The 144,179-nt window shown below is 40.9% G+C and overlaps 2 protein-coding genes across 5 annotated transcripts in view; both read right to left on the reverse strand.

The window, feature by feature from the left end:
- ush2a (Usher syndrome 2A (autosomal recessive, mild)) overlaps positions 1–21,874 on the reverse strand; it is a 169,802-nt gene extending 147,928 nt beyond the window's left edge. Inside the window, exons 1-5 of the mRNA XM_029498572.1 lie at positions 21,404–21,874; positions 20,638–20,852; positions 20,214–20,432; positions 16,710–16,878; positions 1,255–1,390 (exon numbers count right to left, since the gene is read on the reverse strand). Of these exons, the coding sequence (XP_029354432.1) occupies positions 1,255–1,390; positions 16,710–16,878; positions 20,214–20,432; positions 20,638–20,852; positions 21,404–21,874 (1,210 nt within the window). The remainder of the gene's footprint in view (positions 1–1,254; positions 1,391–16,709; positions 16,879–20,213; positions 20,433–20,637; positions 20,853–21,403) is intronic.
- A 17,195-nt stretch (positions 21,875–39,069) lies between these two features.
- Positions 39,070–92,827, reverse strand: esrrga (estrogen-related receptor gamma a). Of its 4 annotated transcripts, none has more exons than XM_029498017.1 (8): positions 92,757–92,827; positions 81,136–81,560; positions 75,149–75,265; positions 64,946–65,056; positions 62,145–62,306; positions 44,102–44,208; positions 43,849–44,011; positions 39,070–39,807 (listed from the first exon to the last, which is right to left on the reverse strand). In XM_029498017.1, exons 2-8 carry the CDS (start codon positions 81,545–81,547, stop codon positions 39,563–39,565), a joined length of 1,317 nt encoding a protein of 438 aa, XP_029353877.1. In that variant the 5' UTR covers positions 81,548–81,560; positions 92,757–92,827; the 3' UTR covers positions 39,070–39,562. The 4 variants fall into 4 exon arrangements, with proteins under 4 accessions (XP_029353877.1, XP_029353876.1, XP_029353879.1 ...); XM_029498016.1 differs by having other exon boundaries at positions 62,145–62,327; XM_029498019.1 differs by lacking the exon at positions 92,757–92,827 and adding an exon at positions 67,735–67,743 and having other exon boundaries at positions 81,136–81,553.
- Between the last annotated feature and the right edge of the window lie 51,352 nt (positions 92,828–144,179).

Here is a 144,179-nt window from a genome sequence, read left to right on the forward strand (position 1 = left end):
CTTCTCTCTGTAGGTCTCTGTCTTTTCTCTCTGTTTCACATTCTGTCATGTGTCTCTCTCAGTTTCACATCTTTGTTTTTAAACTGTTAGAACTGATCACAGTTAATGCAGGCAACACAGGGTTGTGTATGATTTCTGCCTCTGTCCTTCACTGGCTGCACAACTCTCAACATTGAATATCATTTTGGGTTTGTTTTTTTTGTTTTTTTTTAAGCACTCATTTGGCAGCTAGTGCTGTCAAAAATAGTAAATGGTAAAAATACTGCATTTATATAGCACTTTAACCAAAAATGCTTGACGGTGCAAAAACCCATATAAGAGCAACTGGTATATCCATTTAGTGTGTAACCAAATAAAATAAATTTCAATTCATCAGTAAGTCAGAATCTGGTATTTTTCCACCAATTCATAAACAACCCGTGATCTAATGTCACTTATCCATTAAGGTTTCATATACAGTTTTCAGTTAGCAGGATCCCCTCCAAAAACACACACAGATGTTAGTCAATACATCTGGTCAGCATTTGCATAATCATTCCACTGATCAGAATTCCAAACACAACCCCAGTTACAACAACTATGCACACAAATACATGCACAGGCGCACACACACACACTAACTCGTTCTCTCCCCCAAGCCAATCGCTTGTATTGATCATTCTCTCTGATGTGATCTTCAGCTGATCAGATGCTACCTGCAGTGAACTAGGGATCAATGCCTGATAAACGAGAAGAAAAACACTCGTTTATCACCCTGAAGATGAACGGATATCATTTTTCTCTCAATTTCTCTCCTATTGACTCAGAGACGGCTCCCAGGCACCACCAATCAATCACAGATGTGTAGTTGAAGGGGGATAAGGCTGAGGGGAAAATAAAGGTGGAGTAGTCATTGACACCATATTAAGATATACAGACATGATAAACTGTGAGGTAATTTTTCTCCACTTGGAGGGAATAAAATAGACAGTGGTCCCTGCTGAGGAGGATCAAGATGGAGCCCCCCCCTAAAAATTTGCTTTGCTTGTTGAGGTTTCTTTAATAGTTTGAAACATGGTCAAACACTGGTAACTGTTTATTGATGAGTCCTTGGCGGACATAATTGAATCCAACCTACATTTTAATTGAATGTCTAACTTAATACTTTTTATTGTTCAATAATTTTTAAACATCTTGGAAAAAAACCATTACTGCTAAAGAACAAAATCATCTGAGAAATCTTAGATTTTGCTGTAAAAAATATAAAATGTTCACCATTAGAGCTGAGTCCCACCCACATGGCACCATCCTCACTGATATCAAAGAGTCTTGCAGTCAGAGATTGTGTGTCAAATGGTGTCCCATCCTCCTCCAGCCCATCCAGGAACAGACTCGCACGTTTGTCATGGACCTGGAAAATGTGTGAGAAAAAAGGGTTTTTATTTCCTTTCATTTGTATTTTCTGTAATAGCAAACTAGAAATTATCATCGAATTATGACTGTTACACTTTATCAACAAATCACGGAAAACTACACCAAAACAATAAACCACTTTCTTTCTTGAGCAGTAAGAACATTTCAGGTGAGAAGGGGTTGAACCTGAATGGGTTTTCTCCTGAATTTTGGAGAAAAAAAAGAAAGGAAAAAAAAGTAAAAACATCCACATTTACATGAAGAGTCGCTAGATATCATTATCAGTCTAAGTGCCACAGTGAAACCTACCAACATATAATGGAGCAGCCTGAGGGCCAGATGCAGCAGTAAAGGCCTAGCGTCAGTTACTGCTGAAACGCATAACGGCTCAGAGAGTAGCAGCTGCTCAGTGTGTGAATATGTGCATCTGTTTTGCAAAACTATATGCACACACTATGCATGTGTGTGTGTGACCATGTGTGTGTGAATTATACATACAGCTAATCTTCCAGCTCATTTCCCCAGTAGCAGAAAGAGCCTCGGGCTAAACTGCCTCAGCTGCAAATTAGCTCTCTGTTTGACCAATATCTCCTCTCCACTCCGCTCCTCTCTCCTTTCCTGATCTGCTGCATGAATATTAAAAACTGCACGGCAGACAACACCGTCAAAGCAGGATCAGCTCGCTCTTACATCAAACCAAAAAACTTTAATGTGCCCTGTCCAACTCTCTCCCTTTACCCCATCTCCAAATCCTGTGTATGGGAAGCACACTGTGGGACTACTGATAAACCTCACTCTTGCTGTCTTTAACTAGAGTCCCACTCTCTTCATCGTCTCTCCTCTGCTCTGGTCCTCCTTGCTTTGTCCTTTCTCCTCTCCTATGAGGTCATTTGATTCTTTCACCTTTTTTACTTTTTTGAGTTTCTTTACCTCATATTCATTTGCTCCCTCTCTTTTTCTATTTTTCATAACCATCTTTACTTTCTCTTCCCTCTCAGATGACGACTTCCCCCTCTCATCTGCCTTCCTGTCTCTTTCCCTCATGTTTATCTTGCCCTGTCGCTCTCACTTGTTGTCAGCTCTTTAGGGAAGTTGAAAAGGTGTGAGGAGGGAAATAAGTCCAGTCAAAAAACGCCTTTAGGGGATGAAGGCAGGCCCAGACAAGTGTCTGCCTCTCAGAGGATAGTTAAGACGCCCAGACAGACACTTTCATGATGGCTGATTGAAGACTGGCAAGCGCATGAGAGCACGAGAGAGAGAGCGAGAGAGAATAAGTGTGAAAAAAGGCAAGAGGAAAAAAAGAGACGGGGGAGAAAAGAAAAGTCAGGGAGTGGGTGTAAGAGAGGGAGCTAGAAGAAGGGCCCTCTTTAGGAATCTCTAAGCCAGAGCAGTGTGGCTCTTGGGGAGATGTGAGGCAGTTGTCAGGCCTGATGTAAATGAATCCTGAAGCGCTTCATCCTCCTTAGCTGCCACATGCCCTTTTGAAACACAGCCAACTCCCCTTTGTTAGCTTTCACAAACACTTTCCCTCCATTTTCCCTTTTCCCTGTCGATCTATATTTTTACCTCCTTCTTTCCTCTACATCTCTTTGTCTCTTTTAGCCAGCGTGACTTCAGAGTTCTTGGAGAAGGCAGAAAAAAAAGAGAGGGAAGTACTCGGACAATTCTTTAGGGTCGATAACTGTTCTTATTTGGACTGTGTCCGTTAAGTCCAAAGGATAGGAAATGACCACCTCAACCTCTACCCATCCTCCTCCATTTATACAGCTAACCCTTTTCATTTAGTGAGACCATGCAAATGCACTTTAAGGTACCATCATTGCATTGATTTTAGGATGAACATTACCAGTATGATTCATTTCCAGCCATTATTTAAATTTAAGCAATTCTATGTCTTGCTTTTTCTGAAATGATGGAATAGAAAGAATAAACAACTGAAGACTATTAAAACATGAAACCTTCTGGATGAGCTAGATTTAATAAAAATTTTCTATAATGGAAAGCAATTTTTTTTTAAGCTTTTTCCAAATGGGGACATATTTGTGTCAAACTAAGTTTGCTTTCACCTTCTGTTCCAGTTCATCCAAATAAAGCTGCTGATGTTTAAATCTGGAGACTGCCATGCTCCTTTATTATATGAAGCCACCAAATGACTCCTCTCTAGTGCTTTGGCTCATTATTTTGCTGTAAAATGAACACCTGACCAGCCAGTCTGTCTTCCTTTGTTAATTATTTCTAATTATTCTCATAAAGACATACAGAACTGCTTTCTGCAGTAAGGCAAAACAAGTTTGTTTATATGTGAACATTCACACGCAAAGCAAAAGCAATTAGGCTTTTACAGGCATGGAAATATATTATGTACAAATTTAAGAACAATAAAAAAGACAAAAAATTAAAATAAGTGAATAATGTGCAAGATTGCTGCAGGGAAACTATGGATTTTATATGATTTTTCAGTTTCTGATGAACTTTCTTTTTTCTTGCTGAGTCTGCCATTCATTAAAATTGAACTCTCTCTTTCTCTCATTTTCTTCCGGTCATCCGTCAGGGTCACGGGGGGTGCTGGAGCCAATCCCAGCCAATGTTAAGGGCGAGGGCAGCATATACCTTGTACAGGTCGCCAGTACATCGCAGGGCCAACACATAGAGACAGACAGAGAAAACCACTTTCACTTATACCCACGAGCAATTTAGCGTCACCAGTCAACCTAGACGTGTGTCTTTGTGCTGTGGGGGGGGAACCCACGCAGGGGCAGGAGAACACAACTGTTAATAAGTGTGAATACATAATTTAAAACGTAACTCACTAATGATGCTAACTCAAGCTTCAGCTCAGCAACTTGGTACCTACCTACTTTGCTATGCATTTCTTTCTGGTAAACTCAAAACTTTTCTTCAAATTCATATTATAGCTGAAGCTGGAAATAGAGACGGCTCAGCAGGGTTCAATCTCGGGCCAGCCTGATCATTGAATCCTAACATCGTACTACCTATGGTCCTGCCATTATTCATTGCTCCCTTTATGTTTGGCCTGGATGCCGATTAGGTTTCTCCTGAAACATTCCTGCACAACCACAACTCAGGCTAAAAGAACATACACTCCCCGCAGTCATATTTTGGCTGGACAATAATTCAATATCAATATATGTTATGATTGATTTTGACTTCAATTATTTGAAAACGTCTGTCATTCTGTGACTGGTGAGTATATTAGAACCATGTGCTGTATAAGACTGACTGTTTCACAAATACATGAAATGGAGTCCCATTTATTTGCTTTTCTTTAACTCCTCTTAGAGGAAAACTTGTATTATTTTTTCTTCTTATCAACTTAATTTATAAAGGTTCCTGGGCTCTTAAGGAACAAACCCTTTCCCTGTGCTAAACCCACGCCACTGGCAATGTTGCCACCTAAGCTGCTCTAAAAGCCCAGGAAAACCCTGAGTGGAAAGCTTTTAGTGATCTGTAGTCTGGCATTTTGACTAAAGCGCTTCTCAATTTTCACTCTGCTGCCAAGCCATGGCTCAGTACACAGTGTGGACAGCAGTGTTCCTTCTAAGCTCACTTTGTACAAAAGAGAGTGTAAAAAAATCTATTTATATTTGAATATGTTTTTAACCATCTTGTGTCACATTAAAAAAAAAAAACTGCATGAATTTTAAACTTCAGGATTAAATTTAAGTAGTAAGAGAACCTGGTGTTAAAAACTGTGTTAGAGTGCTCGTATGTAATGTACAACTATGATGATCTTCTAGATATATTCATTCTTTCTTTTTTCAAAAGGAGAAATGTGGGCTTGTTTGTATACAATGGGGAGATATAGGTAACGAACAGCTAACCACAGTGATATGTGAGAAGGTTACTTAGTGACTTGGCTGCAGCAACACTTCCTGTTGACTGAGGTCATTCTCCAAGAACCCAATACGAATGCACACTGACCTACATTTTAGCACAGTGGTGATACAACAGATAATTTTACCTAAATTACCGTTATGTAGGTAGAAGTAAATTTAAGTGCCAATTCTAAGACCAATCCATCATTACATTCAGCACAAAACATATATCCTTGTCATTTTTATGTTGCACTCTCAGCAATATAAGCAAGTGTACAGCTTTAAACTACACATCTAAGTCATGTTAGGTTGTCAGATGATGCAAGGCATCATTTAAAAAAACTCAAATGGAAAGCGAATAATTCTCTATTGTCATGATCAAAATTTAGATGGACAGGATTGCTGTGGATTGTACGGTTTTCTAGGCTGACAGCTGCCATGCAGTGTCATATGGAAGCATTTCATTTTGGCTGAATAAATGAATAAATATTCTTATATTTTGAACAGCCAGACATTATCCAAACATCTGATGTAGTGCACAAGCTGAAAGGCTTATAAATAACATTTTATTTACAGGTAGAACGGGACTGCGGATTTGAGAACTTCAGAGGTGACAGCTTGAGGTCAAAATAAATTAAAAACTGAAAAGCACTCCTGGATAAATATTTCTCTGATTATTTTGTCAAAGCTAAAGACGTGGATATCTTTATGCAGGAGATTACTGTTGTCTGTGCGGCATTTTTTTTTTTCATTTTCCTAAATTAGACAATAATTGCATACACATTTAAGGAAAAAAAAAAAAAAAAAAAAAAAAAATCAATAGAAAGAAAAAAATTACACATCTTATGCCCAAATTTCCCATTACAATACCATCATGATGAGAATGTGATGCAGTGCCAGACAACACAATATCACGCTCAGTATAACTAGACAATACCATGCATGTTTTCACTCCTTGCCATTTTAGCACTGGAGGAACAGTTCAGATCGTCAGACTGCTCAAAAAGAGGGATCTTCAAAACTGCCCAAATTCTTGTGGAAACGCAACATTTCTTCAAGTTGTTTACATCCCAGTGAGACATCAGTTTTTACAGAAGATCCCATTTCACCTGTCCTCCACAATTTCCATAAGCACTCAGTCTGACCTCTTCATCCATCCCTTCATCTCTGTCCTGTGTCCCTCCTCATCACCATCTACTTTTTCTTTTCTGTAAATTAGCCAGTGTATCCTTATAGTTGGTTGTTTCCTTTAATCAATTCCTCTCATTCTTTTGTTATTCCCTTTACTGCTGGCGTTGAACGCAGAGAACTTGGTCCACGTCTATCCATCTTGCAAGTGGTATTCCCTCCTCTGTTGCTCGCCCAGCCTTTGTTTACTTTTCTGACACCCCCCTTGTTGTTGCTGTCATGCTTGTCTTCACCTATCTCCTTCTCTAATTCCTGACTCCCTGTCTCTGTCCGCACACATCCTTCCTCACCAAGTCTCTCAGCGTCAACAAGCCAAGCTAAGGTGAAACAGAGTTAGCTTTATAGCTAGCTATACTAGCATAAGCTGAGCTAGCTAAAGAGTGGAGCCGCAACTCTAACTCACTAATTGTCGCCTCCATTTTTGCCGTCATCCTGCATCCATGACAAGAAGTTTGATCATAAAAGTAGGCAGAGGAGGAACTGGACATGTAGCACACAGGACAGTCTATTCATCAAGTTAACACACAGCACAACCAGCAGAGACCGGACCTCCAGACCCCCTGGAGTTTGAAACTGTTTATTGTTTCCATAAAATATGTTTTGTACAGACTACAGACTAGAGATTAGACCAGAGGTCTCCAAATCCAGTCCTGGATGTTTCCCGATTCAAATGAGTGACTCCTGATCAAACTTCAGCAGAGTTTAATGACGAGGTGATCATTTGAATCAGGTGTGTTGGAGCAGGAAACATCTAAAACCTGCATGACAGTACCAGAGCTGGAGACCTCTGGACTGGACCGAACCCCTCCAGAGACCGGTTCTTGTAGGGCCTCTTTAACTGAAGGTATTTTTATTTTTTGTACTGTATAATGACAATAAAGCTACTTTCCTTTCCTGTATTTCCTGAGGTATTTTTTTTTATACTTGAAAGTAATTTTTTAGCAAATACTTTTGTACTTTTGACAAAGCTGCTTTTAATTGTATTAGATTAATATTTGACAAGGAGTATCTGTACTTCTACTCAAGTAGTGAGGTTGTGTACTCTGTCCACCTCTGCTCTGCAGTAAGTGAAGCCGTCAATTGGCAGATCCAGTGAGAAAGAAAGAAAGTGAGAAAGAGAGAGAGAGAGAAATTAAGAGAAGCATGATGGTTAGTGTAGCTTGGAGAAAAAGACACTGGTACTCAGAGTAAAACCAGGATAAATGGGAAAGACATATAAAGAGATATTTTGGCCTGTTAGAAGAAAATTGCTGACGGAGCAAGGTGGTTCTCTATGTCACTGAGAAAGCAGCATTCAATGATGTAAGAAAGGAGGGGCAATGGGAATGAACACAGTGACGATCTTAATGAAATTCAAAACAAGCATGTTCTCATGATGCAGTGGTTTGGATACACTCCTTAGAAGCACAACGTTTCCCTGTGTTCCTATTTAATTGATGGTAATCCACTTCCTGTGCTCACAGATTCCCCCTTCTCACCATAGCGGGCCCAACTGGGTCTCCTAAAAGTTGCAAGATATTGAAGATCCTGCAGAGTAACTAATTATCACCAGTTAATGTAAAAGTTATAACCTTGTCAAGATCACACACAACTTGCTCCAACAATAAATGGCTGTAGCATCTGAATCATAAACAGATGTTAAACATCTGCCAGTAAACAGCGTGTGTGTGCGTAAAGAATGGAGTTACCAGAGATGAGTAGTGTATCATCAAGGCTGAGTACCTGAACATTATATTTTTGGTAGCAGGGTAGTTTGAATCCAATTGTGGAGCTTTATATATCCATGTTGATAAATATGCATTTTAAATTAGCTGGTGGTTTTTAGTTTAGGTAGGCCAAAAATTTAAAAAATTAAAAAAAAACTTTGGCCTGCCAGCAGAGGCATTGGAATATATAAACATAATCAGTTAATATTAGCAATATTTAAATTGGACTACTACCACTTTGAGTTATGCTTCAAAAACGCAATTAGACAGTCAATTTCTGCAGCGGATGTTTCTGAAAGACAGAGTAGTTCCCATGTTCAAGTCTTACAAAGTGTTTCAGACAGACATTGAATAGGGTAGAGAACAGGAGAGAAAAATGGCCTTTTGGAAAATTGAAGCATGTAAATCCATTTTACCAGACACCAAGAATACAATGATGAACACCAAAAATGGCCATAATAAGTCCTCCTTAATGTAGCCCAAGTTTTCCACTTCTGCATCCCGCGGCTCACTGTCACCTTTTCTTTTCTCTTTCTCTCCCCCTCCTGTTATTACGCTGCCTCTCCTTATTATTCAACGTACAAGGCTCTCCAACCAACTTTAGGCCCCCCCCCCCTATATTTGCCCTTACCCACTATAAACTGTTAGCAGCTCTGATGTACAGCCAGTGTTCTTTCTATCATATTAGCCCGGCTGCAGTGGGTGCAGGAAGAGATAGGAAGAGGAAAAGAGGAGGAAGAGGAATATAAAGGGAGAGAGAGCGTGTGAGAGGATGGAGAGGAGACACATTTGTTCTACTCATCTCAGCGCTAAAAGATACAATTACCTCTCACAGCATATTATCCATGTTTTATACCAGCCCAGGGCCCCATGCCTTTGCCTTGCCGTGCTCACCCCGTGTAAGGCCCATATTTTAACACTAGCTATGACAGTTTATTTAAGAAAAGAAAATTGTCCCCGGGGAGATGGAGAGGGAGAGAGAGAGAGAGAGAGAGAGAGAGAGCGAGAGAGAGTGTGTGTAAGGAAAATGAGAGGGAAAGAGGGAAGGACAAAGAAGGTGGAAGGGGAGAGACAATGAAAGGAGAGAGAATGAGAGATAGATGGGGTAGAGAGGGAGAGAGAAGGAAAGAAAGAAAAAAATCATCTCCCGGAAAAAAAGCAAAGAGAAAAGATAAAGGGATGAAAAGAGAGAGGGGGGGTGGGGGGTGGGCATATATAAGGTGACACACCAACCTTTTAATAAAGACCATAAGTCTCTAAGACTTTTTCTTTCTGAGCAAAAAGTAAAGAGACACATTCATGAGAACGTATTAGGAAGGAGAGGCACTCGTTGCAAAGGAAGAGAGAAAGCATGGAGGGAGTAAACAATGGAAGGAAATTTCAATTTCTGGTTCAGGTTTTTGCTCTAAATTACTGACAGAGTAACAATCTGAGATGAGTGCTCATTAACTGCTGGTTTAAACACAACAGCTTATTAACGACATTCACAGAGGCTTTTTTTTTTTCTTTAATGTGGATAGGATGTAGTGTGGTTCGAAACCTTATTAAAAATGTCAGTGTACAATCCTGTATAAGTGGATCAGATCACAGCATCATTATCTCTGTTACAGTCCACTCCATGTGTACGCATGTTGAAAATAGATATTCAGAAAATGCCAAATGGGGAGACAGTAAAACGATGTAATGGGATCACTTCAAATGTCAGGATTATATCTTAAATCTATCTTAAATCTAAACCAGCTACGGTCAGGCAGATCTGGTCTTGAAGACACATTTAAGGATCTGGGTCTCGGTTAAACTTGATTACCAAACAGGATCATTTACATGTGTTCTTTTATATATGAACTCTTCCGTCCTTTATTATATACACTATTCTGGGTAGTATCTGTTGCTCTTAACCTGTGTCAAGGAACTTCTACTTCAGTACAGATATTTCTACAAAGGGCAGGTTAACATAACATATGCTCTTTGGTGGATCCTTTTATCCAAAGCACCTTGTAGCACCCTTGCTGCATACATTTTTTGCTCTCATATCTAAAACCTCTAGTGGGTTAGCCCTAACCCTTCCAGTGTTGGTGCCTTGCTCTCACTATTACGGTGGACCACACTGCACAGTGGCCTGAAAAGCGCATGCAAAATAAATACATAAATGAACCTAAAGGCAGGCAGTCTCAAACACCATCACACATACATACACCTTTCTTTCCCTCTCTCACTTTGTAATTGATGCCAGTCTTGTGCCCTTTTGCCTCCTGTGCCAGCAGGCAGAGGGCTACCATAGAGGTGTCCAGTTAACCCCTACATAACAACCTTGCCTCACCTTCACACACTTGCACAAAACCACACAATACAGAGACACACAAATATGCTGTACTTGCTGTACACATATGCAAACCAACAGCAAATACAAGCATGTACGCAGTGAATTCACACACATAAAGCACAAACACATGACTTAACACATTTTGCCATATAAATAACAATTTCTGTAGTGTGTGATCCAACGCTTATCATGCGTATTTTCATACAATCCAACCTTTCAAAGGCTTGCTCAAATGAGGCTGAGAAAAGGGCTGTTCTTTTCCTGGGCCACAAAGGCTCCTACAGATGGATCCTTCATTTCTTAAGATTTTCTGTAGTTAGTCCAAACCACCTTGCCACCGGGGGGGTCTCTCATCCAGTGGACACACTAAACTTCACTCTTAGACTAGGCATGTGACAGCAGCTCTTGTTCTGCTCAAATGGACCTACGCAAAATATGCCAATGCTACAAAATAAATTGAATACTGCTGCCATTAGCTACAGTCAGCAGGCTATTGACAGAAGGATGGTTAGCAACAAGTGAACTTTCAAAATGAAATATCAAAATCTTTATAGGCAAGTAGATTGAATACCAAAGCAAGATCATGCAGCCGTAGATTTAACGATAGGCAATTTAGTAAATGTATCTGATGCTCATGTTCTCTAGCAGTGCAAATCCTTGCAAAACTATGGTCAGCACCAAGGTACATGAAACCATTGTCCTCGCTGTCAGAGTGGGCTGATGAGGCATGTGTATCTACTGAAGAAAGAAAGCAAGAGACAGAAACAGTGACTGTGGTGGTGTCAGATCAGTTGGTGCAAAATAGCAGCCTTCTGCCAGGATCACACCAGTCCATATACACACATACACACAGCCAGTCCTCCAGTGTAATTGTGCGTGAAAACATTCATTAAGGTCATTATGGCATGCAGTCGAAGCTTTAGCAGTCAAACTGTATAAGAGCAGAGTAGTGAAGCAGATGAGCTGTCAGGGTCTAGAGAACAAATTGTAGATTAGATGGGAACAACTTGTTCACTCCCTGCAATAAATACATAGATAGATGTGTGTGCACGTCCTTGTAATCTTGACTTGACCTTATCTTACTGTTACTCTCAGACACTGACCCATTCATCCCATTTTCATCTTTTCTTAACAATTCGATTCACCTCACTGTGTCCCTGTCTTCGCCAACAGGTGTGAGCCCCCTTAAAGACCAGCTATGTGTGTGCGTGTGCTCTTTTGTGTACGTGGAGACAAGGCTTTCATCACTAATGTGTCTTTGTGCTTAAGGCATGGCCCAGTTTTTAATAGTTTTAAAACAAATAAGGATAAATTAAACCTCATCTTCTCTGAATGAGTTATAAAATAATATTATTTATTGCACTACGAAATATTATTGAGATTTATCTGCCAGAAAATTACACTTCCAACATGCGTTGTCTGTTCTTCAGTGAGAACTTAAGGAGAGATTTGAAATTTTTATTTATACTAGGCAATTTGTGAGCAGTCACATTAGCAGGTAAAATCAGTACCGACCAATGTTCAGGGCTGTATTTCAATCAAGATTAAACTGGACTGGTACTTGTGGAGTCTGAGTAAGGCGGTATCAGTAAGAGAAAGAGACTATGAGTATGTCTGTATGCACAATGTTAAACATTCATACTGCCAGACTAGGTCATGATGGGATCAGCATGACTGGTTGTCCCTGCCACTTTCACATCCGATAATGGTGATTTGGTAAGGCACTAACAGACGGACCCCTCTGGGGGTCCTCCAGGCACAAAGTCAATCACTGGTACTCCAAAAGATAATACGCCAAAGCTATTTAAATTTTGAACTCACTTACTTTCTCTTCTTTCCATCTTTTGGCCACCTCTCTTTATTGCTCAGTACTTCCAAGAAAGTTATTCTTCTTACTATTTATCTCACTTCTCTTCTTTTCCTGACAAATACTTCTACACTTCTCATTTCGCTCACAGTGCATCTTCAGTTTTTGTCTGCTTCACCTTCAAAAAAATGCAAAAACCATTACAAAGTACAAAACACAACACAATAACATAACTACGGGCAAGGTTTGAATTTGAAAAAGTTTCCTCAACAAAGTGCTTCTCATGAATAATGAGTAAAACATCCACAAACACGTCAAAGTCATACGTAAATCTAATTTAAAATCAAAAGACATACCAAATAAAAACATGTCTTAAAAAGTTAAATTAAATGAGGAAATTATTCTGCAAGTCTGACCTGTGGTTGTTGCAAAGTTTAGGGACCCTGATAACAAAAGTATTATATGGTTTTCATCCTTGCCCTTGCCATTGCAAACCTGGCTTTAAAGGTTTTAAATGATATTGAATTAAAATGAATTTTAAAAATCAATCCCCAAATACACAGGAAGCCAGTGTAGAGAATTAGAAAGAAGCCAAGCTGAAGTGTTCTCAACTAGTTATGGCTGGTGGATTTTTGTTTCAGATAGGTGTTCAGCGAGTCTCAATTGTCAAGATGGAAGGAAATAAAAGCATGTACAAGTTTCTCCAATTCTGAAGTTAAGATTAAAGCCTTTGTCATTCTTAAGTAGTCAAAACATGACTTTCCAAATTTCCAGCAGGGGTTCAGAACAAGCTTTGACGCGAGGGCAATACTTTTAACTCAGTGTTGAGTAGCTACAAGACAAAGAAAAATATCATGACACATTAGAGCTTATCTTAAAGCAGAGTTATTTGATGTGAACCCAATTACACAGGCACACCACACAGTGCTAGACTGCAGATTGTATGTTTGTGCTAGATCGAGCAAGGCCACCTTCACTTGTGCATAGCAGCATAGGAATATGGCAGTTCAACAGTAAAGACATGGCTGTTCAAAGGAAAGGTCCATGAAGACCAATATAAAAAGTTCAAAATAAATGTACAATTGAATTAATATTTGAAATTAAGTACCTCAAACATGTCTTAGCACATGGCCCTGCCCACAACTTAAGGGAATACACCGATTATGGATAATGCCTCACACAACCCCATCAAATTACCCAAATTATCACTTAAACGCATCATTATATCAGTTATATATGTTTATTTTGGTATGGTTTAATAGATTATATTAATATACAAAACATTCAAAGCCATAAAACATCACCAGGTAAAGTGTGCTCAGGTCTCTGGAGTTTCTAGTGCTGGTTAATAGCATTTCCCACCAGGATACTGCTTACATTTCCATGCAGTCCGTTTAATAATAATCTCCTGCTGCTTTCATGACAGGAATAAATTCACTATACCCAATAATGAACAACTTAAATGATTTGATTATGTTTTTATAGTGTATCCCAGTATTGCTGCAGTTAAACTGAAAAATGTATGTGTCTGGCGGCTGATCACAGTTTTGACCTGAAATTTTGCACTGATAGTCATGAAGTGCCTGATGACATCAACAGGTGCAGTTCGTTGTTGTTTTTTTGCCAGCACATACTACTGTAAACCAATAGGGAGCACAGTGTAAATGCCAGGCTCACCAGGTTCTGTTAATTCTACACAGATCAGCACATTTCTTTTACCACGTACAGCTTCAGATTAGTGTTAATTAGTAAACGTAAAGAAAGGTAAGTCCGATTTTAGCCTTAGACTTCGAAGCTATCACTCAACTTCACTGGGTCACATTCCTCACTTCCCCCATCTTCTCTTTCTCTGTCCCTCTCTCCCTCCCCCAGGCTACCTTTTCATCCACTATTCTCTACATCGTTACCATAATCAGATAAGACAACTACCTAGGGAGCACCAGCATCCCTACAGCACCTTGCTCTTGGCACTGTGTGCATTTGTGTGTATGTGTGAGTGTGTGTGAATTGCTCCTGGCACTTGGAGACCGGTATTCCTTTTGACCGTCTTTTTGGTGTTTTGATCTTTTCAAACCGACAGATGAGTGGTGTGTGTGTGTGTGTGTGTGTGTGTGCGCACGCTCTATATGTGTAGGAAAGATTTCTAAATTACCCAGCTCCTATAGGGGAATGGCTGTATTACAGCTGACAGGCTGCTACAAATTACCACTGAACTGTGTGTGTCTGTGTGTGTGTCTAAGAGAATGAGTAAATGAGTGTGTGTGCATGCATGAGAATAGGAGTGTGCGAATGGTTTGTGAGTGTCAAGGATGATTATGTTATTCTTCTGGATGGTCAAAGCAGATCACATCACCATACCATTAAACGAAAGACAATACACACCTCCAAGCAACACTAACGCAACACAATTTTAGCAAAGTGCCTACGGGTTTTTTTTTTTCATGCCTAGATTGACATATACAAGTCACATAAATATTGTACACAGATACACATTAAAACCTTACCCCTGCAGGGTATACGCACATGTTGTATACACACACGCGCGCTAACAGCTAAGCCACGAGAAACCCTACATTCAGCACCACGGTGGACTGCTCAAACACTATTTAACAATACCAATCAGCGAGTCTGTAATTTAAACTGTCAAGTCAGAGGAGCAATAATTTCCCTTTTTAGTCAATATGGGTGGGTGATCTGGCTAAAGGAATTCAAAACAATCTCTAAGTATGGGGTTGCAATCCTCAATCTGAATCGCACAAATCCCAACAGATTTACCTCAATTCATGTGATTGCATCATTATTCATGGACATGGTTACATGAACAAATTTTTTTCAATTCAGGTCAATATTGCACTATAGAAGTCGGCCATATGATAAAAAAGGTCCATGAAGCAATAGTTTCGGATCGCCCAGCCCTTCTGATCAACATGCATCACTTCCTCATTCCTGTCTTGCCCCTCTAGCTGTGAATCATACCTTCAATCAAATTGCAGTTGATAGATGTTACGTTTTATTCCCTGCATTTAAGTTTAAAAGTGAAATAGTGAATTTCCATACAATTCCAAATAAATTTATAAAATCTTAGAAAAGACTATTATAAGAACAGTCTTTCTAGAGTTTCATTTTATTTTAGATTTTTTCGTTTATTTTCTTTACATTAATTAACATTTAAAGAACATATTATGGTTTGGCACTTTGGGAAATTAGCTTACCTCTATATTGAATATACAAATATGAGAAAAGTGATTAGATTGAAAAAAATTGAAAGCAGGAGCAAACAGCTACCATGGCTGAAAAGTATGCCAACCCACTCTAACCCTAACCTAACACCTGTCTCATTTAATTCATCTAACTGCAAACAGAAATCCAAGAATGAGAAACTGTGTTTTGACAAAGTGTAGTGTACTGTATGGTACTTTCATTTAAGGGTTTTAGTGTGAAGAACCCATTAGCGTTTCAAGCAAAGGAGAGCTGATTCCGAATCATGTAGAATTGCATATTAGAACATGGAGCAGTTTTGTTTTTTGGCATTTACGTGAATCTTCTCCTATCACAAGAAATGCAGAAAAAAATGAGAGGGACGAAAAGAAAAGGTTAGACAGAATGCAATCAGGACTATTAAAATCCATGCCAGGCCTAATCACAGTTTGAGCTCAAAGATTACACAGGCAAAAAGTAACCAGGCAACTTAATTTACAAGCACTAGCAATAAAGCTTCACATGATGACGATGTCATGCCCCTTAGTAGCCCTGGTGCTATCCTGTGATGCTGAAAGAGAAAGACTGTCTAGTGAAGTAATCTGTAAAAATTATACCCTTCATACCATATACAGTATGCCTTAACACTAACGCTGCATGCACAGAGACACACACACAAACTGGAATTCAATGGATCATTAAGACTAATCCAACTGATATATATATATATATATATATTAATTATAGTAACCACTGACCATATCCTGACTTTCGAGGTAAAAGGTTCGAAACTATCCAACAATTTGAAAAGTAAGAGAAACATACATTTTTGTGCTTATGAAAAACAGACATCATATTAATGCAAGAAAATACCTAAAATTCACAATTTCAAGGGTTTTCAGCCTTGAATCACCATACCACATAACTGGTGAGTGAGTGTGTGTGTGTGTGTGTGTGTGTGTGTGGGCACCTCTGGCCCCAGCAGCTGTGCCCAGGCAGCTGTTTGCCAGCATAATTACCACTTTCTCATTGACAGAAAGGAAAAAAGGTAAACGTAGAATGAAGAAGCACCGACCACTATTACAACAGTCAAACCCAAATCTGATTGTCTGTAAGGCAGAATGACTGAATGGGTTTAAAAAAAAATAAAATAAAATAAAAAAACACCTTCAGATGCACATAAACATTTTCATCATGTGCCTCTTAATGACAAGGCTGTTGTCTTGCCACCATGAAGATCTACACTCAAGATTTCTTACCTGCAAAACAAGATGTGTCCACCTCTCAAGTGCAATCCGGCCTTCTGTTCTGAAGCTGACAGTCAGCGTAGCCTGACTTCTGGACTGAACATACCGAAGGTTGACTGCTTGCTCAGACACTGTCACAGCAAAAAGCAGCTGCTCACCTAAGCTCTTCTCTATCAGCATCCTGAGGGAAACAAAACACACATACACAAAATACTTGGCAATGAGAAAGAGTTATACTTGAGCTCAAAGTGGGAGGTAAAGTGGACTCCGCTACATGCAGTCTCTCATTCTGACATTTACACACAGAATATCAATATTTTACATGACTGCTAGGTTTTTGCTGCAACACTGGGTGCAGACAGACATGCACAGCTTGCATGTGTCATATTAACCAACATCACTAGCATTTTATGGGAAATCATGGCTTTTATGAACCCAGTACAGTACCCCCTATAAATCATAAAGAGATACATGCATGAGAAAGTACGTATGTCTACACATGCATGTGTGTTTGTGTGCCTGCTTGTTGGAAGAGGCAAAAAAGACGCTGAAATCTTTACTTTTGTATGACTAACAGCTAATCAGCAGTGAAAGCGGTGCATGCACAGTGCCCACACGCACGGCAGAGAGGAGAAAGAGTTTTGCCGAATGGAGAAGGTCCAGAGAGCAGATATATGTTTCCAAGATGGATGTATAAAGAGAAACGGATACAGTGTTGGAGGTGGGGCCCGTTCATTCCTATGGACGTTGCTCAGTGGCACATGATGCCAAAAAAGTTAGCTTTTTGGGTGTCATGGCGGGCATACAAATACCTGGCTCTTCCACATATTTTATATTGAAATTTTGGAAACCTGTAAACATATTTACTGTAGAAAACTTTAGGGTTTAGCAATTTATTTATTAAGTTTTCATTTAACTTTATAAGAATTTTGTTAGAATTCTAAAACACAGATGTCCATTGTCTAAGATAAAAAAAAAAAAAAAAAAAAACCTTTAACATGTTGCAGATCTGTTTAGCAAACATATGCTTAAAGGCATTGAAATGAAGTTAAGTGTTGGTGTTTTTTTATTTTGTATTGTATTTTGTATTATATATTGTATTATATGTAAAACTTTGACGGCAATATTTTCCCTTTTACTGCAAATTAATATCAGCTCCAAATATCGGTTATCGGCCTCCTTGACTACTAATAATCGGTATTGGCTTTCAGATAAACCATATCGGTCTATCTCTATTACATTCTCTATATAAACCATAAAAATGAGTAAGGCTTTTCATTATCTCTGACAACATGGAAAGTAACTTTTACTGCAACCTGTCCATTTAGGAATGTTCAATACATCGAAGCAACCTAAATTAAATCTAACCTATATTTAAAGCGGTAATGAAATGATGTAAAAGTATGATTTGTATGAACAGGTGGCTGGTTCTGTTCATTGTTCAGATGAGGGGAGTGTTGTGAAAACACAGTGAGAGGGACAGAAAGAGAGTGGTGAGCAGACACAGGTGAGGACAGAGACCTCCTTTCATCCTGATTCTTTGATGGTGGCCATGATTGTCTCTGCAACAAAAGAATGATAGCCAGTGACAGTACCAGAGAAAGAGAAAGGGAGAGATATTACTTCCATTCAGATGCATTCAGCCATACAGGTGTCATGTTCAGAAGACAAAGACAACAAGACATGTCTGTCATCTGAATCCCGAGACAGACAACTTGACAAACAAATCACAGCATGAAATACAAAGGAGAGACTTGATCTCTGCCTGGTTCCCATTCTTGGAGTTAAATTTTACTGACCGCAACATTTCAATTGAGCATCCAATGAATTATTGGAATACACGAGCAATCAATCTAACACTGCTCGGGGTCTTTCTTCACATCTGACTGCAAAGCTTTCAGTCACATTTATCTTTTCACTCCTACTGAATATTTACGTTTTGACATAATTCGCCTCTCCATAGCCTATAACAGCTAAATTAAAAATGTCTTTAATTAAAAAAAAAAAACATGAATCATTTTCACTTTTCTTGTTTGTCCTAATGGAACCAACCTTGATATTACAAGACAGTGTAATAAATTTAGACAAATAACTCAACATGTCTTGGTGGGTTTTGAACTCATTCGTCAAAAGGGTAGTTAGTTAGGCTCTTTGTTGTATGTCATCCGCTCTCTCCCTGAAAAATTTCATTGCACCTCTTTGGTATCTTAATAAAAGGCAAAAAAAAAAAACAGCTAAAGAACAACAACAAAAAAGTCTTAGGAGGGTGTGAAAGATGTTTTACAAAACCTTGTGTCTCTAAGAAATCTGAATAAAATTCTAAATTGTAAAAAAAAAAATACAAATAAAAGTTAGAACAGCCTACTCTGGTTAAGAATCAGTTTTGATTCTTTTTATTTTTAGACTTTCCATCATGAGTCCAGCAAAAATCACCCAAAGGTGAATCAGTGTGGTATACTTTTATTCAGCAAATTTCACAACGCTGGCAAATACAAACCGAGAGGTCAGAGTTATGTTTAGCCAGTTTTTAGCTTCAAAAGCGAGCGCGCTGCTCAAGCAAACTACTTTAAGTTACACAAAATGAGTTCCCTCATTTCGTGTGTGCATGTGCTTTGCGTGTGAGAGTGTTCATTTGTTTGTGATTGCAAACTGATCTGAGTCAGCGAAACACTGCACCATCTCCTGGAACATGCCAGCATGCTCTCATCCCTTTACAACACCACATACTCACACAACACGTCTAAGTAGGACATGAGAGCTACTTGTTGGCAAACATTTCCTGATGTGACACTGACCTGAAATGACCTGAACTGCTTCTCATGCTTCAATATCCCGTCAATGTTCAAAATACATATTAAATATCATGAATAATTTACCTAAATGTAAGTTACTGCAGGCAGCACTGGACAACGTTAAATTACTGTAGAATACTGCACACTAGTAACTGTGCCTAATACTTTTGAAACACAAGTATATAGCACAAAATTCAAAGAAACTATTCTTATTCCTGCATTACTGTTATTCTCCCTTACTCCACTCCAAATCTTTTCACATAAAGTAGACAAAAAGAACTAATTCTAGCTGCAATACCCATGTGTACTAAATAAAAGACACTCCTTTGTATAATACTTCATATAGGTAAGATTAGCTTTTATAGGCTATGGTTACCATCCTCTTTTTCCTCCTCTGCCTCCATTTCATGTCATAAATCGATGTGGTTTATTCTCCACGTCTTTCCATTCATGTCATTCCTTTCCATTACTACCTTTGACATACCTGTACATGTGACCTCAGGATTTTTCACTCAGCTTGATTGCCTTTTCCTTTTCCTGCCAACTGCAAAAAACCCTTTTCACGCCTTTAATATAAATTCAGTTGTTTTTTGTGTACCTGAGCTGTGATCCAGTATGAACTGTCAGTTTCTTCATAGCAAGATGTTACTCTACTGTCCAATACAGTCTTAAGAAAACTCGAAATGTTTTAACATGGTGCACTTGTTGGAAAAGTTAAACTTACATTTCTCCAGGAGAGTTTGGTTTTATCCACAGTGCCAAGGTGAGCGACCCCAACACTCCGAGTTTCTGTGACGGGGGCATGACCACACATCCCTCTGGGACGGGCTGAAACAGCAAACTGTGAGATCCAACAAAAGCTCCTTCTGAATGGATAGATGTTGTAGTCTTTGCCTGAGTCCCAGGACGAGTGCCATTACGGTCTTCAGTTACACAGGTACTCCTGGTGGAATCAAGTTTAAATATGTTCATATTTTGTTTCAGAAACATTGACTATGAATTTCCAAATTCCAAAATAACTTATAAGATTATTGTTATATTATTTATCATGCTGTTGTCAAACTTATTTTACTCATTCACTTTTTTTTTTTTTTTATTTATTTTTTTTTTAGTACCTAACAATATAACTCTGAGTTCGATCTACCTACCAGTGTGCATGCAATAGCAAAGGGGCATATGGGGGTGTGGAGGCTCTGTAGGGGCAGTCTTGGATGCAGAAGGCCTGGTAACATCTCTGTAGGTCAGTCTGGGCGGAGGGTGACTGACAGTAGCTGCTCCGCTCTGGAACCCCACAGGTGGACCGAGGTGGAGAGGTGGATATGGGTTTGAATGCAGAAATGTTTTCCATTGGTGGGAAATTACCCTAAAAGAGAGGAAGGTTGACGTGTGATCATTCTATTTGATACAAGCTTCTTGACATTTCTGCTTATTTGTTTTGGTGCCCTGCTAAACCATTCAGATTCAATAATGCCATTTTCACAATTTAGAGGCTCTAATAAAAGTGGGATAAGATGGGTGCTGTGATATGGCACAAACCTTTTAGTGGCTAAATCCCATACCATCACAGACACTGTAGATAAACATTACATTTTAAATGTAGTTATGAAAATCAATAACCATGCAAGAGGAAAAAAAGAGGCAGAGAAAATATCCACATGTACTTGTGCAACATTTCACTTACTTTAGAGAAGACATTTTGACACATGACAAAAGTGAAAGCACAGGTGTAAATAATGAAATGAATGGCTCACTGCTCACTTGACCAGAGCAGAGCTATCATTACACCCGTGCTTATTCTACTGTCTCAAGTTAAAACATCTTTTTAAGAGTTATAAAGAACACACTGCGTTGTCTTTTAGCAACCCATCACCTTTGGATCAGAAATGAGAAGTGACTCTTCAAAGACACCCTTACCTGTGATGAAGCAGGTTTTAGGCACAGGCTGAGGAAGAGGATCGACAGCCAGATGTGATGCTGCCTTGTTGCCTTGATGTTTTTCTCTTTCGCCATCTTCTCTTTAGTCATGTCTGTCAGGAGAACCAGCCACGGAAAGAAAGGACAGCTCTTTCTTTTTCTCATCCTTTTCTCCCCTTGCTTGAAACCGCCTTCTGTGTCTTCGGCTGACACAATCTCTGAGACATTTGTCTTCCCATTGCTGTGTCCTTTTCTCTTACTTTGTCCACATTTGTTTGAATCTTTCTGAATTGCTCTTTTCGCTAAGTTTTCTCTCCCTCCTCTTGTCATCCTCTGTCCCCCAACTCCTCTCTCCACTCTTTCCTCCGTTTTCTGGCCTTCCTTCTCTTTAGTCCAACTTTGGCCCTTGATCAAACATCCTGGTAACAGATTCTCCGAGGGGTCCAACGTGGTCCGAGGTTGTTGGACCATCTCGGACAGGGGTTCTGGAAAGTTCCAAGAGGCAGAGGGATGTCCAAGAACCTGGATTTCTTTCGGTAGCCTTCCAGCAGCACTTGAATAAGTAATGACTGTCATGGCTTCATGGTTACAGGGTTACAGGGGCATTTTTTTTTTTAGGGTAAGGCTACAAAGCTTAGCTCTCTGCCCCTCACACAGTCACACACACACACACACACACAAACCTCAACCAAAGCCTTCATATGATAGATAGGATTTCACAATCTGGAGATGGAAAAGAGAGAAGGAGAGAAGGAAAGAGCGACGTGGTCAGACCAAAATCCAACAGGAGACAAATCTGAGGGGAGTGAAATGCCATGCAGGCTATTCCCTAGCCAAAGCCCACACTATCATGTACAGCTTGATGGAGGCACAGCTCAACTGATACTGCTACATTGCTTTCCTCTTTTCTTCATTTTCTATTGAATTAAACATGCCCCTTTTCCTGTGGCATGTGGCCTCCGGGTTTATATCCAACTGAACAGGGTTTTCACATGAGTTTGTATGAAATTGAGGCTTAGGCCAAAGCTCTCTTCATTACAATACTTATCAGCATCAATTTCACATTTTGACACACAAAGGAGGCCAACAGAGTCGCTTGTGAAGCAGAAAAAGCTCACAGTGTATCTAATAATGGCTACAAATTTCTGTTGTGAGAAGCGGAGACATCAGATGGCTCCTCGGGGTTTACCTGTGGTTGTGGACTGCCACCACACAGCTCTCTGTCCCAGACGCGTCAACAAACAACTTGTTGCTCCGGCGTGAGTCGGACAAAACGCGCTACCTGTATTTTTCCACACACCTGTCCGTCTGTCGGCCATAACAGGCGGCGCGCCGGCAACGAAAATAATCCCTCACAAGCGTGACTTGAATTATTCCAGAAACACGATGGAAAGCTGACGGACAGAAACAAACTGCACTTCACAGGGCGCGCGCGCTCTCTCTCTCTCTCTCTCTCTCTCTCTCTCTTTCTCTTGTTTTGCCTCTCTCACTCACAACACTCGGCGCGCGCAGCTAAAGAGATTACAGCGAGCCGCCATCTGGCCAGCAGCGCTCGCGGCGGCCGGATATTGGACACAAAGTAACGGCGACGGAAACGTTACACAGTTTGGAGTAACGGAAACTTCACAGCACGGGGAGGAGGAGGAGGAGGAGGCAAACAGGTAACAACGACTGTCGGTGACAGCAAAGCATTAATACCCGATTTACCCCGTTGCCCTCAGTGGTAACGCCTCACCCACCCATCCTCCGTGGGATGAGTCTGAGTTTCAGACAAGTGGCTCTCAGAAAGGAGAAAAAAAAGATGGACGCTACAGCCGTCGCTAGGCAACCGTGATCTGTTGTGGCCATTGAGGGGATGGGATAGGAAATCATTTTAGGATGTATTATTATTATTGATCAGAGTCTGTTTATTTCCAAAATATAATACCTCCAGTTAAAATACCAATACATTATGGACTAATGAGGGGGAAAAAAGCAAAAAACAAAAAAAAAAAGGAACTGAAAAAAAAATATTTAGACTATTTAGCCCAATATTGACTCTAGAAATAATATATTGAGACTATCTTTAGTTTTGCTCTTAAGCAGTGACACTATCTATAGGTCTTATACAAACTATTTTTACAAGCACAGAGTGGACTACAATCAACCATACATGTAAGTAATTCAAAATACCAAATATGTCCCTTATCCATTCTTTGGGGATAGCAAAGGTACTGTAACACAATTGTATGTGTGAATGCAATTTGCAATTTAATGTACTAGCCACCAGGGACTCACTGCTTTTTGTGCTATTAATTGGGCAATGGTAACAACAAACAGTGAACCACTAAATGCAATATGTATATGTGATGAAGACCCAAATGTAAATGTAATTGCTTTACATACTGTAAGACACTAACTGAAAAGCTGATCTGAATGACTTATTTATATGCCGTAGATTCAAATCCTTTACATGCACAAAAAACTGACTGGCAACTGTAAACATTCAACATTAAATCCATGTTTGGCCTGCTCATTTTCTTTCTTTCTTTTTTTTTGCATTTTACCTGAAGCATGTAAAACAACCAATAAATGAAACTCCTGGTTTCATAAAGTGCAACATCCAATGTTATATATACAATACCCTTAGCATACACATGAATACACACACAACAGAGGATAAAGCTTTAGCTCAAGTATACAGTAGTTTAAACTTCCACTGTGTGCTCAAGCGCTCTGCATCTAAATTGTGTAAACATTTCTTCCCCAAAAAAAAGAGCCTCTCTTATATTTTTCCCCACCGACAAGTTTTTACGTTATCATACTAATCGCGTTTGAACAGCTGCAATGCTTAACAGCTTTGGTTGAACAAAGGCATTCTAACTAGGTTTTAATTAAGTGTTCCTAATGACCTTAAGGAGATTAGAGGTTCGCCTTCTAATCAATACCAGGCAGAGAGGAGCAAAGGGAGGGAAGGGAAAGAGAGGGGAGGTGGCTAGGGGCTAGGATAGAGGTAGGGAGCAAAGGCATACAGAAGGGAAAAATAAAAGGAGAACGTAAAAGAGGAAGAAGAAGCTGGTGGGAGGAACAGATGAACACTTCGAGAGGGGGAGTCCCCTATGAGTGACAGAACAATAAATCTGACCAGGAATACTTGCAAAAGGGCATTTGGTCTCTCAATAAAGGTAGCAACCACACATAGAGGTTCATTTGAAAAAATAAAACTTATGTTTTTTTGCAAGTCTTAATGGGGATTTCATGATATCAGTCACCAAAGTCTACTCTGTAGTAATTCATTCATTCATCTTCTCACACTCAGGCCTACAATTTACAGTCACCAATTAGCCCAAACATGAGGTCTTTGGACGGTGGGAGGAAACCCACACAGGCACAGGGAGAACATGCTAACTCCACACAGAACGGCCTCAGGCCCTGGAACTGAACCCACAACCTTCTTGTTAACCGGCAACCACTATGCCGCCATCCTGCCTGTAGTCAACCAAAGGATAGCATGTTTTTGTATTTATGACAGACAGGGGTAACTTGTGCATCTCTATACAATGCAGCATTCACATAATTGCCATCAGATGTCAGATAGGTTAAGATCATCAAGAGCTCTGTTGGCCAAGAGGAGTTTCTCTTATCCTCTTCTCATAATACATTTGCATAGATTTACAAAGAGTGTGTCCACATGACAAAGAATCTCGTCATACATTGATTGCAGTAATTTATTCAGCCAGGCACATTCAATTCCAGAGACTGAAGTGCTATCACACAAACGAGATTAAAACCACATGACGATCACACAATTAATATTGTCTCATTTCCTAAATTACTTATATATGACTTATATTTGGGTAAATTGTGTTTGCTGGTCTAATAACATTAAGGGTAATATGGTAAATGCACGCTGTAAATGTATTGTCTCTCTGAGTCTCCAAAGCAGCATGAATATGTATGAAGACATCCTTGGCCTTGCTGATGATTAGGCAAAGTAGAATAAATTGATGATTTGCCGTGTGTGTGTGTGTGTGTGTTTAACAAAATACAATATTCAGTTGTCCATATGGAAATGTGACAAACACAGAAACACGCACACATACGTGTGCACATTATTTTAGGGGCAGTGACTTCAAGTTTTTAACTCCTGAATAGTAGCATGCTCATGAATGGAAGCTCACAATTTCGGACTTTTTCAGTGTGCACATATACATAAAAATAACATCACAGCAGCATTTAGGCTAAAACTGTAATTTGGTGTTTTCACAGGATATCTTACATGTTGGCCCATGTTATCCTTCAGCAAGGGTTCATGAGATAAACAAACAGGATCCACCTTTCAAACTCATCATTCACCTTTAAACAATACTATCCTCCACCTTCAGTTTTTCGGAAAGATTTTGATGCAGACAAAATTCTTGACAAAATGAGGTATCCTTTTTAAAACACAGACGGGGATTTTTACAGTTAGTGGCCTCATTGAACACCCCTCTGGAAAAGTTAGAAAAGACTGATTAACACTGACAAAATAATGTATGACAAACTGTACTATGTGAAATTTTTTTGTCATCACTGCCCAGGCGGTAAAAGGTGACAAAGTCTAATCAAGTGACCACCACATTGACTGAAAGCTGAAGCTACTTGACAGGTGATAGAATAAAAATCATTTCCAGTTCAGGAGAACGCCAGTTTCTGCGGCACACTCTGCCAAGTTAAATCAGCCGAAGACACCACAAGACAACAGCGATGAGGAGAAGGGGACAGGCAGTTCTTGTTCTCACAGCAGTGTGAGCACGTATAAACATCAAATCTTACGAACACCACATGCATTGATGGTAAGTTTGAAGTGAAAATGTACGTTTCTCAGGTTTATCAAATTTATGTCTTTCATTTTTCAATGTCTTGCCGTCCATATTGTCTCTTTCACTCGCTTCTGTCCAGTGTTCATACACCTATCCCACACATGCTACTCATTTTTTCCTTAATTCACTCCGTTCCCATGTCCTCAATCCCTCTTACTGTCCTCCATCACCCTCTTCTCTAAATGTCCTCTTCTTTCTTGTCCTTGTTTTATGCAGTATTTTCTCTAAATAGATATAAATTTTAATCCATGTTCATCATTTATCCTCCCTGGCTCTAAATGAAATGCACCAGAAACTAGATATAAAAACAATTTGGCTTTTCTTAGGCTTTTCAGATTTTGTACCCTGAAGTCACAGTGTCCATATTGTATGTGTGTATGTGCGCATGTGAGAGGGTGTGTACGTTTTCTGCCCCCTATTGGGGTTGAGGCCAGTGACACCCTCAGGGCTGTGCTGTCCAATCCCCCCCATGCTGTGTTTCTATAGGATTGAATTAACCTCCTGCCTCTCTTGACAATGCACATACACATAATCATGCAGTCTCCCTTTCTCACACACGTTGTCTCACACACACTTTGTCTCTGCCAATCACTTTTCTGCTGTCAAAGAAGTGTTGTTAGTTTGGAGCCTTTCAGCAGCAATTGTCAGTTAGATTCACATACGGGAGTAAACCTACTAAATGCACATTTTACTTTTATGTTCTTTCTCTTCACAGAGAGTGATAGAATAAATTGTGCATCATCTGTTGGGACACAATTTAAAAATGGAGAAATAAAATTGGATATAAACAAACACCTAAACTGATTGTTTTACAGCGTACATTTTGCCTTCGGTTATGCTAGATTCACTAGCTCAATGAGGCAACAAAGTTGATCCAGGCAAACTCATTCAATGACAGGCCCCTCATTTACATAATACACATAATAATACATAATAATTATAAACCCTAACCTTAACCTTAACCCTAGTAATTAGCAGGATTAATTTTAGTAGCATATTAATTTAATTTTGATTTTGGCAATTTCTCCACATGGATCTATCAAATCCCTAAAATGAATATAATATAAATCACATCTGAATATTCAGAAGTCAAAATGAAGAAATATTTATAAAAATGCAAATATGACGAAAAAGTACATGTAAACAATTAAATACTGACATGTTATTAACATAGATATAAGTGCTAATTGGCTCTCCAAGGAAAAGTGGCCTCTGCATATCAAACCTTCGGGGAATCTATTGGTCACTAGTGGGGGATTTAAAGTGCCACTAATTCACTGGACAGTGACATGTCAGACTATTTATTAAAGTACACTAACTTAATGAATGGCCCATAGAATGGAGAGTTAAAACATTTACTGTCCTAGGAGAGAGATAGAGAGCAATGGACACAGAAAGAGGATGGAAAAGCCGGAGACAGAAAGGAAGGGGGAGGAGGGAGTGAGAATAAATTGCCCATCGTGTAGAGTTAAGACATTAAAAGTGCAAATAGACAGCTGACCCTCTTACAGCTTGCACATGCAGCTCAGATGCGTACAGTCACCGAAGCCACTTTACACCTTGTGAGATAGAGGAATAGTAGGCAGAGTGGGAAAAGAGAGGAGTGACGGAAAATAGACAGATGACACAAGCAGATACAACATTGGCAAAATGGAATGGGGCAAGAGAAAGAAATTGGACAAATGAATAAAGATGATCTGTAACTACAGTCGGTAAGATAAAATGTTGAACAATAAAAGAAGAAGGACAAGAAAAATGTGGATGTTTATAAAACCAAAGTGTGACACCGGAACTGTGATGGAGGCCTTGTCACTGATTATGAATGGCACATGCAAGAGGACACTCAGTGATATACGTTCCCAGCAAAAATGACAAATGACAGCATGTTTAATGGGTTCACAGGTTATATTACCCCATTTGGGAAAATCTGGCGAGGTTTCTGAGTTTGTTTATGAGTTGTAATTCTGTTTCTTCTAGGTTCCCAGGATCAATCTCAACATGCCCCCCACATGGAAGACTGCAGCTGTCTGGGCTGCTCTAGCAAACAGAGTAAGCTAATTCCTCTGACTTGAAACCAATAGAACCACATCAGGTGCACTACTGCCTGACATCCTATTATCCAGTCCATACTGCACTCTGAGGAATGGCACTGATAACCCCTTTATCAAATATGTCATGACTTAATAGCATGGCTGCTCTTCATAGTAGTGCTCCATTTCCTTCCAATTCCACTTTACTAAAAGCCAATACCAAAATATAGCACAAAAACAGAATTAAGATATTTGGAGACCTCTATGAAATCAACACTTGTGACCTTTACAGTTAGGTAGAGGCTTTGGCCTTTGAAATCGTCATTTTCCACGTTAGGCGCTTCATATGTACATGTCAGGGAGGAACCCCACTACAGTCCACACTTATTTATATCACTTAAATCAAAGCATTTTCTGTATTTTCCTCTCACATTGTTCTCTTATGTATATTTCTCCGTCTGTGCCCATTTTTGTGCACTGGCTGGTTTTTCATTGTGAGTTGTGTCCTACTCTTCTTATCTGTGCTGTGCTGAGCGTGTGTGTGTGTGTGTGTGTGTGTGTGTGTGTGTGTGTGTGTGTCAGGAGAGCTGGATGCTGTGAAAGGCCATTACCACCATGAGTCCATGTCACTAGGCCCCCAAAACCCGAGGGAATGCAACCACAGATACAAGAGGATATGAGGATAAGACAAACACACATGCATGCATGTGCTCACACACAGACAAAAGCAGATAGAAATTCTGAATTCTGACATATAAATCATATAAACAGTGCTTACATACATATATGACCACACGTCAGAAAAAAATTATACTTTATATATAAATATATATATATACACACACACAAATGGGTAGAAATCAGGCTTTTGCCAAAAGAAGTGCCATCAGTGTGAAGCTGCCACACATTAGCACTTTACAGGTCACAGCCCCTAGAAGAGATATGGTCACCCTTAGAGACTGACCCTGTTTGACAGCAGATTAGAAAGAGAGAAAATCACATCCACACTTGAATCACCCTAAAAAAGCCACATGAAATGAGATCAGACTGAATGAATAAAGAAATCAACCTAATTCATGGTGTTACCTCCTAAATTTGTGAGGGAATTCTACATATTTTATTGATATAATCCTTTAAAGACACCTTAGGGCACTTTGACATAAAATAAAATAAGATTGAAAAACGTCAGCAGCCTACAGAATACAGCATATATAAATATTATGATATATATATTTTTTTAAGGAGAAGAGATAAAGAGAAGGGTAGCCGCTATCAACAATTAGTAATATAGATACTATAAAAAAGAAAACAGAAAAAGTACACCCTGATGCCCACATACTTTGATGTAAAAAAGCTGAGAAACCTCAGAGGAATACGAACTCAAAGCAAACCCATATTTCTGCTGCACCTGTGTCTTGGAGACATTTGTGGGTTGATGCTGTTCACCATCTAACATGAGTTACAGTTACAGTTACTTGTTTTCATGCTAAGTCACAATAAGATGCAAGACATTTGGTACTGCTCACTCACTGCTCCCATCTCTTGTCCTGCTCCGGTTACCAGCATCACCCTGACCTGCAGGAACAATAACTGTGCTCTCCCTAACACCACCACTTAAATCCTACGTACTTTGCAAGCCACTGTATAACAGATAAATACTGTCATCATATGAATTTTCCATCTATCCATCTTCTACCGTTTTTCCGTTTCCAGATCGCGTGGGATCGCCAGTCCATCACACATAGACAAACAGACGAACAACCATTCACGCTCGCATTCAGACCTACAGACAATTTAGAGCCACCAGTTAACCTAGACATGCATGTCTTAGGACGGTGGGAGGAAACCGGAGTACCCAGAGGAAACCCATGCAGGCACAGGGAGAACATACAACCTCTGCACAGAAAGGACCCAGGCCGGGAACCAAACCCACAACCTTCTTATTGTGAGTCGACAGCGCTAACCGATTTTATAAAGCTTAAAAAAACAACAGTGTACTGATGCAGAAGTGACGACATGCAGAGGTTCGAGTCAACTACACTCCAAGACCCGTGACCCACTAGGGTATAGGGATGTACTGATCAAGTAGCTTTACATGAATGGAAATGACTGGAGAAATATAAATTTGTAAAAGGACAATTACATTAATATATTTGCAGTATCTAATTGGGAGACTGTGATATTGCTGAGGGGTAGGGCTTGCTCCCAGCTCCATGCGTGGCAGAGAGCTCTATATTTAACTGAGAGGGTACATCCAGGAGAAGGGCATGACAATAATCAAGATGGAATACAACAAAGACATGGATGAGAAGGGAGTAGTCTAAAAGTGTTCTTCAGACTGGTTTTCATTGTGTTAAAAAAAAAGACTTTCCCATCCTCTAAGCTAGAGAGGGTATGATGAACTCAGTGATGGCCAAAAGTTAGATGAGTGTGCCTGGAGGAACATCAGAGATGATTTCCGATTTATCTTGGTTAAATTTAAGGAAGCTCATTCAAGCATTTATATCATTAAAGCGGTCTGTCAAGTTGGATAACGAAAAAGTATCTGAGGGTTTGGGGTGGATGTAGGTTTGTGTGTCGTCAACATATCAGTAGAAGTTACGGCAGTGAAAGTGAGCTGGTGCTGCTGAGTATTTTGACAGGACTCTATGATAGAATGCATCAAAAGCAGCATTGAGATTGACAAAAGTTGCTTTTCTCCTTTCTGTTCAGAAGCTACTGTGTTTATTCAGAGTAGTATAGTAACCTGGGATGACTGCCAATTTTCATGGAAACCTCTGGAATTTTCATTGCTGCTTTTGCTGCTGAGGTATTTTCCTATATAAGCAAAATAACCATCACATTGTTTACCTTTCCTAAAGATTAATTTCCTTGTACCCCTTTGACAGTAATTTAATATGATGAGTTATTTAAATGGAGAGGGAGCTTATCCTTTGGATTTGGTTTCATTGAGTTGCTGAAATATCAGTAACATTCAACACTTCGTACCTGGAAGGCTGTTTCTATGACCGTCTGGACTAATGGTGTCATTAGGTGTTATGGGGAGCTGTAACTGTGTGTCTCTGGTATAACAGTGAAACTTTATGCATGTAAATTGAGAATGAAATGGGGCTGAAAATTTAACCCTGTGGGACCCCAAAAATAATGTCTGCAATTCTGCAATTGGTGACTTTAAATGCCTCCTAAGATGGCTGTGTTTTAAACCACCAGGGGAAAAAAACTCCCAGCTCATCACAGTTACCAGCAGTGACAGATCAGGGTTATATACTTTTTTCTGCTTAGGTTAAACAGTCACAAAAAGCTGTGTCAGTCATTAGTCTAATGCTGAGTAGAGTAGGATGAAGCTGCGTATTTCCTTTGATTGTACAGAAAAGAAATACCAGTTTTTTTCAGTACGGAACTGAGAGCTTGAAAAATTAGTAAAAAAGACAAATAATGTAGGGGACAAAGGAGGAGATCGAAGAGGAGTGGAATGGGGGGATGAAAGATATTCAGAGAGAGACAGAGAAGCAAGAGATGTAGATTAAGCCAGAAGGTGGAGGAGGAGAAGAGAGGAGTTAAGTTGGCCATTAGCGATGCGGCGTGTGGAGCCCACTCTTACATGCGTTCCACAAGGTTAACGATAAGAGCCCCTCAGCAGCTGCAATGCTCAAGTAGCTTTTATCGTATCATAATAATGAATCAAAGATAAAATAAAATAAATGAACTCCAAAAGGCAAGCAAGTAAAATAAAACGTATGTGCAAGGGGCTGGGTGACCAGGCAACAGACCAAATGGAAAAGAGAGACAGAGAGAAAGAGAGATCTTATAGAAAGAGAAAAGGAAACTGGAATAAAAATCTTGCTCTCTTTCCTCTAATATCTTCTTATGTCATCTGGTTGAAAAATATTTGCCCGCAGGTCAGGGCTCTCCCTGTTTGAGAAAGGCTTCTTAAAACGCTTCATAGCTCTCTGCTACATTAAATATCTGGCCTCTGCATCCCATTTACTGCTGCTGGCTATTAGGATAGGAGTGAGGGGAGGAAATGGGAGGAAAAGAAGGGGATGTGAAGGGCTGGCAGAAGTAACAGAAGAGAACAAATAAACTAAAAAATTACACATAAACAATAAAGAAAAAACTGCTAAGGGATGAATGATGGAGTAACAGGGTGTCTTTATTCTAATGTGTTTTGTGCTTTTGCAGGGTCTCCCCTTTTCAATGTTGTGTGTTGTACTGTGTTGTGTTGTCTAGCATCAGTGTGTTTGTGTGTGTGTGTGTGTGTGTGTGTGTGTGTTTGATGCCCTTGGCAAAAGCAGGAGATCTGGCCATTCAGTGGATAGTAGTTAGCCACCCACTGGACCAAGCTGTTACCACTTCTTCTTCCTTCCTCCCATCCTCCATCTCTCTTGTCCTTCCTCTTTCCATTCATTTTTTTTTCTTTTTTTGCTTAATTTTACACAATGCACAATGTTGATAGCAGAAACACAAACCTGAGAATGGGTGACAGAGCTCTGCGGTTCAGAAAAGCTGGGTTCTGCCCAATGGAAAGATGGATGGATTAGAATTTGGCAAATGAATGAACAATATCATTCGCCTTGTCAACCACCGCTGCATTACCCGAAAGAAAAACAATAAAAGTCATCCTAACAACAGCAACGTTATTATTACAAGTCTGAGATTCTAGAGCCGTTCTCTGTGGGGCTGCAATTTTAAACTGATGCTAACCGCACAAACTATTTCTCACTGTGCTTCTGATTCACAATGAATTTATGATTTTGTTAATTTAGCAGTTTTTCAACACTAAGCCTTAACAGATGGAGTAAACAAATACAACTGATTGCTAAACTTCTTAAAACAATTGGTTACTGGTGACCACTTATATTGGGCTGACTCACTTAACATCTTGTAACATGCCGAGATGTTTCGAAATTCACTCCATTATACAGATATTAAGAAAAAACAATATTATAATTCAATAATATTTATCCACATCATAAACTCACAAGACAGCGAAACTATCTGATCTTTGAAGCAATTGCGAAGTCTGGAACATGTCCTGATTATTAACGTGCCTTTAGTTCATCAGAGTCTGGCAGAAAATTATATTTCCTGCCATTGTACTCATCATATGTTCAGGTGTAATGTGCAATAAACCAATGAGAGTGCTATCTTCCATTTTCTTTATTTCTGTGGCAGATTTTCTAGATAATAAGAAAGAACTCTTCCCTGCAGAGGAAACATTTCTCTGCATTGGAGCAAAACGAAAGCACAAGCACAAACCACTGCAGGTCTTAGTAGGGCCCAGTCAACGGTTTTATCACTGACCAGTGTGATGCATGTAGGCTTACAGGGCTGAACGATGTGTAGCAGTGGGTCAGGCTGCTTCATGAAAGTAAAAACAGTGAATGGTCGCGTGGAACCAAACTGGTTTTGGCACAATCAGTTTTGGATGTACTCTAAAATATCAGTTGAAGATTTCAATTGCTTTGTGCTGCATCAAAAATAGCAGTGTGCCAAAATTATGCCTGACTGGACCTCATTTTATGATCAACACACCCACGGGTGCTCACGAGTGCAAGTAAATTTACTATTTACAAACGGTGGACACTGGACAGGAAAATTAAAACTGTCTTAGTTTGAATACTTTGACATAGCAACATCTGAAACATGAAAAAGTGTGAGGAATCAGAAAAACAGGACAGATTTCAAAACTGGAAGCCTGGTTTTAATTGATATTGCTCTACTGTAATAATCCTGAAAGGCATAGTCTGGAGTAACACATGTAATGTTTTAACCCATAGTAGTTTAAGTTACAGAATCATAGGTCTCTCTTTTTGCATTGAACAATATATACAATGTGAAATAAATACATTTACACAAATGGACATTATTGTTGGAGCACACTTGTATGATACACGGCACAAAAATATACAGGTAATTGTCCTTTTTTTTTTTTTTTTTTTTTTTTTTTTTTTACTGATGTGAAGCACATCTAAAATCTACGGACATGTTTTTAATAACACTACAGGGTCTTCTCTCATCTTCAGCTCTTTCCCACTACGAAGGGTCTGTTTAAATCTCCTTTTTATCCAAATCCATTCTCTCTCCTTTCGATATTTGTTCATATTTGCAAATTCAGACTGCAGGCTCAGCTGCAGCACAAGTGGCAGTTACATTTGGGGATTAAATACAACTAAATGACTAAACACTGTAGAGCTGTAGATAGAAAGTTTGGCCTTAGCAGTTTTCAGGGGCAGCCATGGAAGATGGACAGTCCTGCTTTGTCACTATATGGCTACACATCTTGTCCCCAAACACTAACCCTGTTCTCAGTATTTGCACTGAATGGATCTAAGCTCCAGATGAGGGTGGTAACACAGTGCCCAAAGTGAAACGAGGTCAAACTCATTTAATCAACAGCTCTGCAAAAACCCAGACAGTCCATGCTGCTCCTCATAGAAAATACCAGTTTGGTTTGTTGTTATTTATATGGTTTTAACACTAACAGCACAATAACTCCAATAGATACACCAGCGTTTGGATCTTTAACTATCAAGTGCAACTCTTGCCTTATCATTGCACAGTCATCAAAATATTGCTTTTTAATAAAAAAAAAAAAAAAAAATAAAGGAGTAGTATCTCTGTCCTGTACAGCTAAATGATACCGTGGCTAAAAGCAGCAAGTTCTTTCAAAACTCCTGAAAGAAATACACAGTCTCCCTCCTGATTTTAGCTGGTTGCTCTTTCTCTACTTTGGTGAAAATAACCCAACTTGCAGAGATTTACTTTATCAACACTGATAAATAATTGATTATAATTTGGATATCTGACATCTCATCATTTCCTAATACACTTTTTTCTTTTTCTTTTTTTTTTAACATCAAATTCAACACAGCCTTAATCATCTCAGTGAGATGTGTAACATCCTTCATTGTGTTGAGTTGTTCTGGAGTGCACAGGATTGGTTTGACAACTGACAGTAAGATGTAAGAGGACAGTAAGACAACAGAATCTTTCCTCCACAATCTGCGTGTAGATTCATGTACAGTCGACGGTATGACAAAGTCTTAAATTAGAATAAAGTTATTACCTCAACAATTTATCAGGGAGTTCACCTGCAAATATCATGTATGCAAATGTGAAATATGTTTCCTGCACATTTCCTTTCTGAAAACATTATGTCCATGTTTAGGGCCTTTTTAGTGGAGTATGAATCTATAGACTCGTATCAAGATGTACAATGAGTATCATAATATGTTTATCAAATACTGTTGAAAAATTTCTTGTCAAATCTGGATTTTGTGGTTTAATTCCATCAGAGTGCAGAAGCACGTCCCCACAGTGTGATGAATTCATGGTGAAGAGGAACAGCATGAGCAGATGAAACATGTGAAGCCTTTCCGTTAAGACTGTAACATAGTCTTCTGTCCCACATCTGTCAGATTCACTTTTTAAAGCAAGATAAATAGCCAGAAATAAATTTAAAAGTAAGAAACAACAGATATATTTTAAGGGGAAAAAAAGCTTTCATCTCCATCTTTTATCCTTTTGCCTGCTGAAACAATAAAGATAATAATAATGATTGAGCCGGGCTGTATGGAAGGCAGTTATATACAGCGAGTTTATCAAAAGAGTCACCTACAGTTCTGTATTACTCAAATGTCCTTTTCATTTTATCTTTATTTAAACCTAAAGATATACAGTATATTGTTTACTCTACAGGAAAGTTACACAAATGATCCCTTTTAAATACTTTTAAGGTGTTTCCTCATTTAGATACTAAATATTAAATTATTTATGTATAGTTTGGTGAAGATGGATACTGTAATTTGATCCTGGTGGTCTAGTTAAGTTCCTAGAAGTTCCTAGAAGAAGAGCCTTATATCCAGTTCAGTTCATTGTGAGAGAATCTGGTACCCAGACCCCCAGTGGACTGATCCGACTGACAGACAACGTTGCAACGTCTAAAGAAGAAGCACACATCACAAGAACGGGAATCACCACAAGAAAAAGCACACAGCATTGCCGTATAGGACTCAACAGAGGAAGAAGGGATAAAACAGAAACAGGACTTTAAAACAAAGTCAGAAAACAAACAAAAAAATCCCAAACAAAACATAACTAAACAAAAAAAATAACTTTTTTCTTGATAGAAAAAACAGCGAACATGAAACACACAACGAGGCTGAACTACATTTTTTTTCTTTTTTCTCAATTTTGTTTCCAATAAAATGTCTTATGTTAGAATTATAATCTGTATAATTTACAATATACAAGGCGGAGAAAATACCCCTTACTACTAATGTTGATGTTTGATACAGAGCGTGTGATGTTAGAGATTGACTACATTTAAACTGCAGCACTTCTCAGCTGTGATAGTTTGCCATTTAATATTAGATTACACTGCCATCTAAATGACATGTTTTGGCATTGAAATTATATAAACAATGACGTAGAAACAACAGACTGTCTTCAGCTGTTAAAGCTGTGATCAGTCAACTATTGAATTCTTGTTAGAGCAATGAAATAAATGTTTCTTTATTTGACTGTAAATGTATGACAGTTTTTCGTTGGCTTTATTTTCCCCCCATTATTTAGCAGGCAATTTTTTTTGTGTCAAATCTATGGGCTTCACTGAAATACTTATTACTCAGTTTAAAAAATGCAATTTTGAGATCTCATTCATTTATTTAGCAGATGCTAATACAGACGATTTAAATTGGAATGAATTTCCCAGTGAAGTTTGATTTTAGATAAGGTAGTCTTTGGTACATAATATTCATTATGTTTCCCTTGAAAACGCCTTTCTCTGTTTAAAATAAAAGAAGAAAGCTCAATTGCAAGACAACAAAAAACTGTCTGTAGTTATAACTTAGGTATGCATTTTTATTTTTTGATTTTTTTGGGTAGTGTTTGGTTTTTGCTAGCACTATTTTCCTCAGTAAAAAATCTAAATTTAGTCAGGTTATTCTGGTGGTCCCCACATTCTGTTATACAGCCAAAAAAATGTATGTTAAACTGAAAACTAACAAAAATTGTGTTATGAATAGTTGTGTTATCATGACCAAGATTAAACGTGACTGCTAAAAGTGCCCAGTAACAAGTAAAAAAAAAAAAAAAAAGTGCAAACATCAGAAACATGTGATAACTGCAAACTAAGTGTTTATATTTTAGTTTTTCACTGCTTACCTCTTTGAACCTTGTACTGACCACAGCAGCACTGAAATCTCACACTGACCTTCCTGTTCCATATTTTTGTCCCTGCCTCACTGTTACTACCCAAGAACATGTTGACTGGTATCTAATAGATTATGGCAAGTTACACAGAGAGAAAGAGAAGCTACAAACTCTTCTCATATCCCCGACCTCTCTCTCCCCAATTTAAGACTGGCACGTTATGTTAATATTGCAGACTTAGTCCATAAGCACAAACCCCCTCCTTTAAAAACCACTATTGCTCAGAGTTTCTAAGATAAACGCTGATTTGTTAATACATTATTACTTGTTATATTTATATATATATGATAGTTGCTGACAGTGGTCAAGCTGAAAAAAGGAAAGACATATTGACTTGATTCAGTGTTAAGAGGACACCAATAACAAAAACAAAGCCGTGGTATGAGTCATATACAGGATGACCATTATTTACAACCCTAATATTGGTATCACGGCTAAGATTATTTTCAAGATATAAATTAAGGTAAAAATAAGGAGTTTTAAAGCAACAATAGTTGTTTTTCAGTCAGTTTTGTCAGCACACCTTTCCTTCTGGTTTGTATTGCGTTGGGTGACTGAAGCTCCCTCATCACTTGCTGAATGAGTCACAGAAATATCTCTACTGAGATGAGCTGGAGGCTGTGAATGCACAGGCACAAGGAGAGGAAGTACAGCTGTGACATTTTTACGTTTTTGCAGTTGGGGTGATGAGCATGGGCTGGACTATTCTTAATGGCACTATTCTCATTGATAGACTGAAATCTCTACTAACCGGTACATGGATAGTCGCAAACCTGGGCCAAAGAGCAGCTGACAATGTTTCAAACAAATGTCCAAACACGAGAGGAGTGTTTGAAAAAAAATATATACCCTATTAGAGCATTTTAACTGAGTCTACATCTGCCACTTTAGCCACACAGAAATCCACTCTTGACAGTATAGATCAAGTTTTCTGTTATTTGTAAATAATGCTTTTACTGATAAACTAGTATCAGTTAGTAAATCCTCACGTGGTTAGAATATTTGAATCCATTTTCAGCTACATCAATTGTCCGTTTGCTGGTACTGTGTAAAACTAACAGGCCTGGGAGGCCAGGGTCACTGGTCCTCAACAAATACAACAAAGAGTTAAGTTGTCATTGAAGGACGGGATTCATGGGGAAACCAGAAACTGAATTTAGGGAGAACCAGAAAGTGTTTACAGCTCTGTATTTACAATCCTGATCCTTGCAAGTCTGCCGGTTTTTACGTTAACCACAACAATTTAAATAACCGATGGGGCAGAAAACCAGCAGCACTCTTAAGCTCAGGACTGAAAGCCACTGGCAGATCAAACCAGAACAGTTTTGGGTTATGACGGTTAAGTTTGCTGGCATCCTCTGAATGGAAGAGCTCCATTCTTTGGCAGGGCAAGTCTCCTCTTCTTTTCTTTCTGTCCATCCATCCACATCTCATTGTACACAGAATTTCACAACAAACGTTAATACGCTGATATTTTGTTCGTGCTCTCCCACCCCCCCCAGCCCCCTTCCAACCCCCTGCTTTTTTACTTTTTGAACACTTAAAAAAATCTGTTGGGGGAAATAGAGAGAGAAAAAGAGATGAGCGCAGTCTTGAGTCTCTCATGACTAAAATGAAGAGTTTTCAGTTTAGTTTTTTTTTTTTTTAAATTCGTCCTCATCTAATCATTTGTCATTAATAACATCTTAATCGTTATTAAATGCATAAGTGACTGTTCTGCCATCATCAGTGTTAGGAATCACTGTTATGTGATTGTTCATGGTTTATGAGGAAATATCATCTTCCCTCGGAAATAAGGGGGTAACGTCAGTCCATCAGCATTTTCCCCAAAAGAAGGTCAAGTGAGCGCCCTTTTTCAAAGATGGTGAAGTTTGAAGGGTTCATGTAAGAGGTTTAGATTATTTGTGTATTCAAAGGGGGATGCATCAGCAGACATACTTCAGGGACATATTTCTGTGAGGGTGTGCATGTGGGTAAGAGTGTGTGCGTGTAAAAGAGCAAGAGTTCGTTCAAAGTTGCTGTTTAGAATTTGAGGTGAAGCTCAGGCGGTTCAGACAGCTGTACAGCTGTCCTCAGACCTTGGCTTCCAGCAGCTCCAGGAAGAGTTTGTGCATTGGGACTTTGCCGTCCTGCTTGATGCTGTAGAAGTGCTGCACAGCCTTGGTGGAGGTCTGGCGGAGCAGGGGGAGGGTCATGAGCAGCTTGCCCGCTCGGCGGGGATCCTCCTGGTGCTGGGAAGCCTCGTAGTCCTGCAGGGCCTCATGGAGCACATCCTGGAGCTTCTGCACTGCATCCACATCTTCAATGTGCATTGAGTCTGAACAAGAGAGCAGCAACAGAAACCATCAATGAAAAGAACAATCACTGTTATAATATATGATGACCAGGGCTCCAAACTGTATTCACATAATAGGAGTAATTATACTCTATATTACAAAAGAGCAAAATACCTGTTCGTACATTGGGCTATAAATTGATCAATACATCATTAGAATAATCAAAAAGCAACAACAACATTACAATCCGTTCTTCAGAGTGACAAAAATTATCGTCAAACTTTACCATTAAAGTTCAGTAATGAGTAAAGTCTTTCCTAACATATCCTTTCTGAATGCCTGCTTCCATTTTTTACATTTAAACCCAGAGTTTATAGTTAAAACTGTCCAGTAATGTGGCTTTAAATTCCACAGTGGCTCTGCTCTGTTGTCTGTCTTTAAAAAGTGGATCTGTGGGTGTGATGAATGGACGGTCAAAGATACGAGTGGGCGGAGAAAAAAGAAATACACTTGTAGAATGATGGAGAGAAGCAGAGACAGTGTGTGTGTGTGTGTGTGCACGTGCAGCAAACATCTGTAATCTCTCTTTCAGCTGGCATGCAAGGAGTGTTTCAGCTTTGTGGCTGTAAAGGCTGAGAATGTCCCTCAGTAATAATGCTCCATATTGCCCCTCAGGGAGGCAAAGTCTTAATGTGAGCTGGCCTTTAGCTCCCCACCTCCGATCAATGTCTCCAATCAATGACTACATGCATGTTAAATAATAATCACAAGGCAACTATTGATAGGCAACCCCCAAATCACCCCTACATTAACACACACACACACACACAAACACTACAGCTTGCAAGTATGGCAACACAATCTAATGCAGCCACTTTATGTAACCTAAATAAATAAATACATGGACTTACTGGGATTCTGATAAATTACTGTACAGTTGGGAGAATATGTAACTGACATGTCACTCATGTCAGAGTGGTAATGTAAGTGATGATGTGCGTCTGTTTACTGAATGTCACTGGTGGACTAAGTGTCTGTGTTTTAAATCAGCTCCCTGGTTTTTGCCTTGTTTGTCTGTGACTCTGGCCTTTGTCATATTGTATTGACTTGAGATCTGGCAAACACCTCCCTTAACATGCTTCTCATTCAAACACATGCTCACACAATCCACACGTGTAGGAGTTAAACACAAAAGTACACAATCACACACACACACTGGGAAAAAAGTATGGATCCACACATTAATTTAATGACAAGCGAAAAAAAAAAATATTATACTGGGAGGAGAAAATAAATTTCATATAAAATGTGTTAACACGGCCACCTTACACTTAAATACACAAACACAATCAAATACACAGGGTTGGATCTATAGAGTGTAATACATGTATCAGTATGCAGGACCAGACAGTGGGCTGGATTCCACAGGGATCAATAAAAAACTCAGCTTCTATTGGTCGTCTTCTTTTTTTCCTGGTTTAAATAAGAGTGGGTGACCACTTGTCACTTTTTTTTTTTATCTTACTTTTCTGTATGATGATATTCTGCTGATGTCTTATTATCAATAATGATGAGGAAGGGGCAAATATCTTCTTAAAGGTTAATCAGAGTGAATAAAAGGATGCAATATAATCACTCCATATCCCTGTATCATATAATTATATCGAATAATTCAGTCAGTATAAAACATTTTTTGTCATTATTGCTCTGAACAGTTTTAGGCCAAATATTCAGCTGCCCCATACACTGGTTGTAAAATGATAATGGACATAAATGAGCGTAATACAAAGTAAAACAGCAAGCATAATAAAACTGGACAAGCACATAATGCACATGTACAAATGCTGCAATTGAATGAGCATTAATGTCAGGAACAATGAAAAAACAATCCCCTTCTCCTCCTTATTCTTGGATTTATATTAAGTGGTTTCCTGAAGCACAGCCTATAATTACCATAAGTTAAACTGAAGTTTAATGAGTTTCAAATAGTTTTTGATTAATAATATGTGTTTGGTATTTAAGCTGGTGGACACGGCTGCTGCTTGTGCTGTGACCTGCAGGACACTCCCAAGTAAAACAGCTGACGTTAATGAGCACAAGCCCATGAAGCTGTTAAAACACACGTTAACATGGAACTCACAATGCACACATACATGAGTGAACGCATGCACACGCACACACACACACACACAAACACGCCTCCTGTTTCCCATGGCCAGTCTAGCTGCCTTTACATGTGGGGCACGTTTGCTAACATTTCTTAAGGCTTGGCTTCATTAATGCAGACGATTAGCATCCTGTGAATTAATTAGTGTCAGTGCCCTTCAAAATGCTAATGCTAGCATTCTGTTGTCTTGAAGAGCAGTTAGAGTCTGGCCAGTGATGCAAAATTCTTATTTGGGTGTCAGCTGTTTCCTTTTCAATCAGTTAAAAGAATGATTATTTCAAATATGAGTTTTCTCAGCTGTGGGGTAAATGTTTGAGGGGTGACAGGTTTGATTAACAAGCAGAGAGTTAAACAACATGTTATTTCCTGCTTCAGAATAAAACTGGACACAGACTAGGAACTAGTCATCAGCCTTCAGCATATGATTAGTTCATCTGCATTAATATTGATAAATTTAACAATGTATCGTTTTATGTTTTTATAAATAAGAAATTCTCTGTTTTCCATTTCAAATGTGAGATGTGAAATGTAAAATAATTTAATATCTTTATTGAATAATAAAGACACCTTATAGATGAAATATAACAGTAACAGCAAAATAAATATGTTTTCTTTAATCTTAGTTTGCATTCTTATTTCATTTTGGAATTTTTCATGTTCCTATTATAATGAAACATACTATATAACTCCTCTGTATCACTCACTAGCAACTTTTTGCCCCTGAAAATGAACTATTCTTGTTAGTGAGCAGATTTTGAATCTGTTGTATTGATATTCATTTTTATTTTGAAATCAGTTGCAGCAATATGGAAGCCAGACCACCTCTCTGACCTCAGCTGGGACATCAGTAGGCTTGAAAGTAACAAGGACCATGCAACACCAAATAACTCATGCTCATCATCATCATCAATATTTGTCCCAGTCAAAGGTTCCAGCTGGTTTCTTCAGCTTTCAGTCAGCAGCATTCATACTCCAGACACAACAGACACAAATGTGCGCATGCATGTTCAGAGCTAGAAGATTGATTGTCACATATTACTCACAGGAAAACAATATATCAATATTTTCTGCATGTGTATGACAGCAGATACTACATGTGTGCAAGCAAACACTTCTCAGTACTCATGAACACACACCACTTACATTGGTGTGTGCGTGTGTGTGTGTGTGTGTTGATGATGGCAGAATCTGAACAAAAGGCCCCCTCCCTCCCCATTCAAAGTGCTCCCATTGCATTCTCCCATTTAAACACATTGTATTGACAGCTCCCCCCTTGTAATTAAAGAGTACTGAAGAGCTGGCCGGTTTCCAAGACAAAGTTCAAAAGACGGGTCATGGGAGGAAGAGGGCGTGTGTGTGTGTGCGTATGAGAGAGAGAGAGAGAGAGAGATAGTGTGTGTGTGTGTGTCAGTCAGTTGTCGATGCAGCTGGACACATCAGAGAGGGGGCTTTATCGACAGACTTTGGGTTCTAATGATTTCACCATATTTAACAGGCATCTGAAGAGACGACTATGCTAATTGTAAAAGGGGTCGTCACTTTGTTTGGGGGTGGGCTTCGGGTTGAAGATCTGTGTGTGTGTGTGTGTGTGTGTGTGTGTGTGAGTGTGCATATGTGAAATATGTGTGAGCATTGAAGGTGTTATCATACAACTATTATGGTCTTTCACAAAGTAGGACTTTGGATAAGTGCAGGTGTTAGAACGAGGAAAAAAAACAAACAAACGTGTGTGTGTATGTGTGTGTGTGTGTGTGTGCGTGTGTGTGAAAGTATGTGCCATGTATGTTTGGATGCAGAGTACTGAAAGCATTCTTTGATGATTCAGTTTAAATGAGTCCCATGGGACTGGAGATTTCTAGGATTAGAAATGCTCACAAAATAAACACACTCAGACAGTGAAATCAGAATTTCAAACCTGAATTAGCCAAAGCAATGGCCTTGAGAGTGACAAACTCCTCCTTCTCTAGTTTCATAGATTTGTATTTCTTGACCAGTTGAAGGATGGCGTTATTCAGATCCAGAAGTCCAGCTAGCTTTGACTGGTCCTCGTCCATTATGTAGTCTTCAGCATACACCAGCTAAAGACAGGGAAAGGTTGCAAATTGATATGTTCTGTATGTCTATGAACATCTTGATATAGAGACAAACGTGACAACAAACACACTAACCTTGTCTTCAAAGGACAGCGAGCGGTACACAACACGCAGGATAAGGATCTCCATCCATGCACTCTGCAGTAGACTCATCTGATCTGCCAAAGACAACGTGGAGAAACCTGTGATAGAAAGAAAAGAAGAAGATTTTTATTTCCAAAATTTTGTCCCAAAACACTTCAGAGTCAAGTAGTCTGTCTAACGACAGATATCATTTTACTGAATCTCCTGCAGAGTAATGCAGGTAAAGTCTAATGAATGAGTGAAACCAATGAAGAAGAAAGGTACTGAAAGAGAATAAAGTCTGATTTGAAGCTGGTGAGGGTCAAGATCAAACCTCCTCCCTTCTCTGCCTACACACCCTCCATCCATCCAGTTGACCAGAGTCCTCCTCCACCTCCTCTTCCTCTCTCCCCTGAGCCCAGGGCTGTTCTCTGGGGAAAGGCAGGCCTTATCTCCCTCTGACACAACCTCAACCGATCAATGCTAGCAATCCTTGCTGCACCATTCAAACGCACACAGACACACATACTCACACACACTAATTGCTGCTTTGGCCTCAAAACTACTGCTTTCTCCGATGTCAATCCATGTCTTTCTATTTGCCTATGTCTATATCTGTCTGTCTGTCCACTCACAATCCATTCCTTTTTATCGTCCAGTGTCTGTTTACCACTGAGCATCTGTGTGTCTGATCCTGGCTCCACCTCCTCTTCTCTAAACATCTTGATGCATCCACCTGTTCGTCCTGTTTAAGTTGGTCTGTGGGCATTTCTACTTTCTTTTGATTGTTTATTCTTCAACTTTTGTTTTTGATAGCTGTTTTTTTTTTTTTTCATTTATTTACAGCACCCACATTGTCATTTCATTCTTACTTAAGTGCGCCCATCTCTTCCTTGCCGTCGCTCTCTGTCCCTCTTTCTATCTGTCTCTTTAATGGAACACCTGCTTGCTCACACCTTTCCTCACAGCTGTCCTTGCTTCACACACCTGTCCATTCACACCTGCCTGTCTGCCTAAGTGTGTGTGTGCAGGCTTTCATAGAAGAGGCAAAGACAGTGGCCCATGTGAGCACACCTGTCAGACCTTGCTGCAGCCCTCCACAGTGTTTGTGTGTGTTGGAGAGAAGCATCCTGCCAGGAGAAGCAGGCACACGAGAAGGAGGATATTTCTTCAGCAACACCTGCTTCAATGTGTCTCCTCTTGAGTTGGTAACTGTGCTATATAAGTGTGTGTGTGTGTGTGCGTTAGGGGCTCTTATCTCACAGTGTGTTGATGGGTAATGACAGGCGTCTCATTATGTCCAGGTTGCAGGCTATTGTTACTTGTAATGTGCTCTAATTCTTTCTACCTACAACTGTTAACATTTCCAACACACGTACACACACAATGACAAATGCATACTGACATTATTATATAGACACTACTGCATACACACACAGACACACAAACACACACACACACACAGTATCATATAGGAATAGACTGGAATGAATCCAAATGTGTATGATTGATACACACACACACACGCACACACACACACACACACACACCACAGTGAAGGGAGAAGTATCGCTGCCAACTGGCAGTATCTTCTTCTACTTAATGAAATCATCAGAAGGGATTAGAGGTGAATTTCTTAAGGGGGTCTTCATTCACACATGCACACATGTACGCACACATCTCATTCAAAGAGGCAGATGTCTTGGGGGCGGAGTGGCGGGGGCCTTAGGACTTCACCACTCATCACGGGATGGGGAAATAAGCACTGGCATTGCTAAAATTAAAACACACACACTCACACTTATTGAATCTGTTCAAACCCTGGAGTCAAGAGAAGAGAAGCAGACATGAGCGAAGGGTTAACATCATGTAATGGTCTACCTGGTTGTGTGTTTTAACTTGTCTCTGTGTGTGCGTTTGGTAATCTGCAGTGCAGATTACGTGAAAAGTGCATCACAAGCATGTCTGCATGACTATTTGTTAATAATAGTGTTTGGACAAATCCGCTCTCAATTAAAATCTCCATCTTAAGCACTCATACTACACACACAAGCATCAACAAGCAAAGCCACACACACACACACACACACATGCACACATGTGAAACACCAATAATTAAAACCCCAGTGATTAATTTATTGAGCCGAAAGTGGACCTTTTCTTATTGAGAAACATCAATGATTTTTATCAGGATGTGGTTTGTGTTTGTGCAGGTGTGTGTGTGGAGTGTCAAAGCATTTTGTGTGTTTTTGTAAACATGTGTATGTTTATGTTGTGTATCTTCTTTCAGATATGTCTATACTTTTTGTGTATGGTTACATTCCCATACGTGTTTCTATGAGTCTCTGCATTTCTGTATGTTTGTGTGTGTGTGTGTGTGTGTGTGTGTGTGTGTGTGTGTGTGTGTGTGTGTGTGTGTGTGTGTGTGTACATGTGCCTCCCCGACCTCCTCCCCTCCCCACCAGCCTGTCTGTGCCGTTCAGCCATCCAATGCCTCTTATCTGTCTGATTAATAGGCGGCCGGCTTCAGGACAAATTAATTAACAGATAACGCCATCTCTCCCTTCTTCCCTTCCTCCATTCCTCCCCTCCTTCTCATGAAGCGATCGATACAGCAGAAGAAAAGAAACATCAATGGGAATTTAGTGCTGATGATGGAGAGAGAGAGGTATTGATGGGGGGGGAGAGAGAGCACGAGAAAGAGTGAGATGCAGGAGAGAAGAAAGTAAAAAAAAAAGGAGAGTTCTTAGAAGGAGAGATGGCGGTGGTGGTGGGAGGGGTGGAGACCTTTCTTTCATACCTGTGATTTCACTTGACAAAAGAAGGTTCCCTATTTGGCTCTAATTACATTTCCTCTCTGTCTATTGTTGATCGGGCATGTCGTGTGTAGAAGTATGTGTGTGTTTTACAGTTTGCTGTGGCGATTGCTGGCTGAGCTAAATGCAGAGTAATGTACAACCACAGTTAAATTCAAAGCTTAAACATGTTGACGTGTCAGGAAAAGAACTGCGCTCCTTCGACACGCTTACTGGACACATACTACTGATTTTGGTGTCAGTTTTCTGCTTCACCATTCACCACTGCCCTCTTCCTGCATTGTTTGTCTGCTGTAATGGCATAAAACTTTGTGGAGCACATCCATGTTTGGTGAAAACCATCCAGACTCTTTCTTAGCATATTTGGCTAAATATACAGACTTAGGCCAGAATATTAGGAGGCTCCATTGTGCCTATAGTGGTGCAGACAGAGAAGGAGACTGTGTGTACAGAAATACTGTATGTGTGTTTGCATGTGCCATATATCGGTCTGACAGAAAGAGGCTGCAGTGCAGTCATGCAGACTTAACCTCTGCTGCTTGCTCTTCTGCTCTCTTTCTTTTTTCTCTTGCTCTATCAGATACAGGCATAAAGACAAACACACACAAACACACGTCGATTCCCTCGCCACCCTGCGGCCTGTTTGTCTGCCAAATGAGTCCTGACTGCACGTTTACACCCGAGACCGCACAACAGTCTGGCTCACATGTGTGCGCGCGTACACACACACACAGATAACCCTCTCTCACACCCCAGTTGCTACACAGACCCACACGAACACACAAGTCCAGAAGGCCTATATTTGTTTTCTTGTGGTTACGGGGCAAATGGGAACGAGTGAAAACCGATTGTGATGCTTATGAGTGTGCACCGGTGTGTATGCATTTTGTGGCATTTGTGAAGGTTTGTGCATGTGCATGTTAGTCTGTGTGTTTGTACAGAGGCTGCGTATGTCTGAAATAACAGATGCATCATAGAAGTCAAGTGTGTGTGTGTGGATTAATGTGACAGGTGCAGAAACTAGTTGCAGTGCTGGTGTGGTTGCAGTTATTCACACAAGTTGTCTTCTGTCACTGGAGTCAAAATTTTACTGTGTAAAAATTGGGACTGTAAGTAAAGTTGAGGAGGTGAAAGTAAATCACATCTCTGATGATTACAAGATATTAGCTTGTAAGTCTATTGCACCCGTAATTTAGTGCTTGGCAATGATTTCATCTTGGAAGCCTGACATCTTACAGCTTTTTATTAATGCCACAAACTGAATTTAACAGCAAACACACGACTGCTTTTAATGTAATCAGTAATGGTTTTCATTTCAGGACAGTCGAACAGTTGATGATGTGAATGAGCCAACTACCCCCCCAAAGTGTGAGACTAGCTAATACAGAATAGGCCAGTTGTAAAGGCCACTTTTTACATGATGTGAATGAAATATTTTACTCTCTTTACTCTCATATAATCCAGCCTGTAGATAAGAGTTGTGATGAAGACTTAACTCCTGAGGACACATTTAACAGAGAACTTCTCCATCTGTCTCAATGATTTAGCAGCAAAGGTTCACACACTTATCAAGTCTTGTAGGAATAAGCTTCATACATGTAACACTCTCTCAACACCTGCATTTCCATATTTTATGGAGCACATGTTTGTTTTTTGTTGTCAAAACCTGAATTTGGAGAGGTGAGATTGTGGAGCACAGTCTGATGTTAAACTAAACTTTCTACAATTTTCACTGCTAAACTGAAATTTCTGTAATAGTAGAAATTGGCAGCTTAACTAACTAACGAACCTTTTTTTAGTGTAATAGATATTTATAGTGTAAAAATGGTTCGATTTGGTATATTGTCCTTGATCGGTTTAACTGGAGGCATTTAAAAGAAGTCATGAGAGCCGTGATGGGAATTGTTATAAGATTGTGTCATTGTTCATCATAGGTGAGAGGAAAATATTAGATTGTCTGTGTGCAGCATGCAGACGTATTTTGTTCTGCAGGGGACAGATTTAAGTCTACTGGCCCACTGAGATAGAGATTGCATTTCCAACAGTTACCAACACATCGCTGCCCTGCATGTGTGTGTGTGTGTGTGTGTTTGTTTGTTATGCACAGTGTGTTAGGCTGCTTCAGTACTTTCTTTTTTTTTCACTTTCTGCACGTTTGTGTTAAAATTTGTGTTAAGGTGCACATTGTTGCATGCTGCTCAATGCAAGTGCTCCCGTGCGATGCTTTGTGAATGTGTGTTGTTGTGTGTCTGCACATCTCAAACTGTTTTGCACCATACGGCCAGACGCCGGCCCAAATGAACATGGACCTCCTGTGATGGCTTTGGCCATGCTGAAACAACACACACACAGAAAGAAACACACAAAACACACTGGCAAATGCTCTCTCTCTGTCTCACTCACCCTCTCTCTCAAACACACACACACACACACACAAAGACATCCACCAGCTGACCCAATTACACAGAGATGCGCAACGAGATGGAAACAAATCTACCCAGAGAACCAGCTAATTTAGGAGGGCTTACAGAGACACACAGGGCACACAGCCCCTTACACACACACAATCACACATATATAGGTGTTGTTTATAGTTGCTTAGATTATGAATAACATTGTACATGATTTTATATGAAAGTGTCAAGTTTGCTTGCTCGTTAGTTAATTTTTTACATTTTTTTTAATTTAACAGTCTAGTTTTTGGTCAAATATACTTATTTTAAATTCACAAAAGTCAAAGTAGAGTCACTACTCGCAGTCATGCTGTGAAACAGTTTTATTTCGTTTATAACTTTTATTTCGAACGGTGTTGTTGAATGTTGGTTGGATTTTGGTGAAGTTAATCTCAGTTGGCTTGGTTGACTTCACTCTAATTGAATAATGGACAATAGCTACCATATTTCTGAACAAGTGCCAAATTAGCTTATTTCTAAGGGACACGTTCACCAAAAATGCACATCACCCCCTCCACCTTCACCGTCTCTCTTATTGTGGGCTAAAACATCTCCTTTTCTGTTTCTTTCTCCCTCCCCCTCCCCTTCTCTCCCCCACCAGATCCCCCTTTTTCTCTGTGCGGCCTGGGGGAGCGTAGAGCAGTCATAGGGTTGCGGTAGCCTCTAATCAGTGTGAACAGCCAGCTAATTACCAAACCCTCAGCTCTGGCTGACTGTTAATTGCATACATTAGACACCATCAGCAGCACTGCAAGATTAACACTTAAAATCTTCCCATTGCTGTAGTGGAGATGACTGCTCTGTGAGGGAGTGTGTGTGTGTGTGTGTGTGTAAAAGAGAGTGAGAGAGAGCGAGACATAGACAGAGGATTGTGTGGTGCATCTCTGTGTGTGTGCGCTGCCTCTGTGGTTGCGGGTGCTAATATTTAACACTTAATTAGACCCAAAATGGAAACGCAGCAACGCAGTGATGGCCGTTGAGTGTTAATAGCTGTGGCTGTGACTGGGTTGTTTGGGTGGGGGCAGCCGGTCGTTGGGGGCAACCCCAAGTCTCCGTGGAGACGACAGATGGAGTGACATTAAGAGCATTGCAGTGGAGCTATTTCAAATAGTAAAATATCAATATTTACATTTTAATTACCCACTCCTAGCTCCACCAGGGCCGTGTCAAGGGGTGTGTGGATAGGACTGTTTGTGTGTGTGTGTGTGTGTGTGTGTGTGTGGACATGTGCTACTGCCAGCCCCACTGGGGCTGCAGCTTCTTGACTCTATACAGACTGGAGAGGACCGCTCCAGAGACAATGGTCCACTCTGCTTCTTGAAATAAACATTGTGTACAGTCATTTTTCTTACTTTTGTTTAAGATGCTTTTGTTTATTTTGTCTTTTACTGAATTCATCCATCTTCCTATCATCATCTACCGCTGCATCCTACCCTTTCTTCCTACAACACAATGCTGATGCAGGCAGGAAGGGCCGCTCTGTGTGTCTGTGTTCACACAGGTGAGAAGCTTATACACACCAAATCTGTTTGTCTGTCCCTCTCTGACACTCACAAACACACACACATGCACAGACACTGCTGGCAAACATTTTTTTGTTTTCTCTGTCTATCTATCTATGTATGTTTAATTCATTTCCCCAGTTTGTTCAATTAACTGGGTTCTGACAGCTTATTGATCTCTTGCTGGATTATCTTTTTCAGAAAAATATCTCCTACAACATATTCCCCTAAAAAGACAGAATCCACAGCGCTGTGCTGCTTCTAAAAGAGTTATTTTTACTTCTTATATGACAAGCAAAAGTAGAAAGTTTAAAAGAAACATGTTGCAGACTGCTGGTACTCGAGAATGATATTGCTTTTTTTTTTTTTTATCTTCGATGCGTGAAAAGAAACTTGGTGTTTGTGGCTTTAAAACAAAACTCAATGGTCCCTGTCCAGTGCTGGTGTCTGCATATGAGATTATGAGACTGTGTTGTTTCTATCTTTCTAATCCTCTGTTGCTGTCCATAGAGAGAGGACTGCAGAAACTCCACAGGGATTAATTTACCATTCACAGATTAGAGATATGGTCTCCAATATCATCATCCAGGACAAGCGTTGAGAGGACGGGCTCAACAATTGGAGCAATAAGGAGAGGGGGAACAGAGAATGAGAGAGAGAGAGAGAGAGACAGAGACATACACACACTGAAGGAAAGACAGAGATGAAAACAAATGAACACAGAGACGATCCTCTCTCCTACAGCGCCATGCCTTAATGTCCTAGCTTGAAGACAAGAACATTAGACCTCATTCCACCTCCTCATCTGGGCCTGAAAAAGCCTGGGCTGAAAATCTTAATTAATTGTCCAATAGTGCTGCGGGGTCATTATGCATTGCAATAAAGAAGCGTGTAATTATGAGATTTAACAGCCATTACCAAGGCCAGGAACTCATATGTCATCATCAGCAACCAAGCCAATGGTTTGGTACGGCTATGTGTGTGGTTTGATGGACTGCACGCGCGCACACAAAATACACACACACTTGCATGTGTACATAATGTCAGTATGCAGTGATCATATACAGTGTGTGAGAGAAATGTGTCCAACCTCTCACTGGCAAACAAACATGTTTGTACACAAGTGCACAAATCGAAGAACGCATGCACTCTCTCACACACACGCAGACACACACTCAAAGTCACACACGTACTGGACCAGACAATAAGGCAAACAGCTGTGATAGCAGCCTGCAGATGAAACGTCCCATCACTATTAAATAGACACAAAAATACACACATTATTACTGCTGTGTGTCTTTTTTGGGTGTGTATGCGATCGCACAGTGAGACCACAGACCATGGCCCTTCACCATACAGCAGGTGGCAAGAGACACACTTGTATAAGGATGAAGTGTTGCACGATGTGCATCATTGAAAAAGTGCTCCAGAAGTTCCACAACCAAAGAAACAGTCAGAAAGAAAACAGATTCAACTAAACACATGAAAATGAAAATAGATTTCGAAATGAGAAACAAAAATGAGTGTTGATAATAGAGTCTTCTGTAAGAAAGGCCTTTTCTTTGTATCTATCTATCTACTCTCGCACAAACACATATCTATCTAGATAGCTAGATAGATAGATATGTGTGTGTTTGTGTGAGTGTATGTCGGGGTATGTATACATGATTATGTTCACACAGGCCATAAGTCCTCCCTTGCTGGTGACAGGCACGCTCCAATCCTATTTTCCCACCTGCTTATTCTCTGATGGAAGGGATGAATCCTCTGGACTGTTATTTAAGAACGATGGATGGAAGAGAGGGAAAGGGAGAAGAGGGAGAAAGGGGAAGAAGGAACGGGACAGAAGAATGAGCATCAGGCACAAAGCAGAGGAGAGAGGACTAAAAACAAAGATAGGACGAAGCATAAACAAAAGGAGAAGGGAAGACAAATGGCACGGGTGAGGGCAGAACACCGAACAGGAAGGTAAGGAACGGTGTCAGCAGGAAAAGAAAAGGGAAAAGATATTAACAAAAGGGAGAAAATGGAAGCTACAGAAACAAACTGCGAGGAAAGGTAAATAGATACATAGAAAAAATGAATATAGAGAGAAAGAGAGAAAGAGAAAATAACTATTTCATGCTTGTCTGTGAACTTTGCATGAACCGAAAGAAATAATGTAATACCATGACAAGCCTGTCCCTCCTTCCACTAGATTTGCTTCATGCATAGGTGTGTGTGTGTGTGTGTGTGAATCTCTGTATGTGTGTGAACTCTTTATATTACTTTTGGTGTGTGTGTGTGTGTGTGTGTATGTGTGTGTGTATGTACATGTGCGCTCCAACAGATAGAATAGGATGATGATGATTTGAAATGGAGTTTGGCCTGTGCGTAATTATGATCATCTATCTTTATGCCCCGCCAGCATATCATATCATATCATATCACATCACATCACATCATCTCTCTCTCAGGGACACACACACACACACACACAACACACAAACACAAAAGCAAATTGAAAGTAGTAAAAGCTGACTGTTTGCTAGTGATGACTTAGATGATGATGGCTCAGATGGTGTGCTGATTTATTTGTTACTGCTCAGCTGATGTCACATTATAAAACTGTGCATGTCTGCATATGTGTGCAACCGTGCACGCCCACAGTGTGTTAGTGGTTCTTTACAATTTGGTGTATGTGTACATTTGTTTGTTTGCGGATGTGTGCTTGAAGTGCTGTATGTGTTCGTGTGCAGACTTATGTGAATGCCCATGCGAGCGACTTCTCTGCTGTGTGTGTGTGTGTGAGTGTATCTGTGACAGACATTATTTGATGCAGATTAGACAGTGTATTCAGATTGCAGGCCGTGTCTCAAAGGCTCATAGACAAATTTGATTTGCTAATGTAATCACACTAATGAGAAAAACAGCAATGGGCTGCTGAGTGTAAATCTCACGACTTCAATATTTGTGTTTTTTTCCTCACTTTTACTTGAAACGAAACACATCTATTCACTGAATGACTTTCATTTCATGTCACTATTTTTTTTATTTAAAAATTAGAATGTAATTATTAAGATTACTTTTAATGACTGCAATCTATGGAAAAGAAGATTTTCACCAGACACCACTCACCACTCCTAAAATCAGCGTACTTTTTAATATACAAATATTTAATTCACTTGTTCAGGTGTCTGAAGTTAGTGGGGCCTCTGTTGGTGATGGTGAATGACATTTTCTTTATGCACAGCACACCACAATCACAGGCTGCCACTACTCTTTAAGTGACTTGAGTGTTTTCTGCTTTTCATTTTATATTCAGCTCTGATGTGGTTACACTGACAGTGACAGCTAGTACCATGTGTGAAGCAGCTTGTGTGTACGTGTGTGTTCGTCTGTGTGATGTGTCAGATTGCTCTCCTCTAAAGGCATAAGGTGTGTGTCACCACCAAGGTGTGACCTGATGGAGGAAACACCGGTCTCTGTGGGAATCTATTCGTTGCACCTGTGTGCAAAACAATGTGTCTTTTTAAAGTAGGCGCCTAAAGCTGTCTGCCTATGTTTGAGTGTCATTATAGGCACATCGTCATAGAAACACTGTCAACATGGTTATGACAAAACAAACACAGGGCACTGAACAGACAGGAGAGTCAACACAGACTGAACGTGCCCTTGGAGACCAAATATGTGAGTCCATATGTGTGTGTGTGTTTTTAAACTAACCTGCATCACAAAATGCAGAGAAGAATTTGAAAGCATAGATTGAAGTCTTTTTTTCCTTTTATTTATTGCAGACACTATTCACAGCTTCATATGGGGTTATTGGTTTATTAATAGCAAAATACTGTGGATAGGCGTTGTGTCCTGTCATGACTACATCAGTATATTAGAGTATATTGGCGAAAAGGAAAAAGTATAATGTTTTCCTTCCTCTGTTTTCTCATATTGATGAAATGCTTCCAATACGCAGAGGCTTAATCCAATAAAGAAAGCCCAACTTAATCCAAACATTAAGCTCAGATATCAAATATTCTTTTCCTAATTTGATTTCATCAATATTTATTTTCATCTGCAAACAGGGCTGTGTTTGTTTGTATGGGCTGCAAGAGAAAGAAAAATAAGAGATTGCTTATGCACCAAAGTGGACAATGAAACAGACAAGCACACACGCACACACTCAAGCAAGCACACATACTTGAAACCAAGACATCAACCTCTAAATGTGTTATGTTGCTCAGCGAAGAGATGAAATGGAAATCTAACACAGCCAACAGAGATCAGAGAAAATCAGCAGCTAGTGGGAACACACACCACGATACATATGAGAGAGCACAAAATAGATAAAACTGACTATTCAAATAAGACAAATCAAATTCAGATTCTAAATCTAAATCACATCCTAACAAAGTTGTACTTATCACTTGAATTCACTAGGATACGGAAAAGGCAGAATCAGCACTGTTATTGAAAAAGACAAGCTGCTGTCAGTTAAGTTTTCTATTCATTGTTTTTTCTACATCCTTCAGACATCTGGGCAAAAGATGATTAAAAAAAAGAACTCTGAATTAAACGAAACAAAAATGACTGAAGAGTAGATTTGTTTTCCTTTGCTTTATGTGCTGGCTGAAGAATTATTTATTCTGGTTACATTCTGTCGACTCAAAGCAACTTTAATTTACCCAAAAAGTGTATTATTTGATCAATTTATCAGAACTAGACCGAAATAACCGAAAACAATTTGCAATTTTATTTTGCCCTTTCACGTTTGAACCTTTTCGTGAATAAACAAAGTTTACGTAGACGTTTTAAGCCATATGACGCCCCAAGTTCAAGTGCTTGCTTGGAAATTGTCGTTAACTGCGTTGCACCTGTAACTGTCAATGTATGTTTGCATGTTGTGTGTTAAGGCACCCAGCATGCTGTGACTGTCGAGGTGAACTAGCCTTCGCAGACAGAATGGGGACAATGCTGCCTGTGTGTTTGTTTCCTTGTCTGTCTCCATGAGTCTCCGTGTACATGTGTTTCCAGACAAAGTATTTTATAGCAAACGATAATAGCTTTGAGAGTGAGACATGCAAAAAATGATGGAGAGTAGGTACAATTAAAATCCCACAGAAATTAGGCTGCCATAACGTCCCAGAAGATTCATGCCAATAAAGCTCATTGATTTAACCATACGATCTGAGCGTGTGTGGTGGCAGAAAGATGTTTCTCTTCTGATTTACCACCCTCTGACCCAAAGCCCAAAAACCTATTTGCTGATTGATGACATCACCAGACTTAATAAGGAGGGCAGTAGAGTGACATCACCGCCAGACTAAGCTTTTACATTCCTCTCTCTCAGTCTACACACACACACACACACACAAATGCATGCTCCTGCTCTGCATCTCTTGAAGCTCATTGTGAAGTGTTATAATGTGTGTCAGTGTTAATTTAGTGAGCTGCACTCTCAGAGGCAGGGGTGTGAGCGTCAGTGTACGTATGTGTGCACGTGTGTGTATGCAGAGGTTCCCCTTGGCTGCTAACGCTCAACATTTGATTTGCTAAAAGGAGCAGGACACTTCTATTAATCAATATTTGGTGAATGACTGCCTGTCTTTCAGGCTGATTGACTGGCTGTTTAGTTACTTGACCGACTGACTGATTGACTAAATAACCAACTGACTGTCTGGCAGCCTGAATGGCGAACAGCCTGTCTGGTTGACTAAATCTCTGAGTGAAAACCATTTATAATATGGCAGAAAGAGAAAGAGCAAAGCAGATTAGAGAGAACTTTGCTTATTGGGTGTTGAAGGCACATTTGAATGAGTGGTTGACTGAGTTGATTGGTTCTGTTTCATGATCTTCATGATCTTGCACTCAAGTTGGACACGAGAAAGATTGTCCAATATTGTCGTTTGGGATACAGATAGAAAATGACAATAACTGGCTGGTTGAGGCTCCGAGAGATGAATAGAGAAGGGGAGTGTAGGAGGGGCCAGGCGTTGAGAGATGAGGTTGACTTGATAATGAAGAGGTTAAGGATACAGCAGAGAGAGAGAGAGGCGGGGAGGAGGCAGAGGCAGAGAGAGCAAGGTCAGGAGAGAGGCTGAAGAGGTGATGGATATTTAGCAATCAGGTCAGAATAGTATTGTGTTAAAGGCTCTGTGGGAGTATCCAGGTTACGACTGAGGTCCTCTCCCTTCACCCGTATACATTCTGTTTTAAATGTCATCCTACAACTCACTATTCTCTTTCAGTCCTTTTCTGAAGTCTCTTCAGAGAAAAGGATATAATTTAATAACAGATCATTGATATAACAATCCTCAATTTGCGTAACATGTAATATGTAAAACTAGAACTTGGACTACATTTGTTGAGGGAAAAAAAAAAGAAAAATAAGGAGACTTATTATGGTATGTTTATTTTTTTATGGAGACCTAAGATTGAGCCTTGAGGAACTCCAAATGCAGTGGGAATTAGGTCTTGTGGTTTTCTCCTGGATAGGAATGACCTTACTTGCTCAACAGAAGACAGGAAGAAAGACATTCTGGGATAAGCATTGTGGGTGGTTTAAAGTACGTTTGGGAGCTTTGTCCGACCAGTTTAGTTGATCAGATGAGAACACTGATGATCATAAACTTCACATAAAATTCACCAAAGTTACGAAAGAAAGGTCTTGACAGACACAAACAAGAAGCAGATGCTGATAATGAGAAAAGGGGTTAGCAATCATCAACACCCCCATCACCAAATCTGGGCAAAGACAAAGAGCAGGAAAGAGAAGAGGAAATGATAAAGAGACAGACTAATAACTGAGTGAAAGAAAAAAGACAAATGGACGCATGCAGCACATGAAGCAAGAGAACTTCCTTCTTCACTATGTCCTATCACCACCACCAACCAAACCTCTTCTCCCATATCTCCATAAAGAGCGATTAAATGAACGGTCAGCCATCGGCCCTCGTCCACCTCCCTCCCTCATTTTTACAGCTCAATCATACCCTGTTACTGCCGACACATAGACCGCTTATCCTGAGTGTCAAAATTGAAAGGGGAGTGAAAGAAAGAGAGTGAGACAAAGACTGTTAGAAAAGAAAGACCAAGTAAGAGGAGATAGTGAAGCGAGAGAATAGTAGAGTGGAAGTCGGTGGGGGGGGGGTGGTGGTGAACCGAGAGCAATTTCTTTCTTGTAATAAAGAAAGGATGGGGGTGGGGATTGTTAAAAAAAAAAAAAAAAAAAAAAAGCACTAATGGCAAGGGCCCTGGTTCTGGTAAAATAGACTGTGTTATAGGTTCTGGCTCTCATTCGTTGATTCATTCATTTGTTCGTTCATTCTAGTCTTTCGTCAAGTCAAGTGCTCGCCTGTCTGTCTTTCCCTTTGTGTCTGTGAGTCTAGATAAGGGCTGCTAGCATGGGTGCCTGGTAGTCATTTCGTTATTATAGAGAGAGATGGAGAGAGAGAGAGAGAGAGAGAGAGAGAGAGAGAGAGAGAGAGAGAGAGAGAGGGAGAGAGAGAGAGAGAGAGAGAGAGAGAGAGACACAGAGAGAAAGAGAGAGAGAGGGAGAGAGACACAGAGAGAGACACAGAGAGAAAGAGAGAGAGAGGGAGAGATGGAGAGATGGAGAGAGAGAGAGAGAGAGAGAGGGAGAGAGACACGGAGAGAGAGGGAGAGAGACACAGAGAGAGAGAGACAGAGAGAGAGAGAGAGAGAGAGAGAGGAGAGATGGAGAGAGAGAGAGAGACAGAGAGAGAGAGGGAGAGAGGGAGAGATGGAGAGAGAGAGAGAGACAGAGAGAGAGAGGGAGAGATGGAGAGATGGAGAGAGAGAGAGAGAGAGAGAGAGAGAGAGAGAGAGAGGAGAGATGGAGAGATGGAGAGAGAGAGAGAGAGAGAGGGAGAGATGGAGAGATGGAGAGAGAGAGAGAGAGAGGGAGAGATGGAGAGATGGAGAGAGAGAGAGAGAGAGAGAGAGAGAGAGGGAGAGATGGAGAGATGGAGAGAGAGAGTCATTCTACAGACAGATAAATGGCTCGTTTTGAATGGCCTTTCTTTTAATTCACTCTGTCATTCTCTTCTGTTTAAATATTTGCTGTTCTTTTCCTCCTCCTCCTTTCACCTGGCCTCCTCCTCCTTCCTCCATCGAACACACAAATGCACACACACACACACACACAGGCTGATAGGAGTTTTCTCTCTGAGATCTATTAAAATCAGATCACTGGACAGTAAAGCCGTCCACACCCTCTTTATAACTCCAATGACATTCAAACATATGCACAGTTTTCAAGATGACCCTTTACTGCTGCAACATTGTCTATATTCTGTATGTGAGCAGGTGTGCGTTGCACACAGTTTGAGTCAGCAAAAGCCCTCTCAGTCTCGTCTGTATTGTGTTGGTATCGACTGACATACACTGTGTCTCTTTCAAACACATATGGGCATGTATGCAATTGTGTTCCATTCCTTGTGGGGTAACAAGAGACACAGAGTGTGTCTGAAACCTCATTTTGCTCTCCTAATGACACATCAAATGTTTTCATATAAGCGATATCAGTATGGAAATAAGCGTGCGCACATTCTCACACGCTCACAGGCCTTTAGAATAAAAGAACCAATCAAAGACATTTTGATGTATGTGCATGTGTGTAACCGTGTGTGCACTGTCACAAGTCTCGAAGGTTGGGCAACTCTGTGTGGCAAACACGACTAGAAACACACACACACACGCACACACAGACCCTCGCCTTGTTATCCGGGGGCCTGTCTTGCAGGCAGCCTCTCTAACGCTGAGTGATGTTTAAATTAGTTTACAATTTAGCCTCCTCGCTATCCACAGACGGCTCTTAACTCAGTGTGTCTATGTGATGTGTTTGTGTGTGTGTGTTTGTGCGTGTGTGAGCGTAACAAATTGTTGCCAGTACGGCAGACATCTAATGACTTCAAATTAGCTGCCTGGCGCTCGCCTTGACACGTTGTTACCACTGTTAGCAGCTCGTGCACGCGTATGTGCTCTCTGTGTGTGTGTGTGTGTGTGTGTGTGTGTGTGTGTGTGTATACGCAGAGCTGCGCAGCCATATCATGAAGCATAAATTGGCTTCACCTCTCCTCTCTTTGCCTCTTTTTTCTCTTTGTCTCTCTGTCTCTCTCCATCAATTTGATTAAAAAAATTACTGTACCATGGCGAGCAAAGACGTGTGTGTGTGTGTTTCTCACATATACGCACAGACACTCACTCACACACACACACACACACACACACGCACGCACGCACATGGGCATGCACACGACAAGATGTGAAACAAGACGGCTGCAAAAAGGTTAACAGGTCTATTCTGTTCTGTTCAAGACTCTTTTCTGTTTGCTGTGAGTGTGTGTGTGTGTGTGTGTGTGTGTGTGCCCACGCACCTGTGTGTGTGTGTGCGTGTTTGTGTAAGAGGCTGATAAAGAATGTTTAGGAGTCGTATTTCTTTCTGACAATCCTTTCCACCCTGAGTGAACCGTAGATCTCTCTGAGTGTGTACATCGTATGTGTCTGTGTGTGTGTGTGTGTGAGTATTAGATCAGCGTTCAGTGTTGTAAACAGAGAGGATTTCATAAGGTGTTCACATCTCACAAACACACACACACACACACACACACACACTTGGAAGATGAAGAGTTCTATCTTTCTCTGTGAGCAGTGGATTGCCTTTCTCGTTCATCTAATCACGCCATCTTCTCTCCTCCGCCAAGCAATCGTTGCGCTTCACTCCCTTCACACAGAAAGCTGCACACACACACAAAACACACACACACACACACACACACACAGGCCAGCACATAACCTGGCTAACTCAGTCCACCTACATGTAAAAGGAGTGAGCAAAAGAGAAGGCAAAGACAATGCAAAACAACAAATCAAATTTAATTTGCGCTGTTGGTTTCTCTCCCATGTGTGTGTTTGTAAGGGTTTTTTTTTTTTTTTGTGTATGTGTACAGTTGGTGCATCTCAAAGGTGAAGAGAGAGAGCAGAGGTTGCAGGTAAATGGATTAAAAGAGAAAGAAAAAATAAACAATAAAAGGCTCAGAGAAATTATATGAAAGGAGATAGTATTGAAATTAGGTTATATGTTGTTTTTAAAGAGAAAAATAAATATTCAAAGAGCTATACTTGGTATGTGGATCAATATATATGTCTACTTACTGTCCATATGGCAGCACATAGATCAATACACTAACACAACACTATGTATATTCCCATCTCTCTTTCTCTCTCACCCTCCATCTCTTTTTTCTATCTTTTATTTTCACATTTATTGATATGATATAGGTTGCAGGTTCAGTTCCCTGTGAGGAGTTTGCATGTGTTCCCTGTGCTTGTGTGGGCTTCCTCGGGGTACTCCTTTTAACTCTCATGGTCCAAAAACATGCTGAAGTTAATCGGTGACTCTAAATTGTCTGTAGGTCTGAGTGTGAGTGGTGGTTTGTCTCTGCGATGGACTGGTGACCTGCCCAGGGTGAGCTGGGATTGGCTCCGCAGCCTCTGAGACCCGGAAACGGATACGTGGTAAAAGATGAATGATATAACACATATCATCTGCAGACGCTGCTACTGATTTCATTGACTTTTTATTGCTGTAGATGAATGCGGCTGAGTGAGTGGTATTTTTGTGTCTCATTGGAGCAGTGGGAACGGGGTGATTCCACTCAACAATGGCGCTAACCTTGGTGTTAATCTGTGTTAATCTCAGACAACGTGCTTCCTTCCTCTCTGCTGTCACAGTGGGATCCCTCACTCAAACCAAACGGAGGGAAGAGTTCTCATCTCTTCCCCTCAACTTTCTCTGTCTTCCTCTTTTGTGGTATTTTATTTTCTTTTATTGAAATTCTATGAACCTGTAGTCCAAATTTCATTTTTGACAGATTAAGAGAGGACTTTCTGTCATTTTAAAAAGATTACATTACATTTTTATGTTGTAGTCATCAAGCTGTAGCAGCACTTAGTCTGTCTTTGGGTGTATGTGTGTGTGCGTGTGTGTCTTGGGGGGGTCAATAGTTCAAACTGTCTGGGTGTAAGGATTAGGGTGAGAGGTCACACCTCAGCAGTGTGTATTTGTGCGTACATGCTGACATTGTGCATCATGTCGCTGAACCGCTTCCAGAGCGTCTGATTTTAACCTTATACCTTTCTCTGCTAAGTCACACAGCGTGCGTCTGCATCTGCAGATGCATGTGTGCATATGAAATCTTCCGTGTTGCCCTCTGTGTGTGATAAGGTCTCAACATGGAGTGAGTGGTTCAGTGTGACGGCTAGGATTCAGCATTATTTCCCCCACCTGGGATATGTTTGGCCCAGCCGATGTTGACCACCAGCTCTCGGTCTGCCAGGTCACAAAGTGTAGTCAGGGCCTTGATGTCGCTGTCGGGTACTGTTGGGTCGGGCATGGCGTAAATCTTCTCTGGCTCGGCCACCAGCAGGTGAGAGACGATTTTATTATCTGCAAGGCAGCCAAAGGCAACTGACATGACCACCAGACAAGGAGAAAGACACAGAGACAGAGAGATGGTGAATTTTTGCCACATTAGGCTACAATCTGTTCCGCACCAATCTGGTGCAAAAATCAGGTGTCCCTGACAACATGGCCTGCAAATGAACATATATATCTACAGATATTTCCTCATTTAGCAAATAGGCATCTGATATGGACATTGAAGAAAAAAAAAAACAACAACATATATTGTTTAAAATGAACACACTTTAGTACACTGTCTATTATCTACATTTAATGTATATTGCATACAAACATGAACAAGCAACCTTGTAGAATTAAACCTTTCAAATTGTCACATTTATGTTGCAATAACTTCAAAATGAATGCATATGAGTCAAATAGTATCTGGAAAGTGATTTTTAAAGATGGTCTCAGACATTTTTTGGGGGTGAAGGTGCTTGATTACAATGTCTTGTGATGTCTTGTGTAACAATCCAGCACAAGATAATTGGATACTTAGATTCCAGTAATTTGGCAGGTCTAAACATGAAAATGCACTTGACAAAAGATCAAAAAATTATTGAAATGGTTCCAGATGAAGAGATGCTCCAAGGTGTGATTAAAGGCGATTACTGCGGGTAATTCAGGTTTCCCAAAGTGTTGTGTTTTGTATCACAGCCTTAAGAAGCTTCGCTGATGCACACAGAAGGAAAAGATAATACTGAAAGCCAAACAGCTCAGCTGGTAATAGTGACATGTGGTGATGAGATCTCTATGGCCCATTAGTAACAGACTGATACCCTGCTTCCAAATTAATCCACCGACTAATCAAGCATGGGAATAATAACAGAGGATAGGAGATGAAGACAGAGCTGAAGGATGGAGGAGAAGGAAAACAGAATGATAAGCAATGACAAAAATTGGGAGAAGGCAGACAGGTAGAAATGGAGCTGTGGACGGATTGTAAAAGACAGACAGGAAGAGTCGAGAGAGCGACAGCTAGATAGGGATAAACAGTAAAAGGGAGTGGACTGGGTGGGGGTTATGTATTGATCTGATTCTCTCCGCCCCCAATTCTGTTACACATAAACACACACACTTATTTATATACATAGAGAGAGAGAAGGATGTATATATATATATATATATATATATATATATTCTTTCCACCCTTCTTCTCACTTGAGCTCAACCAACCAACCCCAGTCACACTGCAGTATCTGTGGGTAAATCTTATTTAATGTTTCCCTAATTAGAATCAATGGAAGCCCATTTCCAAACCCTGGGCTATTGTTCTGTTCTCATACAATCAATGCGGATGCCGAGGCTTGGGATTGGGCTACAGATAGATAGGCTGTGTGCGTCTCTCTGAGAGAGAGACAGAGGGACAGAAAGATTTTCTCTCTGTATTGACTGTGTGTGAGTGAGAAAGAAAGGAATGAAGAGATGTGAAGAGATGGAGGAAATCTGAACCTTGAGAGACATATTTGTGATCATTAATACTGTATATTATCAAAATATATTTAATATAGGGATTAACTATTGTGACTGCAACATAAATGACTCAGGTTCAAACTACCCACCAAAATGATACAAATGCTTGACATAAATAATAATCTGTCTAGACAATCAAATATTTCCACACATTCACAGTACACACGAACACACACACACACACACACATTATCCCATCATTTCAATGATTAGTAGTGCAGAAGTCCCACTAAGCTGTTGTGTAGCCGCTCAGCATATTGGCCTAAAGCAGAATATGCTCCAGCTTTAAGCAAAATGGGCTTTGGGGACCAAGCTGCTAAACACTGCTCAATCTGCACTGTTTGTGTTTGTCTGTGTGTGTGCGTGCAGTTGTGTGGTTGTGCATGCACCCAGACGGTTAGCTAGAGAGCTAACTCTAGTTTGATGTGCTTGCCAGATTGGATTTAATCCGGATTAGGTTTCTGGCTGGTCTGCCCCCCTTCCTCTCTCGCTCTCTCTCTCTCTCTCTCGCCCTCCCGCTCTGAGAAACCTTCTCATTTAAGTTTAGCCCCTCCCCCTCTCTCACTCACTTGTCACCCTCACCTGCTCTCTCCCTTGTTAATTTTTCAATCATCAGTCTTTGGCGATAGTTTTATTCTTAAAAAAAACACAGCCAATCCAGCCGGTGCTAAATGAGTACCTTTATAGTGAAATATTACACATATAAAATGTTATGACCCCAAACTGGTAGCAGTAGACACAGGGAGATAAACTTGGTCTTAAACAGATGGCCTTCTCACTACCTTGTGTCTATTTATGTGTGTGTTTGTGAGTCTGTGTGTGCGTGTGTTTCATCGTTTTTATTGTCCAACTGTTTCCATTAGGATAGATACTAACTAGGATAGGCCCCTTTGTTGTTCTGGTCTTTAAAGACAGATCTATTACATGAACACGGTGAGTGCATAGTGTTACAAGAAGCTTTAACTGGAATTGTTTCTATCGTTCATCCTGGTTCCCTTTTTACACAAAGTCACATATGTAGTCCAGTACAAATATGTGTTACGGTATTTTGTCCTGTCCTAAAGAATCCCTATCTGACTTTAAATAGAAAAGCTGTTCCACACATTGTTATTGGTTGCAATTTGTGTGTGTGTGTGTGTGTTGGTTCTTACATGGCTTCTTGGGGGGTAGAGCCAGCTGTGGGTTCAGGTACGGGCTGTTGTCCGCATCTATCCGGCGTTTATACTTCTGTCTCCCTCCACGAACCCTGTCGAGACGAACACCTAAAAAAAAAAAAAAAAAGAGTAGAAATAAGTAGGTGTTAATATATAGTTCACAATATTTTGATTTTTTTTCTCTTTACTTGGACTACAAAACACACAAAAAAGAGCATTGAAGAAGAAAGGGAGTGTGGAGTGAAGGAAGGTTACATCCCATATCTCTGTTAAGTGGTGATATTTGTACTGTTTCAGCAGTGCACGTGTGTGTGGATGTGTGCATGTTGAACATGCAGGAACTTTTGTGTTCACTTGCCTCTTTTATTCTACAACAAGACAAATTTATAGGGGCAGTCTCCCGCTCTCTCTGTTTCGCTCCTTCACTTTGTCTGTCTGTGTTTCTGACTCTTTTCCTGTCTCTTGCCCCATCTCTGTCTCTCTCTATCTAGTTAATTAATTGACACAAAGGACTCCTAATTCAATTAGACCCATCTCTTAGGGGATTGGATGTTACCGTGGTTACCACTTAAAGATGGATAAGGAAGACAGAGGTGTCATGCACCCTGGAGGAGGAGAGGCGAGGAGGAACATAAAAGGGTTGCTAAATGTTTTAAAAATGAACTGGCACTATTATCTTGTAAATAACGTTAAACAGAAGTGAACATGTGAAACTGATCCAAAATAGCTGCACTTTGAATGATTTTAACGTGTTAATCTGACTGTTTATGCAATAAATGAAAAAAGGTTTGGCTACTCTATGTCAACTTTTGTTTCAGTTAACCATATCTTAACATTTACCATGTACACAAGCAACAGTAATAGTGTTACTGGAATAAAAACAAGTGAACTGAGAGTTAATGGAATTGGTGGTAATCAACATTGCTCAACAGACGCAGAGAACACCATGTATACTTAGGATACATAGGATAATAAAGAGAGCTATCCCAAGACTGAACATTTGGGTGACTGATATTAGAAGTTGAGGGAAGAAAAAGGAAAAGGTATTTTGATGTGGCTGTGTTGTGGATAATTTATAGCTATTGTCATGTTTCAGTTAGGAGGCAAGTGAGTAAGTGATTTCAGATTAAAATACTGTTGTTTAATGAGCAAAGCAATATTTTTGGAGATGTTGAGGACAATAAGCTCAGCTACAGACTACACGGCAACAATATGAAATTAAAGCAAAAAATAATATTAACTTTAAGAGAAGCACTGTTTTGAAAGGGCAACCTTTCCCAACAATGAGGATTTGATTTAAATGTATCAACAGAAAGAAAAAGAGAATGAAAAGGACAAAAGAAGTGATCAGATTAAAATCATCTGAAAAATATGCTGACCACATTCAGGACAGCACGTCAGAAAGATTTCACAGAAAACTTTGCGACAAAGAAAAAAGAAAAAATGCCAGGGTCATGTTTGGTCATTCGATATTTGCAAGTGGTTATAACTGTAGGTGTTCGCAACGAATCTTTTATTCAGTGTTCAAGCTTTTTGGATGAAATGTATATTCATTCAGAAAACCTCAAACTGACACAGGCAGCATTTTACCTGGTGAACCGAGCATGACACACATTTTCGTGCTGGTCTGTGTGTGTCTGTGGTTGTATGCCAGAGATGTTGAGAAAGGTAGACAGAAGGGCTGACAGTCCAGGTACAGTGGGGGGGCCAGTGTCAGCAAACGGTCAAGAAACTCTGAACATCAGGGGGTACAAACCCACTCACACATCCCCTCTCTGTTTTCTCCTTCACACATAAACACACACACACTTTTTTCACTGCACGCTCATCTATGTTCCTCTAACCCAAACCCTCATTGTGTTTGGGTAAGCCGAGGGAATGCAAAAACAAGAGTTAAAAAACGCAATGGAAAGTGGAAAGTGGAAATGGAACGACAATGTGTGTTGTATATTATGGGCACATATTGTGTGACAATATGTGCCCATATGATCGAAATTGACGTTTTAGTGACACAGTAGTAGACAAAAATATCCAACAGGTTACTTTCGGTCATCGTTGGTGAGAAAGTAAACTTTTTTTGGCCGCTGAAATTAAATTTTGAATAAAGTCAGGAAAATTTAATCAAATGTGGTAACTGAAAACATACAATCACCTGACCAGGACGCATACACACTTCCTGTAAATGTAAATACACTACAACACGCTAATTTGGCATTGCATTATCAAATGAGCCTTTAGATAAGCTAAAGGATAATCTATTAGATAATCTTTTTTCTTGTACCAGTGGTAGATTTCAAACAGCCTCATCCATTGTCTGCTTTCTTTGTGCAATAACATTATTTTACTACAAAAAAAAACCAAACAAAAAAAAAACAAAAACACAACGCCGTGTCTGGAAGAAGTTGACACTCTTATGAGCGACAATGGTGTTTACTCCACAAAATGATTGATACATTTTAAGGAAGCAGATTGTGAATGACAACTATTCTTTATTTCTATGTCGTGTCTCTCGGGCACACTTCTTTTTTTCTTACCATGCACAGGTCTGCTGTGCAAACTTGCAATTTTTCTATTTCTCTTTTCCTTATAACTAAAAGACTCAGCGCTGTGCTGAGCTCACTTCATAAAGAGCCCTCTCTAACTACCTCATCTATTTTCCACCAAATTAACTCTCTTCCAGCACTGATTAATGATCAAATCTAAATGAATCAAATTAAAAATTGAAAATTATATTTCCAAAGCCCACAAAAAAAAAGACAGGAAGAGGATCGGGTTAGAGTGAGAGCGCTTCACACCTTTTAACAAATGAGCCTTCAAATCATAAAGAATGGGCAAAAGAGGAGAGGAGGGGGAAAGAAAGAGGAAATGGGTGGAGGGGGAGGAAACGTAAGGATTGAAAAAATAAAAATGTAAAGAGGGAAAAAGGGAGAACAGAATAATTGAACAGGGAATGGAAATGAAATAAAAAGATGAGACAAAAGAAATAAAATTTAGATAGAAATGATGAAAAACATTAATGGGAGATTATGGCAAAAGAAAGACCAGACCAGAGGGGCAAAGAGTGGAGCATACATAGGTTGTAAAATCAGAGGAGGAGGGGGGACTAAGTAACGGATGTGGCTGTAAACAAAAGAAGAAAAGAGAATAAAAAAAAAATGAAGTGAGAAACAAAAGAGAGGATGAAGTAAGGATTAATAAAATGAAAAGAGATAGGGATAGAATAATGAGAGAAAAGGAAAGATCCATGAAAACCCACAGAGGTTAAACACTAATTATATGCTTTAATTATTATGTCAACTAAGTGTCCACCTCTGCTCAAACTACTGCTTCATCTTCTGCACACTCACAGAAACAAATATGAAAGCAGACCTCTTTGTGTGACAGAGCAGTGTGTGTGTGTGTGTGTGTGAGACAGAGAATTATTATGAATATAACCTATTCTACCTAAAATATATAAAAAAATAATCCTCATGTAGATACCCTGATTTCTTTCACACTTTAAGTCTAAAAATATTCCAGCATTTATGTTACATGGTGGACGTACAGCCATGCACAAACACACACACGCACACACACACACACCCACACCCACACACTGACAGTGATGAAACTGAATCATTCCTATGTTGGTAAAATTGCTGTCTGTCAATAGCACGAGCTGCACTGATCACATCAGCATAGATTTTACACTGCACTGGCCTCGCTCTGTGTCAGTGTGTGCGCGTGTGCGTATATGTGTTCTTCAAGAGTTGAAAGATTGCGAGTGAAATGCCTTTGACACCTAAGTGGTTTTGAAGAGAGAACCTGTAAGCTTGGAAAGAAAAAAAAAAAGGAGGGGGGGGGAGAAAAAAGGATGGATTGATTTCAGATGGTCAATGATATGATAACAGAATGAGCGAATGAAGGAAGTCGCAAAGTGTAGGGCAGAGTGGAGAGAGGAGCGGGAAGACAAATAAAATTTGACCACCGCAAAGTGAATGAAGGATGACAAAATGCACGAGAGGGAGAAGGGCTTTTCAGAAGACATGGACGAGGAGGGCAGAGACGAAGGGAGGAGGACTTTTATGATAATTGAAGTTGTAACAGAGCCGAAGTCTCACTTCCACCTTAGACCAGGTTTTCACCTTATGTTTGTCTGTGTGTGTGTGTGTGTGTGTTGCTGATGTAATGACAAAGGGTTTTCCTGTGGGTTTAAGAACTGATGGCCAAGTATACTAGGAAAGACTACAGACCCATTTAAAACTGATGTCTGTATGAGTGTGTGTATCTATGTATATATTGCATATAAAAAAAGGAAAAGCGAGCAAGAGAAAGAAATGTCATTTTAGTGGAGTAAAACTACAGTAACGAAAGTAAATCAAATCAACACTGTCAGTAATCATCAGCATTGTATGTTCACACAAGAAAATCCAAAAAAAAACCCCAAAAAACTGTGAAAGTAGAAGTAAGGAGGGGAGGAGAGGAAGCGTGTGGAGTGTCATGCAGTGATGTGTGTTTAGACCAGAACAGATCAGAACAGCGCTGCCTGAGGCAGCAGGCAGGTGGCTGTCACTGGTGTGTGAATGAGTATGTGTTTCGGTGAGTGTTGGCGTGTGTGTGTGTGTGTACTGTAGGACCAGGCAACGTTTTTCCACATTCCTGAAAGTCTGATGAAAGCACTGCAGTGAAAGCACAGGTCATAACATTGTAAAATTTTGTGAAATAAACTGCCACCCTCAGAGAGTTTAATTAGAAAAGTTAGTAAAACCAAAAGCAGGGTTTTGGTATCTTGTCTAAAAGCACTGCCCCCAGTCATGTTGTACATCACTCTTACTAAAACACAAAACTTCAATCCATCTCACTCCTCGTCCTCCCACCCATGTTATCTGAATATGTCTCCTCTCCTGGCAAACACACACACAGTGCACAGTGTACGCGAAGGAGAGTGGACCACTTAGGCAGATCTCTCGTCACAGTTTTTTTCCATTATCGCTTCTTTCTAGCTGGGATGCAACCAGATGCCACTCAGACACAAATGCTCACACACACACTCACTCAGGACAGACGCTACAGGGCCAGATTTAGCTACAAGTTTCCCATGGGGGGAACACCAGACGCCACCAGTTGTCTGGCGCTCCCCTCCTCTGTTTCTCTGACCTCTCCTCTCGTCTCTAGCCCTCGCTCTGTCACTCGCTCTCTCCTCTAGTCATTGTCTACTTTTGCTCTCCCCTCCTTTCCTTATATTCTCCTTATTCAGTGTGTATCACGTCACCTGCTGCTTGTCATTTCATCTTTTTGTTTTTATGACCCTTTTGATTACTCTCATGTTTAAATAAGTGTGCCCTTTTTGAGAGACAACCTGACTGTGCATATGAGATGTGCACATCTTTGCCGATTGCTTTGTTTCTCAGCATAACTGCACATGTACGGATCAATGAGACTGGATATTCGCAGTCAGGATCATTGAGCTATAAGGAGAGTTATGACGATCACCACCAGCTGTGTACACACACACACACACACACACACACACACACACAAAAGCAGCACACAGACTGGGGTTTTCCACCCGATCTAACTCATTAGGTCTTAGAGGCCATGGGGAGCACGGCCAAAGTTGGCATGAGCTGTTAGTGTTTCTGTGTGTGCGTGTGTGTGTGTGTGTTTGTGTGTGTGTGTGTGTGTATGCGTGTGCGTGCGCATGTAGGGGCAGTGTGCCAAGGTTTATATTTGCAGTCCGTGGACTTTTCCCTCCAGTAGCCCACCATCTGAATCCAGCTGGCCGTTTACGGCATTACAGAAATGGAAGCTTTGGTTTTGGATGCAACACATTCTGTCTGTTTAACCACGATTCATCAGACGTGCCATCATCAAAGCTGCTCTGTTGTAAGGGAGCAAATCTGTCAATATGACCATATGTAGAGTAAACATGCATACTGAATATTGCTGGCTCCGGGATCGTGCGCCTCTGCCAAAGCCTTTCATGTTCAAATGTCTGATCTGTGTTTTGTATTCTGTACATGACATTTCCTCAAATTAGTACTGATGTTGAATATATTATGTATGTCTTACTCTGCCATTACTGCATATATGGAAGTAACTGTGACAGCTACGGTTATTACTTCAGCTTGTTTATGATTTTTTTTTTTCGAGAAAATTGTATTTTCTTTAACAGTGGTTAAAAATGATCTCACAAAACCTCTTACCTGCAATCATACAGCTGCTCTTTCACTCTTCCTTGGGTGGATACAAACCCCGCCCCTGTGACCTTTTGGTCTTCAGCTGACGCATCATTATGACCTCATTAAAAATGGACAGACAGCCATTGCCAGAGGGGAAGTTCTCATAATATAGTCAGGTCTTTTAATTGCCTCGCTCCACAAATTAGCTTCTACATATTGGTGGGTGGGTGCTCCAATGCACATTCCGTCCTCCAGTTTACCCCACACTTGTTTCCTCCTTTCCTCTCCTCTCCTCTCCTTTCCTTTCCTCTCAGTAGAGGGTGAGAAAATCCAATATCCCACACAGCACAAGGCTGAGCATTTGTGTGTGTGTGTGTGTGTGTATTCACACGATCAGGTGTGTGTTTAGAACGTGTAAAGAAACGCCTCCACTCTGAGTTGGTTTACTGACCCTCTGGCCTCTTGTTCTCCCCCCTCTCTCCGTTTCTCACACACACACACACACACACACACACACACACACACACTTCTTGCTGCCTCACTTGCTCTTCATCTCACCCTCTCTGTCTCCCAGGGCGACAAAGCTAATTTGAGGCAGATCTTGCCCTAAGGGGTAAACTACAGCAAACACACACACACACACACACACACACACTCATGTCATCCAACACACTTCCTCGCCACCCTTCTCGCTTTATCTTCACCTTTCTCCCGTGAGCTAGCCCCTGACAACCACAGTTAGCTCTGATGCTAACTGATCTAGCCAGTGACCATTATCATCTATTCAATTTCACTACAATGATGCTTCCACCCAGACGGTCTTCACGAAACACGGTAGGTGTTGTTTATAAGTGACGTATTTGCAAAACAGTGCAGGCTCAACTGGAGTATAACTCTGCTACTAGTCATGTTGTACATCACTCTTACATAGTAATATATTTTTTTTTAGAAATGCACCATTAACTCAATTGGCATGATGAAGCAAAATATTGCATTTGGCACTCAATTTATTTTAAAACTTTAAAATTGCCTTCTTTCCTGAACAAAACACATAAATATCTTAAAATATGAAATCAGCCACACAATTATGTGACTTCTATTATATTTTAGGACATGAAAAATATGTGCTTTAATAATTTATGAAAGTGGAAATATTTATATTTTGAGTTGTATATTTAGAATAGCCACAAGATGACAGGAAACTCTACTGTCAGTGTGGGTTGTCCACATTTATACATTTTACATTTATTCGCCTTTACCAGGTGTGAAAAACTACAGTATGTTAGCTGTCCCTTGTAGCTGTTGATCTTTTTCAAATTTCCCATGGGTTCAAAAGAAGTGAAAATAAAAAAAATATAAGAAAATGGATGTATCAATTTTCTAAATGACCCTTATACATATGTAGAGCGGGAGCGCCTGTACTGAATTCACCCCCAGCACAACAAATGGGGTGGATTTAGGCTGTCATGTTGATATATATATTTATACGTGTGTGTGTGTGTGTGTGTGTGTGTGTGTGCATGATATATGTATGTGGAGAAGGGACGCAGTGGCAACAAAAGGCAGCTATTTGTTTGCCTGCTCAGGACAGACACACACATTACCTTCAGCTACATGGGCACACACACAGACAGACAGAAAGAAGCTCTTTTTAAGTTTCATCTGTAATAAACTAAATCTGGGCTTACATTTGTTTTGAAGTGTTGTATTACAAAGAAATGATCAATAAAAACATATTCCCTTGTAAATGACATCTGTGTTTGCAGTTTATCGACAAGGCTGATGTGGTTTCTGTGTTGAGTAGGAAGTTGCACTCTAAGCTGTTGGAGCTGCCAATAATACATGCACTTACACATGTGTGTATTTGTGCGTTTGTGGCCACACACATATCCAGGAGATGAGAGATAGGTTCTGCCTATGTCAGATCAACTGGGAGAACAAGTGCTACAACAGCAGCTTGTGTGTCTGTGTGTTTGTGTGTAAAACACTGAGACAAAGAGGAACTGAGGAGTAAGAGAGAGAGAGATGAGGATGCTTTAGCAAGTCAAACACTGATCGCTGAAGGTTGTGATGGCGATGAGTTTTCCTGTCAATCTGTATTTTTGCTTTAGTGTCTGAAGCTGAAATGATGGTGAAGACTTTTTGTCACCTGATTTTGATCTTATCTCATTCTAGCCCTGCAAATATATTAGATGTTGAAAAATGTTTGTGTAGTTTAAATAAATATATATATTTATATATATATTAGTCAATACTTTGTGTTTGCAAAGGTTCTTGTGAAAGTGCCATAGGCACGTGTTTTTTTGTGATGTCTTTTTCAAGTTTTCGTATAGTGACGCTGAAGTGGAAGCTCCAAGTATGGGCCTTGTCATGCTGCAAACATAAAAACAGTCAGGTGAGGAGGAGAATGGATGGATGAAAGGCATAAGAGACGTGACACAATACAATGCATTTGATACAATACAATAACAATGAGTGGGAGAACTGGAGGGAGAGATGAAGACAGGAATGGATGGAGGGAGGGCCGGCAGGCGTCGGGCTGAAGCATGCTCCCTGACCACTTTAAGGAAGGGGGCGTAGGCCAGGTCTCCCATCAATTACAACCTTGACCCTCCTCTTTTCTCCTTTCTCTCTCTCGCACACTTTCTGCTTCATGCAACCATCCTCCCTCTGCTTCTCATCCTCCCTTGGTCCCTCTCCTCTGCTCCTATAAATCAATCTCTTCTCCCTCTCCTCCTCCCTCCCCCTAGATTTCCCCCACTCCACCCCACCCGCATGTATCTCTCTCTCTCTCTCTCTCTCCATCGTCTTCATCCCGCTCCACTCCTCTCCCTCCTTTCATCGTTGGAAGTGCAGTGGGAGCAGAAAGGTCAGAGGTGGGCAGACAAGAGGGAGAGAAAAAGGCAGAAGCAACGAGGGAGTGCAAAAATGAGAGAGTGAGTGTATTTAATCAAAGTGGTGTGGGGGAAGATAATATCTCTCTTTTTTTAACTTTCCACCACTGAACAACTGCTGAGTATGTGTATGTGTATGTGTGTGCGTGTGTGTGTGTGTGTAGAAATTGCCCTGTAATTTCTCTCTTTGCCTCATTTAAGTAACCTAAACCCAGTGAGTGTCAGGAAGTGGGTCCTTGTGTTTATCCAGGCTACATGGCCTCACCAGATTTTGTATGTGGATGTGTATGTGAAACGCACACGGAAAGAAGAGAAGAATGCAAATCAGTGTCAGCCATTGCTGAGATAATAAGGCACAGACGAGAGTCAGATAAAAGACAGGAACAGCTGTAAACACAGTATGAAAAAGACTGAAAACGGTGAGATGGACATTGAAGTGAGCCGGCAACAAGAAGCTCCTGATGCAGACTGAGACAGATTAAAATACGCAGAGTGAAAGGAATATTGAAAATGGTTTGAAGTGCTACATGTAATATTTCTCAGCATCAATCAATCAGTCCTACTTTGATAGGATATCTTGGTTACATTATGTTTGAATTGATGGTTGGCCTACATCTATGGCATTGCACGCACTTTTGTTTTCCTGATGCGATTGTATTTATTGTAATTACACTAACACTAATGGACCCTGCACTAATTTCAGTCAGGTTCTTGTCGAGTATGCGAAACCGTTGGCATTTTAGCAGATATGCAAATATATATTCTGGTTTCTGTCTGTTCCTGTGGACCGTGTATGTGTCCTTAATAAAGTTTTGATTGATTTATTGACACATCAAAATGGAATTAGGTTTGACATTCTTTCCTAAGCGTCAATGTTTACCTCTCCATAAGCCATGGAGAGAAACTGCAGCCATGCTCTAAAGGAATGTCTCTGGGTGTCATAAATCAAGCCAGCAGATCATTTACAAACTAAACACAGTGACAGATGATACAAAATGCCATATTGAGGCCAGTGGAAGCTGTCTCTTATCAGCACCGGCACAATTCATTGAAAAAACAAACATATCTAATATGCAAATTTGAAATGCTACATGTAGCATAGTTAATGAAGAAAGATAAGAAAGACATTTTTTTTTTATCCTTACCCTCCCTCAGCATGCCCACAGTCAGACACTTCATGAAGCGGCAGGCCTGGCATGACTTGCGTCTCCTCTTGGTGATCTCACATTCGTTGGTGGCTGGACAGCTGTACTCAATGTTGCCTGTGGCATGTAGACATGTTGCAGGAGGACAGGAAGAAAGGTTTCATTTCAGATAGATACATCAACGGACACATGGGCAGACAACATGCTAGTGAGCAGCACTCAACAAAGCCTACTGCATGAAGACAGAACCAAAAATAATCAGAGAGAGAAAAGATAGCTGGGGATAAACATGTGTATGATAAAATAATCCTTACTGAGTATTCACTTAACTACCTTAATCTGTGTCTATGAAGATGAAGTGCATGTGTCATGGCTGCAGCTCCCTGAGGTTGCGTGACTTGTTGTAGTTTGCTCAAGGGAACCGAGCTGAGGCTAAGATTATTAGTTGATGTAAGTCTATTAACTTAACAACCCTGGCCACCCTTAGCATGTTAGACACTAATACCGCTTTTACCTTTAATTATCACTTTCCTCCTGCTTCTTCTATCTGTCCTGAGGATAGCTAATTAGCATATTACTACAACATATTCAATATTTATGAAACCTTTATTTAGTTTTCCTCTGTTGTGCTATATGTTGTCCATTTCTTTTTGTATCGTCATGCCCTTTTCCTCAAAAGAATCTTAAATCATCTTGTCTGAATGATATTTAACAATCTACTTGTGTTTTTCCTCGTTTTCATCTCGGTTCTCCTTCATTTGGCTCAATTGTCTCCCACTTACAGTATCAATTTAATCCCACCCAGGTTAAAGCAAAGCACCATTATGGATTTGTGAAGGACTGTTTAGACTGTTACAGAATTACTAAGAGGGGTTTCTTTGTTTAGGAAGGTTTATTTATCCTGTGTGAACTATAAAACCTGTATTTTTCCTCTCCTCTGTGCCCAGCTGACAGCTCCAGGACCCCAGAAAACCAATGCATCTCCCGCTGAATCTGAGTAAACAGTGATCACTATTGACTGCTGCTGTGGAGAGGATGCTTCTCATTACTGGGCTGATTAAGGGGGCTAGTTAGCTTGGGAAGAGGCTAAATGCACAAACACTTCTTAATGGGTAACAAGATGCTCATTAATCGAACCTATTAGTTAAAATAAAGGCTAAACATGCTCAATGCTGTGGGAACCCATACAGTCTAATGGATACTACTAATGGGACTAGTTAGCTTAAACACAGCTTTTGCATGTGGCTGATAGAGGAGGAGCAGATTAATTCAGCAATTACTGAGCTTGAAGACTAAAAGGGCTAATGCTATGACAGAATCAGTGTCAATAAAGGGATAGTCAGTTTTTATTATCAGTTTAAGGCTAAACGGGCAAGAGCTGCAAAATGGATTGCTGCTGTAGGAAGCTACTTACAGAGGTGGTAGCACAGAGGCTTAATCTGTTCAATGTTCAGTGCAAAAATAAATAAATAAATAAATAAATAAAAGTTCGGCACATTGGTGGTGAGGAAGGGGACATCAACAAATAATATGGTAATATCGCTTCAATGACTCCTAAATACAAACAACAACATTTATGGAACTTCAATTTATGGCGTCTCAAGTCGCCAGTAATGATCCTCCTTACTATTTGACTAACATAAGTGTATTTGTATAAAAGGTGTTTGATATTATCGATGCTACATATCAAGACCGGCATGTGCTTTATCGTTCCACGCCGATATAAAGGTGTGATGTAGGAATGTGTAGCCTCATGTCATCTGGCTCTGTGCTCTTTGCATGCTCGGCCATACACATGCTGCTTTAGAATGAGGTCATGAGGTAGAAATTAATAGGAAAAAAGGCTTTATAACAGAATGTCATCTCTCGCTCTGTATTTTTTTTCCATCTTTATGTGTCTTACTTTGCACTGTGGTGGGCTTAGAGCGGAGAGGTCTTCCTATGTATAACGTGTAGGATGGTGTGAGTGTGTGTTGGTGTGAGAAAGGGGGTATATATGAGGGCCCCAAATCCTTTGCAATCTCCTTTGAGATGTGTGTGTATGTCCACCTGCTGCATGAGAATTGACCACTATTGTGCAGACTGTGTAATATGAATGTTTACGTGTGTGTTCTTCGGCCTGCTTTCCTCTCCGCATCTCTCTCTCTGCTTGTCCTAAAGTTACACAGAACGCCAACTTTGCCATGATCTAAACTCACCAGTGTTGTACTGTTTGCCTTCCTTTCTTTGTAACTCCTTAGTAAACAGTTTCAGCAGGACGATGACACAAAATATGCCGTAGGTAGAGCGTCACGAAGGACATGGTGACACGTTTTACCATTAACATTAAAAATAAACAAACATGCAAATACGTATTTTTAATGTAATTGAACTATTTAACTGCTTGTTTATTTCCTCTTTGGCAGTTTGAACTCATGCTTGTGTTACCTTCCCTCCTGCCATTCTCACTCTGCATCAGTACCATCTACTGTATCCCATCAGCTTTACTGCTCTCCTCCACTTTTGTCTGGCTCTGTCTTCCCATTTCATCACCCTATTCCTCCCTATCCCACACCTTTCCCTCCTCCTCACTCCCCTTCATCCCTCTCTCTCAATAAGGGAGTGATAGATGCAGGTTGTCAGGTGTCGCTGGACTGACGCCACAAAAACAGCAGCTGCCAGAGCCACTTCCTCCATGCTGTGACGCACACACACAGACACACACACAGCACTAATTTCTTCCTACATCTATGTGCCCAATTCCTTACACCTTCTCCTTTCTTCCTGTCATTCCTTGTCTGAAGTTATTATTTATCCTAAAGGGTGTCCTCCTCTCCTTTCCTCTCCTCTCCTCTCCTCTGCCATCCCGTGCTTTCCTCCCTGTCCAGCTGGAGGTGTTTTTTTGGTGATTACCTGCGGTTTTATTGGCTAATGGGTTGAAACATACCAATATGTCTGCTGCTGCCCATCTGAGGCTGGCCTTGCTTTCCAGCCAAGATACTCACACACACACTCACCCACAACCAAACATAAACACAGGCACATGTGCATTTGGATGAGCACAAACTCACACACAGACACATAGGCTAACACACATCCACACTGCCCATGGATGAGTTTGGCTGGCGTGGCAGCCAAAGATAATGTCATGACCCATTTGTTCCAAGACTGTTCAGGCTGCATCCAGACAGTAGTACTGTAGCACAAACATTGATTAAAAAAGTGTTGAGAATTGTGACTAACAATACTTTGGAATAGCAGATTTTCTCAACAACTTATTAACAAATAAAGTTGTGTCCAGTCAAGCTTGGAAAATTGCTGACATAAATATATGGACAGTAAGCTATTAGCAATTTCTTATTTATATCAATCAAGCAATGTTGATTCAGACCTTCCTCTTTTTCATTTGTGAGTACAATCCACTCTGGGGATTTGCATGCTTTACTCCATCTGCTGTATTTCACCTCAACCTTTCGTGACAACTGTCCTGCGACTTGCTTTGCCAAAGTCTTAACCCTGAACTACTATCTCTAACCTTTGTGATCTGCAACATGTCCATTACAGGAGACCAGAGGATTACAAATACAGTGAAAGCAAAGAGAAGGAGTCAGAGAGGTAACAGTTCACTGCTTTTAATCTATGTAAGGTCAAACTCTGAAGAGGCACCATATCTATGTTTGCTCGGCTATTGTATTTAATTTGTAACCGCGTCTACACTTGTGTAACCTTATCAAGCCCTCTAAATAAAATGAGAAATCTGGAATTGGTCAAATATTAAACAAAGCAGTGATGACACATTCGGGGTGAAATCGACCCAAAGAGTGACAACAAGGTCATGTGTGTGACTGTCTGTGTGTATTGTGGTCGCTGTGTCCTAATGTGAGTTTGTGCGTGTGAACATGTCTCTTTCTTTAAATCTTTATGTGTGCGCTCCAATCTCTTTGTCAGGATTTCACCGTGATCTATCTCATCCCATAATAAACACACACAGGTCATCTCTAGGTAGTGGTGACCATCTAGTGGATGCAGGACTTTCATACACACACACACACACACACACACACACACGTCTCTCTTTTGCTCTCTCTGGGGCTTTACTGGGAAAGCTGCTTATCGGGGGCAAAAGAAAGCAGCGACAGATAGGTGGAAGGATGGAAAGGCAGATAGATGAATCCTGTCTGATGTGACTGACTGACTGACTCAGTGGATCGATGAGGGCTGGCTGTCTGACTGGTAGTTTGGTTTTTGTCCTAGCACACTGACTGATGAAAGGGGGACCCTGATTAATTATTATCATATATAATGAGAAGATTAAAGGTTATTATTCAAACAAAAAGCCTTTGATTGTTCAACACCTTTTCTCTAATTTCCTATACATACAAGGACTTCGGATTATATGCTATTTCTTTTTTATTGTCAACAACTGCCATGAAATAAGTAAAAGCAAAGTGAGGAATTGCCTGTGTAACCAGTGTCTGATACAGCTGTTTCTTCTCTGCCACTGAGCTTCATTGTCAAAAGATTGTTTTCCATCTATATGTCAGCGCAGTTTTCTTTGAGCCATTCCTCCAGTCTATACATTCTCTGGCTGCAGTATCCAAAATAACCAATGCTGTCTGGCTTTTTTCCTCAGTGATATGTGCATTAAACTATTCTTTATGTTCTATAAATCCTGAAATATATCCAAGCTCGAGGCCACAGATAGAGCTAAAAAATTGTGAGATAAAATTAACACTGTCCATTTCAGCAATTTTAAATAAAAGTTTGGATTTGGTAAACTGTAGAATATTGCTGCCCTTCCCTTTAATGTTATTTTGTGAAACAAGTAAAACATATAGTGTCTGTTCTGGATCAAAATCTGTATAAACACTGATTAATTCATCAGAATTTATTTTGCGTTTTGTGAAAACATTAGGTGAACAACTTAAAAGACTTTTTTATTTCATAAATGACCAAAGATGAAAGATTTTTACACTGACTGTCTGTAAGCCTGACCTATCGTATGATAACAAGGCTAAATGAAGGACAAGAAAAGGTGATCAAGGTGTGGTTTAACTGAATAGCCACAAAATATAGATCAAATACTTGTGCACTACCTGAACTACCTCTAACCCCAACAAGACATGCGTGAGGGATTACTGGGCCTAATTCCTGGCACCCTTCTCATCATGCGGATTACTGCTCTATCCCTTTCTCCTCCACCCTTAAACTGAACTCCTGACCCTGCAGACATGACCTACGGCCTTCCTATGACACAACGTCATATACGAGACAACAGGCTTATGGCTTACACTCTTCCTGTGAGGCATAAGCAGGAAGATCTAGGAATGCAAACACTATCTGGAAATTACTTTTTTTCTCTGGATGACAAAGGAGTCAAGGTTCAGAGTGAAATGGGGGCATGTAAAGAAATCGGTCTGTATGAGTGAACTAAAAGTAAAAAAAAAAAACTGGTGGACTGGTGGTCGTCCCTGTGGCTCACTTATAGCAGACAATGGAAGACACATGTTCCAGACATAAAAATCTAGGTTCATATTTGGCCTGGGGCTTTTTTTATTGTATGTCCTGGATCTAATATAGCAACCCTGGTGTAGGTGCATGGTTGGGAGAGTGTTAAAAAAAAAAAATCAGCTTCGTTAAAGGTGTTTTAGTTGTGTGCAAGATTTCTCTCAATGGTTGCTCCTTTTTAATGTAAGGAGCACTTTAACTTTAACCTTTGACCTTGAACTGTTATATGATATACTCTGATGTATTTATCACCACTTTCATACATACATGAATGCAAATTTAGACGAAGTCAATTTGATATAATACAATTTTGTTGATAGTCTTCACAGTTTGTCACTGAGTCAGTTCTACACCAAATGGATCACAACTGATTGTAATGATTGTATTTTAAATCTAAAACAACAGAGGCTGAAAACATGGTTTAAAAAGCGTAGCCATTACGACCGAGAATACGGGAGAAAGGACAGAAAGGGAGACAGACAAACAAAATGGAAGCCAACCTTGGATGGTACGTTTGAAGAAGGCTTTGCAGGCCTCACAGGATGCCACTCCGTAGTGGTACCCTGATGCAATGTCCCCGCACACCAGACACAGCCTCTTAGGCATCGAATTCAGCATGTACTCGCACTTAATCTGTGAATCTTCCCCGATTGTTGACGAACAGTCCTCATAACGCTTTGATCCGGGGCCGCCAGCAGGACCCAGGGGCCCTGCGTTGGAGCCATATAGGCTCGGGGAGTCTAGGCCATTGGGGTGACCGTTCATCGTGGACGAATATGAGCCTGAAGCGTCACTGGAGCCACCAGGGGAGTGATGATTTAGACTGTCAGTCAGGGAAGCAGGACTAGACGGCTCAGTCTTTATATAAGAGGACGGACAGTTGGACTCAAGGTGGCGCTCCTTACTGGACATTCTGCAGAGAAGCCTGAGGCAGTGAGACAGGAAGAAATAGAAAAAGACCAGGAAGAACATTATTAAAGGAAAATACAAATATGATGGGTATTTCTAGATAAAAACCTTGGGAGGAAAGCGTCAGAGGAAAAACTGTACTCAAGGAAAAATGAGAAAAGAAGATACAGTGATGCCCTCAAAAGAAACTCACAACTGGGAGTTGTTTTTTTTTTTTTTTTTTCCACAGAGCAAAGTTAATTCTATAAATGAAAAACACACAAATCAATCGAACATGAGATTCGATTTTTGTATTTGTTACGTAAAAGACAGGGGGAGAAGATAAAGACAGAAAGAGGCTGAAATTAAAAAAAGAGATTGTGCTTCATTCGTGAAACCACATGTAAGAGAGAGGAGCAGAGAAGCCCCTGAAGCAACACACAGTCACACAAACACATTCGCATGCTCTGGGCTGCTGGTCATCCGTCACTCTCCAGTCAATAGCAGTTTGTTCTACATGAAGGTAATCAGTAAGCAGCCTCTCCGCTGCTCAATCATCCCAAAGACAGCCACACACATAAATGGACACACACACACACACACACACACACACACTCATGCATGGTAATATTAAAAAACACACGATCTTTTTAAGATTTTCAGGTAAACCTTACAATATAAAACTTTCTTAGAATAAAATAATAATAAAAAAAAAAAACTATCAATAAAAGAAAATATCTACTAATCAGTGCCGGGCTAGAACTGTATTCCTGTTCTAATCTCTTGTTCTTCTCTGCTGACTCTTCTTTCCTCGATCCTGCTTCCCTTGCTCTCTCCGTGTCTGCTTTCCCTTCTTCCTCTCCCCAAGGAGGCTGACTGGTGTCTTGTTAATGGCAGTTGTAATTAACAGCTATCTTCTCTCTGTCCATATCTCTCCATCCCTCTCTTTGTCTACCTTACTATCTATCTGCCTGTCTCCCTATCACTTCCTATTCAACGCCATCTCTCTCTTTCTCTTCCTTTTTGCATTACCACTCTCTATCCCTCTAACCCTTCCCTCCCTCCCTTCTCTCTCATTTCATTGTTAAAAGCAAAAAGCACAAAAGGGGTTTTTAATTAAGGCAGGATGCTGCTAAACGAGGGGCTTCTAAAGTCCAGTCGGCCTGTAAAAGATCCCTGTTCTACAGGGACCCATAAAACACAGACAGTGTCTTGACAGAGAATGGAGAGCCACTCGGGTGAAGGAAGGGGTGGGAGAATGGATGTAGACAGGAAAACAGCTCGGCAAAGACAGACAGGCAGAGATTGTCGGGGTGGTGGAGCTGCAATGACTAATGATAGTAAAATGACGGACAGCACTTTCAGATCTGGTTGTTTGGTTTTTAATGAGCTGCAGAGATTTCATGTATTTGATGTGCAGTTTGTTTTAGCCAAATCCGCAAGTCTGCTGTGAGGCAGCCGCGCTCCTTCCCCAAACAATCTGCGCTTTCTTTTGTGGCACTTTTTCCCTTTCATTAAGTGACATGACATTTATGATATAGCCTACAGTACTTTGGCCTTTCCCCTCTTTTCATCATATATTTTACTCCCTCCATCCTTTCCTCCTCCCCTTTATTAATCCTGGCTTTGTGGTATTCACCAATGTCTATAAATCCATTTATCTGATGCTACGGTAGGCCTTTAGTTTAAAAAGAGAGAGACACTCAGAGGTTTAGGACACAAATCAAAAAAGAAGAAGGGATGAAACAGGACAGAGAGGGCTGGTGGTGGGAAACAGAAGGAGAAAACATATTAGGTGATAGAATTATCAAGGGAGAAGTAAATGTAAATGTGGAAAAGAGGGATAGGAAGATGAGAGCTTGTCAGTGTTCCAGTAGAGGGAGAGGAAACAGTGGTGACAGAAAAAGAGAGTAGACCCATTTAAGTAGATGATGTGATGGTGATGATTTAATCTCTCCTTTTTCACTCTTTATGCTCTTTTGTGCCCCCTCACTTCAACCGTCAATCCCTCTGAGTACCATTAAGTGAAAGAGTTTTAGTGCCAAAAGATCTCAGGTGCTTTTTTCCTTCTCTCTCTCTCAAACTCTCATCTATCTCGCTTTCCCTCCCTCCTCTTTGCACCATCTCTCCTCTGCTTTTCCTCTATCAGCTCTCTCTCTCTCTCTCTCTCTCTCTCTCACTCTCACACACACACACACACTTTGGTTATAAATGAAAAATAATGGCAGTAGAAGGGGGAGGAATAAAAAGAATAAAAAAAGAAGACATGCGTGCACAGAAGAGGAGCAGAGGAAAGAAGATTAAGAAATCACAGCCAGTGCGCCGTGCGGAGCGCGAGGTTGAATGCATTTATGTATGTATGTTATCAGTATAATTATGGCACTATGTAGCGACGGCTCAGTGCTGAAAGAGCAATCTTATTGTGCCTGTCTGCTCTTCAGACGAATAAGGAGAGAGAAGGAAAGGGGGTGGGTCTCATTTTTAATCAATGCTTTATATTTTTAGGTGTTTAAAGAGATTTACATAAAGAGGAAGAGGCTTGAGTGTGTTTCCTTCTCTTCGTGTATTCTCACAAAGATGTAAGCAGTGCGTTATGAGAAGATTCTAGTAAAAGCCAAAAAACAGCAATAATCCCATTCTGGTATTAACTGTTTTATGTCATTCTGTTATTTAAAAATATAGTTTTGTACACTTTTACACACTTCAGTGAAAAGAACCAGATTGGGAAGAACCATATTATAACACTTTTTGAATTAAGGAAAAGGAATCAACTTGTGTGTCTGTCCTCAAATTGTCATAATCACCAAATTATATCAACCAATTTATTTTCAAATTTAGTTTACCTCCGATTTACTTGATGTCATTCTTAGGGTGAGTTTTTACATATTTCATTTAAATTCATACAGAAACAAAAGGAGTGCTAATATCTCAATGTAAATTTATATTTTTATTTGGGCAACATTTTCAATCGAACTATGATAAAATTACATATTGGAAGTGGTTTCACAGTTTGAGTTTATCGTAGTGTGAATCTTTTTCAGCAAGAGACGGATTTACAGTAAGAAAAAGGCCACACAGAAGAGTTTTAATAAAACGAGCCACAGTCAAAAACAGTCAAAGCAAGGGGACAAAAGTGGATGTTTAGTTCCTGCCAGCATCAAATATTCACCAAGCCTATTTACCTGTCTGATACTGAGAGCCAACGCTCTCTCTCTCACACACACACACACACACACAAAAACACACTCGTTGAGATTACCACCTTCCCTTGTCTCTATTTCCAGCCCAATCCCTGTCATTTTCTCTTTCTCTTCTCATTTCTGACTTCTTCACCGTGACTCATGAAACAGAGATAAACATGTGGAGGCACTGAAAGAAAGCACGACGGAAAACATAGAATGATGCGTAGGAGGTGAGGAAAGCAAGAAAGAATGAATGAAAGAAGTAAAGAAACAAAGAAAAAAGTGTTTTTTTTTTTTTTTTTCTCTTCAGTGTGTTTTGAAGGAAGGTGGGCCACTTTAGTATGACAAGCTGTCATTAGAGTGGTGGGCTGATGCAGCGCCCTGACAACTGGCAGGGACAAACATACAATCATCGTATTAGAGCAACTACTCTCAGCCTCACTGTGCGTCTCTGTACAGTGCACTGTGTGCTCCTTCACTCCGTGTGCACCGGCACTCTTTTATTATATACAATCTTCGTATGGCTGCTACACTAGATGGCAGCCATAAACACAAACTGATCCTTAAACAACTTCCAACTGTTTTTGCATTCCCTCTAGGCCAGAGAAGAGAAGAGGAGAGAGCTGTGGAGATTTACTAAGGTTAAGTCAACGTTGCCATGAGCCCGACAAAAATGTTATTGTAAATAACAATTATTAATCATAAAGAGTCTTGGGTTAGGCCATTAAGTCATTTTTATTCTAACAATGAACATTGCTTTGTGTTAGACTACTCCTTGACAAACTTCAGTGCCCGAAAGTGTAGAGGAACGAAACAACTCACTCCACTGACAGTATTTTTAAAACCACACTCCCCCGGACAAAGCAGTAAAAATGAGTATAGCGGAAGAAAGCAGCGAGGGAAGAGAAGTGGTAGCAGTGGAGACAGGGAAGGGAGAAGTGCTGACAGTGTCGCTACCACGGCTTGGCTAATACCTTTCCATCATACCAAGCATTGTGCTCTCGAGGCTGATAAGAACATGCAGTCCAATAAGCAAAGAGAAAAAGAAAAAGAAAGAGAGAAAACCTTCCACAATTCTATCTAGATGATACAGGCAGTGCTTTGGGATGGATGGGAGAATGATGGAGGTATGGAGGACAGCAGAGAAACTACATTGAATTAAAGAATGGAGTGAGGAAGGGAAAAAAATGTCTTTAGATTTCCATAGTTAAATGAACAGAACGATTTCATCAATAGACTGAATTGCTCTTTGGGCCCTCGCACTCATCTGTTTATTTTTCCCTCTTTGCTCTGATTCTCTCTCTAGTTTATTCCCTTTCCAATGCTCTCTTATCTGTGGAGGGTTGTTGAACTGCTTGTGAGCTTGTTAGTCTGATACACGAAAAGGTGATGTACACACATAAACACACACACACACACATACAAGCTTTGGTGCCCGCATTGGTTGAAAAGGAATCAGTTACCGGTGTTGTTGTTGAAGAAATCACAGTGAGAACACACTTTCTATTTTCAGAAACTGGTGGAAAGAAAAAACTTTTTAGTGTGACCTTATTAGCTATTAATTGGAGCTATACTTTTAAACGCAGTGTTTGTGTAGTTCTTCGGCGGAGAAATGGAACACAGGATTGAAAGAATAATCTGTGTGCTGCTGCGTAGTGTTGTCAGCGTTTGTGCGAATGTGTGTGAGTTCAGCTCCATAGACTGGGAGTGTGTAGATGATTATAGTTGTTTTCAGGGACAAAAATGAATAAAATCCAAAATAAAAACTCATGCAGCGACAGTCAATCCAAACCACTCTCCCTCCCACTGAGCTCTCTCTCGCCCCTTTCCGTCCTGCTCCTTTTGGGTCTCTCTCTCTCTCTCTCTCGTTGTTTCTACTTCTCACTCACATACACACTATCATTGCCTCACTTGCTTCCTTGTACAGCCACACCCCATCACACACACCACCTTACACCCCACTCCAACACACACACACACGCCAGGGAGCAGATCAATTGTTACAGTGTTAGTCGGGCAGGAAACCTGTAATTCACTTCATTGGCTGCAGAATAAACCCCTGATTACATACAATCAATGTGATAATGGCTAAAACACATTCTGCCCAATGGGCTGTTGGGCTGTAAAGACCAGCACAAGAGAGGAAATGTGAGTGTGTGTCTATATCCCTGAGTGTATGTGCTTGTGATAGTGTGTTGACACACAAAGACTCCTAGTAAGTATGAATCTCGATGTGACAAACACATACCTATATATCTGTGCTGGGCACAGCAATCCTTATAAACTCCACACAGGCACAGGTGTGAAATGAATTGGGAAAGACTTTCAGAGGCACACTGGTGGGGCTAAAGCTGTTATAATGCATCCTGGGGTTTGTAAAGTTTACACACACGCGCACACAAGCTCCAGATGTGAATGGTTCAACTGCGGCACACAGAGCACACAGGGCAGCCTCAGCCACACACTATTGATTAAGAATCATCTGCTTCCCAAACTGCAAACTATTTGGGAATATCATGTTTAAGGTCTGTGATATCAACTCAATGCAATTCATTCATTCATTCATTCTATCTTCCACCGCTTATATGTTTCTGAATCATGGGGGATGCTGGTGCCAATCCCAGCTCACATTAGGCACGTGCGGGGTGCACGGGCCTAATGTGAGCCACTCACAGATCACCAATTAACCTAAACACCAACTAATCTAACCATCTTTGGGTGATGGGAGGAAACCCAGACAGGCACAGGGAGAACATACGGACGCAACATACGCACAGAAAGGCATCAGGCACCAGGCCGGGAACCCAATTCACAATCTTCTTGTTGTGGGGCAACAGCGCTGACCACTCTGCTGCTGTGCTCCCCGTCAATGCAATCTTTGTGCCTTAAATTATTTCACGGTACTGTTATTTAAACAGTCACACTTTTACTCTGGTCTCTAATTTCACAATTCATTTGTCTCTCAAAGTCATACATGACCCGTATACAGGACCATTTAGATCTGAGTCTGACTGTGTGGCGTTGTGTCATCGTTACAGTAAGAGAAAAAATATGAGGAGGGTAGGCTTGTTCACAGCCAAACCAGAAGCCAGCGCACTGCTAACCCTGCGTGCATGTGTGAGTGAGTGTGTCAGATGGGAATCTTGATGATTTAGGTCATTTTCTTGTGGAGCAGTTGCTGATAAGTGTGTTGCTGCCAGGCACTATCTTTGTCACCATGTCTCTCTCCCTCCGTACCTTTCTCTTTGTCTCTCTCCCTCTCTCTCTCTCTCCGTCACCGTTATCTGCTGTGTGTCATTGTATTTGTAAGGGTGGCTGTCTACTGTAAGAACAGTGCTTCAAACCTCGGAAACAGCTAAACTCCATCCAGTGGAGCTGCACATCTGGAACACGCTCAACACCAACTGTCTGTTAACTAGATTAAAGTACCTATTTGATAAATAAACAATACACAGGTTTCTGCAAATTAGATGTCTAATTCAGTTCTGTTTTGAGCCTTGGCAGACTAAACTGTATACCATGTACTTGTAGTGACCTCCAGCCTTTTACTGGAAGGACTGAAGAGTGGAAATCAATGAAATTACTGAATGCATCCTCTTGTTAGGTAAACCGTTTATAGAAGACACTGCATCTGGCAAACATGAAATTACTAATCCTTCTTTTCATGAAAATATATAATGAAACATTCCATTTAAATAATGTGCACAAAAGAATCTAATGCGCCTGATTGCATTTTTCAAACTGCCTATTCACATGATATTGTTGATAATTAAATTGTGCAGGGGTGCACGGGATATAAATTGTTGGCTTGCGCCTTTATAAAAGGAAGGTCATTGATCAAGGTTAGTGTTTGTTTCTCTATGTGTGTGTGTGAGTGTGGATTAGCTGTGTTATCACTAAGCATTAGGGGTGCAACAGCCCTTCCAAACACTTACTGACACTTGCCGTTGTCACTGACACGCGCGCATTCTTACGCACTCCCATAAACACATACGTGCACACAGCCCCTGTTTATGTATAGTGAGATGTGCATCTCTCCTTTCCACTCTCTAAAGTCCAGACAGATAGAGACCAGGCAAGATGCTGTATCAATCAAAATTGCACAGAAGTATAATAATAAAAAAAAGTGTTTAAAAAAAAAAATATTCACCATCGGATTAAAAACACATTTTATTAAGCAGATGGTGAAAGAGGATTTCCACTCTAGTAAATATGACAGGGCTTTCAGATGTGACATGGGAGGGAGGGAGGAGGGGGGGGGTATTGACAAGGAGGGAATGGGGAAAAAGAGTGAAATGCTGCAAAAGTAAGAGAGAGAAAGAGAGAGAGAGAAGTAAAAAAGGGGATGGTAAAAGTGGAATAAAAGAGAAAGGAAATTTGGCGAAGAGAGAAGGAGAGAGGAGAGGAGGAAAAGGAGAGAGGAGGGGGGAGGAGAGGAGGAAAAGGAGAGAGGAGGGGGAGGAGAGGAGGAAAAGGAGAGAGGAGTGGGGAGGAGAGGAGGAAAAGGAGAGAGGAGGGGGGAGGAGAGGAGGAAAAGGAGAGAGGAGGAGGAGAGGAGGAGAGGAGAGAGGAGAGGGAGAGGAGGAAAAGGAGAGAGGAGGAGGAGAGGAGAGGAGAGGAGGACAAGGAGAGGAGGAAAAGGGGGGAGGAGGAGGGGGGAGGAGAGGAGGAAAGGTGGGGGGGGGGGGGGGGGGGGGGGAGGAGGAGGGGGAGGAGAGGAGAGCTGCATTCTTTAAGCAGATCAGATTTGGGGAAATTGGGCTGTCACTACAGGACTGTGATGATTTACACCTATCCATCACAGGGAGAGGGGAGAGAAGCAGTGCCACAGTATGTACAATGAGGCACAGCATCTGTAAAAACTGAGAAAAGCCGGTTCACTGCTTACCTTCAAAATTCTTGAAATATATGATTTTAGAGAAAGCAGAGAAGCACATGTTGAGCGACTATGAGAAATTGTGACTTTCCAGAGTTAACAACGTCATTATATCTACTATATGATTACAGTAAGTGACAGAAACTGTGGGTCGATCAAACTGGATGCCATAGATTATATCTTGACATGAATTTAAATACTAAGTGTCCCACTAAGTGTTTGAAAAAAATATCTGAAAGTGAGCTCACAGCCCACACAAACATTTGCCTATAGCAGGTTCTGCACTGAATTGATCCCTGTTGTCGCGAGCCGCTGCCTCTGCTGCTGCTGTTGCTGACACTTGTCCCCTCTGCCTCCTCGCCCGATCTTCCCTCTCCCTCCCCCATCCTTCCTCCCCCTCTCTGCTGGCTGATGCACCTTACAGCCTCGCTCCTGGACCATCTGTTAGGGAATCTAATTCACATCCAGTCATAATCAGGTTTGCTGGATTGCCCACTGTCTCTGCCTACCGCTGTCGCTCTCTGTCTATCTCTGTCTCTTTCTGGCGTGCCTGCTTCTCTCTGTGCATTTCATATTCTGTTTGATTGTCCATCACTCCACTTTGCTCCCTTTTGCAACAGTAGAAAAATAAATGGTATGTGCCATTTGAAATGTGTTTATTTGGCCAGTTGATAAACATACATCTTTTTCCCTCCAGATAGAGCCAATAAATCTGCTCTAGTCTTGTCTGATCTTACATAATTTCATTCAATTACTGTATAATCATTTGACATTACTACTCATTACCACTCACTCGTGTTTGTCTCTGCAGCGGTGACCTTGCTTTTGCATGGTTTTAAATTTTGCTGTCCTGAACATCATGGTTGTCTTTGAGTCTACTTGCAAATAGAATTTTTTTTAAACAAAGCTTCGAAGCATTTTAAACGTAAAAATAAATTAATGGGCATCGATGTTGCACTGAATGGACAAAATGAAGCAGTGTATCTACACAGGATGTTAACTGTTTAACGTTTATGTGTGTGTTTGTTGATGACTGAGAATAAGGTAAGTTGAGGTGAAGGGGGTGGAAGTTAATGAGAGGTGAGTGTCTGAAACCCTCGCTCTCTCTCTCTCTCTCTCTCTCTCTCTCTGTGCACCAGCAGTAATCCTCTTCTATAAATCTGCAATCCAATCAGCGTTGTCCACACTTAGACACACATACATGCATTCACATTCACACACACACACACAAAAACACACACAGCTCTCTCACACACACACAGCTCTTGGAAGGCCCATCTGTGTGTTAAGGCAATCTACTTTATCATTATGATTACATTGGGCTCAGTTTACAGCAAAGTAAGTGTGTGTGTGTGTGTGTGTGTGTGTGTGTGTGTGTGTGTGTGTGTGTGTGTGTATGTTCATGCGCACCCAGACTGCCTGACATTAATCACATTCCCATGGTTTGATGGCCCAAATAAAAATAGGAATAATATTCTTGCTGTCCAATGAAAACTGGAGATCTCCAAAAACAATTCAGGAATTCCTTCAGAATTCAGGAAAGTTGTCAGTTGAGAAAAAGATCCAGGAAGTTTTTAAATTAAACAATCTGAGTTCAGCGATGTAATGAGAAAGAATGACATTTACAACAATTCACATGCACTTCAAAGAATATAAACACTGCTTAATAAAGAGTGAATTGAAAGTGGACTTTGGAGTCAAGTGTCTGTGTGTATGTATGTGTGTGAATGTTTATGTCAAGAGTGTGACTAAATCCCATTAACACAGTTGGAGGTCAGGTATCCTGGCGTGAGTGTTTATGTGACTTTTCACAGCATGTGTGTGTCTGCTCCTTCTTCTCTGTGTGCGTCGGTGAAACGCACACATGTTTTTTGTGAGAGGTTAAATTCAGGCCATTTCTAATCGGTGGTACATTTCATCAAATGTTATCATTTAGTCCCTAATTATTTATTTTTTGTTTTAATGCATTTCTTCTTGGGTTTATTTTTATTGACGTCCTATTGACATGTCTCAGTAGGAAAAGCACAGGATTAATTAAACAAGTCAATGGTGGCTGGATTCCACCAGGCTGCATCAGTTTCAGGATCCTGATCCTGCTTCATGCAGGCTCACTGTCACACAGTTATGACTTACTGTGACACTAATAGAACAGAGGAATGGCTCGTGTTGGTGGTAAAACACATTTCCTGCTGTGACAAGTCAAAGCTGTAAAAAGAGCCTATAGTGAGTATATTCTTTATGATAAATTGCAAATAATGAGGCGTTTTTGTTTTGATTCACAACCATCACATATTCCTGGATCGCCTCATTTCAGTAGACGTCTTGAGGGAAATTTTGCGGTGGTAAAATTTAGCAGCTCCTGTTCGTGCTGTTATTGTCTGAGGCGTACAGTAGTAATTGTAGTTTGACTTGATCTGAAAGCTGGCCCAATGTTGGAGGAAATCACGTTTCCTAGTTGTGTGTGTCCATCTGTGTGTGTGAATATAGTGTGACTTCAAGCCATGGCGTGACTTGCTAGCCCCTGGCAAACCTTTACACCTTTCATCACCAAACTTCAGCGGCTGCCAACACGCGCGCACACACACACACACACACACACACATTTACTCACTCTCACACTGTGCTAGTAGCACTCCTCTTGGTGATTGGCTGAGAGTCTGCGTGAGAATGGCTTGCCAGACCTCTAATTGGCTTGACCCAGACTAACCCTGAAATCCTATTGGACTAAGATTTCCCAGTCTACAGCACACATACACACAACAAACACACTCACACACACACACACACCCCAAAATTAAAGGTCTTTACGAAACCCAACAATGGACTAATCAATAGTTGTCTAATAGTCTGTGCAATATTGCAACATGTTAATAAACAATAATCATACACAATAATAATGTTCACTAACATAATTGTGTCAGCCGGTGAGATAATGAAGCATGCTACTGTTTCAGTACAAAAAAGGTCAAAAACACATACAGGGCAAGAAAAGACAGTCCTTGAAAAAAGACACACACACACATATATATATATTGGCAGTGCCTTGTCACAACAAGTTAAGGTGAGAAAATATAAATATAAACACAGCACAAAGAACACTTCTTGTATTTAAAATGGAAGAGTACAATAACCCTGTTTCTGCATTATGATAATTAGACTCAAAACACATACTTACAGTTCTGAAATCTGTGCTAATGTGTCTATTGCTTATCCAGAAAATTTCAGAAAGACGCAGAGAAGGAGAGATGAAGGAAGAATATGAAGAGAGACAAAGTGTGCCTGTTTCATGTGTCACCCATTTGCTCTGTTTTGACATGAAACATGCAGCATATTTACAGTTTCAGTTCTAAAAGCGGACCCCAGCAGCCCTCTGCTTCACCTGCCCGCAATCACACAAACTGGTGTGAGAACCGGTTTGCATCCGAAAGCTTTAGAGTAAAATTCCCCTTTTGTTGAAGCTTCTCTGTCCTTCAACTGAATGACGCTTCTGTGCTGCTGCAACACATTTGCACTACTTAAGTGTCCTTGAGCCAGAAGTTGAATGCTGCTATCTTGTGATACTCTTTACATACTGAAAAAATATCATGATGCAGGAAAAAAAAGTGGTTCTTCCCTTAGTTTACACCACTTTGCTATGTTCTTTTGTCTTTATCACAGTATTTAGGTAAAAAAAAGGCCAAATGTTTCTCAGGATGTGAAATAAATAAAAAGAGGAACTGAAAGAGGACATTATCTCCATGATTATTGATTAAAGTAATAGTACAGTCTTAGCCAGAATCATACATACCTACTGAAACTGAAATCAGACAAAAAAAAATTTCAAAATAAATAAAAAGCAACCACAACACAGTCTTAATAACACACTTTCAAATAAGCAATTATATGTTAAAAAGTGTTGTTGCCTTTGGTGCATTTGAAACATTTGGGTTTATTAATAAAACAGTTATACAGATATATTAAATTGTGTACACCAGAAAAAAAAAGACTGAGGGAAGACACATGCACACACACACACACACACAGACGTGCACCATTCCTTCACATTTGAATAGATCATGGAGACAAGTTACCTCTCTCAGCAATATGCGTCAAAGACACTGAACATGTAAAACACTGGCTTTTGATGCCTCAAAGTGTTCGTCTTTTCTTTCCCTTTCATCTGAGGTTTATAGAGGTCAAGTGAGGCTTTTGTGTAAAACTCAACCTAACAGATTCAGATTCAGATTCCTTTTCTTTTACGTACTTTGCTCTAGATCTCCCTCCCTCTGTTTCTGTGTCCGCGGTCGTCTTGCCATTTTGTCTTACCTGGGGTTGTAGAGGGCATGTGCGTCTCTCATGTGGTTGGTCTCCAGCGGATCGTAGCTCTGGTGCATCCTCCAGGCGCCAGCACCGCATTTACCAAAGGTCGACTTGGAGTTATCTTCACTGCTGCTGTTCACCAATGGCCCCTTCGATAAGTTCATTCTGTAGGCAAAGCGAGAGAGGGAGAGGCATGGCAGTGAAAATGCAGCAAGTAGAAGAGAAAAAAGGTAGGGGGACAATAAAATGAGCAAGAGAATTTTCTGATGTTTACAAAAGCCTATTTGATTCGCTGTAAAACTATCTTCCCTTGACTAGTTCGTCAAGTAAAAAAAAAAAAAAAAAAAGGCTCTTTCATGTAAATATTATAAAAACAGGACAGCGATCACTTTAGCATTGATATTAAAATTCTTATTATTTCTTACTACTAGAATAAAATTTTGTTTCAAAAACAAGCTACCAACAGATGTACGTCATGAACAAAAAAAAAAACAAAAAAAAAAAAAAAAAAAAACCCGAAAACATTAACATGCTTAAAATACGTCATATCGATCTCAATACTGGACATAATTTAATTTCAATTATTTCAATCCAAATTCTTAATATGTTTTTTTCATTCAAAAGTGAACGGAAGGTGATCCAAAACCAAACAAAACTAAGAAATAGACAATACCAAAAGTGACTTTGACAGTAAAAGCAGTGATAAACAAGCGAACTGAAGAAGATTTCAGGTGATGATTTTGGTCAGTGTAGTGCAATGGACACACCAACCACACACACATTCATACGCTCACTTAGTTCGGTATGTCTGACTCACATCCAACACAGCATAACGGCATTCACCAGCAGTTATACAACTATGCATCTACATAACTACTCAGTGCTGTAAGGACAGACGATGTTGGATATGCAGATGGTCAGGGGGAAAAAAAAAAAACTAGTTCGATGCCAAAGGTGCAGAAAGACAGACTGACACGTCGAACTGCAGACATACAGCTGTCAGCCAGAGAGACGGCTGCACGGAGGACTTTTGTTCGGGAACACGTTTACAAATTTCAAATACATCTGTTTGCAAATGCACGGGCGGACGTGTCGGGCTGTTAATTTCTGCGTTTAACGTCAGAGCAGTTTTACCAGTTTTACCTTTGGAAAAGGCTTTCACTCCAAGTGAATACAACAGTAAGCGCTCCGGGGGAGGGAGTACTATGTGTCAATCAAACCTAACTCTGCGATCAGTGGAAGAGCTGTTGCTGGGGTGATAAGGTCACCACAGGCAATGGAATCACAATCATCCATTAAAAAAAAAAAAAAAATTAATTTAACGATACGGACCAAAAGAAGAATGACGGCGCACTCAAAGTTGACGTCAAGGAGGCAGCGCTTGTAATGAAACTGGCTGGGTGTCCTATATTTAAACATAACTATCAGCGGGGAACTGAGCGGTGTTAATGGAGAGAGAAGCCCTTACTTACCGGAGAACAAAATATAGAAAATACAGACATCAGTTCAGGCTGTGGCCCTGCTGTTGGAAGAACAACTGGAGATAAAGCGATCCTTTTAAAATATCGTACGATGCATAAGTGATGCCTGGTGGCGACGCTCTGGGTTTTGAACATTTGTATTTGACAGATAAGTTAAAATAATTACGAGTGTTTACTGCAAAATTTGCATGAAATGAATTTTGTGATTTCGTATTTGTGTTGACATTTATTCTTTTCTATTAGTTTCGGAAAATGCTTATTAACCCTTTCACCTCAAACCAATTCGCCTGGGACCAATTTAAACCATGAAATGGAGCCGAATCACCACTAAATAATGTAAGATTTTTTTTCTCCCTCTCATTGTTACACTTATGTGTGTGTGTGTGTGTGTGTGTGTGTGTTGCCTCAGACACAGTGTATCAGTAAACACAACAAGGTGTTGCTATATGTGTCACAATACGACATGTGTTTAACACACAAACAACAACCACAGACATTTGTGTGTGTGTGTGTGTGTGTGTTTGTCATGATATCCCGCTGTGGGCTCCTGTTAAGGTGAGGGCCAGGTAGACTGACAGGTGGACAGACCAATCACCCGTCTGACAGCCATCCCTCCGTCCACAGAGCTGGGTTGGCTCAGTGAGAGGTGCAGGGCCAGGGTGTGTACTATGTAGGTTTTAGTTCCACTCTGGTGAATAGGAGGAATCGATATCTTGCTGCTGCTGCTGCTGCTGCTGCTGCGGCTGCGGCTTCAGACACTTATTGGCTTTGGTTGCAGTGTCACAATGCTATATAGACAGGCAACACTTAATACAGCTTCTTTTTATTGGGGAGTGTCCTGGTGTCACACCGGACTCAGGTACATCCATCTATGTAGGTTTGATGTGGTTAGTTTGAATTCCCTTTCAGCTGCACACAAGCTGAAGTACCTCGGTTATTTAGCTTCAGAAAGAAAGCCCGCGTTCAAATAATTTTATGCTTTACCAAGTTCTGAGATAAATCTCGACAACATTTTAGCTAAACTGCTTTTTCAGAAATCATCTCCAGTCTGCCACTTGCATTAAGCTGGTCTCTAAAACCTGTCGGGGATTACAAAGAGAGATTGTGTTTTATTCTATTATACCTTATGGTGAGGTAATAGGATATTTTCCATGTTTTTCATTCATTCTAGAAGATTCAAATTAGGCTAAAAGACCTCCTATAATCAGCAGACAATCATTTAAATCGGGCATTACCAGCACTTTGTTCAATCCCAGAAAAGAGCGATATGCACATCGTATACTGCTAAATACATAGAAAATGAAAACTGATTATATGAAACATTTTGACTACATAAATACATGGAGATTATTTTAAGGAACTTTTCATTTTCAGTATTCAAAACCATTTAAGTACTTGCACATAAAATAAATAGCTCAGGTCATAAATATTTATGTCTGCTTACAAAATAAAAGGAGAGAATAAAGGAGAGGAGCATTAACCTATGTGATTCTACCTAACCTATTTCACGCTCCTGTCAGTACATGTAAGTAGCACCAGCACACACACACACAGAAGCATGCATTGTGGATGTGTGTGTGTGTCTGTGTGTGTAAAAGTAGGGAGATCGTGGGTGTCTTTCTGATGCTCAGTGACTCGCTCATGTGTTGCTGGCCCATCTGTGAACATAATGACCATGACACTGTGTGTGTGTGTGTGTGTGTGTGTGTGTGTGTGACATGGTGATGCAGTGATTGATGAGACAGTTGCCATTCTTGCTAATGCAAAACGCACCTACCCCTGAAGGGAGCAAATGCCACAAAACACACACACATACACACACTGGGCTGCAAATACCCTACCTAATTACCCCTCTCGTCAGGGCAGTGTGATACCTGCTCATAGTCACATCCGTAATAAGTGTCATAAAAAACGCACACATAAACACACGTTAACGTAGTTTCACTGTGACACTCTGAAAACTGATAAATACCTCAAAGAAATGAAAGCGGCAAAAAAAACAGAAAAAAACATAACAAAAAAACAGGGCTGTATCCCATTTCCTATTGCAACTCCAGCATAAATACACACTTCAAGCAATAACACTAACTATACAAAATAAGGTCTGTAATCCTTTAATTCTCCTTCTTGTATTTTGTCAGCAATTAAAGATAACAGCGTCTCGTAACTGTTCAAAATATAAATATAATCAATGTGGATACTCCCAATCAAGTCTCATGGAAAGAATACGGCAGACACTGTGACATAATACAAGCCAAACCCATTTTCATACCCAGGTATGAGGTCGTCTCTCTGTCTGCATGCGCATCAGGGCAGGTGGGGTCCGACACAGCCCTGTGAGTATCAGAGAGGATGTGGATGTGTGTGTGTTAGCATTAGCGACGGGAGCCGTTAGCAGGGCAGGCGGCAGATGGGCTGTCGGCCTTAATAGGGACTGAGCGGGTGCAGAAAGGTGACAGCTCCACGAGGGAGGGGCGTGTGGGGAGCGAGAGGAGAAGTGTGTGTGTTAGGGGAGAATGGTGAAGGGAGATAGGAATAAAGAGGAAATTATCTGTGGAGGGGAAGAAAAGCATGAATCAGCTGTGTATAAGAATGCACCTCATGAGGGTAAGAAGTGTTAAATGGGTGCAATTCATCCCTTCACATATAAATAAAGAAGGTTTTCACCAGGACTCAGAAAGAGCTTGTTCTCTTTTAACTTTGCAAATCGCTGGTGATGTTGAAAAATATACATATTTATTTTGTTTTAAAATTCTAAAGCTCGTGGGAAAAACGTATTTAATCCGCATCTGCATGAGGGCAGCGACGGTTGTGACGCGTGCTGCTTAACTTATTTGAGTCAGCGCAAACACACAGTCAATACACACAGTCAATACACACAATGAATCCAGCGGAAACAATGGCCCTGCCCACAAACGTATGTTTCTTTTATGGATACACAGCATCACAAATACGCACAACAATTTGCGCGAGAATGTGACTGACATCATCTCACACACACACACGTACATGTCAAAGCTGAATCGTTGGGACCATTTGAGGGCCAAAGATGCAGCAACGCTGTTGTTGTTATTTGTTCTGTCAAAACAAAAAGATGCGACATGAGCTGCTTTGTATAGTTGACAGACGTGAAGGAGACGTTAAGATAAACTACAAGTACTGACAAGCATTATATTGGATTATATACCAGTTTGATCATAGTAAGAGACCCAGTAGGTTTTGTAATTAAACAAACACCACGTTACATCAGTGAAAACCTGAGAGAGAGTAAGAAAAGAAATTAAAATCACTAAAGTTAAGAGCATTTCGTTGCTGTTGGTATTTTTTTTTTCCTTAAAAATCTACTGCGTTTAGAAGGTTACATGAAATTTTCATTCCTTCCCATCACATGGTGCTGAGCTTCAATTAATAGAAAATAATCTTTTAATGCAAATTATCAATCTATCAATATTTCCATTACCACATGAATCCCATTAATGCTGTTGAATATATTCGTGCGATGGCAAAGTGTGTTTGCAGGCTTAGGTGGATCACTGGACAAAGTTGGTCACTCACACCAGACGAGATGCTGAGTGCACGGATGAGAAAACAGAAAGAGAAAAGGGAAAGAATCAGAGACGATAAAAAAAAAAAAAAAAAAAAAAAAACAAGCTAAAGGGAGAGGTGGAGTGGAGGGCTGGGCTGTCATTCTCTCCCCATCAGGCACACATATGAAGCATGATGGGAGGATGAGAGGAGGAATATTTCACTGTCAGTCTGAAGGCGACATGGTCATTCATTTTCTCTCTCTCTCTCTCTTTGTAATCATCTCTTTCCCCTTCTACTGTATCTTTCCTTTTTCGTCTTTTTGAACCCTCCCCCCAACACACACACACACACACACACACACACACACACACACACACACAGTTGAAACAATGACAATTTAATCAAACCATAGGCTTAGCCATGTAGAGGGAAAGAACTACCCAGCAGCCAATCTATAAGGCTCTCCCCATGGACTCTGAGAAAGGAAGAGCACGGTGAAGGGGAAGTGCAAAAGACAGACAAGCCGTTTGAACCTGCATCCTTCTCTCGATCCTCTTTAACTCACGGATACACTCCTCCACATCCACGCCCACGCCCACGCCTCAACCTACCCGCGACACCTCTCCATCTAAATCTGTTTTATTGTGGCCCAGTCTCTGCTGCCTCCTCCCATTAAGAGTGAGAGGCTGCATTAGAAGCCTTGAGCACGACGCAACGGGCACGTGCTCGCGTACACGTAGATACACAACGGTCTCCTGAGCTAACACCCACCTCAAGAGTTTATCCAAAGGACAGATAAAAACCACCTTTTAGAGACACCGCTAGTATAATCAATGAAAGCCACAGCAGGGACAATACTAATCTGCCTAAGAAATAAATGAACATTCAAGATTTCCCTAAAACCAAACAGGAAGATCTTGTAAAATTTCACAAAAGTGCAAAAATACTACAGAGTTCAGATTTTACCATGAGGAAAGAAACTCATCTTTGTCATGCGAAAATGAGACGCCCAAGACAGGAAGGCTTGAGAGCAAGACAGAAAACTCAGAACTTCACAGTAAGAGAGCAATTCTTAGTCATGATTTGATAGATTGGGATGACAGTAATAACAAATGAAGGCACATTTTGATCTATGGATGATGGAGATTCATGGATGATGAACATGAGGAATGAGCAGATGAGAGTGTGTGTGTGTGTGTGTGTGTGTGTGTGTGTTGGGGGGGGGGGTAAGAGATGAGAAGACATGAGTGGCATTGTCTCTCACAATATTTCACTTTCCCTCTCCACATTTAGCTTCAACGCCAGTCTGCTGTAACGGCTAATTGCAGTGAGTGTGCGTGGGTGTCACAGCTGGTATAGTCTCTCTTACTGCTCTTTCAAGACATAAAGGCCATCACTGACCCATGACACACACACGCAGACACACACAGACACACACACACACAGAGACATGTAGCACTGATGGACTGGGCATAAATCAGAGAAGTTCACATCATCAAGCCTTATCTCATTTTGCTCTGTCACCTTTGTGTATGTGTATTTGAGAGCGTGATTGTGTGTTTTGTGTGTATGTAAGCTAATTTGTGAATGTCTAATTGCATTTTATTTATTTTTTTATTTTTTACTTTTTAGGGGCAAATGCTTGCAAAATTGCCTGCTTGTTCATTGCTGTTTGTGTGTGAGGCCGTGCGTTTCTGTGCACGTGTGCAAGTACGCTTGTGTGCGTTCATGCGTACGTATGTGTCCAGCGGACCCCTAAGTGCTGGTGTCAGACAAAAGCAACCCCCCCCCTCCCCCAACACCACCACCTCTTGCTCTGTCTGTCTCTCTCATTGCATCCCTCACTCTTTAGGAGACTAAATTACCACCGGAATGCCCGGACCCTTCACATGAGAGTGAGGCCGCCGTATGCATGAGCGGAGTATGTGTGTGTCCGTGTGTGTGTGTGTGTGTGTGGGGGGGGTCTTTTTCTGTGTGTGCATTTGTCCAGACTTCAACAATGCAAAAACTGACAGAGAGGGAAATGCCAAGGGGACAGACGGACAGGCAACCAAATGTGTGAAAAAAAAAGAAAAAAAAAAAAAAGAAAAAGAAAGAAGAGCTCCTCCTCGCACAGGCCACCAACGGGTCACACACCTCCACGTGCGTGCACACACACAAATTAAGGGCAGAAACGAACCCATGCGTGACAACAAACAGATGCAAATGCACACACACACACGCGCGTACTCACGCACGCATGCACAGCCAACAAATCAGCGTGGCACATATTGACATGCTTTGACAGATGAATTAAGTAAATGATTTTATAAGGAGATTAAAAGGATTTTAATTTACGCAATCTCTCTTTGCCCACTCCCCCTTCCCTCCCTCCAGTCAGCTTTACCTCACTCTCTCTCGTTCTCTACTGCTTTCTCTCTGCCATGGCCCGAGAAAATAAAAAAGACTGACAAAAAGTAAAAGGCAAAAATAAATATTAAAATTAATTTCAGCAAGCGACCAAATTTTTCATTTCCAGAAATGTTGTTCTTTCCTTTACCAAATTATCAATCCCTGTTTAATCATCCATAGGACATCATTACAAAGCTGCATTTATTTCTGTTTTAGGGAAAAATACAGTTGAACTTCACATTCATTGATATTTTAACTGGCAAAGTGTAAGCAGAAACGGTCGGCCTTCAAATTTCAAAAATGACATATTTTTACATCCTTTTAATTCACCTACATTTGACTATATCAACAAGGAGAAAAGAAACAAATTGTGTGGAAATCTTCAAGGACAGAAATTCCTCCCAGATGAACTAAACAATGGAATTTGTCTGCACACAATAAGATGAAGACTCTAAGTGTTCAAAACTGAGCGCTATGCTTTGCACCTAAATAATCATTAAGTCTGCTCAAGGAGAAAATAAATATCATTAAAACTAAATGATTTAGCATTTTTCTGGCATGTGTGCATTTAGTGTGATCAATTTAAAATGTTCAATGGCCAGACTAACTCTGATCAAATTGTTATTCAGTCAGACGAGTGGAAATGTGGAATTTTTCTTAAAATCACAATAAATGCATTTGTTCAACATTTCATTTAATTGGAAAAATTAAATCTCGACAGAACTCATAAGTGAAAATATATCAGACTTGAATGGCTTCTGCTGCCTCGTGTTCCTCTTCGTGTCTCACTGCAAACCTTCACCTCAATGATCTGCACGGCCGCTGTGCAATTCCAACCATCCGCCTCCCTCACACGCACTGACAAAAAACTCCAAATTCACTAAATTCACCAAATATCTCTTAATGATATGTAAATTATATGTACACAGTGACATGGAGGGGGGGCGCAATTATGTTAACTGCTTAAATGGTACTTGTTGTTGTTATTATTATTATCGGTATGATCATCATTATTCCTAATATTTTAATTAGTGCTGGAAAGCAGAGCCTGAGAGCAAAGGAGGAGAAGCCAGAGCAGAGGGAAGGGAACGGCAACTGGATGGACTGACGGATGAATGAATGGACAAATGAAGGACTGGACAGGCAGATGGGAGGAATAATAAACCTGAGTGTTATTCAAAATATGTGTGATTGGTCCCAGTTTCCATGCACTCTCAGAAACGCACACAGGCTGAAGCTGGCTAATTGTCTGACATGAAAGTGTTTCTTTCGGTGGAGTGTGATCATGTCTAAACACAGCTCCCGTGCGTCTTTGCTCATTATGGACCGAACCCTTGGTTGCAGGTGGTCAGTGAATTTTTTCTGAACAACTTCTCAACTGTTGTAGGTTCTTGAAATAAACCAGACTGTTTCTCAGTTGAATGATAAACACACAGATGGATTCAGTGCACAGCACTGAGTCCTTACAGTTGGAAACGTACTGAACTCGGACTCTGCTGTGGACATCCAGCCTTTGGATTAACAAAAGGAAACAGGCATGTTCAACATAAAAGGCTGTTTAAAGATAGAAACCTCTGGCTCACTAACCGCCTGCTTGATTACACTGCACTGATATTCAAATCATGATTTGAAAAACCTTTATCTTTTATTTTTAATCATCGTTATTTCAAGAAGCAAATACGTGCAGAGGGGATCCCTTTCGATATTTACCATCTCAGTTATTTGTTCCAAATCTAATCATAACTGAAATGGACTATCAAAATTTAGTTTCTAAGAACAACAAAATTTTCTTGGAAATGTCTCTGTCTTTTCCACATGCTTTGCAGTTGAGAGGAAAGACACACAGACACACACACACACACAGGTAAGACAACTTGAAAGCACACAAAAAATGTCAGCTTTCATTAGAAATGTGAAGAATGCCATGCTCGGGAAACACATCGGTATTTCATTTTGCACTGGCTTCAGCTCTGACATTGTCCTTTCAGTTCTTCAGCTCCGACTTTCTGCCGTGAAAATACTTTAACTGTGGCTATGATTCAGAGAAATGCACTTTAATTTATTTGCTTTAAAGCCACGGCCACTGGGGAAAAATTTTTTTACCTGCATATATAATTTTATTTCTGCACACATTGGGGTTGAAAAACCTGGCATTAATAACGGCACTGTAAATTTTTCTGCCAGTGAGATAAGTAATTTATAGCTGCATGCAGAGAAGGTGCAGTCACTTACTGAGTTCCACTCATATCTTCATATAAATCAATCTTTGACGTTATGTTTGTAAAACTAAGTGTTTGTTTGTATACTTGGTGTTCTTTAATAAATTACATTGTTTGGCTTCCATTGTACACCCCCCCCCCCAAAAAAAAAAAAAAAGAAAGAAAGAAAGAAAAACACCCACAAGAACTCTCTGCCAATTAGTTCATCTGCATTTTGAACCGCATCTTCAACATCCAACTAAAAGAGCAAAGTGTTGGCAAAAGGAGCAGCTCAGAGGCAATCACTTGTCTGTGTGTGTGTGTGTGTGTGTGTGTAACTGTCTCTAATTCCTGTGCGGGGCCACACGCTGAGTTGCCCGTCTGAAATTCTACCTCCTCTGGCATTTAAGAGCAGAGCTCTCCCCCTGTCCTCCTCCCTCCTCTCTTATGGGCCCTTCTTCTCTCAGAGTTATTCCTGTAACCTCGATGCCCCGTTACTCCGCTCATTCTCCGCGTGGACGAGCACACACACTTAAGACTTACGCGCGCGCGCGCACACACGTCGGGATACCCTGTCTTGAGTGGATGTTTGGTCATGAGAACAGCGTGAAGTGAAGTGAAATGATGTCTTAAAAAACAGAGAAAGTGGAGGAGAAGCTGACCCTTCGTTATTGGTATGTGTGTGTGTGTGTGTGTCTGCGTGCGTGCGCAAGTGTGTGTGCGTGTGTGTGTGTGTGTGTGTGTGTGTCTCCCAGGTGGTGGGACAGAAATTCCGCTCTTCTGCCCACTGTGTAAGAGCTTCTGTCCGGATACTGCAGCCACACACACACACACACACACACAGTGAACGCGTGCCACCTGACAACAGAAACAACCTTGACGTGGTGCCGGCCACCTCCGCTGCATACCAGCGCGCACACACACACACACACACACACACACACACACGCACGCACGCGTACCCTAAAACACACTCAAAGACAAATGACAAGTTGAATGATGAACTGAAGGAAAAGATTCAAAGGTAAAATTTACCTACTCTTGTTCAGAGTGCATTAAAAAACACTCGGATAACGGGTGTCCTACCAAATCCATCGGCGATACCAGGTCATTGTCATGTCAACCTCCTCCAGGAAAAAAAAAAGAGAGAAAAAAACAAAAAACAAAACAACAACAACACGGGAAAAGGAGTAAAAAAAAAATCAAAGTTTTTATATCTCTCCTCCTCTTCCTCTGGTCTTCCCCTCTCTCGATCCTTCCTTCCGCTTGGAGGGAGCAATGCAATTACCGGGCGCTGTGCTGCCTGCACTGATCGGCTCTCTGTGCGTGTGGATGTGAGGGAGCGTGTGTTTCTCTCTCTCTCTCTGTTTGTGTGTGTGTGCGTGTGTGTGTCTATGTGGGAGCCGGGGAGCGGGGACACGGACACACACAGCCAGCCAGCCGGGCAGTTGGGACGGAAAGCTGCGCTGCTGTCCTAATCAACGACTTAAAGCCCCGATAGCAGCTCATGAATATTAAGCGAGGTTTTGCATATGCAGTCCCTCAGGCCCTGCTCCTGCTGTGATTGGTGGCTGCTCGGCCAATGGCCGTGGGGAGGGGTGGAGAAAGGGGTGGAGACAAGGAGGGAGGGAGAGAGAGAGAGAGAGAGAGAGAGAGAGAGAGAGAGAGGGAACAGAGCAGGTGGAGAGGGAGGGATCAGACAAAGAGCGAGAGAAGGGAGGAGAGAGGGAGGGAGGGAGGGAAGGAGGGATGGAGAGGAGAAAGAGACAGGTGAGGAGAAGATTTAAAGCAAGGCAGCCCTCCTCTTTCTTTCTGCTTCTGTTGCTCTCATCGTGTAATGCCCCTGCATTTCAACTCCCCAAAAACAAAAACAAAAAAGAAAGAAAACAACAACAGCAACAACAACGAAAAGACGGACAAAATAACAAAAGATTTTAAACACATTTAAGACACACTTTTACACCGGAGGAGGAACATCTGAGCGGCTCTTTGCTTTGAGGTATTTTTCCTGGTAGAAATATGGATTTGTGTCAGCTCAGGCACAAAACACAAAATTGGCCTAATAAAATCCCGAGTATTGCAAGATCAAAGGAAAAAATGTAAGCTCGATCTTAAACCCTCGGCCTAAATAATATGTCAAACACACACACACACACACACACACACACACACAGACACAGCGGAGCCCATCACAGCTCAGCAGTAAAATAAGGGATTATGGCAATTCCAGGGCCCTTGTCCTTTGTTGTGGAATGATTTGGGAATGATTGGGACAAGGTTTCCCTGCTGCTTGCTGTGTTGTAAGGCTCCCCACCATCTTGGGACCAGCAGGTCGTGTAGTCCCAGCATTACCAATATTTCGAAACACACCTACGAATGTGGGTATTGTCGGTGCACGAGGGATTCTCCAGCAGAATTGGCTCGCCAGTCCACGGTCTCAGAGAGAGAGGGGGGAGACAGACGGCACAGAGCGGGAGAACACAGGGAAGGGTCTGCGCTCTGAAACCCGGCTGGACGAATCACGTCGCTCTGCTACAACGATGCACTCTTTCTTTCTTTCTTTCGATTTCTCCTCCTTTCCATCCGACTTTCCCAACACTCTGCTACACGATGGAGGAGGGAGAGAGAAGTGTGGAGGGGAACGGGAGATAGAGAGAAAGAAGATCAGGGGGGCTGGGAAGGGGGGATGCAAAGATGAAAGAGAGTGGTTGTGATTAGCAGCTTTGGAAGCGAACAGATAATAAAACATTTCCTGAAACCAATCTCTGCTTTGATGTGCGCGTGTCTGTGTGTGTGTGCATGCTTGTGCACAACAGTAACTGCAGCCCCTCTCTCTCTCTCTCTCTCTCTCTCTCTCTCTCACACACACATTAACAAACATGTTTGAACTCCACTGTCAGATGTTTAACACCTCAGCTCTGTTAGCTGACAGTGGAAGGGCCACGTATTTATGACTTTACCTAAATACTCCATTTTCTCTCTGGACACATAGGACATGTATATGGGCTTTGTTCAGTGATACACAATCTGCGTGGAGTTACATGGAGAACTCAGGAGGTTCTAACCAAGCGAGCCATTGGATCTGTTTATCATCCGTTTGTGAAAACCCAGAGAATCCACAGCACTGAAACACACAGCAGGCTGTACAGGTTGGTCTGTTGCCACAGAAATATAACCATGGGGAATAATACTTCACTCATTGCACTTTTAATTTCAATGTGATTGTGACAAAGGAAAGGGGAGAAACGTGAAGCAACACTCAGCGCAGACAGGACTCTGTGGAATATTACACCTGTGCAGAATCACGGTGTCTTTAAAAAAATTACTTTTCCTTCTTCCTTCAGGAGCGAACGTTTGAAGATAACTGAAGGAGTTCATACAGATGTAGAACACCGCACACATCTACCAACAGATGTTGCTTGCACAAAAGTACGTTTGTTCTTTGCTCAGAGAGACATGTATTTAAATGTGTGTATGCACAAACTCTATGAGGTTCATGTACACACACGCACACACACACACACACACACACACACAGCCAGTTATGATGCATCCAGGGGCTTATAAGCATCGACAAAGATGAGTGTGAATCAATGCTGCCGTCACTACTGGGCAAACAAATTCTTTACCAAAACGTGTCTCTAACATCACCATCCACACACACACTTGCTATTTCACTATGTGCAGTGCTTAAAATGCAGGAACGTGGATTTATGTATTGAAATATATGAAATCTGTTTGTGAGAAATTTATTTCACACATTTAAGTTCTTGTCATAGAGGATCAGTCACCTGTCATAGAGGAGGTTTGGGATTGCATTAGTTTATAGCGCACATGCTATTATTAGATATTAGATATTTTTTATGTATGTTTCTAAGATGGTACGAAAAATACGAATATTAGAGCAACATAAAAAATCTGATTATATAGGTAAAGACTTTGAGAACTCAATAACAAACAGAAAGACAAAATTTCATATTCAAATTAACAAGAATTAAACTTCCTGTGGTGCACTGCATGTGTTTATGGAGACAACACTTTGTGACACTTTACTTTTGAAAGTATTCCGAGCTGAAAAGAGTTTCTTTGCTAAAATTTATGTATTTATGCCGTTTGTGTTAGAAAGTGATCTTTAGGACACTGACAGTCAGTTTTAGTGCAAGCAGCAATGTGTTTGATACAAAGACATAAAAGGCATAAGAGTGAGAATGAAATCTACAGGTTCCACGGTGCATGTGTGCCGTTTGTGATGCTTTTAATCTTTTGTCTGCTATGCAAAAGGGGAAACACAAAAGGCCTACCACATAAACACAAAATTAGAAAGAGTGTGTGTGAAAAGCGTTCCTGAGGCTTCTTAGTCTTCTAACACAGACAGATGCTGTCAAAAATATCAGCATTTTTAGTCACTTATAAACCCACAGCACCTCCCCTCCTGCCTCACTCCCCTTTTCCCTGATTGACCCCCACCCTGATTATTGATTGGCTCCGAATCAGTGTGTATGTTGACAGTGACCCCTTTAGGCCACTTCGCTCTTACGCTGGATGAACCCGACTGCCACTCATACTTCTTCTCCGCAAACTTGTTACAGTGATGTCTTCACACATGTGTGCATGTATGTGCACACATTAAACACATAATAAAACCCCACCCAAAATTTAGACTATCGTCATTATTAAAAGTATATGCGTGGCTGAACGGGCTTGTTTGCGTCATCTCTGCAGTTCCTTTACAATGAAGCTACTGTGCTCTATACACTGCTGATCTCCCGCTTGTCTTCAGGTTGTGATTGGGTGTGTGTGTGTGTGTGTGTGTGTGTGTGTGTGTTTGTGTGTGTCTTGACCCTGTGGTGGCAGCCTGTTGACATCTGTAGAAGAATTATTGGTTGCAACTCTCACTGACATCAATCACATCTCTCAATAGGCCACAGCAAGTTCATTCAGGGCAGTGTGTGTAGGTATGTGTGTGTGTGTGTGTGTGTGTGTGTGTGTGTGTGTGTACTTAAATTCAAAAGGTGGTCATTTAAGCAAGTGACCTCAGGCCACCCATTGACACGTATGCCAGTTACACATAAAGTACTACACTAAGGCTACAACAGCAAACAAAGCTCCTGCTCTGACTCACAAAAATCTGACTGATGTTGCTAAATAAGCATCATGTGGTGCTTTTATTGCATTGATATGTTTTGATAATTCTGTCATGCCTTAGACAGTTCTTGTTTCTATCACTATGTTCTTGTAATGCAACAAACAACAAGCAAACAATGAAAAAAAAATATGTGACATTTGTAGAAAAACACCTGAAAAGAAAAGAACCAATTTGAAAAATTAAAGAAACACAATGAAACACACAATTGACTTGGATTTTCAAACATCAGAGAGCGAGAGAGAGAGAGAGAGAATGAGCACAGCCACAACAAGACAGAGAGAAAGAGAGTGACAGAGGAAAAGAAAAAGAGAGAGACTGCAGTTCACTACATGCCAACAGAGGGAGCTATGGACTCTGGTCAGTTTGTGGCCAACTGCAGTACAGAAACGACTGTGCTTGTGTGTAATTGTGTAAATTACATTAATTTATTTCAATAATAATCATCTACGGCATCCAAAAAAATAAAATAAAAATGAAGAAACCTAAAATCCTCACACCACCACACACATCTACACCCACTTACAAACGCATACACAGACACGCACACCCCGTTGCACTGCCCCAGCAGGGGCAGGAGATATCTGATAGCTCTGTCAGCAGGTACAGTACAACACAGTGTGGAAATGGCCAATTTGACCACAGACCTCCTGCCTGCCCATCCAACCAGCTACCAAGAAAAGACAAACAGAGAGAGAGAGAGAAAACAGGGAGCTTCCAAAGTGACCAATTGGTGGAATATCAGTGAGGCGTCTGCAGTCACAAGGTGTTATTAGATAAACAGTGCACTTTAGCTGCAGTTTATTTCAGGTTGTGTCCCAGAGATTGAGTGTTATCCATGTTGTTTCTGTGTGCGTTGTTTCTTAGGGCTATTGTTGTTAATTATTTGGTTAATGCAAAAAGAAGAAAGTCACACAATTTAACCATTCAAAAAAAGAATTAAAATATAACAACGCTGTGATATCATATCAGATTTTTTTTTTTTTTCAAAAGTAGTAATAGTTGTAATTTAGGTTTTTGTTTAGTTAACAATTAACTCAAGAATGCAGATGCCCATAATCGTGACTGAACTGAGCCCTAATTTTGGTGCACATACCCACGCAAAGAGACGTATCTAAAGTCAAGCACACACCCAAGGTACTGTATAATGTTCACATACACATAACAGGCTTACATATGCATATTTTTGGTCAACACACACTTTCACACTTGGTAGCTATTGGAGACGAATGAAGGTTTTCAGCATTTCATCTTCCACAAACAATCCAATGCCTTGACTCACTCACTTTGAGGCGTTGGATTGTTTGTAGAACACATGCTTAGATGGTAAATGAGCAGATGCACAGGTGGAAACATTCAGTTTGGTCCAATAATTATCATTTTTGCAGACTTATATCCAAATGCCTACATGCAATATTTTCAGGTCTGGTAACGTCAATAATCGGTGAATAAGTCAGTAATGATTAATCATGACACCGGGCAACATTTTGAGACATTATGGCTTCGCTCTCACTTGCTAAATTCACTGCACGTGTGTGTGAACACGTGTGTGTGCCTGTCCACCCAACCACCTTCAGGGAGGGAAGGGGTAGTAATGGTGATCAAGGCCAAGGAGAGAGCACCAGCTGCTGGGAAAAGCTGCTGGGTTTAGGGGGCTTTCTGGAGCCTGTCACCAAAACTCTCTCTGGGTAACCTTTGGAGGAGGCTACGTGGATGTTATACACACACAGAGACATAGAGAGGGAACACATTAAAATTAATGCAATCATACATTTGCAATCATGCAGTCCTATCATTTCGACAGTACAGACTAAGAGATCTGTGTGGGGGTGTGTGTGCAGGTTCATTAGGACAAAATAAAATATATACTGAACATTACTTCAGCAGACAACAAATCTGACACACACACGTGCAGCCACATGTTCACATGGAAACATATGCTCTTAATCTCAGCGGATGCAAGATGTGTTTTCTTTAGAACAGAGAGACAGGTGACAGCCCTGTTATTCCACACAAAGGTCAGGAAGGATTCACAGCTAGGAAGACAGAGGTGTGTGTGTGAGACACAGAGATATGGACAGAAACAGGGTGAGGGGGTGAAAGAGGGAGGGAGGGGGTATAATTAGGTGACAAAAAGAGTGTGAGAAAGAGTCATATGGAAAAGGTGACCTTAGCATTTATAAAAAAAAGGGGGTCATTAAGCTGCTTTAAAGTTTCACATGATTTCACTATTTGACTGCTACCTATGACAATATTTAGACTTACACACAAACAGAAATATCCACCTCATGTATTTAGTTTAGATTAGTTAGGTTGAATGCATTTTCGGTGTTATTTTGGATAATAATCGTCACCTACAGAGGTGCAACTTGTGTAGTAGTCCAAAGTCCAATGTAGACTAAAGGAGATAGAAGGTTTTTCTTCACATGAAAACACAGAGCCGTTTTTTTTTTTTTTTTTTTACACACAGCAGGTCAGCTGTGGTTGCCAACCTGTCAGTGGTCAGACTGAAGGTTGGCTGGAACGCACCTCATCAGAGAGTGAAAGGCGGGACCTCATCAAGCGGGGACAGGAAAAAGGGGCAGGCTTTGGGCTGGACCGAGGTGTAACCTCATCAAACGTGGACAGACAGGCAGGCATGATAGATGTCAACACTGAGAATGTGTGTTAGCATGTCTGTGTGTGTGTCTGTTTTATCTACTGGCTGGTATTTTCTGAGCACAGCGAAACGCGTGGTTCTTCCCAGCCCAAGTGAGAACCCACTCCAGCTGCCGATCCACACTGAAAATGTCCCAAACGTACAAACACACCAGCAGAAAGGAAAATCAATTGTTTGTATTAATCCATCTTTTTTGTAGCATGTCTACAATTGTTTTGGAAAAGAAGAAAAAAAAAACCTGTAATAGCTTTTTTCAATATGCTACGGGGTTAAAGACAAATTGAGAAGTCTGCGTCGATGCAATTTACAGAACATATAGGTAAGTGAGTGCCAGTGCAAATCCTTTCCAGCAATCCAAGAACACAGATGGCAATGTAGCATGTTTGGGTATTAGACAATAAAACAAAAATATCAATCATTTTATCACCGTGGCCTTATTTCCTTTCATTCTCTTGACCTCGCGATCTCTCAAAGCCTCATTGCTTCCACTGAGTCTCTCCTTCCCTCCCTCCCTCTCATCCTCAGGTTTTGATATATTCCCAGGGATAAATTAGAACTGGGATGTAATTACATACAGAGTGAGTTTTGCCTGGGTAGGGAAGCACTGAGCATGTGTGTGTATGTGTGTCTCGTTGCCTGCGTGTCTGCATAAAGCAGTGTTTTGTATTGAAATAGGTGACTTCGGAGAGGTGCGCTCTTTTAATTACGCTGCTCTCAAACAGAACATGAGTGGGCTATTCCACCGGGATTAGTCGTCTCTCAGTGCCGTCTCCCTGTTAACACAACACACACATAACACACATGTATACTCAGACACAAATGTATGCCTGCCAAAAAAGCCCCTCTCTCCAATAGTTCAACACTCAATTTATTCAAACCGAAGTGCAAGCCAAGTGAATAATTCCACGACTAATAAAGATAGCATGAGAGAGTGTGCGTACAGAAGAGATGAAGGGGGGAAAAGGGATAAGACAGCAGAAGTAGAAGGGGGGGGGGTGATGTGTTGAGAGGAAAAGTAAGCCAACAGAGAGAAATTTGATTTTCAAGGGCAACAAAATATAAAATCTAACTTCAACATCAATTGACAGTTTCATACTTGTGAGCGTGGGTATTTGATTTGTTACAATCGTCCTTGTTCGTGTAGGTTATAGATATTTCTTGTTGAATTTTACAGTAAGTAGTGTAAGAGAGACCTGTTTAAGACCTTTTCATTATCAGTATTAGAAATTAAACTATTGACTTGGTCAGTTACTGAAGCCAATATTCAATATTTTTTCTGATCTTTGAAGAAGGCTGCAGTTGAATTAAATCGAAGTAAATTCAAAAATTAAAAATTTTAGCTAAATTTATGCGCCCGGCACCCAGAAGACATCTGTTAGGTCACATTTCACAAGTAACAACCAATCAAAGTTGTGACCTGAGGAGATTAGCATGGTCAGCAGCGGGTGAGTGTGTGTGTATTTTTGCATGTGGCGGTACAGCTGAGCCGCTCGTCAAGTCTTCTTATCCGGTTGAAACTCTGATATTTGCATATTGATAAGGTACAGATGGTCTTTTTGTGTGTTTTTTAAACTATGTCTCCATGCTAATCCAAACTTAACTCTCCAAAAGCCCTTTAAAGTTGTGAATACCATCCAAAACATCCTATTTCTCTTGTAGTTGCTAACATACCGGAATAAAATGGCTAGAAGTTCATCGGTGTAATAAGCCAATCAGCTTTGTCCATTTCCAGCCAGGAACTGCTCTGCGACTGCTAACAGTAACTGCTTGTGATGGTCCCTGAAGTTTTAAGATGAAATTTCTATTGTTCCTCTAAAAATTCCCTTTTTGAGGGAAAACCACGTTTCCAGGTTGCGGAGTATTATTATGTACAGAATCTTCCACAGTGCTAAGCTATCATGAAACGTAAACTGTGATTTTGTAAAAACTCTTAATCGTGATCAAAAATGAATACTTCACAAAAAAAGTCTGAAGTCTTGTTACCTGGAAAGTTTCCACCAAGTGTGTGGCTCCAAAGCCAAGTAGGTTTGGTCTTTTCCATGCTCTCATTTAATTGTTACAAGTTGGTTTTATCTTGCCATGGTTACACATAAGAAATAATATAAATTGTCTGGGTTTACTCAAATGGGCTGCATTTGTTGCTGTCCATGTGAACGGCTTAATTCACACCTCAGGAGGAGATTTATCATTTAGCTGTCAAGCCGCTTCGTGCTGCTGATTTCACTCCATGTGCTGTAAGATGGTGAAAATTAGTGCATTTGCTCTACTAGATGGATGATGTTACTGCATCCAAAGAGTAAAGGGGCCTTCAACAGGCCACACGGCAAGATACACAGAACATAAACACACTCCACTTCATCTGTGTCTGTGTCTAATGACGTGTGTGAGTAATTACTTTAAAGCCAGTGTGTGCGGATGTTTAAGTGTCTGTGATCATGTTTTTATCTGTGCTTTTGTCTATGTCTGTGCCCGCAATGAGTGTGTTTAATGGTGTGTGTTGAAATAATCACTTAATCGTCGTGCTGCCTCCATTTGAGAAGAAGTGCATGTATGTGTGTTTGTCCTGGTGCTATGGGTTCAGTGTAAAATAACCTGAAAGACGCGGACATAAGTGGAAAGGTCTGGGAGCAGAAAGGGAGTTAAAATGGTGAGAATGATTGGTGAGAGGAAGGGAAGAGAGGGATTAAAGTGGGAGAAAAGAGAAAGAGAAAAAAGAAACCAAGGGACAGAGACTGAGGGGTTACACAGGTAGAAAGCCCTCCGCCCTTTCTCTCTAATTCTCCACAATAACCCTTCCTTCCAATGTTGCTCTCCAAACCGTCGGCCTGTGAATTTATAGTTGGCCCAATGATTGCTTCTCGGGCCATGATGGCTGTAAATTGCTTTGCCATTTGGTAAATGTTGGCAGTTAGAAGGTATACAAGTAATTATTTCCGCTTGTGCTGATTGAGACATAATTCCAAGATGAAGCCCTGGAAAAATGACAGCATTTCGAAACAACTCTGTTTTAATTTCCCAGCATTCCTAATTAGAATGTGTATGAACATGGGGAGTTTTTTTATGTGGTTTCGTCCAATGGGGCCAGAAATAATTAAACTGTCAAGGGGAAATAAATACGTATAAACAAGGCATAATTTTTACAGCGCGCAGCACCTTGTCAGGCTATGACTTTTTGTGAAGAAAAACAATGTGGGGAACAATGCAGGGGCATAGAGGACACACTGAAAGCACAGTCACACTTCGCACTGCCGCACACAGATCAAAACACATTCTGTATGTACTGAAAGGGACGTCGTCTTATCCCATATGGATGTCACCTTAACCAAAGAACGTAAAGATCCTAACAGTTTTGACTGACTTTAAGCCTCAAGGATTGCTGTGTCACTTGTGGGTTCAAACACTCTTAAAATAAGGTCATCATTATGTCTAGTTATGGAAGAAAATACAAAAGACATCTAGGAACTCAAAAAAAAAAAAAAAAAGTCTACCAATCAGAACGGTGGATGAATTAGTTATAACTGACTGCCCACGTTACAAAACAGAACAAGCGATCATCAAACTGAGATAAACAAGCAAACAAATACAAAAGCAAAACAAACAACACTTCACAAAAGCCAACCAACCAGCAGAGTAATGACGGCACTGCCAAAGACAGAGAAGGGAATATTAAAAATTTTATCTTTAACTGACAAGTTCCTTATTTGAATTCTTTTATATCAATTCAGCTATTTACCAACACGTAAAAATGCACTGGAAATGACATTTAATTTAATAATTAATGTATATTATTATCAGTATTCTGTATTGATTCATTCATTCTTCTTGTACCACTTATCCGTTTCCAGGTCGTGGCGGGTGCTGGAGCCAATCCCAGCTCACATTGGGTGAGGGTGGGGTCACCCTGGACAGGTCACCAGTCCATCACAGGGCCAACACACAGAGACAGACAGAGACCAACAACCACTCACACTCACACTCAGACCTACAGACAGTTTAGAGTCACCAGTTAACCCAAACGTGATGTCTTTGGGCGGTGGGAAGAAACCAGAGTATCTGGAGGAAAAACACACAGGCACGGGGAGAGCACGCAGACTCCACACAGAAAGGCCGGGAACCGAACCCATGACCTTCTTGTTGTGGTGCCACGGTGCTAACTACTATGCACCCGTATTATATAAAAGATTTTAAATCTGACCCATAAATAACACTTTCAAATGGCAGAAACCTGTATAGACCATGTATATGTTTAAAACATACAAAAAAACAAAGAAACAAAAAATAAAAATGTCAGAGCGAGGTGTGACTGTGAGAGTCAGTCTGCCAGTGAGTTAACAACGCTGGCTGGATTAGAGGCTCAGAGTGAGCTCACACTGATAGAGAGCTAATGGAGATACATTCGAACTAGAGTTACTCAATTACAATCTGACATCAGCTTGTAGACTCCGGCTTTGCCTGAACAGCCACACACACACACACACACACACAGACACACACACACACTAAGCAGTTTACACACAACAGCTTAAATGAATCTTGCAATAGCACAGAGATATCACAGTCTTGATCAGGTTCAAAATGAAAGTGGTATCAGACTGAAAGTGTATATGCTGGTGTAATCGGTTAATTCCATTTACTTCCAAGCATTTAGGTGACATGTTTATCTACTCTGTGACAATAAATTGTACAAATTGCTTAAAATCCTTTTATTTATTTATTTTTTTTTGCCAACACACAGGCACACAGCTACACTAAGTGCAAAAGCACCACCAGGCTAGAAAACGTGCAGCTGACACAAAACCATTCCCGTGTCAGTTTGTCTGGGGTCGGTATTGCGGCCTGTCAAGATACTGGAAGGCCAATTCCAGCCAGCTCGGTTAGATTTGTGTTTTGTGTTTTTTTTTTTTTTTTTTTAATTTGGTGACACAACTGAAAAAATTGACAGAAACATTTCTGCCTACACGGTAAAATCCATTTGACATGTTCATGTTCGCGTACATGAGTCTCGGGTGTGCAGACAGGCACATACACATGCACTCTACATGCCTCCGCAGACAAAGGTCAATCATGTGCTCAGATACAAATGATTCTCATTTAATATTAATAGGATATGCTAAATGTTAACAGTGGAGAACAGCCTGCCTACACATGCACATATTGTCCTGTGGCACTGAGAGACGAGTGCCACTGAGACTGCACTGAAATTCAATAATAATGGAAATCTCTCTGTTAACACAAATAAATCCACGTTAGTGTTATTTAACCTGCTTCGTTAACCACTTTCCTCTTCTGGAAGAGGAACGGCACTCTCCAATGAAGAAAAGCTGCGTTCTCTCGCTGTTGACCACTGCGATCCTTCCTCTAAATGCCAATTCTATTTCATAACTGGAGCGTCATAAACTCTGATAGGTTTTTTTTTTTTTTCATCACAGGCTCTGCTGTACTTCTTGCTGCTGTTATCTACCTCACATCTATCCCTATTGTTGCCTGCCGCTTCAGCTCTGCCAAACCAATCGCTGCTGGTTGATGTAAAATGCGTTACCATGTTGGAAAGTCGAAGAAAAACGCCATATTCATATTTTTTCGGTGGATGAACTTGTTGAGTAGTGTAAAATAAAATTAAAAAGTATAAGATTACAGTAAAAATTTCAAACCAAATCTTTTTAATCTAGATCTGAAAGGAAGAACATTTCAGACACAGGTTACATTGATTTTAAAATAAACTCTTTCAATTATTTTGCATTCAAAATAAAGTTGTTTTTTTTTAACTAATGGTGCATACTGAACTCTGCTCTTTTGTATGCTGAAAATAAAAAAAAATTCAAACTAATGCATTCAGACAGAAAAGAGGCCTATTGTGCCACATCTGGGATTCAGCAGGCATCAAATATGTGCTGCAGCTTTTAATGAAGGTGTTCGAAACATAAACATTTAGGCATGTAGAACCTGTGTATAAGCATATGCAATCAGGGAGGCAACGTGTGCGTGTGCCTCCGCTCGCTCCCTCCTCTTTCTGAGTCCGCACAACGTGTGTGTACGTGCCTTCGTGTGCGTGTGTGCATGTGTAACAGTCACCCGTTCTTTGAAACAAAAACAACCACTTAGGCATGAACAGCAGTGCTTGGGAGACATCAATATTTCAGTCAGGTATGTCGAGGAAAAAGAGAGAGAGGGAGGGAGAAACATGAAAGTAGAAATGAGCAGGAGACCCTTGCCATTCTAAGGCATTCCCATGACGGGGAGAGTAACACTCTGTGTGTGTGTGTGTGTGTGTGTGTGTGCGCGTGCATTCATGTGTGCCATTCCCACATCCTCACCCCACCCCTACACTCACCATTGTGTGTACCACCTCTGTCACCTTTCCTCTAATCAGGAGTTTAAATCAATGACGTTGTCCAAAACTATAATTGCCACTCCTTAAACTGCTTCTCTCGCAATATGCTTTCACCAAGAAACCACTCAGCAGCAGAAATACGCCTCTGTGCATGCTGGTGTGTGTGTGTGTGTGTGTGTGTGAGTGTGTGTGTGTGTGTGAGCTGGATTAAGAGTATTTTCTCATTACAGCAGTGTCTGAATGAGTAGAAAGTGCTTCTTACATTGTTTTACAGCATCCTGAAACCTCAAAGCTCAGCAGTAAGCAGCATAATACCCCAATAGCCCCGCATGCCCGGAGCGCTGTCGTCACAAATTGAGACTCAATGAGTATCATTTTTCAAGCAATTTACAAACTACCACTCTTATGCAGTAGTGTTTACACACACACACACACGGATAAAATCCATTCTGTGCACTGATTTGTTGAGGCGTTATACCTGATGTCAAATTTGGTCTCTCTGAGCCTTGACTGTCACTTTCTGTCCTGATAAAGGGCTACGTTCCTTCTGAAGATCCAGCTCGCGGGCCGTGACGCCTCCAAAGTCAGCTACTCTGCGAGACACAGGCCTCACCGCCTCCGCCACTGAGACGTCTGAGGGTTGATGTCTTGCTTAAGAAGACTCCAACATGTACCAGGAGGAGCTGGGGATTGAACTCCCTAAGCCAACTAAAAGGGGAAATGCCATGAACTTTATAATCTCTATTTGTGATATAAACGGGGACATTATTTTATCTGTCAGAGCAGACAGCGCAGCGTTTGGGAGTTTCTGTAATCTGTGTTCTAAATTGCAGAGTCGGTACACAGTTTATTCTGTTACCTGTGGCTAAATTGATTTGCACACAACATCTGCAGCTCATGTGGACGCGTTGGTGGCGGAATTCAATCCAAATCTAACCTACTCTAATGTCTGATATGCACAACAAACTAATTAACAGAGCCATAGCAACTGTAATCAGTCTGAATATTGTCTGACACTCTGTGGCCAACTGTGTCCAGGATGTTGTTGAAGTGCAACAACCAGACTTACTTTAGAGGTTTTAAATTGAAAACAATTCTGCTACAGCGTCCGCACGTGGGTGTGTGTCTGTGTGTGCTTGGACCAGCTGCCAGCCTGTGTTAACCTTGGCTGATGTCCTATTAACCAGACAGGAGTTTCCTTTACCTGACAATCCACTAACAACACAACTAGATAGATAGATAGATAGATAGATAGATAGATAGATAGATAGATAGATAGATAGATAGATAGATAGATAGATAGATAGATAGATAGATAGATAGATAGATAGATAGATAGATAGATAGATAGATAGATAGATAGATAGATAGATAGATAGATAGATAGATAGATAGATAGATAGACAGACAGACAGATAGACAGACAGACAGACAGACAGACAGATAGATATGTGAGCCTTGCTGTCTGTGTATGAAAACGGGGGACAGAGAAGCAGAGTGATAGAGAGCATGTAGAGACAAAGAGCGAGAAGACAGCGACACAGGGAGAGGGAGAGAGAGGGAAAGCAAGGTGGGAAGAGAGATGGAAATAGAGATGGAAAGAGAGATGTCTGGTTAACAAGGTGCTGAGCACGACAAGCCCTGGGGAGTCCACGCTCCCTTACCCTCTAAGATTAGACATCTCTCCCTCTGTCGATCCCACTCTCTCTGTTGTTGCGACACAAGGGGAACATGCCACCATCACAGAGGGACGCCCCGGAACCACCTCTGCCTCTCTCTCACCTGTCACATAGAAAATCACTTGCCTTCTCCTCATTGCTTTTTTTTTTTTTTTCCCTCTCTCTCCACTATCATTTTGTTTCATTTTAACATTTCATTGGCTCCATAGAGGCATTTGTGGGGGACATGTCCTGACTATACCCAGGCTCTCTGGGTTTAGGCAGGGACTTTTCCTTTAAAGAATAAAAAAAAAAAAAAAAAAAAAAAAAAAAAAAAAAACCTTAAAAAAACCTTAAAAAAAATGACCAAAACCCTATTTTAGTTGACTTATCTGATATACACAGAAATTACCTTTACAATGAAAATATATTTGACTTCACCTGGTTGCTTCCAAATGAGCTGCAGGAGAAATATACCATTTTGAGTTAGTTAAAGGGCATGAACAACCAAACAGGAACATATGTATTTCTGTTTTTGCCCTTTTCTTACGCTGTACTTCTGTCTGTGCATGTTAGTTTCTTTCTTAGATGATTGGATGTTTAAAATGAACTTCTCTAAATGTTATTTACACATTCAGGGTCCTGAGAGGTCTTCCAATGTAAAAACACAACAAATTTAGAACGCTTTAATCAATGCATAATCACTTTCCTCTACCACTAGCATTCGCTGACCGCCCCCTACCCCCAAACTGTCTTTCTTACCCCCTCTTACAATCCTGTCTCATGCTATGTCTCTTAGTTGTTTGACACCTCTCTCCCACCTGAGCATCTCTATGTGTCAGGACAAATTGGCCGAGACTCACATCTCTCTCTCTCTCTCTCTCTCTGCACCCCCCCTCCCCAATCTCCTCACCACTCAACCGGGAAGAGAGGGGGGGGGGAGAGAGCACAAGAGACGGAAAGAAAGGGAAAGATTGATAATATGTGGAGAGTGGGGGAGGAGGAACAATATGCATCAGAGGAAACACAGGGATGAAAAATGTTATGAAGAAACGTAAAAAGGAGGAGAGGGCCAGACTGCCAAAAGATTATTGTGTTCATCTCTCAAAAATAGAATACAACTTAAAGACACAATGTGCTAATTAGATTCCTCTCATTAGCTATGGAATACAATCAGACCTGTTGACCATATTACATGTTTTATGTGGAGATAAACGTCAGTAAAGCTTTGGGCAGATTTTTAAAATATCAGGATATATAAACAAACTTCATGCAGCTTGACACTGGCCAGCATAACCTCATGTTTTCAGCCAGTTTTGAACACTTCTTAACTTAAACCGGTTGTTCCCGTTCATGTATTGAGCCCACACTTTGCCAACACACACACACACACACACACATTATATTTTTATATATACACCCTGTATGTTCATTACAATAAATAAAACAGTTCATGCTTAAAATGAACGACACTGAGAAAATTGTTGGTTCTGGTTTTTACCGAGTTTTGCTGATGCTACATTTTGAAATCACATCAGTTTATGACAAAGAAAATCAATAGTTGACTGATTTGTTTGCATGTGTGAATTCTGGTATGTGTGTTCTGTGAGTATATGTTAGAGGGCAATTGTAGCTATATGTTGTGATTACACACCTCAAGGTTTGCTGCCTAATATTCAGCCAAACTTCTCTCTTTCTCTCTCTCAAGCACACACAATATATACTCAGACACATTCTCTCATTGTCACTCTTGTCAAGTGAATTTTGGCTGAGCCCATTTTGTCAAACAAACACTTTTTCACACACAAACTCAGCCATCACAAGTCTCAGTCGCAGACCTGTACTTTCTTTCATACTTTAAGACGCACGCACACACACACACACACTCTCCCTCTCTGTCACACACATACACAGAGGCCTATAGCATTGCGACAAAGAGATCAGAGAAACGGGCAGAAAATAATAGAATCTTCATCCCAGTAATCCATATTCATTCTTCTCATCCCTCCTCGCCACGTCCCTCCCTCCCTGCACGCCACGCTTCCCTGTATCTGACATTCAAATGAGTTGTCTTTTCTCCCTTGTTAGACACTCACGCACACATACACACATGCGCGTGCCCTCACGCACAAACACTGATGCATAAACACAGCCCCACATTCAGCCTCTCTCTCTCTCTCTCATACTCAGACACTCATCCTCTTTCTTGGATACTTTCTGCCCCGTTGCACCCGTGATGGCAAATTGAGCACCTCCCGTCTCTCTCTTTCTCTCACTCACCCCCTCTCTGTTGACTCCTCTCATCTTTCCTCCATCTTCTCTCCTCTGCCCCCATCCTCCCCACAACCCCTCCAGACCCTCCTCTCTCTCTCTCTCTCTTTCCATCCTCCCTCTTCTTTCTTGCCCACTGTGATTTGACAACAGTGGCAGGTAGGGTTGGATCACAAGGCAATGGAGGGAGGGAAAAAGCCTTTATGTGGTGAACGGATGCGTGTCTGACACACACTTAAGACATCTCACTCGCTGCAATACTTTTTTTCAGAGGAATGCAACCACATCGAGAGTTTCTCTTTAAGAAACTTGGAGAAATTTTATCTTATCATTCTTATCTTATCTATCTTATCTGATCTATCGCATCTATCTATCTATGATCTCCATCTGTCTGTCCTATTAGTGGAAGATGGAGGTGTGATCACGGTTCCTGTGTGCTAACAGAGAGCATGCTGCCACGGATGACAAATATTACAGACACACATGCGCGCACACACACACACACAAACCCACAGACACACACAGCCATGCAGGGGAAAAAAAAAAAAAAAAAAAAAAACACTTGGTAGATTTCATCACTGCTTGTAATTATGATCCTGTCAAGTCTACAATGTGGCAATCCATAACGACACATGCACATGTGCACAAAGGTCCACACAAAGATGTGCAGAAACACTTAAATTCTGGACATATTCATTCATGTCCAAGCTGAATGATATATGCAGAAAACAAAAAAAAAAATTCAAATTATTTTGACAGTTACTTTTTTTTCCAATCTAAGTCAAGTTCTTTTTGTGTGGGAATGGTGATTTTTGCATTTTATCTTCAGAACAACAATAATGGGATTTTTTTTGCTTGTGACTGCACCAGACAAGCATGTTCTCCCGTCTGGATAGATGATTTGTCGGCTGGGGCGTCGCTGTAGCTCCACCATGTTTCATTTAGAACAGGATATAGCGACACATTTTTCCTTCATTAAAATATTTCAGCTCCTGTGATTGGGATATTTCACTTGGCCATATTGCGACTGAATTAATGTTATAAAAAACTGTTTCGATATATATAAACACACTCACACACACTCAGGCAACAAAAACATTAAATGCCAATATGGAGAAAACACACAGAGCAGCAGAGATGAGCTGTCCTGTTTTAATTTTAAGGATGAAATGGGAATGAGGCCGAATAAAAATGGGACAAAAGACGCTGATGTCATTTGAACAAAAACAAGTAGCACAAATAATATAAACATACACATACGAGTACATGTGTATGTTTGGTGTGTGTCTGACTGTGTGTGTGTGTGTGTGTGTGTGTGTGTGTGTGTGTGTGTGTGTGTGTGTGCGTCTGTGCACGTGATGACATCCTAGTGTTGACACCTCATGTGTCAGGGGAACCTATTAGAGACCCCCACAGTCTAACTCCACACCTGACCCCAACCTGATCTATGTGTTGTATTTTTGTGTATGTATTTTTCTTGTGACCATCTAACCCCAAATGTTGTTCTTTTGTTTGTTTTGTGTAATTTTCTGAGTTAGAAGTTGACATCATGTAACACCTTTATAATAGTTTTTTGGAGAATTTTAGGATTTTAAACAGCATATCTTACAGTTCAGGGTTTCTATCCAGATGTTGTGTGTTATTGTGCGTGTGTGTGTATGTTGCCCTCAAATCCCAAACAAACCAGAGGTCAGGCCTCTGGTTACTCCTGGATATCTGAACCCTGACACCCTATTGCCCCATATAAATCTACTGGGCCAAGCTGTGTGTGTTCAGGAGTGTGTGTTTGTGGTTTTCTTTTCTATTTTCAGCTCATCTTTTCACATTTTCATTTATTAAATGTGTTCAAATCCTGAAGTGATATCATGAAAATGTATTCTGGCCTGGAAGAGTTCCAACCAGGAAGAGTTTGATAAAATGATCTGGCTGATTTTCAGGTAGTTGTTGCTTGTTTTGTCCCCTTTGCTTCCTCCCCTGGCCTGTTACTGTCAGTCCACACTGTAAAGAGATTTCCCTAAATACTTTTTTTTTTTTAAGTTCTCTCAAATCAAAGTTCATGTTAAGGTCACAAAATTAAAAGATAAATGCCATTTTAATTTGTGTTAATTAAATAATTAACTTGTGTCTTATTTTGCCAACTATATTCGTTATTAGTTATGTGGTTTTTTTGTTTTGCTTTTTTTTTTTAACATTCCCGCCACTGCATGCTTTTATTGGGAAGGTCACTGAAGAGTGAATGGCAGTTAGAGTAAAGGCTCATTGCTCGTGTCGTTGTGCAGTTGGCAGAGGAGAATAAACACTTCTATCACCACATGTAGACAGTGTGTAGGGCTTGTGCGTTGAAAGTCAGTGGATATCAGTCAGCAGGTCTTGTGCTTCAGTCTGCTCTACACAGTCAACACCGCGTTTAACCCCTAGATGACATTGAGCACCTTTACACTCACACCAACGCTTTTGCACTCTTGTGCCAAGAACACACACACACACAGCCAGCCTCGACTTCAGAGATGCTTCTCTAATGTGGTGAACACAACTGTAATAACCTGGAAGAGATATGATTGCTAGATGTGTTATTTATTAACATGTCTGCTAGACAGCAGAATTTCGTGTCTTACAGTTCCGCTGTTACCGACCTGACTTCATAAAAGTCAAAAATATGCCAAAATAGCCTGTTTTATTTCAATAAAATGATACTAGGAGCATCAGAACAAACGTTCAAGCACAAGCGAACAATCGTGGAGCCAGCGTGGATCCACTGCCTTCCCCCGAACACACGGCGGTTTTCCAACCTAAGGCTTGACCTTGGTTGTCTCCCCTCAACAGCTTTGACACAAGGTAACACTACAGAGGCCGCTGTTTCATTCTGCTGATCACTGAAGCCGCACACCTTTGTTGGCATGGTTTTGCTTTTTGTCAACAGATCAGCACGTGTTAAAGAGGAACTGAGTTAGTTTAGTATTCGTGGCCCTAACGGGCAGCTTAAACATTGAATGTAAATGTTTAAAGATGTCATCTGTCTCCAAAAATTGTTTGCCCACGACTCACCCAACTTGAATGCTCCCTCATTGTTTCCCTCGTCTCTTTCCGTGTTGTCTTTCAGCCGTCTTGTTCTTCCTCTTCAGTCCCTTGTTACCATGTCCCTCTCACTCCAAATTTGCTCGTTTACCAACCCTGATTTCCTTTTTCCTTCTCCATCACTCCTCCAAACTAATTCACTCTGTCTTGGTCGCTCCCTCATTCCCCTTTCGCTCATCCTCCCTCCCTCACACACACACACACACACACACACACACATCTCTCACTCCCTCTCTTGTCTCTCCAAACTCGCTCAAGCACAACTAAGCCGGGGGTTTGAGTCCCAATGAGAGCGGTTAGGGCAATCAGTGCTTTTCACACCCTCTGATGTTCTTAAAAGGTGGAGGGATCAGACGCCCCCGCTGTACCACCGCACTTCACTGACACACCACACACGCGGCCTTTCATACACACATACACGAACTCAGCGAAACCAACTCACACACTCATGTGCACAAATATTTGCAGGCATACTTTCTGCACATGCTCTCAGCATGGGCAGACACACTCGCAAAACCACAAATATCACCGACATGTACACACAGATGATTAAAATCACATACAGACATACACTAAGACAGACCCTGTTGTGATAACTGCTTGAGTTACTTGTGTTAAATCTACCATACCAACAGCGGAGCAACAGGAAGTGCTGCTTAGCTCAGATAAGGTATTGTACTATGAGTGAATAGTTAGCTTTTGTTGTTGTTGATGTTCTAATTTAAATGTAGTTGTTCTTTAACTACATATGAAATTGCATAGAAAAACAGCTTTCTGGAGATTACACATCTTTGCAGGACTACGTAACATACCCTGTAATTCTGGTTGGCAGAGACAGTTGAGCAATGAATCAATAATCAAGAATATTTATTTGTCATGTCAAAATAAAAATATGCATAAATACCTAAGATGATGGAATATATACAGAATGTATAAATTATTTAGAAAATGTAATTTGAATGAAGTAATAAAGACCACAACTGATCCTTTTATATATGTAATGTTTGAAACCTGTAGGTTTTAGAGTTATTGACGTAACTTTCATTTAACTTTTCCTCGGCACAATCATTTCCACTTCCATGTACCGATCATCATAAAGAACTTTAAATGATTTGCTTTCTTGGTGATAACTTTTTTATACATGCTGACTTCAACACATGAAGACGAAAAAAAAAAAAAAAGTCACAGGACTTGAAGGATGTTGGCTTGTGGGGTTTACCCAAAAAAAAAAAACCCAAACAAACAACCAAAAAACCTTAAACTTCAGTATTAAACTTGACAAAAACTACCCAAAATATACAATAAAATAACAACTTTCACTGCTTCAACAGTGCTTTAATAGAGAAGAACCAACCTGACATAAAGTATAATATAAAACAATTGTGTGCGGATGGGTGTGTGTTACCAGGAAGGTTTCAGGTGGAAATGCTTAGAAACAGTCCTTGCTGGTGTATCATTCAGGTCTGTGGGATCAGGTGTGGATGATGGTGTGATATAGAATGCAGTTAGGAAACTGAATGTACAGATCCATGCTCCCTGTAATGCGGCAAAGAGCAGTGACGCTATCAATTTACACCGTAACGGACAACACAGTCACTTTGCACCAAAGTGAAAGACACCGATGCGCGCACATACACACACACACACACACACACACACACACACACAACCCAGGCAAGAAGTTCAGGGGGATTAATTCACTGCATCAAGTCATCAAGTCTACCTCACCCCCCCCCCCCCCCCATTCTCAGAGAGGGAAAAAAATTGGAAGAAAAGGAAAAGTGAAGCACAGTACCTTTAATACTGCGCTAATATCTCCATCTCCTCCCTTCACTTCTCTCCTTTCTCTCTCTTTTTTTTGTCTCCTGTTTTTCCTACCACTCTACTTTCCTATCCTCTCTTCATCAATCTGTCCTCTCCCTGCAGCTCCGGCCATCCCGCCTTGATGAGCAGAGGCTCTTAGTCACATTGAGGTCAGTCCACATGCGCGCGCACACACACACACACACACACACACACACACACACACACACACACACACAGGGGGAAAGGGTCATTCTGGCAGGGTTATGCCGCACAAAGTCAGCTTCCCATAATGTGGCCGCTGTCGCCTGCATCACACCCTCATGATCCAATTAGGAGCCTCTATCCCTCCAATCAGCTGCTGTGGCAACCAACGGGCAGGCAAGCAGGCAGAGGCAGGCAGGCGGCGCCAATCTCGTAAGTGCTTTTAAGGGATTAGAGGCTGGGGTGAAAGTAGAGAGGGAGGGGAACACTACTCTCTCTCCATCATTGGTGCTCTCATTTTGTGACTGAGACTAGAACGTTACAGCAGCTCATCACTGGCCTCACCAAATATTGTTGCAATCCCAAATACAGATGAAGCAGGTAGGGGAGGAATGAAGCAGGGGAAGTGGGGATCTGACAACACTTTGAAGTGGGGAGGAGAAAGGATGGAAGGAATGAGGAATAAAGAAGGCTACGCAGGGAGGAATTATTTACTTTATGTGGCAGAGAGTGAATAATATAGTACAAGGAACAGAGACAGAGAGAGAGAGAGAGAGAAAGAGATGTCATCAAAGGAAAGAGAATAGGAACAAACGCTAGGGATGAAAGAAAGATAAAGCAAAGTTGACCTTCCAGGTCTAATGCTTCTGGGTTGAAAACTTAGCTTGAATCTTCATTCATTGAATACACACGTTAATATGTGCCAGTGCATGTCCAGGTGTATTCGCATTATCCATTAGGTTTTGAGAGAGCTGGAGGGAGGGAGAGAACGGGAAAGATCTTGATGAAGTTCAGACACCTGGCTGAAGTGAGACCCTGTTATCAGAGAGCTAAAGGGCAGAGAACACTGGAAATCACAAAGCCTGTAAACTACAGATACGCTATCTTCAGTATATCCTCTTTTTACTTCGAACGCACACATTTATCGTACACACAATAATACAAAAAACCTAAAAAGAAAAAAAAAACAACGCACAAACTACACAAACACTGGCAGGGACTTGCTGTTACAAGCAACTCAACGTGTGTACACACCACCTGCTTCATGCACTTAGTGCAGGCAGTCCAAGTGTTAAAAATGCAGACACATTATCTTTAACAAACCATTTAGTGAGGCCAATGTTTACATCTCTGAAGAAAAGAGTTGATATTTTTTTTAAAGCTTTTAGGAGCTTATCCGAATATCTTGTGCAAATACAAGGAGTGAATGTGCGTTTCAGAGAAAACAGGCACGACATCAAGGGCATATGTGAGGTAATTTGTGTAATATCTGAAGTCAAACATTTAATATCTGCAATTCAGACAGAGAAAGTACCACGCAAACTGATAGTGTAAGTGTTAGACCAATTAGGTACTGATAATGTTGCAGCTGATAACATCTCCAGTGTCTTTTATGTAAGCTGTGACCTCTGTTGAATGTGCAGACACTGAAATTCATCCTTTGTGATCCTCCAGTTATTCGTAGTTGACTCAGTTCATCGAACAGTTTTCACATGACAAAAAGAGTAGTGTCAGAAATAACAAAGGTTGTTCTGCTGACACCTCGACCTCACTTCCTCATAAACCTCCTACACAGAGAACTTAAGGTTAATACTCCTGAACGTGGAAGTGTTTTTACTTTTCATACAGTTGTTTTTATTCTACATTGCTAACTAGTTAAATGATTGTTTCATACTTCTGCTCTGTTTGCCGTCTGCCAGGAGCAACTGACAGAGGTTCCGTTTAGCATCACCCCTTTATTTTCCAGGCGGCCGGGCCTGGTTAGTCAAATGGCTGTGATTGGCTGCACAGCCTTTCAATCAATCTAACTTGACCAATGGGGAACTGAGGTGCGCTCTATTCCGGTAAGCTGGTGCACCGTTGTGGCGGTAGGGGTAGGGGGTCATCTTGCTGTAAAAGTGGGGGTGGCCCAACTCCACATCCTCCATGGAAGCAACAGAAATGTCAATGTCGACTTGCTCTGGTTGATGGTACCGACTCATTGCAGGCTACCTTAGCCCACTGCACACAGCCCCCAATGCTTGCCCTAAACTATTATTCTTTTTTATAATATATTGGTTATTGCTACATCAATTTTATGTGGGTTGTGTATCTGTTATATCTGGGTGATTGTCGGTTGTCTATTTGTTGTTATGTGGGTTGTGTATCTGTTATATGTGGGTGCTATGTAGGTTTCTTGATTAAGCTACAGGTCGCCTTAAATTTCCTTTAAGGCATTTCGGGAATAATAAAGTATCTGACTCTCCATCTGAGAAGTTGTATCTTACTGCGATGCTCGATTCAGCAAAACAAGCACTGCTCTGTCTTTGGCTGGGTTTGGCCTTTTCACATGAATTTCCTTGTTACACTGGTTACAGGGCTGTTGGAAAATAAGCTTTATGCAAAGACTCGCAGCTCGAAGCGGATTGTTACTGAGGGGCAAACAACCCGATCAGCTGCCCATTTTTACATGATGCCTGACAAAATTTAGCATTTTGTCCTTTCAAATGTGATAATGTGTTTAAATATTTTTTGCAAGGTGAAAAAAAAACTAAAAACTCTGTGGAAGTGAGTTTATGGCAGCTTTTCCAATATACTCTATATAACTCTAAAATCATGTGAAGACATGTGAAATCTAATTACGAACCAACACACTGCTAATGTATTCATTGGCAGTGGTCAGCAAGTAACCTGCATCCTATGAGCACTGACTGCCTGATAACTAAGCTTTTATTTATTTAGTTTTTAAGGTCAACGTTGTTGTGCTGGTTTGTGTGTACATGTGGGTCTACAGCTTATCCCATCAGTTTGTGTGTGTGTGTGTGTGTGTGCATGGTTACCCACCACTGTGCAGGTTTTATCTTTCTCCTAAGCATTTTGCTTGAGGCTTCAGGACCTCAATTAAAGAGAACTGCTTGTAGCAGTCATGAGCTTGACACACATACACATTCATACATGCACACGGAGACACGCACACCCACATACACACTGCAGCTCTAAAGTATGAATATTTCACTATATCTAAGTCCTTTTACCTTGGAATGACCTGATTGTCCCACAATGTGTATGTGTGTGTGTCACTTCATTTCCATAGAGGTATGTGGAAGTGCATTCAATCTACTGCTCGAGCAAAGACATGGACACTAATACAGGCACAGAGGACTTGGTCCAATGACACAGAATATTCAGAACATTAATTCCCTTTTTGTTATTTTTTACATCCAGGAAGGCATCTTGGTGACTTAGTGATGTAGTGTTCGTCCTATATTCACCAGATTGTGGGATATTATATTACTCATGACGGTAATCACACCACTACCTATTACTTTTCCCTGAATAATATTCAATAAGAATGTTGTTATTGAAGTAAAGAGTTCGAGATAAATTATACTCATCTTTAGAGCTCTCTTTTTCTGGAGACTCTGTACAGTAGAGATGATGCTGCATCAATTAAAAATTATTGCCACCATTTAACACCCCAATTTCCCACTTTGGTTTAAGTCAACATAAGGTTTACTGGAATGCTTCATGGCATGAAACAAGGGGGCACTGTTCTTCAAACACGATGTCAGAAACATTTTCAAACACAACAAATGTGCAACTTTAACTGATCACCTTCAAAAGGTGCTTGTGTGTCTTTGCATGCTTGCATGTTTTTTTTTTTCTTGTTTTGAGAAATCAATTCAATTATACTGTAGGTGGTTTACACAGCTGTCACCTACTTTAATAGGTAGCACACAAAATACACAGACTTAGGTAAAATGAGAGCAATAGGTGAATTACTTTTTCATGCTCCTTCTGTCTCTTTCTCTTCCTCCGTGGCCATTTAAGAGGCCCATTTAAAAGTGCCTTGGAAAAAAAAAAAATGCTACGCACAGTCCGTGTGCATTAATCAACTGCGGCAGCCTCTCTCTTAGTTCTCAGCCCTGCATCAATTACCAGGCTTTTTAAACATATTCCCCTTACTGAGGTGAGTAGCAGGGCCTGATAAAGAGCCAAGCAGGCAGTCAGGGAACATATAAGCAGGAAGGCACACAGTGGAGCAGATTTAGAACAACTGTCTATGGCAGAAAGTCCTCATTTTCTTTAAAGTCAAGGCATTATTGCAGATCCTCCCTCTTTTAAAGGGGTGTGTTAATTCCGGTGCGTTGTTAACAATTGTGCAGATGGGGGTTAGAGTAAAGGACAAAGTGCTGCTGCAAAGTTGGTCTATAATAGAATAACAAGAAGAAACTTTTCACAAGGTAAATCTGCTGTCCCTGCATGGAGGGACGAGCGTCAGAAGAGCAGAATGAGGTGAATCTAGAGAAAAAACTGCCCAACGTAGGAAAGCGGCATCTCTCTGCCAGACCAAGTGGCAACTCATTTCCTCCCATTTTGCGAACCACTCCTATCTTCACCCTAATCCTCATGACACTGAATGATCGCAACCATCTTCTTCCTCTGTCCTCTCTGTCTGTCTTTCGCGTGAAAGACAATTGCATCCAGCGACATCAACCCTTACAATGACAGATACAGTCCACACACGGTCACAACGCACTCCTGCAATGTTTATATTTACTCCTTTGGTTGGAGAGAAGAAAGACAGCCCACTGTGAGGAGAGGAGATGAGATGAGGGGAGAGGAGAAGAGAGGAGTGGAGTCCTGGGCCAGATAAACAGAGTGTAGTGCAGTGTGTACTGATTTATGCAACCCTATTCAGAATTTATTAACATGAGGCCTGACAACTGCAGACAGCTCTTCATAGAGTCAGTATGAAGCGAAACAGACTTAGGACGTATGGCTAGACGTGTCTGATAATAAGACTCCATACCATAAGCCTCTATATGACTGTCTGCTTCTTTAAAATCCTCAGCGTTACCTGTTATAATTCTTATAACAACATTAGAAATGGATTACCATGTCAATCTTAAACCTTTCTACATTTTCTGCAATTTGAAATCTACCAAGTCATTGGGACTGCGTGGAGGCCTCCGGGTTAAGTCAGTGATCACGGGCTGCAATGTACCTGATTCAGGTCTGCCTTGGACCCATGTAAGGCGACTGTGTTTTCCCTCTTATGCAATCACCTCTCCAATAAATATATAGAAATTGTTAAAAAAAAAACAGCATCCTTTAAAGCATCCCATGTTAATTAGATGAATGATTAACTTTGTGAATGAATGGGTGAATAACTGAGCAAAGACCTCCCCTCTTACTACAACGATCAGGCTATTGATCAACTCAGCTTTTCTCATAGAATTGACCATTTCTTATAGATTATCAATGCTTGGGCCACTTAGGCCATTTAGAGGTGACTAAGCAGCAAGAGCAATGTTGCCACTAATGAGCATGGAATTGAGTCACATTTAGCAGAAAGAACCTCTTCTTGTGCGTGCTGCGATCGCGTGATTTGAGGGGATAAAAAGTGATCATGCATCGATTTTAGTAAATTCCTGTCTTGTTCTCACATTTGAGCAGATTTTATAATTAATCAAATGCGACACACAAGAAGACACGGAGAAATACAGGAGTTAGCTCACACATGCAAAGCTGAGTGGTGGGAAGGGAAGGGAAACCCGAGCTGGACCAGGAGTGGGATAACAAAAGTCCAGGAATAGTGGCAATCGATGGATGGATAGGTGGGTAGATAGATGGACGGGGGTGGGGGGGGTGGGGACTGGGGGGTTGAAGGGAGAGATGAGTGGTCTCCTGGGTGGAGTGGTGATAGTCTTGCTGAGTGTCTGTGAGACCAAATCCTTTGCAAACTGAAGGAAGAAAGGAAGGAGGGGAGAGAAAAACAGAAGAGGAAAATGGACGAGTAGGGGAGCTAAGAGAGAGGCAGAGAGGAAGCCAGACAGAGCCATGATGGCAAAGAGAGGAGTACCCTGAAATAAAGTGTGGAGGAAACCATGCATAAATAGAAGGCAGAGAAGGAGGAGAGGATGGGAGCATGGAGAGTGGAGAGACACAAAACAAACTAACAAAAAAACAGCAGCAACAACAACAACAGAAAAAAAAACAGCTGGAAGTTGTTTGTATTTGTCAACGTCAAGCTGATTTTTCCAACAGTGTGCTTGAACTAAATATAATTGCAAAGAACTGATACAAAAAAAAAATATTATTTTGGGATTAAATTGTTGAATTATATACTCTAACACATGCTATTTTTATTATTCAATTCCTAAACTATAACTAAGTATATCACTCGGTAAAGACCATTATAATGTCATTATAATGTAGTTATAATTACTGAGGCAGTTGTTTAAACTGCCTTCTTGTCATGACATGGACTAATTATAAATGTGTGTTATGATCTATATGATTCGGATAACGTGGTCGGTCGCCTCGTGTGTTCTCTTTGCAGGAACTCATGAACAATGATCATCATCTCTGCCAGTATCCACTGCCCTACAAAAAAAATTTCATTTGACTTTTTATTTAATTATTTTATTTATACCTAATATCTACAATTTTGTGACAATCACAAAAGTGACACAACAGTGTCACAAATGGTGTATTAAGGCGTGATTTTAAAGTGACTTGAACACATCAAAGGTGAGGTGAAGAAAAGATCTGAAGAAATGAGAAAAGACTCTTTCAAGAGCTCTTCAGTTTCTGAGTTTTTGCTCCCACATAAACACACACACGCACACACACACACGCACACACACACACACACACACACACACACACACACACACACACACACACACACACACACACACACACCGCTCTAGAGTAGCTGTAAAAACAGGTATTGATGAGAAGGCCTAGTCAATGACCATCAGAGGAAAACAGAGACCGCCATTAGCCAGCCAGTCAATCGCTAAAGCATTCTGGGTAATTCTAGCACACACATACACCCAGACACAGGGATATACACATTGACAGCAAGAGGACACCCCTCAGGGGCGTCTTAAACACAGACACACACACATTTAGAGAAAAATTAAGACAGGACAGCTTTCCTTCACTATTAGCTATAACCTCATGCTCTGTCCTTCCATCTCCATCTTCGTCCATTCAAGAGATTCATTCTCTCTTTCTCTCTCTGACTGTGTTCTCCCTCTTCTGTACAACCTCTCTCTGCCCCCCCGTTTCTCCAAGGGGTAAAGTGGCGGTTGGTTGTTCCTAGGGGGTCTTAACAAACCCTCATTAGAGGAGTACAGTAGTTTTGTGTGTGTTTGTGTGTGTGCTTGCGTGCACTAGCGGTGGGGATGATTGTGCATTAGCCAGCCAGCTAATCAATGGGAAAAACCACTGAGTCTGGGCTTCTGTTTATGTTACCATCAGCGCTATTTATAGGAAAACACACACATGTCCACCAACAGGGAAAATCACAAGAAGCACAAGTTTGACTCGAATCTTCAGATTCAAATTTGTGAATAAAACGCATGTAGGATCCTGTCATTCCACCAGCAGACACGTTCCAACTACATACTATGATTCCCTTTGACTGTCAAGAGCAGAAGGACAATACATGTTTAATAAACTAAACTAAACGTTTAATAAGTACGCAGTTTCCATGATTTCAACGCCAAATGAGCTGTGACCTGTCCAACAAACCCCAAAAATATTTTTAAATTGCTCTTTGAAATTCTTATGTCGAAGTCCCCAAATCAAATAATTACAACAATATAACTTTTTCTCTTTGACTCCTTCCACTGTCTCACCCTCCCTCTCCCTCTGGCTCTCCCTCTTTCACCCCCTCCACCCCTTATCTGTCTTTCCTAGTGGGAGTGAGACAGATTAACGTCAACGCTGGTTTTACTTATCATACTGTAGCCAGCACAACCCTGCAAGGGATAGAGTGAAGCAAACTGCATCACCAGTCAACACAGGGCGCAAACACAGCACCACAAAAACTGAACAAAACACGCACACACAGCAGAAATAGACATGCTAGTTGCACACTTCACAGATGCACTGCCTGTTTCATTGGTGGCTGTTGATACAGAGAGTCATCTCAAAAAGTCTGTCTCTCAATGGCCAAAGGCTTCATTTGTCATTTCCAATTTCCAATTTTAAAAAGTATTTATTTTTTTATTTTTATTGTTACATGTGTGCGTTTGGATCAGTTAATGTGTACTGAATATGTATTGAACCAAGCAAACAACTCCTGCATGTCTATGGGTGTATGGAATGTGATGTGCACGTATCTTTGTGTGTCACTCAAAGGCTCCACCATCCCACCCTCTGATACACAAACACACAAACAGTTAGAGCTTAATGAAGCAGAACTCAGCCTGGTGCCCATTAGCCTGATAATTAATAATTTCTCCCTGCCTCTTAACACACTTATCAACTTGCAGAGGAGGTTTTCTGTGTGTGTACGTGTGAGTGTGTCTGTGTGTGTTATGCGTGTCTGTTTGTGCCTGCCAGTGCTTGTGCGCTGTAGCAGATAAGAGATGTGGTTGTATGTTTAGTACGTGTACACATGTGCACATATGGTTGTTTGTATGTCGCTGCTGTTATGCAAAGAACCTCAAAACCCCCCCAGAAGACAAACTTCATTAAAACCCTCTGGGCCCCTTTTAAACATCATAAAGCAGGCTAATGTTTGCCAAAGCTGGTAGAAAGTAGATGTTGGAGGGATCAAAAGGTTTTTTCGATGACAGTGTTACCAATAAGTACAAAAAGTGATGCAGAAACACAAAATCTGATCAAAGCAGCAGAATACATGGAGCGCTGTTAACCTATTGGTTGAGCATGGATTTCGTCAGCACCAGTGAGAGCTCTGACATTCAGATACACACCACTCAATCAAAAACCACCATTCAAGGTTGCAAATAATGCACCATGAGATAACTGGAATCAGTTCTGCATCCTCCGGTTCCCCTTTTCTGTTCTTTCTCCTTTTCCTTCTCTCTGTCACCCTTTCTTACCCTTGTGGTCCAGATATTGATGGGAGAGCAAGAGATGCAGAAATATAGACAAAGGGGGAAAGGAAAGGAAGTGATGAAAGACGTTAGCAACGCTGCAGTTTGCTGGAGAAATTAAAGGTCTCCCTCCTTTCTCTCATTCAGCCATCTTGATTCCTTCCTTTTCTGATACTGTCTTTACTTTTCCATTCGTTCTCGTTCCCCCCATCATCTTCGCCGTTCTCACTCCATCCCCCTCCTTCACCTCCCTTCCCTCTATCTCTGTGAATAGAACATCAAAAGCCTCTGAGTTAGATGGGGAGTGACAGTGTTTGCTATTGGTATGCAGGCAGACATGTCTGCTCCAAAGTGTTAGTCTAAAGGCCTCGGCTAAGTGTTTGTCAAGACTTAAAGCCATTGTTCTCCTCTCTGCTCCTCTCAGATCTCAGACCTCTCCTTTTCTCTCCCTCCATCTCCCTCCCCTGCTCCACTTTTGTACTTTGATCGAGCATTTTACTGCTCTGTGTGTGTGTGTGTGTGTGTGTGCGCGTGTGTGTGTGACAGAATAAAAGAAGGCCAGTATAAGACGATGTGCATGCACGTTGGTGCGCTGAGGAAATGTGTGTAAATTCATCTGAACAATAAGCAAAATGCATCCACTTGTTGCAGTTAGTATTCCAATAAAAAGTTCATCTCATTCGTTGTTCCTGGAGATGGTTTCATATTTTGTCTCTGATGATATAGAGTTTATTTGATGGTTGCAGTGCCTGAATGGGATGTCTTCCTATATTTCAAACACAAAAATCGCACTGGAGCCAATTTCTGCAAAGGAGGACACAAATCTCTTCCCTTCATTCACCCTCCACAGGAAAGACTCATTTACTGTAAGGTTGATTGATCATTGTTATATTTTCTTATTGTCTTATTGGCGTTGTCACTCCACCTGAAACATCTGGAAGTGCACGGTGGGAAGTGAGTGTTACATTTCTATTTTCTATTACATCTTAGCAGAAAATCATCTTTCCAACATCAGTCCGACGGCCTTTGTGACGTTTGTTGAGTCATTCTTAAGGAAACGCTTCTCACACAGAAACATGAGATGTTCCATTCGACGTTGCCATGGAATTAAAAACCTTCGTCCCTTTGATAGTGCTGTTCTATGTCATTTCTTCTCACCATCTCTTTGTATCTTGCCCCTTGTCAGTTTTCACCCTCCTTCCTCCTCAGCCATCTGCCACTGCACACTTTCCTGTTTCTCAGTGTTAAACTTAAAGAGCGTGTGTGTGTGTGTGTTTGTGTGTTTGTGTGTGAGTATAAACACTGTATTCCTAACAGGGTTACACTCAAGGCCTGGAAACAAAAAGCAGTTCTTTCTTTGAAGTCCAACCCGGCGTTCTATAGGGTGGAACTGTTAATCACTGATAACCCTGAAGCATCTCATCATCTCTCCCTCCTCTCCCCCCATGCCTCACCCCCACTCTTCCATTGTTGCCCTCCTCCCGCTCTGTCTTTTCACCTTATACCTCTCTCCCTTTCTTATTGTCTTACTGGTATTTCACCTCTTACTGTCTTCCCCCCACCCTCTCTCTTTTCATTCAGGACATTTTCACAAGAGAGTTAGCATCGTGTCGTGGTGTTTGGCTGATTACTATACTGTGTGTGTGCCCGTGCATGTATTGTGCTGGTAGGTACTGTCAGTGGTGAGGCAGTGAGCCTCGTGGTGCCAGTAAAGCAGATTACGAGTTGATTTTGGCGAAGAAGGACGGTAACTCCTTAAAACCAACAAAGCTGTTCCATTAGCCCCCCGCTGCTCTGCTGAAAAACAGACACTGTAAAGCTCCCAAAACACACAAGTGCACAGACAAACACACACACTCATACATGCTACTATTGGAAACCATATCAATTTGCACCCAAGCATACTGTCCTGTAATGACACATTCTCTAAATCCTTACTCTACAAGCACACAAACAAATTGCAATTTGTGCTTAACATACTTACCGTACACACACACACACACACACACACAAACACAAATGGGAGAAAGCACTAGTTTCACATGCAAGACTACAGCCAAATAAGGTGCAAAAAGTTCTCCGGGTGTGTTTCATCCTCACCTAACTGCTCCTTGTAATGATCTTTTCTCGTACCAATTACGCAAGTAATGTTTAAAATGGGCCACACATAATTATTTGCGAGACATGTTGATCTCAGCAATGATTCGAAGATTTCTCATGAGCATTTTCTAATTTCTACAACTTTCTACAACTAAAGAAACAAGAGCTGCTGTCTGCAGTGTTTGTTGGGCCTCTTTAGATCAGATCAACACCGTTCGTGGCTGTTAGCCCTCTCAGAGAAAAAGATGTGATCCGGCTCAGCGTCATCACAGCGCTGCTTATTTCCTCCTTTAAATTTCAAGTTACAGCCACAGTCCAGTTCACAACGGCTCAGTGCAGATAAAGAGTCAGACTGTATGGCCAACTGGTATGGCACACACACAAACCCAAACCAGTCAGAATATCCACACTTGCCACCGAACAGGCTTACGTTTTTCATGGGAGGACTGGTATCCCCTAATTGACACACACACACACACACACACACACACACACACAGAGGTCTCTGATGACAAGGATTAGGGACTCTTGACTCCCTCTCACAATAACATATTCACACACACACACACAGAGTACATTGTGCTGCTTTGGATTTCACTTTAGTGCTTGCTATAGCACATATTTGACTCCACAAAATATTGTATGCAGTGAAATCCATTTGATTTATTAAGGAGTGTGTCACTCAGCTTATTTGTTTCTTTTTGACTATACAGTAAAAACAAATATTGCAGTTTAAGAACAATGATATGTGTTGTATTTATTCCTCCTTCTCACACGTTCGATTGAAAGACACATAAGTATGTTCATGCAAAGGACATGACAAATTGTGTGTGCATGAGCACCTGCGTGTGTGTTTGTTCATTCTGCCACCAACATTTGGATGTGGATGAACACAACGTTTGAAACACCCTTCCACATTATGACTGTATCAATGACTGGAGTATTGATTGCATTGGATTGTTGTAAGTGGTTATTTTAAAATCATAAACAGGAATGACAAAAAGGGGAAGACTTTTTTTCTCTTCTGCTGTTTCTGAAATTTTTTCTGATAAATAAATAAAGCTGTTTTAGGGTAACAGACATGATATCAAATAACTAATACCAACATGATTACATTAGACATTGGACACTGACTGAGTCTGGATTCCAACAGAGACACAGAAAACGAGAAAGAAACCCAATCGGAGGAAACATAGGAATGAGAATAGCATGTGAGAATGAGAGGCAGAGAAGGGGAGAGAGAGAGAGAGAGGACAAGATGAATGTTACAGAAGGAGAGAAGGAGCACTTAACCCCTGGTTAGTGGGGTCAGGTCCCTGTGGTAGTGGGGGAAGAAGGTCCCTACACGCACACCCACACACACACACTCGCAAAGAAATGCACACACTGTAGAGGCACATGCATATACACAAAATCATTTTCATGCACACTGTTCATCTAGAAGTGTTTCAAATCTTGAGGGGGACTGAAGTTCTCTCACCCTAAAAACCTCTCAGTCAATCTCACCCCCTCCGCTCGCTCGCTCTCGCGCTCTCTCTCTCTATCTCAGACACACACACACACACACACACACACACGCACACAAGGGACTTGTCTCTTTAAAAAAAGTCTGGGGGAGAAAAAAAAAATCAAAACATTTTATAACACCTGCAGCTCACCAACTGCTGGCTATTGTTTTAATATTGACCAACATTTTCACAGCTGTGAGTTCAAATGTGTGGAGAGCTGCGAGAGGGGGAGGAAAGACGGACAGACAAGAGGAGGCACAGAAATAGAGACGGAGAAAAAAGACAGACAGAAAAAATGAACCAGACGGAAAGATAAAGAAAAACAGACAGATACACACAGGGCAAAAAGACGGAGCAACTCAGTGACAGAGAGAGAGGAAAGAGAGAGAGAGCATCAATTATTTAGTGAAGGTAACGTGAAGCTTCCTTGGATCAGGCAAACTGCTGGCTCTTCCCCAGAGAAAAGAGAGAATGAATTAGGGTGAATTTATTAGAGACTGTGTGCGTGTGTGCGTGTGTGTGTGTGTGTGCGTGTGTGCCAATACAGTCAAAACACCCACCTTTGTTTCTGCTGTTGTGTGGTTATGTAGCAAACACACACACACACACACACGTGCATGCACACGTAGATATGTGTGCATGGAGGCAAAAAAACACACACACACACACACACACACACACACACACACACACACACACACACACACAAACAGATCCCGAGAATCCCAAGACTGTTTCCAGGTTCATTAATAAAACAGCAGCTCTTTATATGTGCTCTTCCCCTTGCTGTCTTGCCTTTCATCCTCTGTTTGTTCACACACACAGTGGGATTTTACTGTGTGTGTGTATGCGTGTGTGTGTAAACTCCGACTGGGATTAGGGGATGGCCCAACTGTTTGTTCATCAGTCAGACAATAGTCAACCCCACTGTGGTACATATAAAAATCTGATCTCTCTTTCATCATGGGTAAAGAAGAACACCACTCAATTCAGGCTTTTGGGGGCTTTTCCAATTCTTCCTGTTGATTCAAGAGTCTGATTCACCATTTTATGCATTCTGTCTTACACTCAAATACACAAAAACATTTAAAGGGTCATTGTAATAATGACATGTATTGCAGGTTTGTACCACATGCAGACATAAAACGGTCTGCGACTCACATATCATGAAAGTAACATCCCAGTGGACACCCTCCTTGCCTATGAAATAACATGTCAGAGACCAATAACTGGCCATTGGCTGTCACATCTATTCAAAATCCATACTTTAAAATAATAATGATTCCTCAACAATCACAGATTTAGTTTACAGACATTGTGGTGACTGACACACAGACACACTACATAAACATTTTAACTGCTCTGGATAAAAGAGGGATCATTCTGGTTGGCTGACGTGGAAAATTTGAGTTTGTGCAACATTTTCCTGAGTATTCTCCCTCTAACGCTGTCCTTTACTTTCCTATCTAACTTTATTCCTGCACGATATCTGTAATGCTTGTGTTGTGTCATACCACCACATAATTCACAGAAGGCAAAGGACTGCTCAATTAGCTCAATCCTACTTTATTATCCACTTACTGCTGACTTACTGAGGCAGGGAAACTAAAGAGTACACTTTGAGAAAAAACACTGTTGTTGAAAAACTACACAATCCTGTGATGAGGATAAGTACAATAATATACATGTACAATATAAGTAAGAACATAGTATAACATGTTCAGAATGGAGAAACCGCCCATGTGCACTGAGACAAAATAAATAATTACAAAAGAAATCCAAATCTTGTTTGAATTACAGATTCGCAGTGAATAAATGCAGCACTCATTGCTTCATACCGCAACATCAGAACACGGTGTTCATTTAACAGAGTGTGACTCTAATCTATGCCATCTCTTTGGTCCGATCAGCGTGCAGGCTGGTGTTGGCCCTTTCGCCGGCACAAAATGCATGGAACTAATTTGTTGTTCAACCTCCTAGATGGATAAAGGCCCCCTTCACATAACTGTAATTTTACCGCACCAATAACTCTTCTTCAGATCTCTGAGATAGACTTATCTGGAAGTGGAAATCCCTATTTTCAGTTCTTTTGGTTGTGAAGGTAAAGGTCCCATTAATTTTCTTAATTTTCTGATTTTATGTTCTCAGAGGGGAGGCACGCCTTCCTGCACTTTGAAAATCCCTGGAGTAGAAATAAAAAGTGTGATGGGGGGAAAACTCGGAACTCATGCTGCAGCTTCAATGAATTTCCTGGCCATTTACTGACAGAGGGTATTGTTGAATTTAGTGTCTTGACCATGCAAAAAAAAAAAAAAAAAAACCTTCTTCGTTAAGTTTGTTGAGATAATTAAGACTACATGCATACTTGAAAATGAAACTTTTGCTGGAGTTTGTCTGTTGATTGTGTTATTGGCCCTGCTTGCTTCTGATTCTATAATATTTAATTTCTAATATTTACTGCACGTCACACAAACTGATTTTGAATCATTCCCAGCATGTCAGAGCATATTTCTGCTTAAAAGTCAGACTGCAAATGAAATCCAGGTGAAGCAGAGACAAGTTTAATCAAGGTTCAGCCATTTTTGATGGTAACAAAAAAAACAAACAAAAAAAAAAAAAAAAACTAGCAACAACCCCAAAACATTCATTACTTTCTCAGTGGAGGGCCTGCACACTGATGTATTAATCCAATTTTCTTGTGTCTGGTTTTCTCATCTCATTTCCCTCATTTTAATTCATTTCCTCTTTCTTAAGCTCTGTCCATCATTTCTGCCATCTCTATAAACCAAATTCTTGCTACCTGTCCTCCCGCCTCTGTGTTGTGTGGGTGTGTGTATGACTGCCTCTGGAACATCAGCTGAATACCAAATATAAAACTGTATGTGATGTATGTAAGCCTCATGTAGTATTGTGTATGTTTGTGTGTCCGTGAATGTGCTTATGTGTTAGTGTGAATTAGCGATTGTCTTAAGTCTGTGAATACATATGGCTGACTCAGGAATTCTGTCTTCAACACAGCAGCTGCATCTTATCTGCACCACGAGTGTGACGTGTGTGTGTGTGTGTGTGTGCGCATGTGCGTGTGTGCACGGACGGTATCTGGAATAGGAATCTTAACAGTTTTCCACATTAGAGAAGGGGAAACGTCAGAATGCTATTGTAAGAGATCCACTTCCTGTCTGATAAGCAAAAATCTCCCTCTCTTCTTCTCAAGCTCAGACACACACACACACACACACACACACACGCACGCACAAACACACAGTCAGAAATCCTGACCAGCAAAATTTGCTCTCTGTTTCTTTCTATTCTCTCTCTTTCTATCTTTCCGGCTCACTCTTCATCAGTCTCTGTTTCTCTCTCTTTCTCTAATAAGCAGAGGTTTGCTGCTGGGGGCAGACAGGGCAGTGCAGATGAAAGAGGAGAGAGAACAAGCGCTCAGAGAGGAAGTCAGCTGGAAAGAGAGCAGTCAGTGCATGAGTGAGTGCGAGAGCGAGACTGCAAAACAAAGAGGTGAGATCCCTTTTTGTCCCACAAATGTCAGTATTGTGAATAAAAACTGACAAATACAGCTGTATTTGTACCAAATCAAACTAGATGATGCTTTGTTAAGTCCTTTTGGGTCAAGAACAGATCTAAAACTACTGAGGTGTTCAGTGTTTCTACGCTTGTATAGAACCAGCACACCATATTCTAACATGATGCTTTTAAAAGTGCAGGACAACAGCGGGAAAGCTTGAGCCGGTCTCCGCTCTTCAAATTCAGATAAATGATCCACTTAGTGACAAGTGAGGACATGAAAAATTCCAGTTTGAGAAACACAACACATCCCGATGGCTTGATAAATGACAGCAGAATTGAGTTAACTCTTTCATTTGACTGGTGGGAATTATGCATTGATATCTCGAGACAACAGAACAACAGTATCACGGGTTTTCTTCCCGAGTCAGGGCTTCCCACCACCTTCCTTGGCCTGAAATAACAGTCTGAAAGTTTGTGGCAGGATTGCTCAGCCGGCCATTTTACCTTGACAAATACATAATTTATTCATTTTCTCTACTTTCTCTTTCACTTCTTTTCTTCCTTGTTTCTTATTCTTTCCCTCACTTGTATCCTCCTTTCACCTCCTGTCCTCTTACTTAAAAACCTGTCTCGCTCATTGTCCTCGTATCATTTATCCAGTTCTCCTCCCCTCCTTACTATCCTTAATTCTTGCCTTCTCTTCCTTCTCTGTGTCCTTCCCTTCTCTTACTCTCTGTCCAATTTCCCCAGTTGCTCCATTCAACCTTGTTTCATTCATTCTTTCCTTATTTTTGGATTGTGTTCCTCACTTCTCCTCTTAACATTCAACCAACACTTTTACCTCCGACTCTTCCAGTACACATCTGTTTGACCCTTAGTGTTAATCATCATATTAACTGTGTGAACTATGTTTCCCCCCTTAGGGACTACTGGTGGGTGTCTCGTCACAAATTGCCTCAACATGCCTCCCACTCAAACCTTCTTCTTAGTCTCTGGAGTAAAGACCCAGGTCTCTGGTTTAATGGTGTCAAACTGGCAGAATTGGCTGCTAAAAACATTCCACTTATGTTTTCACCAAGAGAAGTAAACTGCACTTTTAGGGCCCTGCATGATTACCATAGTGTTTGTAGTATTTATAATGCAGCTGAGCTTATTTTACCTACATCACATCATTTATTGAGACTTGTATATCCACCTTAATCGGCGTACTCTGCGGGCATTTGTTTGCCAATCAGGTGAAAATACTTTTTCAAGCCTCACTCCTGACAGCAGACTATTTATAATACAAGCAAACTGGCACAATAACAGACAATGTCAACCTGGAAGTCTTCACATTAGTCTAATTTGTGGCAGTTTCCAGGACCTACAGCCGGTGATATCAGTTTGCCAGTAAAAGCTGATCAGCAGTGGCTAAAAATGAGAAGTTCTCCCTCCCAAAAAACAAAACGCAGATTATAAAATATAATTATAAATATAATAATAACTTCAATTATTTTGATCACATTCGTGTCGGAATACAGAGGAAGCGGTTAAAAAGCAGAGCAGTGCAGCAACGCTAACAACATCCTTGTTCACCACGTTGTTACT

The sequence above is a fragment of the Echeneis naucrates genome, chromosome 3, assembly GCF_900963305.1.
Source record: "Echeneis naucrates chromosome 3, fEcheNa1.1, whole genome shotgun sequence".
Lineage (NCBI taxonomy): Eukaryota > Metazoa > Chordata > Actinopteri > Carangiformes > Echeneidae > Echeneis > Echeneis naucrates.

Bases quoted from the DNA above. Each gene is read 5' to 3' on its own strand.
- esrrga (XM_029498018.1), bottom strand. From the start codon at position 81,547: ATGTCCAGTAAGGAGCGCCACCTTGAGTCCAACTGTCCGTCCTCTTAT. The intron at 75,275-81,132 runs GGCTTCCATTTT...CAACATGTCTAC, and splicing joins CAAACGTACCATCCAAGGTT to ATGCCACAGGCAACATTGAG. The intron at 39,808-43,848 runs GTTTGAAATTCT...TCTCTTGTTCAG, and splicing joins CATTGCTTTGGCTAATTCAG to ACTCAATGCACATTGAAGAT.